Raw genomic sequence first — 144,179 nt, forward strand, 5'->3', positions numbered from 1 at the left:
ACAAGGTGATATCTAATTAGCACACAGGTAAGGAATTAAGAAAATATTTATTTAAGGGTGAAGATGTTTCTCACAAAATCGTTGCCCCAATGCATCATTGAAAGTCAAGCTGGAAAGATGATTTTAATATATCACTTGTACATTTTGTATTGCTCTTCTGGTGACAATGTAGTTTGTTTTTGTCAATTACCCTTTTAATAATAGGGTAAAGAAAATTAAGTGGATTTTTTAAAGAAAACTATACTGTCAATATACTATTAAAACAAATTAAAATGGTAAAAGTTATTGTACTTTAAGTAAAAATAAAAGAGCAAAAATATCAATCCCAGTTTTGATTACTTAAATTAACAAAAAAATATGCATATAGCAAAGGATAGTTTCATTCTGCCTACCTCTGGGTTATGGGCCCAGCATGCTTCCATTGCAGTACTCTGCTGCACATGTAAGTGCAAGAGATCCTGAAGCACTCAGTCATCATGGGAAAGTACCAATGTGTTTCTTCGTTGGTTGATGGAAGAAACATCTTACAAAAACTCTCCAGATTATTGACTTTTTAAAGTTTTTCTAGGAAACGTTTTAGATGAATGCTTATTAGCCTTTGTCAGTATGTACTTTTGCAAAGTGTCTCTGTGGCGCAATCAGTTAGTGTATATGGCTATTAACCAAAAGGTTGGTGGTTCAATCACACCCAGGGACGTAATTGACCTTGTTATCAGATTTTGGTGATCTTTAAGTAGACAAGTCAAAATTTCAAACCCCCTCTTATGGTGTAGGGTACCTGGCCTTCTCTGATGTAATCAGAGTTAGATTTGATTCAGTGATTTTATAAAAACAGCTAGGAAGCACAATTTAGCAGTGGGTTGCAGAGAAAAAGAAATATGCTGGCAAAAAAATCCAATTGAGTGATTAAACAGCTCTTCATTTTCTGGCTTTATTTTTATGCTAACAAATTTGTTCTCTGAAAAGTGTCCACAAAGCCAAGTCTCTGATTAACACCTTTGTAAGGATGGTTTTTCACCTATTACTAAATTAAACTTGCTTCATTGGAAAGGCAGCAAGATGCATCCTCATTTCAATGTCTACTGAAATAATACAGGTTGACACCAGGAAACATTAACGCCACTGCATCCTTGCTGCTTTCTCATGTGGAAGTCTGTTTAATGTGAAAACAAGGTGATATCTAATTAGCACACAGGTAAGGAATTAAGAAAATCTTTATTTAAGGGTGAAAATGTTTCTCACAAAATCGTTGCCCCAATGCATCATTGAAATTCAAGCTGGAAAGATGATTTTAATATATCACTTGTACATTTTGTATTGCTCTTCTGATGACAATGTAGTTTGTTTTTGTCAATTACCATTTTAATAATAGGGTAAAGAAAATTAAGTGGATTTTTAAAAGAAAACAATACTTTCAATATACTATTAAAACAAATTAAAATGGTAAAAGTTATTGTACTTTAATGAAAAATAAAAGAGCAAAAATATCAATCCCAGTTTTGGATTACTTTAATTAACAAAAAAAATGCATATAGCAGAGGATAGTTTTAATCTGCCTACCTCTGGGTTATGGGCCCAGCATGCTTCCATTGCAGTACTCTGCTGCACATGTAAGTGCAAGAGATCCTGAAGCACTCACTCGTCATGGGAAAGTACCAATGTGTTTCTTCGTTGGTGGATGGAAGAAACATCTTACAAAAACTCTCCAGATTATTGACTTTTTAAAGTTTTTCTAGGAAACGTTTTAGATGAATGCTTATTAGCCTTTGTCAGTATGTACTTTTGCAAAGTGTCTCTGTGGCGCAATCAGTTAGTGTGTACGGCTATAAACCAAAAGGTTGGTGGTTCAATCCCACCCAGGGACGTAATTGACCTTGTTATCAGATTTTGGTGATCTTTAAGTAGACAAGTCAAAATTTCAAACCCCCTCTTATGGTGTAGGGTACCTGGCCTTCTCTGATGTAATCAGAGTTAGATTTGATTCAGTGATTTTATAAAAACAGCTAGGAAGCACAATTTAGCAGTGGGTTGCAGAGAAAAAGAAATATGCTGGCAAAAAAAATCCAATTGAGTGATTAAACAGCTCTTAATTTTCTGGCTTTATTTTTATGCTAACAAATTTGTTCTTTGAAAAGTGTCCACAAAGCCAAGTCTCTGATTAACACCTTTGTAGGGATGGTTTTTAACCTATTACTAAATTAAATTTGCTTCATTGGAAAGGCAGCAAGATGCATCCTCATTTCAATGTCTACTGAAATAATACGGGTTGACACAAGGAAACATTAACGCCACTGCATCCTTGCTGCTTTCTCATGTGGAAGTCTGTTTAATGTGAAAACAAGGTGATATCTAATTAGCACACAGGTAAGGAATTAAGAAAATCTTTATTTAAGGGTGAAGATGTTTCTCACAAAATCGTTGCCCCAATGCATCATTGAAAGTCAAGCTGGAAAGATGATTTTAATATATCACTTGTACATTTTGTATTGCTCTTCTGGTGACAATGTAGTTTGTTTTTGTCAATTACCCTTTTAATAATAGGGTAAAGAAAATTAAGAGGATTTTTTAAAGAAAACTATACTGTCAATATACTATTAAAACAAATTAAAATGGTAAAAGTTATTGTACTTTAAGTAAAAATAAAAGAGCAAAAATATCAATCCCAGTTTTGATTACTTAAATTAACAAAAAAATATGCATATAGCAAAGGATAGTTTCATTCTGCCTACCTCTGGGTTATGGGCCCAGCATGCTTCCATTGCAGTACTCTGCTGCACATGTAAGTGCAAGAGATCCTGAAGCACTCAATCATCATGGGAAAGTACCAATGTGTTTCTTCGTTGGTTGATGGAAGAAACATCTTACAAAAACTCTCCAGATTATTGACTTTTTAAAGTTTTTCTAGGAAACGTTTTAGATGAATGCTTATTAGCCTTTGTCAGTATGTACTTTTGCAAAGTGTCTCTGTGGCGCAATCAGTTAGTGTATATGGCTATTAACCAAAAGGTTGGTGGTTCAATCCCACCCAGGGACGTAATTGACCTTGTTATCAGATTTTGGTGATCTTTAAGTAGACAAGTCAAAATTTCAAACCCCCTCTTATGGTGTAGGGTACCTGGCCTTCTCTGATGTAATCAGAGTTAGATTTGATTCAGTGATTTTATAAAAACAGCTAGGAAGCACAATTTAGCAGTGGGTTGCAGAGAAAAAGAAATATGCTGGCAAAAAAATCCAATTGAGTGATTAAACAGCTCTTCATTTTCTGGCTTTATTTTTATGCTAACAAATTTGTTCTCTGAAAAGTGTCCACAAAGCCAAGTCTCTGATTAACACCTTTGTAAGGATGGTTTTTCACCTATTACTAAATTAAACTTGCTTCATTGGAAAGGCAGCAAGATGCATCCTCATTTCAATGTCTACTGAAATAATACAGGTTGACACCAGGAAACATTAACGCCACTGCATCCTTGCTGCTTTCTCATGTGGAAGTCTGTTTAATGTGAAAACAAGGTGATATCTAATTAGCACACAGGTAAGGAATTAAGAAAATCTTTATTTAAGGGTGAAAATGTTTCTCACAAAATCGTTGCCCCAATGCATCATTGAAATTCAAGCTGGAAAGATGATTTTAATATATCACTTGTACATTTTGTATTGCTCTTCTGATGACAATGTAGTTTGTTTTTGTCAATTACCATTTTAATAATAGGGTAAAGAAAATTAAGTGGATTTTTAAAAGAAAACAATACTTTCAATATACTATTAAAACAAATTAAAATGGTAAAAGTTATTGTACTTTAATGAAAAATAAAAGAGCAAAAATATCAATCCCAGTTTTGGATTACTTTAATTAACAAAAAAAATGCATATAGCAGAGGATAGTTTTAATCTGCCTACCTCTGGGTTATGGGCCCAGCATGCTTCCATTGCAGTACTCTGCTGCACATGTAAGTGCAAGAGATCCTGAAGCACTCACTCATCATGGGAAAGTACCAATGTGTTTCTTCGTTGGTGGATGGAAGAAACATCTTACAAAAACTCTCCAGATTATTGACTTTTTAAAGTTTTTCTAGGAAACGTTTTAGATGAATGCTTATTAGCCTTTGTCAGTATGTACTTTTGCAAAGTGTCTCTGTGGCGCAATCAGTTAGTGTGTACGGCTATAAACCAAAAGGTTGGTGGTTCTATCCCACCCAGGGACGTAATTGACCTTGTTATCAGATTTTGGTGATCTTTAAGTAGACAAGTCAAAATTTCAAACCCCCTCTTATGGTGTAGGGTACCTGGCCTTCTCTGATGTAATCAGAGTTAGATTTGATTCAGTGATTTTATAAAAACAGCTAGGAAGCACAATTTAGCAGTGGGTTGCAGAGAAAAAGAAATATGCTGGCAAAAAAAATCCAATTGAGTGATTAAACAGCTCTTAATTTTCTGGATTTATTTTTATGCTAACAAATTTGTTCTTTGAAAAGTGTCCACAAAGCCAAGTCTCTGATTAACACCTTTGTAGGGATGGTTTTTAACCTATTACTAAATTAAATTTGCTTCATTGGAAAGGCAGCAAGATGCATCCTCATTTCAATGTCTACTGAAATAATACGGGTTGACACAAGGAAACATTAACGCCACTGCATCCTTGCTGCTTTCTCATGTGGAAGTCTGTTTAATGTGAAAACAAGGTGATATCTAATTAGCACACAGGTAAGGAATTAAGAAAATCTTTATTTAAGGGTGAAGATGTTTCTCACAAAATCGTTGCCCCAATGCATCATTGAAAGTCAAGCTGGAAAGATGATTTTAATATATCACTTGTACATTTTGTATTGCTCTTCTGGTGACAATGTAGTTTGTTTTTGTCAATTACCCTTTTAATAATAGGGTAAAGAAAATTAAGTGGATTTTTTAAAGAAAACTATACTGTCAATATACTATTAAAACAAATTAAAATGGTAAAAGTTATTGTACTTTAAGTAAAAATAAAAGAGCAAAAATATCAATCCCAGTTTTGATTACTTAAATTAACAAAAAAATATGCATATAGCAAAGGATAGTTTCATTCTGCCTACCTCTGGGTTATGGGCCCAGCATGCTTCCATTGCAGTACTCTGCTGCACATGTAAGTGCAAGAGATCCTGAAGCACTCAGTCATCATGGGAAAGTACCAATGTGTTTCTTCGTTGGTTGATGGAAGAAACATCTTACAAAAACTCTCCAGATTATTGACTTTTTAAAGTTTTTCTAGGAAACGTTTTAGATGAATGCTTATTAGCCTTTGTCAGTATGTACTTTTGCAAAGTGTCTCTGTGGCGCAATCAGTTAGTGTATATGGCTATTAACCAAAAGGTTGGTGGCTCAATCCCACCCAGGGACGTAATTGACCTTGTTATCAGATTTTGGTGATCTTTAAGTAGACAAGTCAAAATTTCAAACCCCCTCTTATGGTGTAGGGTACCTGGCCTTCTCTGATGTAATCAGAGTTAGATTTGATTCAGTGATTTTATAAAAACAGCTAGGAAGCACAGTTTAGCAGTGGGTTGCAGAGAAAAAGAAATATGCTGGCAAAAAAATCCAATTGAGTGATTAAACAGCTCTTCATTTTCTGGCTTTATTTTTATGCTAACAAATTTGTTCTCTGAAAAGTGTCCACAAAGCCAAGTCTCTGATTAACACCTTTGTAAGGATGGTTTTTCACCTATTACTAAATTAAACTTGCTTCATTGGAAAGGCAGCAAGATGCATCCTCATTTCAATGTCTACTGAAATAATACAGGTTGACACCAGGAAACATTAACGCCACTGCATCCTTGCTGCTTTCTCATGTGGAAGTCTGTTTAATGTGAAAACAAGGTGATATCTAATTAGCACACAGGTAAGGAATTAAGAAAATCTTTATTTAAGGGTGAAAATGTTTCTCACAAAATCGTTGCCCCAATGCATCATTGAAATTCAAGCTGGAAAGATGATTTTAATATATCACTTGTACATTTTGTATTGCTCTTCTGATGACAATGTAGTTTGTTTTTGTCAATTACCATTTTAATAATAGGGTAAAGAAAATTAAGTGGATTTTTAAAAGAAAACAATACTTTCAATATACTATTAAAACAAATTAAAATGGTAAAAGTTATTGTACTTTAATGAAAAATAAAAGAGCAAAAATATCAATCCCAGTTTTGGATTACTTTAATTAACAAAAAAAATGCATATAGCAGAGGATAGTTTTAATCTGCCTACCTCTGGGTTATGGGCCCAGCATGCTTCCATTGCAGTACTCTGCTGCACATGTAAGTGCAAGAGATCCTGAAGCACTCACTCATCATGGGAAAGTACCAATGTGTTTCTTCGTTGGTGGATGGAAGAAACATCTTACAAAAACTCTCCAGATTATTGACTTTTTAAAGTTTTTCTAGGAAACGTTTTAGATGAATGCTTATTAGCCTTTGTCAGTATGTACTTTTGCAAAGTGTCTCTGTGGCGCAATCAGTTAGTGTGTACGGCTATAAACCAAAAGGTTGGTGGTTCAATCCCACCCAGGGACGTAATTGACCTTGTTATCAGATTTTGGTGATCTTTAAGTAGACAAGTCAAAATTTCAAACCCCCTCTTATGGTGTAGGGTACCTGGCCTTCTCTGATGTAATCAGAGTTAGATTTGATTCAGTGATTTTATAAAAACAGCTAGGAAGCACAATTTAGCAGTGGGTTGCAGAGAAAAAGAAATATGCTGGCAAAAAAAATCCAATTGAGTGATTAAACAGCTCTTAATTTTCTGGATTTATTTTTATGCTAACAAATTTGTTCTTTGAAAAGTGTCCACAAAGCCAAGTCTCTGATTAACACCTTTGTAGGGATGGTTTTTAACCTATTACTAAATTAAATTTGCTTCATTGGAAAGGCAGCAAGATGCATCCTCATTTCAATGTCTACTGAAATAATACGGGTTGACACAAGGAAACATTAACGCCACTGCATCCTTGCTGCTTTCTCATGTGGAAGTCTGTTTAATGTGAAAACAAGGTGATATCTAATTAGCACACAGGTAAGGAATTAAGAAAATCTTTATTTAAGGGTGAAGATGTTTCTCACAAAATCGTTGCCCCAATGCATCATTGAAAGTCAAGCTGGAAAGATGATTTTAATATATCACTTGTACATTTTGTATTGCTCTTCTGGTGACAATGTAGTTTGTTTTTGTCAATTACCCTTTTAATAATAGGGTAAAGAAAATTAAGTGGATTTTTTAAAGAAAACTATACTGTCAATATACTATTAAAACAAATTAAAATGGTAAAAGTTATTGTACTTTAAGTAAAAATAAAAGAGCAAAAATATCAATCCCAGTTTTGATTACTTAAATTAACAAAAAAATATGCATATAGCAAAGGATAGTTTCATTCTGCCTACCTCTGGGTTATGGGCCCAGCATGCTTCCATTGCAGTACTCTGCTGCACATGTAAGTGCAAGAGATCCTGAAGCACTCAGTCATCATGGGAAAGTACCAATGTGTTTCTTCGTTGGTTGATGGAAGAAACATCTTACAAAAACTCTCCAGATTATTGACTTTTTAAAGTTTTTCTAGGAAACGTTTTAGATGAATGCTTATTAGCCTTTGTCAGTATGTACTTTTGCAAAGTGTCTCTGTGGCGCAATCAGTTAGTGTATATGGCTATTAACCAAAAGGTTGGTGGTTCAATCCCACCCAGGGACGTAATTGACCTTGTTATCAGATTTTGGTGATCTTTAAGTAGACAAGTCAAAATTTCAAACCCCCTCTTATGGTGTAGGGTACCTGGCCTTCTCTGATGTAATCAGAGTTAGATTTGATTCAGTGATTTTATAAAAACAGCTAGGAAGCACAGTTTAGCAGTGGGTTGCAGAGAAAAAGAAATATGCTGGCAAAAAAATCCAATTGAGTGATTAAACAGCTCTTCATTTTCTGGCTTTATTTTTATGCTAACAAATTTGTTCTCTGAAAAGTGTCCACAAAGCCAAGTCTCTGATTAACACCTTTGTAAGGATGGTTTTTCACCTATTACTAAATTAAACTTGCTTCATTGGAAAGGCAGCAAGATGCATCCTCATTTCAATGTCTACTGAAATAATACAGGTTGACACCAGGAAACATTAACGCCACTGCATCCTTGCTGCTTTCTCATGTGGAAGTCTGTTTAATGTGAAAACAAGGTGATATCTAATTAGCACACAGGTAAGGAATTAAGAAAATCTTTATTTAAGGGTGAAAATGTTTCTCACAAAATCGTTGCCCCAATGCATCATTGAAATTCAAGCTGGAAAGATGATTTTAATATATCACTTGTACATTTTGTATTGCTCTTCTGATGACAATGTAGTTTGTTTTTGTCAATTACCATTTTAATAATAGGGTAAAGAAAATTAAGTGGATTTTTAAAAGAAAACAATACTTTCAATATACTATTAAAACAAATTAAAATGGTAAAAGTTATTGTACTTTAATGAAAAATAAAAGAGCAAAAATATCAATCCCAGTTTTGGATTACTTTAATTAACAAAAAAAATGCATATAGCAGAGGATAGTTTTAATCTGCCTACCTCTGGGTTATGGGCCCAGCATGCTTCCATTGCAGTACTCTGCTGCACATGTAAGTGCAAGAGATCCTGAAGCACTCACTCGTCATGGGAAAGTACCAATGTGTTTCTTCGTTGGTGGATGGAAGAAACATCTTACAAAAACTCTCCAGATTATTGACTTTTTAAAGTTTTTCTAGGAAACGTTTTAGATGAATGCTTATTAGCCTTTGTCAGTATGTACTTTTGCAAAGTGTCTCTGTGGCGCAATCAGTTAGTGTGTACGGCTATAAACCAAAAGGTTGGTGGTTCAATCCCACCCAGGGACGTAATTGACCTTGTTATCAGATTTTGGTGATCTTTAAGTAGACAAGTCAAAATTTCAAACCCCCTCTTATGGTGTAGGGTACCTGGCCTTCTCTGATGTAATCAGAGTTAGATTTGATTCAGTGATTTTATAAAAACAGCTAGGAAGCACAATTTAGCAGTGGGTTGCAGAGAAAAAGAAATATGCTGGCAAAAAAAATCCAATTGAGTGATTAAACAGCTCTTAATTTTCTGGCTTTATTTTTATGCTAACAAATTTGTTCTTTGAAAAGTGTCCACAAAGCCAAGTCTCTGATTAACACCTTTGTAGGAATGGTTTTTAACCTATTACTAAATTAAATTTGCTTCATTGGAAAGGCAGCAAGATGCATCCTCATTTCAATGTCTACTGAAATAATACGGGTTGACACAAGGAAACATTAACGCCACTGCATCCTTGCTGCTTTCTCATGTGGAAGTCTGTTTAATGTGAAAACAAGGTGATATCTAATTAGCACACAGGTAAGGAATTAAGAAAATCTTTATTTAAGGGTGAAGATGTTTCTCACAAAATCGTTGCCCCAATGCATCATTGAAAGTCAAGCTGGAAAGATGATTTTAATATATCACTTGTACATTTTGTATTGCTCTTCTGGTGACAATGTAGTTTGTTTTTGTCAATTACCCTTTTAATAATAGGGTAAAGAAAATTAAGAGGATTTTTTAAAGAAAACTATACTGTCAATATACTATTAAAACAAATTAAAATGGTAAAAGTTATTGTACTTTAAGTAAAAATAAAAGAGCAAAAATATCAATCCCAGTTTTGATTACTTAAATTAACAAAAAAATATGCATATAGCAAAGGATAGTTTCATTCTGCCTACCTCAGGGTTATGGGCCCAGCATGCTTCCATTGCAGTACTCTGCTGCACATGTAAGTGCAAGAGATCCTGAAGCACTCAATCATCATGGGAAAGTACCAATGTGTTTCTTCGTTGGTTGATGGAAGAAACATCTTACAAAAACTCTCCAGATTATTGACTTTTTAAAGTTTTTCTAGGAAACGTTTTAGATGAATGCTTATTAGCCTTTGTCAGTATGTACTTTTGCAAAGTGTCTCTGTGGCGCAATCAGTTAGTGTATATGGCTATTAACCAAAAGGTTGGTGGTTCAATCCCACCCAGGGACGTAATTGACCTTGTTATCAGATTTTGGTGATCTTTAAGTAGACAAGTCAAAATTTCAAACCCCCTCTTATGGTGTAGGGTACCTGGCCTTCTCTGATGTAATCAGAGTTAGATTTGATTCAGTGATTTTATAAAAACAGCTAGGAAGCACAATTTAGCAGTGGGTTGCAGAGAAAAAGAAATATGCTGGCAAAAAAATCCAATTGAGTGATTAAACAGCTCTTCATTTTCTGGCTTTATTTTTATGCTAACAAATTTGTTCTCTGAAAAGTGTCCACAAAGCCAAGTCTCTGATTAACACCTTTGTAAGGATGGTTTTTCACCTATTACTAAATTAAACTTGCTTCATTGGAAAGGCAGCAAGATGCATCCTCATTTCAATGTCTACTGAAATAATACAGGTTGACACCAGGAAACATTAACGCCACTGCATCCTTGCTGCTTTCTCATGTGGAAGTCTGTTTAATGTGAAAACAAGGTGATATCTAATTAGCACACAGGTAAGGAATTAAGAAAATCTTTATTTAAGGGTGAAAATGTTTCTCACAAAATCGTTGCCCCAATGCATCATTGAAATTCAAGCTGGAAAGATGATTTTAATATATCACTTGTACATTTTGTATTGCTCTTCTGATGACAATGTAGTTTGTTTTTGTCAATTACCATTTTAATAATAGGGTAAAGAAAATTAAGTGGATTTTTAAAAGAAAACAATACTTTCAATATACTATTAAAACAAATTAAAATGGTAAAAGTTATTGTACTTTAATGAAAAATAAAAGAGCAAAAATATCAATCCCAGTTTTGGATTACTTTAATTAACAAAAAAAATGCATATAGCAGAGGATAGTTTTAATCTGCCTACCTCTGGGTTATGGGCCCAGCATGCTTCCATTGCAGTACTCTGCTGCACATGTAAGTGCAAGAGATCCTGAAGCACTCACTCATCATGGGAAAGTACCAATGTGTTTCTTCGTTGGTGGATGGAAGAAACATCTTACAAAAACTCTCCAGATTATTGACTTTTTAAAGTTTTTCTAGGAAACGTTTTAGATGAATGCTTATTAGCCTTTGTCAGTATGCACTTTTGCAAAGTGTCTCTGTGGCGCAATCAGTTAGTGTGTACGGCTATAAACCAAAAGGTTGGTGGTTCAATCCCACCCAGGGACGTAATTGACCTTGTTATCAGATTTTGGTGATCTTTAAGTAGACAAGTCAAAATTTCAAACCCCCTCTTATGGTGTAGGGTACCTGGCCTTCTCTGATGTAATCAGAGTTAGATTTGATTCAGTGATTTTATAAAAACAGCTAGGAAGCACAATTTAGCAGTGGGTTGCAGAGAAAAAGAAATATGCTGGCAAAAAAAATCCAATTGAGTGATTAAACAGCTCTTAATTTTCTGGATTTATTTTTATGCTAACAAATTTGTTCTTTGAAAAGTGTCCACAAAGCCAAGTCTCTGATTAACACCTTTGTAGGGATGGTTTTTAACCTATTACTAAATTAAATTTGCTTCATTGGAAAGGCAGCAAGATGCATCCTCATTTCAATGTCTACTGAAATAATACGGGTTGACACAAGGAAACATTAACGCCACTGCATCCTTGCTGCTTTCTCATGTGGAAGTCTGTTTAATGTGAAAACAAGGTGATATCTAATTAGCACACAGGTAAGGAATTAAGAAAATCTTTATTTAAGGGTGAAGATGTTTCTCACAAAATCGTTGCCCCAATGCATCATTGAAAGTCAAGCTGGAAAGATGATTTTAATATATCACTTGTACATTTTGTATTGCTCTTCTGGTGACAATGTAGTTTGTTTTTGTCAATTACCCTTTTAATAATAGGGTAAAGAAAATTAAGTGGATTTTTTAAAGAAAACTATACTGTCAATATACTATTAAAACAAATTAAAATGGTAAAAGTTATTGTACTTTAAGTAAAAATAAAAGAGCAAAAATATCAATCCCAGTTTTGATTACTTAAATTAACAAAAAAATATGCATATAGCAAAGGATAGTTTCATTCTGCCTACCTCTGGGTTATGGGCCCAGCATGCTTCCATTGCAGTACTCTGCTGCACATGTAAGTGCAAGAGATCCTGAAGCACTCAGTCATCATGGGAAAGTACCAATGTGTTTCTTCGTTGGTTGATGGAAGAAACATCTTACAAAAACTCTCCAGATTATTGACTTTTTAAAGTTTTTCTAGGAAACGTTTTAGATGAATGCTTATTAGCCTTTGTCAGTATGTACTTTTGCAAAGTGTCTCTGTGGCGCAATCAGTTAGTGTATATGGCTATTAACCAAAAGGTTGGTGGTTCAATCCCACCCAGGGACGTAATTGACCTTGTTATCAGATTTTGGTGATCTTTAAGTAGACAAGTCAAAATTTCAAACCCCCTCTTATGGTGTAGGGTACCTGGCCTTCTCTGATGTAATCAGAGTTAGATTTGATTCAGTGATTTTATAAAAACAGCTAGGAAGCACAGTTTAGCAGTGGGTTGCAGAGAAAAAGAAATATGCTGGCAAAAAAATCCAATTGAGTGATTAAACAGCTCTTCATTTTCTGGCTTTATTTTTATGCTAACAAATTTGTTCTCTGAAAAGTGTCCACAAAGCCAAGTCTCTGATTAACACCTTTGTAAGGATGGTTTTTCACCTATTACTAAATTAAACTTGCTTCATTGGAAAGGCAGCAAGATGCATCCTCATTTCAATGTCTACTGAAATAATACAGGTTGACACCAGGAAACATTAACGCCACTGCATCCTTGCTGCTTTCTCATGTGGAAGTCTGTTTAATGTGAAAACAAGGTGATATCTAATTAGCACACAGGTAAGGAATTAAGAAAATCTTTATTTAAGGGTGAAAATGTTTCTCACAAAATCGTTGCCCCAATGCATCATTGAAATTCAAGCTGGAAAGATGATTTTAATATATCACTTGTACATTTTGTATTGCTCTTCTGATGACAATGTAGTTTGTTTTTGTCAATTACCATTTTAATAATAGGGTAAAGAAAATTAAGTGGATTTTTAAAAGAAAACAATACTTTCAATATACTATTAAAACAAATTAAAATGGTAAAAGTTATTGTACTTTAATGAAAAATAAAAGAGCAAAAATATCAATCCCAGTTTTGGATTACTTTAATTAACAAAAAAAATGCATATAGCAGAGGATAGTTTTAATCTGCCTACCTCTGGGTTATGGGCCCAGCATGCTTCCATTGCAGTACTCTGCTGCACATGTAAGTGCAAGAGATCCTGAAGCACTCACTCATCATGGGAAAGTACCAATGTGTTTCTTCGTTGGTGGATGGAAGAAACATCTTACAAAAACTCTCCAGATTATTGACTTTTTAAAGTTTTTCTAGGAAACGTTTTAGATGAATGCTTATTAGCCTTTGTCAGTATGTACTTTTGCAAAGTGTCTCTGTGGTGCAATCAGTTAGTGTGTACGGCTATAAACCAAAAGGTTGGTGGTTCAATCCCACCCAGGGACGTAATTGACCTTGTTATCAGATTTTGGTGATCTTTAAGTAGACAAGTCAAAATTTCAAACCCCCTCTTATGGTGTAGGGTACCTGGCCTTCTCTGATGTAATCAGAGTTAGATTTGATTCAGTGATTTTATAAAAACAGCTAGGAAGCACAATTTAGCAGTGGGTTGCAGAGAAAAAGAAATATGCTGGCAAAAAAAATCCAATTGAGTGATTAAACAGCTCTTAATTTTCTGGATTTATTTTTATGCTAACAAATTTGTTCTTTTAAAAGTGTCCACAAAGCCAAGTCTCTGATTAACACCTTTGTAGGGATGGTTTTTAACCTATTACTAAATTAAATTTGCTTCATTGGAAAGGCAGCAAGATGCATCCTCATTTCAATGTCTACTGAAATAATACGGGTTGACACAAGGAAACATTAACGCCACTGCATCCTTGCTGCTTTCTCATGTGGAAGTCTGTTTAATGTGAAAACAAGGTGATATCTAATTAGCACACAGGTAAGGAATTAAGAATATCTTTATTTAAGGGTGAAGATGTTTCTCACAAAATCGTTGCCCCAATGCATCATTGAAATTCAAGCTGGAAAGATGATTTTAATTTATCACTTGTACATTTTGTATTGCTCTTCTGGTGACAATGTAGTTTGTTTTTGTCAATTACCCTTTTAATAATAGGGTAAAGAAAATTAAGTGGATTTTTTAAAGAAAACTATACTGTCAATATACTATTAAAACAAATTAAAATGGTAAAAGTTATTGTACTTTAAGTAAAAATAAAAGAGCAAAAATATCAATCCCAGTTTTGATTACTTAAATTAACAAAAAAAAATGCATATAGCAAAGGATAGTTTCAATCTGCCTACCTCTGGGTTATGGGCCCAGCATGCTTCCATTGCAGTACTCTGCTGCACATGTAAGTGCAAGAGATCCTGAAGCACTCAGTCATCATGGGAAAGTACCAATGTGTTTCTTCGTTGGTTGATGGAAGAAAAATCTTACAAAAACTCTCCAGATTATTGACTTTTTAAAGTTTTTCTAGGAAACGTTTTAGATGAATGCTTATTAGCCTTTGTCAGTATGTACTTTTGCTAAGTGTCTCTGTGGCGCAATCAGTTAGTGTATATGGCTATTAACCAAAAGGTTGGTGGTTCAATCCCACCCAGGGACGTAATTGACCTTGTTATCAGATTTTGGTGATCTTTAAGTAGACAAGTCAAAATTTCAAACCCCCTCTTATGGTGTAGGGTACCTGGCCTTCTCTGATGTAATCAGAGTTAGATTTGATTCAGTGATTTTATAAAAACAGCTAGGAAGCACAATTTAGCAGTTGGTTGCAGAGAAAAAGAAATATGCTGGCAAAAAAATCCAATTGAGTGATTAAACAGCTCTTCATTTTCTGGCTTTATTTTTATGCTAACAAATTTGTTCTCTGAAAAGTGTCCACAAAGCCAAGTCTCTGATTAACACCTTTGTAAGGATGGTTTTTCACCTATTACTAAATTAAACTTGCTTCATTGGAAAGGCAGCAAGATGCATCCTCATTTCAATGTCTACTGAAATAATACAGGTTGACACCAGGAAACATTAACGCCACTGCATCCTTGCTGCTTTCTCATGTGGAAGTCTGTTTAATGTGAAAACAAGGTGATATCTAATTAGCACACAGGTAAGGAATTAAGAAAATCTTTATTTAAGGGTGAAAATGTTTCTCACAAAATCGTTGCCCCAATGCATCATTGAAATTCAAGCTGGAAAGATGATTTTAATATATCACTTGTACATTTTGTATTGCTCTTCTGGTGACAATGTAGTTTGTTTTTGTCAATTACCATTTTAATAATAGGGTAAAGAAAATTAAGTGGATTTTTAAAAGAAAACAATACTTTCAATATACTATTAAAACAAATTAAAATGGTAAAAGTTATTGTACTTTAATGAAAAATAAAAGAGCAAAAATATCAATCCCAGTTTTGGATTACTTTAATTAACAAAAAAAATGCATATAGCAGAGGATAGTTTTAATCTGCCTACCTCTGGGTTATGGGCCCAGCATGCTTCCATTGCAGTACTCTGCTGCACATGTAAGTGCAAGAGATCCTGAAGCACTCAGTCATCATGGGAAAGTACCAATGTGTTTCTTCGTTGGTTGATGGAAGAAACATCTTACAAAAACTCTCCAGATTATTGACTTTTTAAAGTTTTTCTAGGAAACGTTTTAGATGAATGCTTATTAGCCTTTGTCAGTATGTACTTTTGCTAAGTGTCTCTGTGGCGCAATCAGTTAGTGTATATGGCTATTAACCAAAAGGTTGGTGGTTCAATCCCACCCAGGGACGTAATTGACCTTGTTATCAGATTTTGGTGATCTTTAAGTAGACAAGTCAAAATTTCAAACCCCCTCTTATGGTGTAGGGTACCTGGCCTTCTCTGATGTAATCAGAGTTAGATTTGATTCAGTGATTTTATAAAAACAGCTAGGAAGCACAATTTAGCAGTGGGTTGCAGAGAAAAAGAAATATGCTGGCAAAAAAATCCAATTGAGTGATTAAACAGCTCTTCATTTTCTGGCTTTATTTTTATGCTAACAAATTTGTTCTCTGAAAAGTGTCCACAAAGCCAAGTCTCTGATTAACACCTTTGTAAGGATGGTTTTTCACCTATTACTAAATTAAACTTGCTTCATTGGAAAGGCAGCAAGATGCATCCTCATTTCAATGTCTACTGAAATAATACAGGTTGACACCAGGAAACATTAACGCCACTGCATCCTTGCTGCTTTCTCATGTGGAAGTCTGTTTAATGTGAAAACAAGGTGATATCTAATTAGCACACAGGTAAGGAATTAAGAAAATCTTTATTTAAGGGTGAAAATGTTTCTCACAAAATCGTTGCCCCAATGCATCATTGAAAGTCAAGCTGGAAAGATGATTTTAATATATCACTTGTACATTTTGTATTGCTCTTCTGGTGACAATGTAGTTTGTTTTTGTCAATTACCATTTTAATAATAGGGTAAAGAAAATTAAGTGGATTTTTAAAAGAAAACAATACTTTCAATATACTATTAAAACAAATTAAAATGGTAAAAGTTATTGTACTTTAATGAAAAATAAAAGAGCAAAAATATCAATCCCAGTTTTGGATTACTTTAATTAACAAAAAAAATGCATATAGCAGAGGATAGTTTTAATCTGCCTACCTCTGGGTTATGGGCCCAGCATGCTTCCATTGCAGTACTCTGCTGCACATGTAAGTGCAAGAGATCCTGAAGCACTCAGTCATCATGGGAAAGTACCAATGTGTTTCTTCGTTGGTTGATGGAAGAAACATCTTACAAAAACTCTCCAGATTATTGACTTTTTAAAGTTTTTCTAGGAAACGTTTTAGATGAATGCTTATTAGCCTTTGTCAGTATGTACTTTTGCTAAGTGTCTCTGTGGCGCAATCAGTTAGTGTATATGGCTATTAACCAAAAGGTTGGTGGTTCAATCCCACCCAGGGACGTAATTGACCTTGTTATCAGATTTTGGTGATCTTTAAGTAGACAAGTCAAAATTTCAAACCCCCTCTTATGGTGTAGGGTACCTGGCCTTCTCTGATGTAATCAGAGTTAGATTTGATTCAGTGATTTTATAAAAACATCTAGGAAGCACAATTTAGCAGTGGGTTGCAGAGAAAAAGAAATATGCTGGCAAAAAAATCCAATTGAGTGATTAAACAGCTCTTCATTTTCTGGCTTTATTTTTATGCTAACAAATTTGTTCTTTGAAAAGTGTCCACAAAGCCAAGTCTCTGATTAACACCTTTGTAGGGATGGTTTTTAACCTATTACTAAATTAAATTTGCTTCATTGGAAAGGCAGCAAGATGCATCCTCATTTCAATGTCTACTGAAATAATACGGGTTGACACAAGGAAACATTAACGCCACTGCATCCTTGCTGCTTTCTCATGTGGAAGTCTGTTTAATGTGAAAACAAGGTGATATCTAATTAGCACACAGGTAAGGAATTAAGAAAATCTTTATTTAAGGGTGAAGATGTTTCTCACAAAATCGTTGCCCCAATGCATCATTGAAAGTCAAGCTGGAAAGATGATTTTAATATATCACTTGTACATTTTGTATTGCTCTTCTGGTGACAATGTAGTTTGTTTTTGTCAATTACCCTTTTAATAATAGGGTAAAGAAAATTAAGTGGATTTTTTAAAGAAAACTATACTGTCAATATACTATTAAAACAAATTAAAATGGTAAAAGTTATTGTACTTTAAGTAAAAATAAAAGAGCAAAAATATCAATCCCAGTTTTGATTACTTAAATTAACAAAAAAATATGCATATAGCAAAGGATAGTTTCATTCTGCCTACCTCTGGGTTATGGGCCCAGCATGCTTCCATTGCAGTACTCTGCTGCACATGTAAGTGCAAGAGATCCTGAAGCACTCAGTCATCATGGGAAAGTACCAATGTGTTTCTTCGTTGGTTGATGGAAGAAACATCTTACAAAAACTCTCCAGATTATTGACTTTTTAAAGTTTTTCTAGGAAACGTTTTAGATGAATGCTTATTAGCCTTTGTCAGTATGTACTTTTGCAAAGTGTCTCTGTGGCGCAATCAGTTAGTGTATATGGCTATTAACCAAAAGGTTGGTGGTTCAATCCCACCCAGGGACGTAATTGACCTTGTTATCAGATTTTGGTGATCTTTAAGTAGACAAGTCAAAATTTCAAACCCCCTCTTATGGTGTAGGGTACCTGGCCTTCTCTGATGTAATCAGAGTTAGATTTGATTCAGTGATTTTATAAAAACAGCTAGGAAGCACAGTTTAGCAGTGGGTTGCAGAGAAAAAGAAATATGCTGGCAAAAAAATCCAATTGAGTGATTAAACAGCTCTTCATTTTCTGGCTTTATTTTTATGCTAACAAATTTGTTCTCTGAAAAGTGTCCACAAAGCCAAGTCTCTGATTAACACCTTTGTAAGGATGGTTTTTCACCTATTACTAAATTAAACTTGCTTCATTGGAAAGGCAACAAGATGCATCCTCATTTCAATGTCTACTGAAATAATACAGGTTGACACCAGGAAACATTAACGCCACTGCATCCTTGCTGCTTTCTCATGTGGAAGTCTGTTTAATGTGAAAACAAGGTGATATCTAATTAGCACACAGGTAAGGAATTAAGAAAATCTTTATTTAAGGGTGAAAATGTTTCTCACAAAATCGTTGCCCCAATGCATCATTGAAATTCAAGCTGGAAAGATGATTTTAATATATCACTTGTACATTTTGTATTGCTCTTCTGATGACAATGTAGTTTGTTTTTGTCAATTACCATTTTAATAATAGGGTAAAGAAAATTAAGTGGATTTTTAAAAGAAAACAATACTTTCAATATACTATTAAAACAAATTAAAATGGTAAAAGTTATTGTACTTTAATGAAAAATAAAAGAGCAAAAATATCAATCCCAGTTTTGGATTACTTTAATTAACAAAAAAAATGCATATAGCAGAGGATAGTTTTAATCTGCCTACCTCTGGGTTATGGGCCCAGCATGCTTCCATTGCAGTACTCTGCTGCACATGTAAGTGCAAGAGATCCTGAAGCACTCACTCATCATGGGAAAGTACCAATGTGTTTCTTCGTTGGTGGATGGAAGAAACATCTTACAAAAACTCTCCAGATTATTGACTTTTTAAAGTTTTTCTAGGAAACGTTTTAGATGAATGCTTATTAGCCTTTGTCAGTATGTACTTTTGCAAAGTGTCTCTGTGGTGCAATCAGTTAGTGTGTACGGCTATAAACCAAAAGGTTGGTGGTTCAATCCCACCCAGGGACGTAATTGACCTTGTTATCAGATTTTGGTGATCTTTAAGTAGACAAGTCAAAATTTCAAACCCCCTCTTATGGTGTAGGGTACCTGGCCTTCTCTGATGTAATCAGAGTTAGATTTGATTCAGTGATTTTATAAAAACAGCTAGGAAGCACAATTTAGCAGTGGGTTGCAGAGAAAAAGAAATATGCTGGCAAAAAAAATCCAATTGAGTGATTAAACAGCTCTTAATTTTCTGGATTTATTTTTATGCTAACAAATTTGTTCTTTTAAAAGTGTCCACAAAGCCAAGTCTCTGATTAACACCTTTGTAGGGATAGTTTTTAACCTATTACTAAATTAAATTTGCTTCATTGGAAAGGCAGCAAGATGCATCCTCATTTCAATGTCTACTGAAATAATACGGGTTGACACAAGGAAACATTAACGCCACTGCATCCTTGCTGCTTTCTCATGTGGAAGTCTGTTTAATGTGAAAACAAGGTGATATCTAATTAGCACACAGGTAAGGAATTAAGAATATCTTTATTTAAGGGTGAAGATGTTTCTCACAAAATCGTTGCCCCAATGCATCATTGAAATTCAAGCTGGAAAGATGATTTTAATTTATCACTTGTACATTTTGTATTGCTCTTCTGGTGACAATGTAGTTTGTTTTTGTCAATTACCCTTTTAATAATAGGGTAAAGAAAATTAAGTGGATTTTTTAAAGAAAACTATAATGTCAATATACTATTAAAACAAATTAAAATGGTAAAAGTTATTGTACTTTAAGTAAAAATAAAAGAGCAAAAATATCAATCCCAGTTTTGATTACTTAAATTAACAAAAAAAAATGCATATAGCAAAGGATAGTTTCAATCTGCTTACCTCAGGGTTATGGGCCCAGCATGCTTCCATTGCAGTACTCTGCTGCACATGTAAGTGCAAGAGATCCTGAAGCACTCAGTCATCATGGGAAAGTACCAATGTGTTTCTTCGTTGGTTGATGGAAGAAAAATCTTACAAAAACTCTCCAGATTATTGACTTTTTAAAGTTTTTCTAGGAAACGTTTTAGATGAATGCTTATTAGCCTTTGTCAGTATGTACTTTTGCTAAGTGTCTCTGTGGCGCAATCAGTTAGTGTATATGGCTATTAACCAAAAGGTTGGTGGTTCAATCCCACCCAGGGACGTAATTGACCTTGTTATCAGATTTTGGTGATCTTTAAGTAGACAAGTCAAAATTTCAAACCCCCTCTTATGGTGTAGGGTACCTGGCCTTCTCTGATGTAATCAGAGTTATGGGCCCTACACACTGGCCGATATTTTGAAAGATATGAACGATCTCGTTCATAAATGAACGAGATCTCGTTCATATCTTTCAGTGTGGAGACTTAAGCGATGAACGATGCGCGTCCCCGCGCTCGTTCATCGCTGGTCTCCTGTCGGCTGTGCATGCAGGCCAATATGGACGATCTCGTCCATATTTGCCTGCACGTCTATGGAGCCGGGTGACGGGGGGAGTGAAGAAGCTTCACTCCCCCCGTCACTGCCCCCCCCGCCGCCGGGTCGCTCGTCGGCCGTATCGGCCGTCGGGCACCTCGGCCAGTGAGTAGGGCCCATAAGATTTGATTCAGTGATTTTATAAAAACAGCTAGGAAGCACAATTTAGCAGTGGGTTGCAGAGAAAAAGAAATATGCTGGCAAAAAAATCCAATTGAGTGATTAAACAGCTCTTCATTTTCTGGCTTTATTTTTATGCTAACAAATTTGTTCTCTGAAAAGTGTCCACAAAGCCAAGTCTCTGATTAACACCTTTGTAAGGATGGTTTTTCACCTATTACTAAATTAAACTTGCTTCATTGGAAAGGCAGCAAGATGCATCCTCATTTCAATGTCTACTGAAATAATACAGGTTGACACCAGGAAACATTAACGCCACTGCATCCTTGCTGCTTTCTCATGTGGAAGTCTGTTTAATGTGAAAACAAGGTGATATCTAATTAGCACACAGGTAAGGAATTAAGAAAATCTTTATTTAAGGGTGAAAATGTTTCTCACAAAATCGTTGCCCCAATGCATCATTGAAATTCAAGCTGGAAAGATGATTTTAATATATCACTTGTACATTTTGTATTGCTCTTCTGGTGACAATGTAGTTTGTTTTTGTCAATTACCATTTTAATAATAGGGTAAAGAAAATTAAGTGGATTTTTAAAAGAAAACAATACTTTCAATATACTATTAAAACAAATTAAAATGGTAAAAGTTATTGTACTTTAATGAAAAATAAAAGAGCAAAAATATCAATCCCAGTTTTGGATTACTTTAATTAACAAAAAAAATGCATATAGCAGAGGATAGTTTTAATCTGCCTACCTCTGGGTTATGGGCCCAGCATGCTTCCATTGCAGTACTCTGCTGCACATGTAAGTGCAAGAGATCCTGAAGCACTCAGTCATCATGGGAAAGTACCAATGTGTTTCTTCGTTGGTTGATGGAAGAAACATCTTACAAAAACTCTCCAGATTATTGACTTTTTAAAGTTTTTCTAGGAAACGTTTTAGATGAATGCTTATTAGCCTTTGTCAGTATGTACTTTTGCTAAGTGTCTCTGTGGCGCAATCAGTTAGTGTATATGGCTATTAACCAAAAGGTTGGTGGTTCAATCCCACCCAGGGACGTAATTGACCTTGTTATCAGATTTTGGTGATCTTTAAGTAGACAAGTCAAAATTTCAAACCCCCTCTTATGGTGTAGGGTACCTGGCCTTCTCTGATGTAATCAGAGTTAGATTTGATTCAGTGATTTTATAAAAACAGCTAGGAAGCACAATTTAGCAGTGGGTTTCAGAGAAAAAGAAATATGCTGGCAAAAAAATCCAATTGAGTGATTAAACAGCTCTTCATTTTCTGGCTTTATTTTTATGCTAACAAATTTGTTCTCTGAAAAGTGTCCACAAAGCCAAGTCTCTGATTAACACCTTTGTAAGGATGGTTTTTCACCTATTACTAAATTAAACTTGCTTCATTGGAAAGGCAGCAAGATGCATCCTCATTTCAATGTCTACTGAAATAATACAGGTTGACACCAGGAAACATTAACGCCACTGCATCCTTGCTGCTTTCTCATGTGGAAGTCTGTTTAATGTGAAAACAAGGTGATATCTAATTAGCACACAGGTAAGGAATTAAGAAAATCTTTATTTAAGGGTGAAAATGTTTCTCACAAAATCGTTGCCCCAATGCATCATTGAAAGTCAAGCTGGAAAGATGATTTTAATATATCACTTGTACATTTTGTATTGCTCTTCTGGTGACAATGTAGTTTGTTTTTGTCAATTACCATTTTAATAATAGGGTAAAGAAAATTAAGTGGATTTTTAAAAGAAAACAATACTTTCAATATACTATTAAAACAAATTAAAATGGTAAAAGTTATTGTACTTTAATGAAAAATAAAAGAGCAAAAATATCAATCCCAGTTTTGGATTACTTTAATTAACAAAAAAAATGCATATAGCAGAGGATAGTTTTAATCTGCCTACCTCTGGGTTATGGGCCCAGCATGCTTCCATTGCAGTACTCTGCTGCACATGTAAGTGCAAGAGATCCTGAAGCACTCAGTCATCATGGGAAAGTACCAATGTGTTTCTTCGTTGGTTGATGGAAGAAACATCTTACAAAAACTCTCCAGATTATTGACTTTTTAAAGTTTTTCTAGGAAACGTTTTAGATGAATGCTTATTAGCCTTTGTCAGTATGTACTTTTGCTAAGTGTCTCTGTGGCGCAATCAGTTAGTGTATATGGCTATTAACCAAAAGGTTGGTGGTTCAATCCCACCCAGGGACGTAATTGACCTTGTTATCAGATTTTGGTGATCTTTAAGTAGACAAGTCAAAATTTCAAACCCCCTCTTATGGTGTAGGGTACCTGGCCTTCTCTGATGTAATCAGAGTTAGATTTGATTCAGTGATTTTATAAAAACAGCTAGGAAGCACAATTTAGCAGTGGGTTGCAGAGAAAAAGAAATATGCTGGCAAAAAAATCCAATTGAGTGATTAAACAGCTCTTCATTTTCTGGCTTTATTTTTATGCTAACAAATTTGTTCTCTGAAAAGTGTCCACAAAGCCAAGTCTCTGATTAACACCTTTGTAAGGATGGTTTTTCACCTATTACTAAATTAAACTTGCTTCATTGGAAAGGCAGCAAGATGCATCCTCATTTCAATGTCTACTGAAATAATACAGGTTGACACCAGGAAACATTAACGCCACTGCATCCTTGCTGCTTTCTCATGTGGAAGTCTGTTTAATGTGAAAACAAGGTGATATCTAATTAGCACACAGGTAAGGAATTAAGAAAATCTTTATTTAAGGGTGAAAATGTTTCTCACAAAATCGTTGCCCCAATGCATCATTGAAATTCAAGCTGGAAAGATGATTTTAATATATCACTTGTACATTTTGTATTGCTCTTCTGGTGACAATGTAGTTTGTTTTTGTCAATTACCATTTTAATAATAGGGTAAAGAAAATTAAGTGGATTTTTAAAAGAAAACAATACTTTCAATATACTATTAAAACAAATTAAAATGGTAAAAGTTATTGTACTTTAATGAAAAATAAAAGAGCAAAAATATCAATCCCAGTTTTGGATTACTTTAATTAACAAAAAAAATGCATATAGCAGAGGATAGTTTTAATCTGCCTACCTCTGGGTTATGGGCCCAGCATGCTTCCATTGCAGTACTCTGCTGCACATGTAAGTGCAAGAGATCCTGAAGCACTCAGTCATCATGGGAAAGTACCAATGTGTTTCTTCGTTGGTGGATGGAAGAAACATCTTACAAAAACTCTCCAGATTATTGACTTTTTAAAGTTTTTCTAGGAAACGTTTTAGATGAATGCTTATTAGCCTTTGTCAGTATGTACTTTTGCAAAGTGTCTCTGTGGCGCAATCAGTTAGTGTGTACGGCTATAAACCAAAAGGTTGGTGGTTCAATCCCACCCAGGGACGTAATTGACCTTGTTATCAGATTTTGGTGATCTTTAAGTAGACAAGTCAAAATTTCAAACCCCCTCTTATGGTGTAGGGTACCTGGCCTTCTCTGATGTAATCAGAGTTAGATTTGATTCAGTGATTTTATAAAAACAGCTAGGAAGCACAATTTAGCAGTGGGTTGCAGAGAAAAAGAAATATGCTGGCAAAAAAATCCAATTGAGTGATTAAACAGCTCTTCATTTTCTGGCTTTATTTTTATGCTAACAAATTTGTTCTTTGAAAAGTGTCCACAAAGCCAAGTCTCTGATTAACACCTTTGTAGGGATGGTTTTTCACCTATTACTAAATTAAATTTGCTTCATTGGAAAGGCAGCAAGATGCATCCTCATTTCAATGTCTACTGAAATAATACGGGTTGACACAAGGAAACATTAACGCCACTGCATCCTTGCTGCTTTCTCATGTAGAAGTCTGTTTAATGTGAAAACAAGGTGATATCTAATTAGCACACAGGTAAGGAATTAAGAAAATCTTTATTTAAGGGTGAAGATGTTTCTCACAAAATCGTTGCCCCAATGCATCATTGAAATTCAAGCTGGAAAGATGATTTTAATATATCACTTGTACATTTTGTATTGCTCTTCTGGTGACAATGTAGTTTGTTTTTGTCAATTACCATTTTAATAATAGGGTAAAGAAAATTAAGTGGATTTTTGAAAGAAAACAATACTGTCAATATACTATTAAAACAAATTAAAATGGTAAAAGTTATTGTACTTTAAGTAAAAATAAAAGAGCCAAAATATCAATCCCAGTTTTGGATTACTTTAATTAACAAAAAAAAATGCATATAGCAGAGGATAGTTTCAATCTGCCTACCGCTGGGTTATGGGCCCAGCATGCTTCCATTGCTGTACTCTGCTGCACATGTAAGTGCAAGAGATCCTGAAGCACTCACTCATCATGGGAAAGTACCAATGTGTTTCTCGTTGGTTGATGGAAGAAACATTTTACAAAAACTCTCCAGATTATTGACTTTTTAAAGTTTTTCTAGGAAACGTTCTAGATGTATGCTTATTAGCCTTTGTCAGTATGTCCTTTTTGCGAAGTGTCTCTGTGGTGCAATCGGTTAGTGTGTCCGGCTACTAACCAAAAGGTTGGTGGTTCAATCCCACCCAGGGACGTAATTGACCTTGTTATCAGATTTTGGTGATCTTTAAGTAGACAAGTCAAAATTTCAAACCCCCTGTTATGGTGTAGGGTACCTGGCCTTTTCTGATGTAATCAGAGTTAGATTTGATTCAGTGATTTAATAAAAACAGCTAGGAAGCACAATTTAGCAGTGGGTTGCAGAGAAAAAGAAATATGCTGGCAAAAAAAATCCAATTGAGTGATTAAACAGCTCCTTATTTTCTGGCTTTATTTTTATGCTAACAAATTTGTTCTCTGAAAAGTGTCCACAAAGCCAAGTCTCTGATTAACACCTTTGTAGGGATGGTTTTTCACCTATTACTAAATTAAACTTGCTTCATTGGAAAGGCAGCAAGATGCATCCTCATTTCAATGTCTACTGAAATAATACAGGTTGACACCAGGAAACATTAACACCACTGCATCCTTGCTGCTTTCTCATGTAGAAGTCTGTTTAATGTGAAAACAAGGTGTTATCTAATTAGCACACAGGTAAGGAATTAAGAAAATCTTTATTTAAGGGTGAAGATGTTTCTCACAAAATCGTTGCCCCAATGCATCATTGAAATTCAAGCTGGAAAGATGATTTTAATATATCACTTGTACATTTTGTATTGCTCTTCTGGTGACAATGTAGTTTGTTTTTGTCAATTACCATTTTAATAATAGGGTAAAGAAAATTAAGTGGATTTTTGAAAGAAAACAATACTGTCAATATACTATTAAAACAAATTAAAATGGTAAAAGTTATTGTACTTTAAGTAAAAATAAAAGAGCCAAAATATCAATCCCAGTTTTGGATTACTTTAATTAACAAAAAAAAATGCATATAGCAGAGGATAGTTTCAATCTGCCTACCGCTGGGTTATGGGCCCAGCATGCTTCCATTGCTGTACTCTGCTGCACATGTAAGTGCAAGAGATCCTGAAGCACTCACTCATCATGGGAAAGTACCAATGTGTTTCTTCGTTGGTTGATGGAAGAAACATCTTACAAAAACTCTCCAGATTATTGACTTTTTAAAGTTTTTCTAGGAAACGTTTTAGATGAATGCTTATTAGCCTTTGTCAGTATGTACTTTTGCAAAGTGTCTCTGTGGCGCAATCAGTTAATGTGTATGGCTACTAACCAAAAGGTTGGTGGGTCAATCCCACCCAGGGACGTAATTGACCTTGTTATCAGATTTTGGTGATCTTTAAGTAGACAAGTCAAAATTTCAAACCCCCTCTTATGGTGTAGGGTACCTGGCCTTCTCTGATGTAATCAGAGTTAGATTTGATTCAGTGATTTTATAAAAACAGCTAGGAAGCACAATTTAGCAGTGGGTTGCAGAGAAAAAGAAATATGCTGGCAAAAAAATCCAATTGAGTGATTAAACAGCTCTTCATTTTCTGGCTTTATTTTTATGCTAACAAATTTGTTCTTTGAAAAGTGTCCACAAAGCCAAGTCTCTGATTAACACCTTTGTAGGGATGGTTTTTCACCTATTACTAAATTAAATTTGCTTCATTGGAAAGGCAGCAAGATGCATCCTCATTTCAATGTCTACTGAAATAATACGGGTTGACACCAGGAAACATTAACGCCACTGCATCCTTGCTGCTTTCTCATGTAGAAGTCTGTTTAATGTGAAAACAAGGTGATATCTAATTAGCACACAGGTAAGGAATTAAGAAAATCTTTATTTAAGGGTGAAGATGTTTCTCACAAAATCGTTGCCCCAATGCATCATTGAAATTCAAGCTGGAAAGATGATTTTAATATATCACTTGTACATTTTGTATTGCTCTTCTGGTGACAATGTAGTTTGTTTTTGTCAATTACCCTTTTAATAATAGGGTAAAGAAAATTAAGTGGATTTTTGAAAGAAAACTATACTGTCAATATACTATTAAAACAAATTAAAATGGTAAAAGTTATTGTACTTTAAGTAAAAATAAAAGAGCCAAAATATCAATCCCAGTTTTGATTACTTAAATTAACAAAAAAAAATGCATATAGCAAAGGATAGTTTCAATCTGCCTACCTCTGGGTTATGGGCTCAGCATGCTTCCATTGCAGTACTCTGCTGCACATGTAAGTGCAAGAGATCCTGAAGCACTCAGTCATCATGGGAAAGTACCAATGTGTTTCTTCGTTGGTTGATGGAAGAAACATCTTACAACAACTCTCCAGATTATTGACTTTTTAAAGTTTTTCTAGGAAACGTTCTAGATGTATGCCTTTGTCAGTAGGTACTTTTTGCAAAGTGTCTCTGTGGCGCAATCGGTTAGTGTGTCCAGCTACTAACCAAAAGGTTGGTGGTTCAATCCCACCCAGGGACGTAATTGACCTTGTTATCAGATTTTGGTGATCTTTAAGTAGACAAGTCAAAATTTCAAACCCCTTGTTATGGTGTAGGGTACCTGGCCTTCTCTGATGTAATCAGAGTTAGATTTGATTAATTGATTTTATAAAAACAGCTAGGAAGCACAATTTAGCAGTGGGTTGCAGAGAAAAATAAATATGCTGGCAAAAAAAATCCAATTGAGTGATTAAACAGCTCTTTATTTTCTGGCTTTATTTTTATGCTAACAAATTTGTTCTCTGAAAAGTGTCCACAAAGCCAAGTCTCTGATTAACACCTTTGTAGGGATGGTTTTTCACCTATTACTAAATTAAACTTGCTTCATTGGAAAGGCAGCAAGATGCATCCTCATTTCAATGTCTACTGAAATAACACAGGTTGACACCAGGAAACATTAACGCCACTGCATCCTTGCTGCTTTCTCATGTGGAAGTCTGTTTAATGTGAAAACAAGGTGATATCTAATTAGCACACAGGTAAGGAATTAAGAAAATCTTTATTTAAGGGTGAAGATGTTTCTCACAAAATCGTTGCCCCAATGCATCATTGAAATTCAAGCTGGAAAGATGATTTTAATATATCACTTGTACATTTTGTATTGCTCTTCTGGTGACAATGTAGTTTGTTTTTGTCAATTACCCTTTTAATAAAAGGGTAAAGAAAATTAAGTGGATTTTTTTAAAGAAAACTATACTGTCAATATACTATTCAAACAAATTAAAATGGTAAAAGTTATTGTACTTCAAGTAAAAATAAAAGAGCAAAAATATCAATCCCAGTTTTGATTACTTAAATTAACAAAAAAAATGCATATAGCAAAGGATAGTTTCAATCTGCCTACCTCTGGGTTATGGGCCCAGCATGCTTCCATTGCAGTACTCTGCTGCACATGTAAGTGCAAGAGATCCTGAAGCACTCACTCATCATGGGAAAGTACCAATGTGTTTCTTCGTTGGTTGATGGAAGAAACATTTTACAAAAACTCTCCAGATTATTGACTTTTTAAAGTTTTTCTAGGAAACGTTCTAGATGTATGCTTATTAGCCTTTGTCAGTATGTACTTTTTGCGAAGTGTCTCTGTGGCGCAATCGGTTAGTGTGTCCGGCTACTAACCAAAAGGTTGGTGGTTCAATCCCAACCAGGGACGTAATTGACCTTATCAGATTTTGGTGATCTTTAAGTAGACAAGTCAAAATTTCAAACCCCCTGTTATGATGTAGGGTACCTGGCCTTCTCTGATGTAATCAGAGTTAGAATTGATTCAGTGATTTTATAAAAACAGCTAGGAAGCACAATTTAGCAGTGGGTTGCAGAGAAAAAGAAATATGCTGGCAAAAAAAATCCAATTGAGTGATTAAACAGCTCTTCATTTTCTGGCTTTATTTTTATGCTAACAAATTTGTTCTTTGAAAAGTGTCCACAAAGCCAAGTCTCTGATTAACACCTTTGTAGGGATGGTTTTTCACCTATTACTAAATTAAATTTGCTTCATTGGAAAGGCAGCAAGATGCATCCTCATTTCAATGTCTACTGAAATAATACGGGTTGACACCAGGAAACATTAACGCCACTGCATCCTTGCTGCTTTCTCATGTAGAAGTCTGTTTAATGTGAAAACAAGGTGATATCTAATTAGCACACAGGTAAGGAATTAAGAAAATCTTTATTTAAGGGTGAAGATGTTTCTCACAAAATCGTTGCCCCAATGCATCATTGAAATTCAAGCTGGAAAGATGATTTTAATATATCACTTGTACATTTTGTATTGCTCTTCTGGTGACAATGTAGTTTGTTTTTGTCAATTACCCTTTTAATAATAGGGTAAAGAAAATTAAGTGGATTTTTTAAAGAAAACTATACTGTCAATATACTATTAAAACAAATTAAAATGGTAAAAGTTATTGTACTTTAAGTAAAAATAAAAGAGCCAAAATATCAATCCCAGTTTTGATTACTTAAATTAACAAAAAAAAATGCATATAGCAAAGGATAGTTTCAATCTGCCTACCTCTGGGTTATGGGCTCAGCATGCTTCCATTGCAGTACTCTGCTGCACATGTAAGTGCAAGAGATCCTGAAGCACTCAGTCATCATGGGAAAGTACCAATGTGTTTCTTCGTTGGTTGATGGAAGAAACATCTTACAACAACTCTCCAGATTATTGACTTTTTAAAGTTTTTCTAGGAAACGTTCTAGATGTATGCCTTTGTCAGTAGGTACTTTTTGCAAAGTGTCTCTGTGGCGCAATCGGTTAGTGTGTCCAGCTACTAACCAAAAGGTTGGTGGTTCAATCCCACCCAGGGACGTAATTGACCTTGTTATCAGATTTTGGTGATCTTTAAGTAGACAAGTCAAAATTTCAAACCCCCTGTTATGGTGTAGGGTACCTGGCCTTCTCTGATGTAATCAGAGTTAGATTTGATTCATTGATTTTATAAAAACAGCTAGGAAGCACAATTTAGCAGTGGGTTGCAGAGAAAAATAAATATGCTGGCAAAAAAAATCCAATTGAGTGATTAAACAGCTCTTTATTTTCTGGCTTTATTTTTATGCTAACAAATTTGTTCTCTGAAAAGTGTCCACAAAGCCAAGTCTCTGATTAACACCTTTGTAGGGATGGTTTTTCACCTATTACTAAATTAAACTTGCTTCATTGGAAAGGCAGCAAGATGCATCCTCATTTCAATGTCTACTGAAATAACACAGGTTGACACCAGGAAACATTAACGCCACTGCATCCTTGCTGCTTTCTCATGTGGAAGTCTGTTTAATGTGAAAACAAGGTGATATCTAATTAGCACACAGGTAAGGAATTAAGAAAATCTTTATTTAAGGGTGAAGATGTTTCTCACAAAATCGTTGCCCCAATGCATCATTGAAATTCAAGCTGGAAAGATGATTTTAATATATCACTTGTACATTTTGTATTGCTCTTCTGGTGACAATGTAGTTTGTTTTTGTCAATTACCATTTTAATAATAGGGTAAAGAAAATTAAGTGGATTTTTGAAAGAAAACAATACTGTCAATATACTATTAAAACAAATTAAAATGGTAAAAGTTATTGTACTTTAAGTAAAAATAAAAGAGCCGAAATATCAATCCCAGTTTTGGATTACTTTAATTAACAAAAAAAAAATGCATATAGCAAAGGATAGTTTCAATCTGCCTACCGCTGGGTTATGGGCCCAGCATGCTTCCATTGCTGTACTCTGCTGCACATGTAAGTGCAAGAGATCCTGAAGCACTCACTCATCATGGGAAAGTACCAATGTGTTTCTTCGTTGGTGGATGGAAGAAACATCTTACAAAAACTCTCCAGATTATTGACTTTTTAAAGTTTTTCTAGGAAACGTTTTAGATGAATGCTTATTAGCCTTTGTCAGTATGGACTTTTGCAAAGTGTCTCTGTGGCGCAATCAGTTAGTGTGCACGGCTATTAACCAAAAGGTTGGTGGTTCAATCCCACCCAGGGACGTAATTGACCTTGTTATCAGATTTTGGTGATCTTTAAGTAGACAAGTCAAAATTTCAAACCCCCTCTTATGGTGTAGGGTACCTGGCCTTCTCTGATGTAATCAGATTTGATTCAGTGATTTTATAAAAACAGCTAGGAAGCACAATTTAGCAGTGGGTTGAAGAGAAAAAGAAATATGCTGGCAAAAGAATCCAATTGGGAGATTAAACAGCTCTTTATTTTCTGGCTTTATTTTTATGCTAACAAATTTGTTCTCTGAAAAGTGTCCACAAAGCCAAGTCTCTGATTAACACCTTTGTAGGGATGGTTTTTAACCTATTACTAAATTAAACTTGCTTCATTGGAAAGGCAGCAAGATGCATCCTCATTTCAATGTCTACTGAAATAATACGGGTTGACACCAGGAAACATTAACGCCACTGCATCCTTGCTGCTTTCTCATGTAGAAGTCTGTTTAATGTGAAAACAAGGTGATATCTAATTAGCACACAGGTAAGGAATTAAGAAAATCTTTATTTAAGGGTGAAGATGTTTCTCACAAAATCGTTGCCCCAATGCATCATTGAAATTCAAGCTGGAAAGATGATTTTAATATATCACTTGTACATTTTGTATTGCTCTTCTGGTGACAATGTAGTTTGTTTTTGTCAATTACCCTTTTAATAATAGGGTAAAGAAAATTAAGTGGATTTTTTAAAGAAAACTATACTGTCAATATACTATTAAAACAAATTAAAATGGTAAAAGTTATTGTACTTTAAGTAAAAATAAAAGAGCCAAAATATCAATCCCAGTTTTGATTACTTAAATTAACAAAAAAAAATGCATATAGCAAAGGATAGTTTCAATCTGCCTACCTCTGGGTTATGGGCTCAGCATGCTTCCATTGCAGTACTCTGCTGCACATGTAAGTGCAAGAGATCCTGAAGCACTCAGTCATCATGGGAAAGTACCAATGTGTTTCTTCGTTGGTTGATGGAAGAAACATCTTACAACAACTCTCCAGATTATTGACTTTTTAAAGTTTTTCTAGGAAACGTTCTAGATGTATGCCTTTGTCAGTAGGTACTTTTTGCAAAGTGTCTCTGTGGCGCAATCGGTTAGTGTGTCCAGCTACTAACCAAAAGGTTGGTGGTTCAATCCCACCCAGGGACGTAATTGACCTTGTTATCAGATTTTGGTGATCTTTAAGTAGACAAGTCAAAATTTCAAACCCCCTGTTATGGTGTAGGGTACCTGGCCTTCTCTGATATAATCAGAGTTAGATTTGATTCATTTATTTTATAAAAACAGCTAGGAAGCACAATTTAGCAGTGGGTTGCAGAGAAAAATAAATATGCTGGCAAAAAAAATCCAATTGAGTGATTAAACAGCTCTTTATTTTCTGGCTTTATTTTTATGCTAACAAATTTGTTCTCTGAAAAGTGTCCACAAAGCCAAGTCTCTGATTAACACCTTTGTAGGGATGGTTTTTCACCTATTACTAAATTAAACTTGCTTCATTGGAAAGGCAGCAAGATGCATCCTCATTTCAATGTCTACTGAAATAACACAGGTTGACACCAGGAAACATTAACGCCACTGCATCCTTGCTGCTTTCTCATGTGGAAGTCTGTTTAATGTGAAAACAAGGTGATATCTAATTAGCACACAGGTAAGGAATTAAGAAAATCTTTATTTAAGGGTGAAGATGTTTCTCACAAAATCGTTGCCCCAATGCATCATTGAAATTCAAGCTGGAAAGATGATTTTAATATATCACTTGTACATTTTGTATTGCTCTTCTGGTGACAATGTAGTTTGTTTTTGTCAATTACCATTTTAATAATAGGGTAAAGAAAATTAAGTGGATTTTTGAAAGAAAACAATACTGTCAATATACTATTAAAACAAATTAAAATGGTAAAAGTTATTGTACTTTAAGTAAAAATAAAAGAGCCGAAATATCAATCCCAGTTTTGGATTACTTTAATTAACAAAAAAAAAATGCATATAGCAAAGGATAGTTTCAATCTGCCTACCGCTGGGTTATGGGCCCAGCATGCTTCCATTGCTGTACTCTGCTGCACATGTAAGTGCAAGAGATCCTGAAGCACTCACTCATCATGGGAAAGTACCAATGTGTTTCTTCGTTGGTGGATGGAAGAAACATCTTACAAAAACTCTCCAGATTATTGACTTTTTAAAGTTTTTCTAGGAAACGTTTTAGATGAATGCTTATTAGCCTTTGTCAGTATGGACTTTTGCAAAGTGTCTCTGTGGCGCAATCAGTTAGTGTGCACGGCTATTAACCAAAAGGTTGGTGGTTCAATCCCACCCAGGGACGTAATTGACCTTGTTATCAGATTTTGGTGATCTTTAAGTAGACAAGTCAAAATTTCAAACCCCCTCTTATGGTGTAGGGTACCTGGCCTTCTCTGATGTAATCAGATTTGATTCAGTGATTTTATAAAAACAGCTAGGAAGCACAATTTAGCAGTGGGTTGAAGAGAAAAAGAAATATGCTGGCAAAAGAATCCAATTGGGAGATTAAACAGCTCTTTATTTTCTGGCTTTATTTTTATGCTAACAAATTTGTTCTCTGAAAAGTGTCCACAAAGCCAAGTCTCTGATTAACACCTTTGTAGGGATGGTTTTTAACCTATTACTAAATTAAACTTGCTTCATTGGAAAGGCAGCAAGATGCATCCTCATTTCAATGTCTACTGAAATAATACAGGTTGACACCAGGAAACATTAACGCCACTGCATCCTTGCTGCTTTCTCATGTGGAAGTCTGTTTAATGTGAAAACAAGGTGATATCTAATTAGCACACAGGTAAGGAATTAAGAAAATCTTTATTTAAGGGTGAAGATGTTTCTCACAAAATCGTTGCCCCAATGCATCATTGAAATTCAAGCTGGAAAGATGATTTTAATATATCACTTGTACATTTTGTATTGCTCTTCTGGTGACAATGTAGTTTGTTTTTGTCAATTACCCTTTTAATAATAGGGTAAAGAAAATTAAGTGGATTTTTTAAAGAAAACTATACTGTCAATATACTATTAAAACAAATTAAAATGGTAAAAGTTATTGTACTTTAAGTAAAAATAAAAGAGCAAAAATATCAATCCCAGTTTTGATTACTTAAATTAACAAAAAAAAATGCATATAGCAAAGGATAGTTTCAATCTGCCTACCTCTGGGTTATGGGCCCAGCATGCTTCCATTGCAGTACTCTGCTGCACATGTAAGTGCAAGAGATCCTGAAGCACTCACTCATCATGGGAAAGTACCAATGTGTTTCTTCGTTGGTGGATGGAAGAAACATCTTACAAAAACTCTCCAGATTATTGACTTTTTAAAGTTTTTCTAGGAAACGTTTTAGATGAATGCTTATTAGCCTTTGTCAGTATGTACTTTTGCAAAGTGTCTCTGTGGCGCAATCAGTTAGTGTGTACGGCTATAAACCAAAAGGTTGGTGGTTCAATCCCACCCAGGGATGTAATTGACCTTGTTATCAGATTTTGGTGATCTTTAAGTAGACAAGTCAAAATTTCAAACCCCCTCTTATGGTGTAGGGTACCTGGCCTTCTCTGATGTAATCAGATTTGATTCAGTGATTTTATAAAAACAGCTAGGTAGCACAATTTAGCAGTGGGTTGCAGAGAAAAAGAAATATGCTGGCAAAAAAATCCAATTGAGTGATTAAACAGCTCTTCATTTTCTGGCTTTATTTTTATGCTAACAAATTTGTTCTCTGAAAAGTGTCCACAAAGCCAAGTCTCTGATTAACACCTTTGTAGGGATGGTTTTTCACCTATTACTAAATTAAATTTGCTTCATTGGAAAGGCAGCAAGATGCATCCTCATTTCAATGTCTACTGAAATAATACGGGTTGACACCACGAAACATTAACGCCACTGCATCCTTGCTGCTTTCTCATGTGGAAGTCTGTTTAATGTGAAAACAAGGTGATATCTAATTAGCACACAGGTAAGGAATTAAGAAAATCTTTATTTAAGGGTGAAGATGTTGCTAACAAAATCGTTGCCCCAATGCATCATTGAAATTCAAGCTGGAAAGATGATTTTAATATATCACGTGTACATTTTGTATTGCTCTTCTGGTGACAATGTAGTTTGTTTTTGTCAATTACCATTTTAATAATAGGGTAAAGAAAATTAAGTGGATTTTTGAAAGAAAACAATACTGTCAATATACTATTAAAACAAATTAAAATGGTAAAAGTTATTGTACTTTAAGTAAAAATAAAAGAACCAAAATATCAATCCCAGTTTTGGATTACTTTAATTAACAAAAAAAAAATGCATATAGCAGAGGATAGTTTCAATCTGCCTACCTCTGGGTTATGGGCCCAGCATGCTTCCATTGCAGTACTCTGCTGCACATGTAAGTGCAAGAGAACCTGAAGCACTCACTCATCATGGAAAAGTACCAATGTGTTTCTTCGTTGGTTGATGGAAGAAACATCTTACAAAAACTCTCCAGATTATTGACTTTTTAAAGTTTTTCTAGGAAACGTTCTAGATAAATGCTTATTAGCCTTTGTCAGTATGTACTTTTTGCAAAGTGTCTCTGTGGCGCAATCGGTTAGTGTGTTCGGCTATTAACCAAAAGGTTGGTGGTTCAATCCCACCCAGGGACGTAATTGACCTTGTGATCAGATTTTCCAGCGTGTTTTGTTTGCGCCTTTGCAAATGTCTTACATCGACAAACTTATTTAGTACTATTTTGCAAATAGGGTTAAATTGTTGCAACATTGTGTTCCCTAATTGCTTGATTTTTTAAATGCAACAATTGATAAAGACACCTGATAACTGCTCTGTGGAGTCTTATTTTGCGTCTACTTCTTATCTACATTTAATTCCCTACCTCTAATCAAGGCATTTTTAAATGCTGGGGTCTGCCAGGACGTGAGGCCTACCTAGACTTTAGATCTGAATTTGAATGTACTTGTGAACTAACTTAATTTCCTACTTCTAAATTCATTCCTAAATTCACTACTTACATGAATCCTGTAGTTGGGCATTTTGGGACTTCGATTGTGGGCATTGTTTTGTGTCCAGACCAGCAGCAGGTGGTGTGCATTTGCTGGAAAGGCATCGAAGACCTCCGATATGCTGCATCTCCTGATGTGTGTCTACCTCAAGTGACTGTCAGCAAATGCCTGCTAGATACCCCATTCCAAGCTGATTGTGACATCACGGAACATGCATCATAGAACAGGCATGCTAGAACATGGGTCTTCAACCTGCGACCCTCCAGCTGCTGTGGAACTACACATCCCAGCATGCCCTGCCTCAGTTTTAGCATACCTTAATAGCAAAACTGTGGCAGGGCATGCTGGGATGTGTAGTTTCACAGCAGCTGGAGGGCCACAGGATGAAGACCCATGTGCTAGAGCCAAGCCGCAGGTACATTGAATGCTAGCAAGCTGAATGTTTAAATCCTTTTTGTTCCGCAGCATTCCAATGCGGAAGATTCCATGGAACCAGAGATTATTCCATTGAGAAGGACATGCTGCCTGGATGACTGCACTGTGCAAATTAAGTCACGGAGCCAGTTGGCTTGTGGGTGGCTCTGGTGACTGGGTGGTTGGGTGGGCGGTGTGTCGGAGGTGGAGCACATGCAAATGAATGTGTATCATCCAGCTAGTGAGAGTGAAAACTCATGCAGGAGTGTGCCTGCTTGTCAGTGGGTTATGCACCTTGCCAGACGTCAAATCTACATGGAGCAGCTGGAGGGGACAAGAGCAGGTTTGCAAAATATAGATAGAAGAGCATATATGCTGGCACATTCTCCATGATTGTGTCAGCTTATGTTTTGGTGCACTGCACTTTCCTCCACTAAGTTTTAGCTATTTTGGTTAAACGCAAGTGTAGTTGCTTCTCGCCCTTTTGGCTGTGATCTTGTATCGTGGTTGAAGAGTCTGCTGGAGGGATTGTTTTCTTCATTGGCGAGAGACTGAAGATATTCCAGGATGGAAGGCTTGGGAACACTATCCGTTTTTAAGTTGTGGAAGAGTTGAAAGACCGGATTGGACTACATTCTATAGTAAAGGATATCTTTGTATTTATTGATCCTCCCTTTATATGTGTCTATCTTTCAATAAAGCTTCGGGCTTGTGATTCCCTCACCCTCTTACACTCCACACCCATAGCCTTATTAACTGTTGTATTATTGTATTCCATTGAGAAGGACATGCTGCCTGGATGACTACACTGTGCAAATTAAATCACGGAGCCAGTTGGCTTGTGGGTGGCTCTGGTCACTGGGTGGTTGGGTGGGTGGTGTGTCGGAGGTGGAGCACATGCAAATGATTGTGTATCATCCAGCTAGTGAGAGAGAAAACTCATGCAGGAGTGTGCCTGCTTGTCAGTGGGTTATGCACCTTTCCAGACGTCAAATCTACATGGAGCAGCTGGAGAGGACAAGAGCAGGTTTGCAAAATATAGACAGAAGAGCTCTCCAGCCTAGTTTGCTGTCTGTTTCCACTTCTCTTTTCTTGAGCCGCTCCCTTCTATGCCCTTGCGCACTATCCTGACTTCTCCCATCTGCTTACATTGTGCCTTCCAACGCACAATGCGAACTACAGGTAGTGCTGCAGGGCCCACACCCTTTTACTTGCCATACAGAGCAGCTCTGGAGCTGTTACAGTGCCCAGCTTCTGCAAGAAATCAGCTTGAATGCTTCAGGGGCTGGGGCATAGCCAACATGAGCCCCACACCGAAGGAGGGTGGAGGTGTTTAATGCGAACTAGGGGTCATCCAAGCGCCACAAAAGGCCGCCATGCCCTGCATGCCCCTTTTCTCTTTTCATATGCAGACGAGGGTTGAAGCCAACTTTGACCCACTGCTTGGATGACATCACCATATGCAAATCCATCTGCTGCAGGCCTTCCCCCAGGAATGCTTGCACTAGTTGTTGCATTTGGTTTGTTGTTTGGGGGTGCTTCAGTATTAGGCAGCCTTCTGCCCTCCCATGTTCATCTGAAAATATGTGTTCTCCCTGCAGTTGTTGTCCCCAGATGAGAGTTCCCTTGTGCTGCCTCAGTTGAATCTTCTTTACTTGACAGAGATGTGCCTGAGCAGCGGCCCTCCCTAGCCCTATCCCAAATCATACTTATTTTGCATAGGAGATATCATGGTAATGAAGACTGTTATCCCAGGGTGAGGTTCATTCATTGCATTCTGGGTATGCTGACCCCTGTGATTTCCCCAAATGTGGGAAACTCGACTTCATTATTTGTGGTAGTGGGGGACTGTGTTTGTGCTTTCCTCTGGTCAGCTCTGGTAAAAGTCAGATTTATTTGTCTCAGATCTTCCTCTAGCCTTGTTCTTCTTTCGAGAGTTCCCTTGTGCTGACTCAGTTGGATCTCCTTCACTTGACAGGGAAGTGCCCGAGCAGCGACCCTACCCAGCTCTAGCCCAACTCCTACTTACCTGCCAGGTGAGATACTATGATCATGAAGGTGCTTCTCCCAGGGCAAGGCTCACCCATTGCACTCTGGGTGTGCTGCTCTTGCGATTTCCCCAAATGTGGGAAACTTGACTGCATAATTTGTGTTTCCCCTGGTCGGCTCTCGTATAATTCAGATCTCTTTGTCTCAGGTCTCTCTCCAGCCTAGTTTGCTGTCTGTTTCCACTTCTCTTTTCTTGAGCCGCTCCCTTCTATGCCCTTGTGCACTATCCCAGGATAATTATTGTAGCTGGTCTGCGGGTAACAGCTCTCAGATCCACTTCTAGAAAAAATGCAACAATGTAATTTGAGTGACAAACTGCAGAGATGAACCCTTTCTGTGACTGCTGCACAGGGATCACACAAACTCTATTCATAGGGCTGACTTCACTTAGGGGAGATGTTCTCGCCCCGCAAAGAAGTGCGAGTATATACCGCACTTACGGTACCATTGGATTTACAGATATTTTCTTGCAATACACTATGGGGGTCATTCTGAGTTGATTGCTCGCTAGCAGTTTTTAGCAGCCTTAAAACGGTGGAGTTAACATATCTCACGTGGAAGGTGGTCATGTTATTAGCCTTGGCTTCGGCTAGGCGAGTGTCGGAATTAGCGGCTTTGTCACATAAAAGCCCATATTTGGTGTTCCATGTGGATAGAGCGGAATTGCGGACCCATCCTCAATTCCTACCAAAAGTGGTCTCATCTTTTCATATGAACCAACCTATTGTGGTGCCTTTGGCTACGCGTGACTTGGAGGATTCCGAGTTACTTGATGTGGTCAGGGCTTTGAAAATTTACGTGGCCAGGACGGCTAGAGTCAGGAAAACTGAAGCGCTGTTTGTCCTGTATGCAACCAACAAGATTGGTGCCCCTGCTTCAAAGCAGGCTATTGCTCGCTGGATTTGTAACACGATTCAGCAAGCGCATTCTATGGCTGGATTGCAGTTACCGAAATCGGTCTAGGCCCATTCCACGAGGAAAGTGGGCTCTTCTTGGGCGGCTGCCCGAGGGGTCTCGGCACTACAGCTGTGTCAAGCTGCTACTTGGTCAGGTTCAAACACCTTTTCAAAATACTATAAGTTTGATACCCTGGCTGAGGAGGAACTCATGTTTGCTCAATCGGTGCTGCAGAGTCATCCGCACTCTCCCGCCCATTTTGGAGCTTTGGTATAATCCCCATGTTCCTTACGGAGTCCCCAGCATCCTCTAGGACGTTAGAGAAAATAAGATTTTAAACCTACCGGTAAATCTTTTTCTCGTAGTCCGTAGAGGATGCTGGGCGCCCGTCCCAACTGCGGACTACTTCTGCAATACTTGTATATAGTTATTGCTTCAATAAGGGTTATGTTATAGTTGCATCGGTCCTGCACTGATGCTGCAGTATGTTGTTTTTTCGTACTTATAACTGGGTAGTTTATCACAAGTTATACGGTGTGATTGGTGTGGCTGGTATGAATCTTGCCCTGGATTAACAAAATCCTTTCCTCATACTGTCAGTCTCCTCTGGGCACAGTTTCTCTAACTGTGGCATAGAGGCGCATAGAGGGAGGAGCCAGTGCACACCCAGAACTAAAGTCTTTCTTAAAGTGCCCATGTCTCCTGCGGAGCCCGTCTATCCCCATGGTCCTTACGGAGTCCCCAGCACCCTCTACGGACTACGAGAAAAAGATTTACCGTAGGTTTAAAATCTTATTTTCTACTTTATTCTTTTCTATCCTAGTTTATTACGACCAACTCTCATCCAAGGAGTTTGATATTCTACTACCTGCATGCAATTTAAATTGCTTAAATTGTTTATATGGTTGATTTGTCCTTCACAACCCATAATCTGCAACTTGGATGTACTTGTGTCATTGAAAATCTTATAATAAAAATGTTTATATATTGAAAAAAAAAGTTATAAGACATATGCATTCAATATTTGAAGAAACAAAATAAAATAAAGCTATGTATTGGGTTTCACTAACAAGCACATTGGAAGACTTGACTACTGTTAAAAGACATGTATTACATGGTATAGAGCCACAAACCACAATGTAGTAAAATAAAAACAAACTTACATGTGTATCAAACCTATGTGAGGCTTACATTGATAGTGCAAGATCAACACTCTATCAACTGTGCAAACTAGACTGCACATAAATGCCATAAAATTTATCTGAGATTTTAGTAAATAAGGCCCGTTGCTGTCCGGGTCACACAGCCGTCACGCCCCGCCCCCATACGGTCCGGTCATGTCTGCGTTGTCCTGACTGTGCCCCCAAAATGGCGGCACAACGCCGCTGGCCCGACTCCTCCTGTCCAGTGACCGCCTCTGCCTGTCAATCAGGCAGAGGCGCTCACAGGGCAGAGATGCTGATCGCATCCTGGCATGTGCCGGTGCACTGTGGCACCAGCACACACGCACTTCAGACCTGATCTCCTGTTGTGTGAATATGCACAGCAGGGATCAGGTCTTAATTAGGCCCTATATACAGCTGTCAGTGAAGCAGTAATGTGCTGATGTCAGTGAAGCAGTGATGTGCTGCTGTCAGCGAGGCAGTGATGTGCTGCTGTCAGCGAGGCAGGGATGTGCTGCTATAAGTGAGGCAGGGATGTGCTGCCGTCAATGAGGCAGGGATGTGCTGCCGTCAATGTTGCAGGGATGTGTTGCTGTCAACGTTGCAGGGATGTGCTGCTGTCAGTGAAGCAGGAATGTGCTGCTGCAGTGAGGCAGAGATATGCTGCCCACTATCTCCCTATCACCCCTGCCTGAGTCACACACTTTCCCTGTCACCCCTGCCTCAGTTACCCACTATCTCCCAGTCACCGCTGCCTCAGTCAACCACTATACCTGCGACCCCTGCCTCAGTCACCCACTATCCCTGTCACCCCTGCCTCAGTCACCCACTGTCACCCTATCACCCCTGCTTCAGTCACCCACTATCCCTGTCAACCCTGCCTCAGTCTCTTACTGTCCCTGTCACCCCTGCCACAGTCATCCACTATCTCCCTATCATCCCTGCCTTATTCATTTATTATCCCTGTCACCCACTTTCTTCCCATACTTACCCAACCCCTTCCTATCACCCCTCCCTCAGTAACCCACTATCTCCCTGTCACCCCTGCCTCAGTCAACCACTATCACTGTCACCCCTGCATCAGTCACCCACTATCTCCCACTCATACATGCTTCAGTCACCCACTATCTCCCAGTCATCCCTGCCTCAGTCACCTACTGACACCAGTGCAGATATTTCTGCTGCAGCCTCTCCACTCTCCAGCGTGAACGTCCTGACGACTGAGGAAATCCGCTTCCCAGTTGAGGACTCCGGGAATGAACACTGCCGATATTGCTGGCAGATGACGTTCTACCCAACTGAGGATTTTTGATACTTCCAGCTTTGCCATGCAGTTTCGAGTGCCGACTTGATGATTTGTGTACACTACCGTGGTGGCGTTGTCCGATTGTACTTGAACAGGCCTGTTCTGTACTAGAGGCAGGGCCAGTATCAATGAATTGAACACTGCCCACAATTCCAGAATGTTTATCGGGAGGAGAGATTCCTCCCTGGTCCACCGATGGTGAAGGGTCGTCATCACGGCCATGACCTTGGTGAATTTCTGAGGTGCCGTGGCCAAACCAGAAGGCAGGACCTGAAATCCAAAAACTAACCAGGCACAACACTGCTTAGCTTCCAACATCAGATGAGATTGGACATATCCAGTGTGATGCGGCTGTAGATGATTTTTGCTGTTTCTAACTTCTACATCAATGAATAAGTTTCAAAATAGAATGCATCAAGAGAACGGTGTTGGTAGTATAAAACTACCTACAGCACCTGGTATTCCTAGGTGGTCTCACATCCAAGAACAAACCAGGCCTAAGATCAGGTGATATTGGGCATATACAGTGTGGTGTGGCTGTAGATGAGCTTAGTGGTTTCTGTTAGAGTTCTTCTACTTCTAACTACTAGTACATAAATGAATAAGCGGCCGATTTATTAAACCCGGTGAAATTATAATTTGCATGGTGATAAAGTACCAGCCAATCAGCTCCTAATTGCCATGTCACAGGCTGGGTTTGAAAAATGACAGTTAGGAGCTGACTGGCTGGTACTTTATCACCTTGCACTTTATCAGTTCACCAGGCTTAATAGATCTGCCCCAATGTTTCAAAATGGAATGCATCAAGAGAACGGTGTTGGTATTGTAAAAATACACACAGCTCCTGGTATTTCCTGGTGGTCTCCCATCCAAGTACTAAAACCAGGACCAATACTGCTCAGCTTCCATGATCAGGAGAGATTGGGCAAATCCAGTGTGCTGTGGCTGTAGATGAGCTGGTGGTTTCTGTTAGAGCTTTTCTACTTCTAACTTCTGGTACATAAAAGAATACGTGTAAAAATTAAATGTACCAAGAAAAGGGTGTTGGTAGTTTAAAAACACCTAAAGAATCTGATAATACATGGATGGGAGACTGCTTGGTAGTAACAAAGTCCAATACTGCTTTGCTTCAAAGATCAAATGAGATTGGGCATATCCAGTGTGGTGTGGCTTTAGATAAGCTTTGTGGTTTCTGTTAGAGCTCTTCTACTTCTAACTACTGGTACATGGGCCCTCATTCCGAGTTGATCGCTCGGTAATTTTCATCGCATCGCAGTGAAATTCCGCTTAGTACGCATGCGCAATATTCGCACTGCGACTGCGCCAAGTAATTTAACAATGAAGATAGTATTTTTACTCACGGCTTTTTCTTCGCTCCGGCGATCGTAGTGTGATTGACAGGAAATGGGTGTTACTGGGCGGAAACACAGCGTTTTATGGGCGTGTGGATCAAAACGCTACCATTTCCGGAAAAAACGCAGGAGTGGCCGGAGAAACGGGGGAGTGTCTGGGCGAACGCTGGGTGTGTTTGTGACGTCAAACCAGGAACGACAAGCACTGAACTGATCGCAGATGCCGAGTAAGTCTGAAGCTACTCTGAAACTGCTAAGTAGTTTGTAATCGCAATATTGCGAATACATCGTTCGCAATTTTAAGAAGCTAAGATTCACTCCCAGTAGGCGGCGGCTTAGCGTGTGTAACTCTGCTAAAATCGCCTTGCGAGCGATCAACTCGGAATGAGGGCCATTAATGAATATGTATAAGGTTGTAGTTTATCCAATATGCCTTTACTACCTTACCTTACCTCCCCCCCCTCCCCTCCCCTCCTTATTACTTCCTTTGTTCTCTCCTCCTCGTGTGTGCGTTATTTGTTTTCTCATACGTCCTAGAGGATGCTGGGATCACATTAAGAACCATGGGGTATAGACGGGATCCGCAGGAGACATGGGCACTTTAAGACTTTCAAAGGGTGTGAACTGTCTCCTCCCTCTATGCCCCTCCTCCAGACTCCAGTTTTAGAATTGTGCCCAGTGAGACTGGATGCACTACAGGGGAGCTCTACTGAGTTTCTCTGAAAAGACTTATGTTAGTTTTTCTTATTTTCAGGGAGGCTGCTGGCAACAGTCTCCCTGCTTCGTGGGACTTAGGGGAGAGAAGTATGACCAACTTCTAGTGAGTTCAATGGCTCTACTTCTGGCTGACAGGACACCATTAGCTCCTGAGGGTGCTGATCGCTGGGTACGCCTAGATGCCCACTCCCGTAGCCTGCCGTCACCCCCTTACAGAGCCAGAAGTCAGAAGACAGGCGAGTAGCAGAAGAACAGATGGCATTCTGAGGTACCACGCAGCGAGCGGAATGCTGTGCGCCATGCTCCCACACAAACACAGGCACTGCAGGGTGCAGGGCGTGGGGGGGGGCACCCTGGGCAGCATAAATTCCTCACAAAAGGCTGGCAAAAGTGGACATTAGTACCTGAGCACTGTCCTTACCCCACCAGCGTAATTAATTATTTGTTTCTGAGCGGGACAGAAGCGTGCCATTACAGCGGCGGGGCTTCTTCCTCACCTCACCAGCACATCTATAGAGCGTTACAAGTCTATCACTATAGAGTTTATTATTTCCCAGACTGTGTACTTTTGACGCTGGGTTGTGAGCTGAAAAATCCCATTTGTCCCTCTGACAGATTTACTGTAGGTCTATCCCCCATAAGCCTATGTGTCTGTGGGTACTTGGTACATGTGTGTCAACATGTCGGTGGCTGAATGTTTTTCCCAAGAGGAAACTATATTAGGAATGCAGACATATGATGGTGGCCCTGTTGGCACCACCAATAACTGACTGGGTGAAAGTTTCAGTAATATCAGAGTGAGGTTGGATAAATCTGTGTCCCAGACACAGACGTAGAGAAAAGATGTGATGTTCATGGCTATGCTTCTTTTCCCTCAGGCCCAGCAAAAATGTTATTTTGCCCAGTTACTACACACTGATACTGACTCGGATACTGATTCCTATGTCGACCATAATATTTCCTGATTAGATCCAATATTGGCAAGGAGCATTCAGTACATGATTGTGGATATTAAGGACATATTAACATCACCGAGGACCCTGCTGTTCCTGACAAAGGGGTCTATATGTATGTATATATAGATATATAATGAAAGCTGATGTAACGTTCCTCCATCTCTGTTTGAGAAAGTCTGGGCCAGCTCGACAAGATGGTTTCAAATCCCCAAAAGGTTTCCGGTTGTTTATTCATTTCCTGCCGCGGACAGAATAAAGTGGGAGTCACCCCCTGTTCTGCACGGGGCCCTGTCACAAATCCAGCGGATCGTATGCAGGAAGCTACATTATTTCTAGTTATGTAACCACGGGTACATTACTTAGACCTGCCATTACATGCGCATGGGTGAGTAGTAGTATTCAAGAATTGGTCGAATACCTTGTCATCCGATATAGATATCCTGGAGACATGGGATGCTCCTTACGTTGGATCATATCAAGGACACTGCAGCATACTTACGACTGCAAGGGATATAGGACTCTTGAGTTCACGGGCCAATTTCATGGCAGTCTCGGATAGGAGGGCATTGTGGATTCACCAAGGGAATGCTGATGCTGACTCCAAGAAGAAAGGGAGTCTCTTCCCTATGAAGGTGAAGCCTTGTTTGGCGACGGCCTAGTTAATTTGATCTCGGCAGCTCCCGCAGGTAAGTCAACCTTCTTGCCCTATGTTCCCTCTCAACGGATGAAGACGCATCATTATCTAACGCAGTCATTTTGGCCCAATAGATATGCAAGAAGTTAAGATTCTCCTTTCTTTGCAGGTAGAGGAAGGAGAAGAGGGAAGAGGTCTGTAGCCTCTTCAAGATCGCAGGAGCAGAGATCGTCCTCTGCTTCTGCCAAATCCACTGCATGACGCTGGGGCTCTCTTGCAGGAGCCCGCACCAGTGGGGGCACGTCTAAAACACTTCAGTCAGTTCTGGATTAATTTGGACCTGGACTCGTGGGTTTTACAAATAGTGTCCCAAGGGTACAAACTGGGGTTTCAAGACGTTCCCCCTCACCGATTGTTCAAATCGGCCTTAGTCAGCAGGGAGAAGGCTTTTATTCAAGCCTCTTCGCGGTCCCGAAGCCGGACGGCTCAGTCAGACCAATCTTAAATCTGAAATCCCTCAATTTCTACCTAAAGAAATTCAATTTCAAGATGGAATCTCTCAGGGTAGGGATCTCCAGTCCGGAGGAAGGAGATTTCATGGTTTTGGTAAACATAAGGATGCCTACTTACATGTTCCCGTTTAGCCACTGCATCAAGCTACCTGAGGTTTGCAATTCAGGATTGTCATTACCAATTTCAGACGTTGCCGTTTGGTCTGTCCACGGCTCCGAGGATTTTCACCAGGGTGATGGCGGAAATGATGGTTCTCCTTCGCAAGCAAGGAGTCACATTTATCCCGTACTTGGATGATCTCTTGATAAAGGCGAGATCCAGGGACCAGTTGTTGCAAAACATTGCACTCTCCCTGACAGTTCTTCAACAACATGGTTGGCTCCTAAACTTGCCAAAATCGCAGTTGGTCCCAATGACGCGGTTGTTGTTTTTGGGAGTGATACTGGACACAGAAGAGGTTTTCTTCCAGTGGAAAGGCTATGGAGATCCAGAGTCTGGTCAAACAAATTCTGAAACCAGCAAGAGTGTTAATCCATCAATGCATTCGGTTGCTGGGGAAGATGGTTGCGGCCTACGAGGCCATTCAGTTTGGCAGGTTCCATGCTAGAGTGTTCCAGTGGGACCTGTTGGACAAGTGGTCCGGATCCCACCTACACATGCACCGGAGGATAATCCTGTCTTCCAAGACCAGAATATCACTCCATTGGCGGCTGCACAGTTCTCACCTCCTAGAGGGGCGATGGTTCGGGATCCAGGACTGGATCCTAGGGACCACGGATGCAACCCTCCGAGGCTGGGGAGCAGTCACAAAGGGGGAAAACATCCAAGGAAGAATGTCAAGTCGGGAAAGTTGTCTTCACATAAATGTTCTGGAGTTAAGGGCCATTTAACAACTGCAGACACAGTACGCACTGGGACGGGTGCCCAGCATCTTCTACGGACTAAGAGAAAAGGATTTACCGGTAGGTATTAAAATCCTATTTTCTCTAACGTCCTAGAGGATGCTGGGGACTCCGTAAGGACCATGGGGATAGACGGGCTCCGCAGGAGACATGGGCACTTTAAGAAAGACTTTAGTTCTGGGTGTGCAGTGGCTCCTCCCTCTATGCCCCTTCTCCATACCTCAGTTTGATACTGTGCCCAGTGGAAACTGGGTGCTTTTCAGGAGCTCTCCTGAGCTTTCTGACAGAAAGTATTTTGTTAGGTTTTTAATTTACAGGGAGCACTGCTGGCAACAGACACCCTGCATCAAGGGACTGAGGGGAGAGAAGCAGCCCTACTCTCTGAGTTGCAAGGTCCTGCTTCTTAGGCTACTGGACACCATTAGCTCCAGAGGGATTGGTACGCAGGATCTCACCCTCGCCGTCCGTCCCAGAGCCGCGCCGCCGTCCCCCTCGCAGAGCCGGAAGATAGAAGCCGGGTGAGTATGAGAAGAAAAGAAAGACTTCAGCGGCGGCAGAAGATTTCATGATCTTCACTGAAGTAACGCACAGCACTGCAGCTGTGCGCCATTGCTCCCATACACCTCATATACTCTGGTCACTGTAAGGGTGCAGGGCGCAGGGGGGGCGCCCTGGGCAGCAATATAAACCTCTTTTTGCCAAAAATATAACAAATATACAGCTGGGCACTGTATATATGTATGAGCCCCCGCCAATTTTACAGTTTAAGCGGGACAGAAGCCCGCCGCCGAGGGGGCGGGGCTTCTCCCTCAGTACTCACCAGCGCCATTTTTTCTCCACAGTACCGCTGAGGAAGCTCCCCAGACTCTCCCCTGCTGAAACCACGGTAGACAAGAGGGTTGAAAAGAGGGGGGGGGGGCACATAATTCGGCGCAAATTACATACAGCAGCACCACTGAGCAAACATTAAGTTACTGTGTTATTCCTGGGTTATATAGCGCTGGGGTGTGTGCTCATGTGCTGGCATACTCTCTCTCTCTGTCTCTCCAAAGGGCCTTGTGGGGAAACTGTCTTCAGAAAAAGCATTCCCTGTGTGTGTGGTGTGTCGGTACACGTGTGTCGACATGTCTGAGGAAGAAGGCTATATTAGATAGGAGCGGGAGCAAATTAATGTGGTGTCTCCGCCGACAGCTGATTGGATGGATATGTGGAATGTTTTAAATGCTAGTGTAAACTAGTGATGAGCGGGTTCGGTTTCTCGGAATCCGAACCCGCCGAACTTCAGCTTTTTTTACACGGGGCCGAGCAGGCTCGGATCCTCCCGCCTTGCTCGGTTAACCCGAGCGCGCCCGAACGTCATCATCCCGCTGTCGGATTCTCGCGAGCCTCGGATTCTATCGCGAGACTCGGATTCTATATAAGGAGCCGCACGTCGCCGCCATTTTCACACGTGCATTGAGATTGATAGGGAGAGGACGTGGCTGGCGTCCTCTCCGTTTATAGAGAAGAGAGTAGAGAGTTAGAGACACTATTTAGTATTTACTAATTTTGGGGAGCATATTAGGACTGGAGTACTACTACTTGCTGATAGTGTGACCAGTGACCATTGACCACCAGTTTAATTAATCCGTTCTCTGCCTGAAAAAAAACGATACACAGTGTGACACAGTCACATACCATATCTGTGCTCAGCCTCAGTGTGCTGCATCATCATATGTAATACAGGTTGAGTATCCCTTATCCAAAATGCTTGGGACCAGAGGTATTTTGGATATCGGATTTTTCCGTATTTTGGAATAATTAGATACCATAATGAGATATCATGGTGATGGGACCTAAATCTAAGCACAGAATGCATTTATGTATCATATACACCTTATACAAACAGCCTGAAGGTAATTTTAGCCAATATTTTTTATAACTTTGTGCATTAAACAAAGTGTGTGTACATACACACAATTCATTTATGTTTCATATACACCTTATATACACAGCCTGAAGGTCATTTAATACAATATTATTAATAACTTTGTGTATTAAACAAAGTTTGTGTACATTGAGCCATCAAAAAACAAAGATTTCACTATCTCAGTCTCACTCAAAAAAGTCCGTATTTCGGAATATTCCGTATTTCGGAATATATGGATATGGGATACTCAACCTGTACTGTATATCTGACTGTGCTGAGTGCTCACTGCTCACACAGCTTAATTGTGGGGGAGACTGGGGAGCAGTTAGAGCAGGAGTACATAAATAATATATTTTAAGTACAGTGCACACTTTTGCTGCCAGAGTGCCACACTGCCAGTGTGACTGACCAGTGACCACACTGACCACCAGTATATTGTGATTGCCTGCTTAGGACGGAGTACTACTTGCTGATAGTGTGACCAGTGACCAGTGACCACCACCAGTTTAATTAATCCGTTCTCTGCCTGAAAAAAAACGATACACAGTGTGACACAGTCACATACCATATCTGTGCTCAGCCCAGTGTGCTGCATCATATGTAATACTGTATATCATTATCTGACTGTGCTGAGTGCTCACTGCTCACACAGCTTAATTGTGGGGGAGACTGGCGAGAAGTTATAGCAGGAGTACATATTTTAAGTACAGTGCACACTTTTGCTGCCAGAGTGCCACTGCCAGTCTGACTGACCAGTGACCACTGACCACCAGTATATTGTGATTGTCTGCTGACCACCAGTATATTGTGATTGTCTGCCTGAAAAAGTTAAACACTCGTCGTGTGGTGTTTTTATAAACGCATTCTGCAGACAGTGTCCAGCAGGTCCGTCATTACATAATATATACCTGTCCGGCTGCAGTACTAGTGTGATATATATATATATATATATATATTAATTTTATCTCATTATCATCCAGTCTATATTAGCAGCAGACACAGTACGGTAGTCCACGGCTGTAGCTACCTCTGTGTCGGCAGTCGCTCGTCCATCCATAATTGTATACCACCTACCCGTGGTTTTTTTTTTTTCTATCTTCTTGATACTAGTAGCTTACTTTAGGAGTCTGCAGTGCTGACAGACAGTGTCCAGCAGGTCCGTCATTACATAATATATACCTGTCCGGCTGCAGTACTAGTGTGATATATATATATATATATTTTAATTTTATCTCATTATCATCCAGTCTATATTAGCAGCAGACACAGTACGGTAGTCCACGGCTGTAGCTACCTCTGTGTCGGCAGTCGCTCATCCATCCATAATTGTATACCACCTACCCGTGGTTTTTTTTTTTCCTATCTTCTTGATACTAGTAGCTTACTTTAGGAGTCTGCAGTGCTGACAGACAGTGTCCAGCAGGTCCGTCATTACATAATATATACCTGTCCGGCTGCAGTACTAGTCTGATATATATATATATATTTTAATTTTATCTCATTATCATCCAGTCTATATTAGCAGCAGACACAGTACGGTAGTCCACGGCTGTAGCTACCTCTGTGTCGGCAGTCGCTCGTCATCCATAAGTATACTAGTATCCATCCATCTCCATTGTTTACCTGAGGTGCCTTTTAGTTGTGCCTATTAAAATATGGAGAACAAAAATGTTGAGGTTCCAAAAATAGGGAAAGATCAAGATCGACTTCCACCTCGTGCTGAAGCTGCTGCCACTAGTCATGGCCGAGACGATGAAATTCCATCGACGTCGTCTGCCAAGGCCGATGCCCAATGTCATAGTACAGAGCATGTAAAATCCAAAACACCAAATATCAGTAAAAAAAGGACTCAAAAATCTAAAATAAAATTGTCGGAGGAGAAGCGTAAACTTGCCAATATGCCATTTACCACATGGAGTGGCAAGGAACGGCTGAGGCCCTGGCCTATGTTCATGGCTAGTGGTTCAGCTTCACATGAGGATGGAAGCACTCAGCCTCTCGCTAGAAAAATTAAAAGACTCAAGCTGGCAAAAGCACAGCAAAGAACTGTGCGTTCTTCGAAATCCCAAATCCACAAGGAGAGTCCAATTGTGTCGGTTGCGATGCCTGACCTTCCCAACACTGGACGTGAAGAGCATGTGCCTTCCACCATTTGCACGCCCCCTGCAAGTGCTGGAAGGAGCACCCGCAGTCCAGTTCCTGATAGTCAGATTGAAGATGTCAGTGTTGAAGTACACCAGGATGAGGAGGATATGGGTGTTGCTGGCGCTGGGGAGGAAATTGACAAGGAGGATTCTGATGGTGAGGTGGTTTGTTTAAGTCAGGCACCAGGGGAGACACCTGTTGTCCGTGGGAGGAATATGGCCATTGACATGCCTGGTGAAAATACCCAAAAAATCAGCTCTTCGGTGTGGAAGTATTTCAACAGAAATGCGGACAACATTTGTCAAGCCGTGTGTTGCCTTTGTCAAGCTGTAATAAGTAGGGGTAAGGACGTTAACCACCTCGGAACATCCTCCCTTATACGTCACCTGCAGCGCATTCATAATAAGTCAGTGACAAGTTCAAAAACTTTGGGCGACAGCGGAAGCAGTCCACTGACCAGTAAATCCCTTCCTCTTGTAACCAAGCTCACGCAAACCACCCCACCAACTCCCTCAGTGTCAATTTCCTCCTTCCCCAGGAATGCCAATAGTCCTGCAGGCCATGTCACTGGCAATTCTGACGAGTCCTCTCCTGCCTGGGATTCCTCCGATGCATCCTTGCGTGTAACGCCTACTGCTGCTGGCGCTGCTGTTGTTGCTGATGGGAGTCGATGGTCATCCCAGAGGGGAAGTCGTAAGACCACTTTTACTACTTCCACCAAGCAATTGACTGTCCAACAGTCCTTTGCGAGGAAGATGAAATATCACAGCAGTCATCCTGCTGCAAAGCGGATAACTGAGGCCTTGGCATCCTGGGTGGTGAGAAACGTGGTTCCGGTATCCATCATTACTGCAGAGCCAACTAGAGACTTGTTGGAGGTACTGTGTCCCCGGTACCAAATACCATCTAGGTTCCATTTCTCTAGGCAGGCGATACCGAAAATGTACACAGACCTCAGAAAAAGAGTCACCAGTGTCCTAAAAAATGCAGCTGTACCCAATGTCCACTTAACCACGGACATGTGGACAAGTGGAGCAGGGCAGGGTCAGGACTATATGACTGTGACAGCCCACTGGGTAGATGTATGGACTCCCGCCGCAAGAACAGCAGCGGCGGCACCAGTAGCAGCATCTCGCAAACGCCAACTCTTTCCTAGGCAGGCTACGCTTTGTATCACCGGTTTCCAGAATACGCACACAGCTGAAAACCTCTTAAGGCAACTGAGGAAGATCATCGCGGAATGGCTTACCCCAATTGGACTCTCCTGTGGATTTTTGGCATCGGACAACGCCAGCAATATTGCGTGTGCATTAAATCTGGGCAAATTCCAGCACGTCCCATGTTTTGCACATACCTTGAATTTGGTGGTGCAGAATTATTTAAAAAACGACAGGGGCGTGCAAGAGATGCTGTCGGTGGCCAGAAGAATTGCGGGACACTTTCGGCGTACAGGCACCACGTACAGAAGACTGGAGCACCACCAAAAACGCCTGAACCTGCCCTGCCATCATCTGAAGCAAGAAGTGGTAACGAGGTGGAATTCAACCCTCTATATGCTTCAGAGGTTGGAGGAGCAGCAAAAGGCCATTCAAGCCTATACAATTGAGCACGATATAGGAGGTGGAATGCACCTGTCTCAAGCGCAGTGGAGAATGATTTCAACGTTGTGCAAGGTTCTGCTGCCCTTTGAACTTGCCACACGTGAAGTCAGTTCAGACACTGCCAGCCTGAGTCAGGTCATTCCCCTCATCAGGCTTTTGCAGAAGAAGCTGGAGACATTGAAGGAGGAGCTAAGACAGAGCGATTCCACTAGGCATGTGGGACTTGTGGATGGAGCCCTTAATTCGCTTAACAAGGATTCACGGGTGGTCAATCTGTTGAAATCAGAGCACTACATTTTGGCCACCATGCTCGATCCTAGATTTAAAACCTACCTTGGATCTCTCTTTCCGGCAGACACAAGTCTGCTGGGGTTCAAAGACCTGCTGGTGAGAAAATTGTCAAGTCAAGCGGAACGCGACCTGTCAACATCTCCTCCTTCACATTCTCCCGCAACTGGGGGTGCGAGGAAAAGGCTCAGAATTCCGAGCCCACCTGCTGGCGGTGATGCAGGGCAGTCTGGAGCGACTGCTGATGCTGACATCTGGTCCGGACTGAAGGACCTGCCAACGATTACGGACATGTCGTCTACTGGCACTGCATATGATTCTCTCCCCATTGAAAGAATGGTGGAGGATTATATGAGTGACCGCATCCAAGTAGGCACGTCAGACGGTCCGTACTTATACTGGCAGGAAAAAGAGGCAATTTGGAGGCCCTTGCACAAACTGGCTTTATTCTACCTAAGTTGCCCTCCCACAAGTGTGTACTCCGAAAGAGTGTTTAGTGCCGCCGCTCACCTTGTCAGCAATCGGCGTACGAGGTTACATCCAGAAAATGTGGAGAAGATGATGTTCATTAAAATGAATTATAATCAATTCCTCCGTGGAGACATTGACCAGCAGCAATTGCCTCCACAAAGTACACAGGGAGCTGAGATGGTGGATTCCAGTGGGGACGAATTGATAATCTGTGAGGAGGGGGATGTACACGGTGATATATCGGAGGATGATGATGAGGTGGACATCTTGCCTCTGTAGAGCCAGTTTGTGCAAGGAGAGATTAATTGCTTCTTTTTTGGTGGGGGTCCAAACCAACCCGTCATTTCAGTCACAGTCGTGTGGCAGACCCTGTCACTGAAATGATGGGTTGGTTAAAGTGTGCATGTCCTGTTTATACAACATAAGGGTGGGTGGGAGGGCCCCAAGGACAATTCCATCTTGCACCTCTTTTTTCTTTAATTTTTCTTTGCGTCATGTGCTGTTTGGGGAGTATTGTTTTGAAGGGCCATCCTGCGTGACACTGCAGTGCCACTCCTAGATGGGCCAGGTTTTTGTGTCGGCCACTAGGGTCGCTTAGCTTACTCACACAGCTACCTCATTGCGCCTCTTTTTTTTCTTCTTTGCGTCATGTGCTGTTTGGGGAGTGTTTTTTGAAGGGCCATCCTGCGTGACACTGCAGTGCCACTCCTAGATGGGCCAGGTGTTTTTGTCGGCCACTAGGGTCGCTTAGCTTACTCACGCAGCTACCTCATTGCGCCTCTTTTTTTCTTTGCGTCATGTGCTGTTTGGGGAGTAGTTTTTTGAAGGGCCAGCCTGCGTGACACTGCAGTGCCACTCCTAGATGGGCCAGGTGTTTGTGTCGGCCACTAGGGTCGCTTAGCTTACTCACACAGCTACCTCATTGCGCCTCCTTTTTTCTTTGCGTCATGTGATGTTTGGGGGGTGTTTTTTGGAAGGGCCATCCTGCGTGACACTGCAGTGCCACTCCTAGATGGGCCAGGTGTTTGTGTCGGCCACTTGGGTCATTGAGCTTAGTCACACAGCTACCTCATTGCGCCTCTTTTTTTCTTTGCGTCATGTGCTGTTTGGGGAGTGTTTTTTGGAAGGGCCATCCTGCGTGACACTGCAGTGCCACTCCTAGATGGGCCAGGTGTTTGTGTCGGCCACTTGGGTCGCTTAGCTTTGTCATCCAGCGACCTCGGTGCAAATTTTAGGACTAAAAATAATATTGTGAGGTGTGAGGTGTTCAGAATAGACTGAAAATGAGTGGAAATTATGGTTTTTGAGGTTAATAATACTTTGGGATCAAAATGACCCCCAAATTCTATGATTTAAGCTGTTTTTTAGGGTTTTTTGAAAAAAACACCCGAATCCAAAACACACCCGAATCCGACAAAAAAAATTCGGTGAGGTTTTGCCAAAACGTGTTCGAACCCAAAACACGGCCGCGGAACCGAACCCAAAACCAAAACACAAAATCTGAAAAATTTCAAGTGCACATCCCTAGTGTAAACTCATTGCACAAAAGATTAGACAAGGCTGAAGCTTCGGGACAGTCAGGGTCTCAACCCATGCCTGATCCTATGTCGCAGGGACTGTCAGGGTCTCATAAGCGCCCACTATCCCAGATTGTTGACACAGATACTGACACGGATTCTGACTCCAGTGTCGATTACGATGATGCAAAGTTACAGCCAAAATTGGCAAAATCCATTCGATATATGATTATGGCAATAAAAGATGTTTTGCACATCACAGAGGAACCCCCTGTCCCTGACAAGAGGGTACATATGTACAAGGGAAAGAAGCCTGAGGTAACCATTCCCCCCTCACACGAGCTGAACGAGTTATGTGAAAAAGCTTGGGAATCTCCAGATAAAAGACTGCAGATTTCCAAAAGGATTCTTATGGCGTATCCTTTCCCATCAATGGATAGGTTAAGATGGGAATCCTCCCCTAGGGTGGACAAAGCATTAACACGCTTATCCAAGAAGGTAGCCCTCCCGTCCCAGGATACGGCTACCCTCAAAGAGTCTGCTGACCGCAAACAGGAGATAACCCTGAAGTCCATTTATACACATTCGGGTACCTTACTCAGACCGGCAATTGCGTCGGCCTGGGTGTGTAGTGTTGTAGCAGCATGGACGGATACCTTATCTGAGGGGATTGATACCCTAGATAAGGATACTATTTTATTGACCCTGGGGCATATAAGAGATGCTGTCCTATATATGTGTGTATGCAAAGTACAGGTGGTGCTGCAGGGCTCACACCCTTTTACTTGTCTTGTAGAGCAACTCTGGAGCTGTTACTGGATCCATCTGCTGCAGGCCTTCCCCCAGGAATGCTTGCACTAGTTGTTGCATTTGGTTTGTTGTTTGGGGGTGCTTCAGTATTAGGCAGCCTTCTGCCCTCCCACATTCATCTGAAAATGTGTTCTCCCTGCAGTTGTTGTCCCCAGATGAGAGTTCCCTTGTGCTTCCTCAGTTGAATCTCCTTAACTTGACGGGGGTGTGCCCGAGCAGCCGCCCTCCACAGCCCTATCCCAACACATACTTATCTTGCATATGAGATCTCTTGATCATGAAGATAGTTCTCACAGGGTGAGGTTCATCCATTACATTTTAAAGTAGGAAGGTACAAATTACATATTCGAATTACATATATGTGCTGGATTCAAATGTTTTCTCCCCTTCCTTTCTCAATTGTGCCCATCAGCAGCTATTCTAATGTTGCTGCCAATGGTTGTGACACATTTTTTTCTTCTGTGGGGTACACTGGACTCCACAAGGATTCACATTGGGGTGTAGAGTAGGATCTTGATCTGAGGCACCAACAAGCTCAAAGCTTTTGACTGTTCCCAAGATACTCAGCGCCCCCTCCTCTATAACCTCGCTTCCATGAACAGGGAGCTCAGTTTGTAGTTGGTGCCTTCAGTAGCAGGCCACTTAACAGGGGGCTGCCTCAGGCATCCTATTCTTAGCTATTAGTTTTGACAAGAAAATAAGAACTTTTTTAATAAGAATCTACAAGGGCTGCAGCAGGCTAGGTCTAATAGATATATTTACAGCAGCTCCATCACTCCCAGCGGCACAGTATACTCCCGTGCCCCGGTTGCTGGGTCACTGCAGCGGAGGCTCCGGTTTCTTCCTAAGGTCAGTCACACACACACCGCCCTCCGGGATCACGAGGCCGCTGATGAAAGGGTGGTAAGGGGCTTCTGTGCCCACACTATACCGTGATCCAGCGTGGCTGTAGGGGGCGGGCCGTGTGCGCACTGGCGTGGACACTGATTACTGGGCAGCTGCTCCACTAGCCACCAGGGACAGTTAAGGAGCACGGCTCTGGGGGTTTTTCTCCTATATTAACCCCATTTTGTACTACCCGCAGTGCGTTGTGATAGGTAATAGGGCATGATTCAGGTTGGATTGCAATCGCAATAAGCAATCCAACTGCAAAATTTGCTAAGAGCATACGCATCCGCCTGCAGATAATGCGATCGCCTCTGCCTGTCAATCGGTGCAGGGGGGGGGGGGGGCGAGGGGGGTCAACAACACTCCATTTCCAAGTCGGAGATGGAGAGGTGCGGGGGCAGGGTTTCAATATTGGGTCGGCAACGGAGAAACAGGAGGCGTGGTCAGAGCGGCTGCATGACATCACATGGGCCGGACTCCGCCAGTGGAGCCCCAGCAACATGCAGTAGATTTTGTAGAGGCCGGGGAGGACTTCTGTTCCTGGGAACTAGCTGTGTTGTGCAGCTTTTTTCCTCTGCCCCTACCTCTGGCAAGAAAGGACGCACCTCGCACTTTCTTGTTTCTTTGTGACCGAAAGGACTGCATTTGATAATGCGGAGCTTTCTTATGCTGTGAGGGAACATAAGGTAAAAAAATTGATTTTCCAGCTGTAGCTGTGCGTGTTAATGCTTTGTCCATCCTAGGGGAGGATTCCCATCGTAACCTATCCGTTGATGGGAAAGGATACGCCATAAGAATCTTTTTGGAAATCTGCAGTCTTTTATCTGGAGATTCCCAAGCTTTTTCACATAACTCGTTCAGCTCGTGTGAGGGGGGAAAGGTTACCTCAGGCTTCTTTCCCTTGTACATATGTACCCTCTTGTCAGGGACAGGGGGTTCCTCTGTGATGTGCAAAACATCTTTTATTGCCATAATCCTATATCGAATGGATTTTGCCAATTTTGGCTGTAACTTTGCATCAACGTAATCGACACTGGAGTCAGAATCCGTGTCGGTATCTGTGTCAACAATCTGGGATAGTGGGCGCTTATGAGACCCTGACAGTCCCTGCGACATAGGATCAGGCATGGGTTGAGACCCTGACTGTCCCAAAGCTTCAGCCTTGTCTAATCTTTTGTGCAATGAGTTTACACTAGCATTTAAAACATTCCACATATCCATCCAATCAGGTGTCGGCGGAGACACCACATTCATTTGCTCCTGCTCCTCTCTAATATAGCCTTCTTCCTCAGACATGTCGACACACGTGTACCGACACACCACACACACAGGGAATGCTTTTTCTGAAGACAGTTTCCCCACAAGGCCCATTGGAGAGACAGAGAGAGAGAGTATGCCAGCACACACCCCAGCGCTATATAACCCAGGAATAACACAGTAACTTAATGTTTGTCCAGTAGCGCTGCTGTATGTAATTTGCGCCTAATCATGTGCCCCCCCTCTCTTTTCAACCCTCTTGTCTACCGTGGTATAAGCAGGGGAGAGTCCGGGCAGCTTCCTCTCAGCGGTGCTGTGGAGAAAAAATGGCGCTGGTGAGTGCTGAGGGAGAAGCCCCGCCCCCTCGGTTGCGGGCTTCTGTCCCGCTTAAACTGTAAAATTGGCAGGGGCTCATACATATACAGTGCCCAGCTGTATATATGTTATATTTTTGCCAAAAAGAGGTTTATATTGCTGCCCAGGGTGCCCCCCCTGCGCCCTGCACCCTTACAGTGACCGGAGTATGTGAGGTGTATGGGATCAATGGTGCACAGCTGCAGTGCTGTGCATTACCTCAGTGAAGATCATGAACTCTTCTGCCGCCTCTGAAGTCTTCTTTTCTTCTCATACTCACCCGGCTTCTATCTTCTGAATCTGCGAGGGGGACGGCGGCGCGGCTCTGGGATGGACGGCGAGGGTGAGATCCTGCGTACCAATCCCTCTGGAGCTAATGGTGTCCAGTAGCCTAAGAAGCAGGACCTTGCAACTCAGAGAGTAGGGCTGCTTCTCTCCCCTCAGTCCCTCGATGCAGGGAGTCTGTTGCCAGCAGTGCTCCCTGAAAATTAAAAACTTAACAAAATACTTTCTGTCAGAAAGCTCAGGAGAGCTCCTGAAAAGCACCCAGTCTCCACTGGGCACAGTATCAAACTGAGGTATGGAGGAGGGGCATAGAGGGAGGAGCCAGTGCACACCCAGAACTTGAGTCTTTCTTAAAGTGCCCATGTCTCCTGCTATCCCCATGGTCCTTACGGAGTCCCCAGCATACTCTAGGACATTAGAGAAACTAGAATTTTAATACCTACCGGTAAATCCTTTTCTCTTAGTCCGTAGAGGATGCTGGGCACCCGTCCCAGTGTGTACTGTGTCTGCTGTTATTAAATGGCCCTTAACTCCAGAATATTTATGTGGAGACAACTTTCCTGACTTGACCATCTTCCTTGGACGTTTTCCCCCTGTGTGACTGCTCCCCACCTCGAAAGGGTTGCATCCGTGGTCCCTAGGATCCAGTCCTGGATCCCGAACCATCGCCCCTCTAGGAGGTGAGAACTGTGCAGCCACCAATGGAGTGAGATTCTGGTCTTGGAAGACAGGATTATCCTCCGGTGCATGTGTAGGTGGGATCCGGACCACTTGTCCAACAGGTCCCACTGGAACACTCTGGCATGGAACCTGCCAAACTGAATGGCCTCGTAGGCCGCAACCATCTTCCCCAGCAACCGAATGCATTGATGGATTAACACTCTTGCTGGTTTCAGAATTAGTTTGACCAGACTCTGGATCTCCATAGCCTTTCCACTGGAGGAAAACCTCTTCTGTGTCCAGTATCACTCCCAAAAACAACAACCGCGTCATTGGGACCAACTGCGATTTTGGCAAGTTTAGGAGCCAACCATGTTGTTGAAGAACTGTCAGGGAGAGTGCAATGTTTTGCACCAACTGGTCCCTGGATCTCGCCTTTATCAGGAGAACATCCAAGTACGGGATAATTGTGACTCCTTGTTTGCGAAGGAGAACCATCATTTCCGCCATCACCCTGGTGAAAATCCTCGGAGCCGTGGACAGACCAAATGGCAACGTCTGAAATTAGTAATGACAATCCTGAATTGCAAACCTCAGGTAGCTTGATGCAGTGGCTAAATGGGAACATGTAAGTAGGCATCCTTTAAGTTTACCAAAACCATGAAATCTCCTTCCTCCGGACTGGAGATCACTACCGTGAGAGATTCCATCTTGAAATTGAATTTCTTTAGGTAGAAATTGAGGGATTTCAGATTTCAGATTGGTCTGATTGAGCCGTCCGGCTTCGGGACCACGAAGAGGCTTGAATAAAAACCTTCTCCCTGCTGACTAAGGCTGATTTGAACAATCGGTGAGGGGGAACGTCTTGAAACCCCAGTTTGTACCCTTGGGACACTATTTGTAAAACCCATGAGTCCAGGTCCGAATGAATCCAGAACTGACTGAAGAGCTTTAGACGTGCCCCCACTGGTGCGGGCACCTGCAAGAAAGCCCTAGCGTCATGCAGTGGATTTGGCAGAAGCAGAGGACAATCTCTGCTCCTGCAATCTTGAAGAGGCTACAGACCTCTTCCCTCTTCTCCTTCCTCTACCTGCAAAGAAAGGGGAATCTTAACTTCTTGCATATCTATTGGGCCGAAATGACTGCATCAGATAATGATGCGTCTTTATCCGTTGAGAGGGAACATAGTGCAAGAAGGTTAACTTACCTGCGGGAGCTGCCGAGATCAAATTAACTAGGCCGGCGCCAAACAAGGCTTCACCTTCATAGGGAAGAGACTCCCTTTCTTCTTGGAGTCAGCATCAGCATTTCCTTGGTGAATCCAGATATACAGGTAATGGGGGGAAGGGGATGTGTTCTGCACCAGCTATTAAATTCTAAATATTTGTATGAAGAGGCCCCAATAAATGTCCATCAGTTATATTAAATATTAATTGTAGGACGTTCGGGGGTGCTACCAGAGACAAGTAATGTTATGCAGGAAAGGAGAAGAGAAAAGAATGTCTCTTTTGCTGGCGCACAAATGATGATTTAAAAATTAACTTTTAATAAATTTGTTAAAATTGTCTAAACACGAAATAAAGTACAATAAGTTTGTATAATGTAATTATCATATATAATAAATGGAAATACATTTATTAATATCAAGGTTCGCTACCTGTGTTGTGTCTTTATTATTGATCCAAATTGACTATATCAATTAGTCTGATACTGAATTACTGGACACTATGTAATATTAGTTGAATGTATATTAGTAATTCACTTGACAAATGTCAGAACTTGGCAATAGTTCTACATATCATACACTTACAGCACTCTTTCCACAATATTTTCCCTTTATTCCAGATCAAATGGTATAATCCCCCACAGTAATTATTCCTGTTATAGTATAGTACAGTATGGTTGCTGGGGACGTCTTTAATGAAAAGAGAGGGAACATCTAATGTGTCTCCTTATGGGTAAAATACTTGCAAGCTAAGTGCTATGAATAGCATCAGCATGTAGATAAATGCTGAGTGTTAGGTGAGTAATGCAGATAAATAGGGATATCTAATAATTCTATAGAATAGTGGGTGAATTATTAGATATCCCTATTTATCTGCACCTCTAAGCACACTATTTGACTGTCCACACCCTGCTGTGCCTATTACCCATCTCCTCCACCACCCTCAACACTGACCCACACATCATTCACCCACAAAGATACAATAAAGGTAGTTTGGATAAATTAGCTAAATGAAATGGATTTAACCAATTTATCTAAATGACCATTTTTGGATGTTTTCCAGTGTTTGGGAGCAAATGGTCAATTGTCATTTGCTGCCACATATTAGCATAATTTTGTTTCAACTAGAAAAAATAAATGGACAGATAATCTAAGTGTGGATCCAGTTTAATGCTGATTTCAGAGCCAACTATAGACTTGATTGAGGTACTGTGTCCTCGGTACCAAATACCAATTAAAATAATATTGTGAGGTGTGAGGTGTTCAAAAAAGACTGAAAATGAGTGGAAATTATGGTTATTGAGGTTAATAATACTATGGGATCAAAATGACCCCCAAATTCTATGATTTAAGCTGTTTTTTAGGGTTTTTTGAAAAAAACACCCGAATCCAAAACACACCCGAATCCGACAAAAAAATTTCGGTGAGGTTTTGCCAAAACGCGTCCGAACCCAAAACACGGCCGCGGAACCGAACCCAAAACCAAAACACAAAACCCGAAAAATTTCCGGTGCACATCACTACTTAATTAGAACTTCGGTCAATGTGAATTAACCATTGGACTCAACCATGGTTATCCTTAAAACCCAGGGGTCTATTTAAGATCGATCTTAATCGATGTTGGGCTTCCAGGTTGAAAAAAACACACATTTACTAACATTTTAAAATTTATATAAAAAATCATCTGTTCGTAAATGCAGTGCACATGGTTTTGCCCAACTGCTAACAAAAATCCTGCTGCGATCAACTCAGAATTACCCCCCATGTGCACTGCAGGGAAGGCAGATTTAACATGTGCAGAGAGAGGCCCTCATTCCGAGTTGATCGCTCGCAAGCTGCTTTTAGCATCATTGCACACGCTAAGCCGCCGCCTACTGGGAGTGAATCTTAGGATCTTAAAATTGCGAAAGAAAGATTCGCAATATTGCGAAAAGACATCTCTGTGCAGTTTCTGAATAGCTCGAGACTTACTCTGCCAGTGCGATCAGTTCAGTGCTTGTCGTTCCTGGTTTGACGTCACAAACACACCCAGCGTTCGCCCAGACACTCCTCCGTTTCTCCAGCCACTCCCGCGTTTTTCCCAGAAACGGTAGCGTTTTTTCCCACACGCCCATAAAATGACCAGTTTCCGCCCAGAAACACCCACTTCCTGTCAATCACACTCCGATCACCAGAACGAAGAAAAAACCTCGTAATGCCGTGAGTAAAATTCCTAACTGTATAGCAAATTTACTTGGCGCAGTCACAGTGCGAACATTGCGCATGCGCAATAATCGGAAAATCGCTGCGATGCGAAGAAAATTACCGAGCGAACAACTCGGAATGACCACCAGAGTTAGATTTGGGTGTGGTGTGTTCAATCTGCAATCTGATTTGCAGTGTAAAAATAAAGCAGTCAGTATTTACCATGCACAGAAACAAATTAACTCACCCAAATCTAACTCTTTCAGCACATGTTATATCTGCCTCCCCTGCAGTACACATGGTTTTGCCCAACTGCTAACAAAATTCCTGCTGCGATCAACTTGGAATTACCCCCATCGATTGATGTTTTCACACTGCTCGTTCCAACCGCAAAAACTATGAAGAGGATGGGGGCATATACGCAGGGTCCATCCTGTGCATGTGCCTACATTTTCTCCGGGTGCCCCGCAGAAAATGCGAATGCCTCTGCCTGTCAATCAGTAGAGGGCGTACCTTCGCAGGTATATCGCGATCATGAGCCATGTCTCCCATTTTTGTCATTATAGGTGCTCTGTGAGCTGCTGACCATGCCCCAGCCCCTCTGTCTCCCGTGAATAGACATTGTGGCTTATTCAGACCAGATCGCTTCAATTTATTTTCACCCAGCGGGCAATCAGGTCTGCACTGCACATGCGTATGCGCCACAATGCGTAGGTGCGACGGTCCGGAGATCACAAGAAGATTGAGAAGAAGAGGGTGTTTGTGTGGGTGGCAACTGAATGTTTCTAGGGAGTGTCCGGAAAAACACTGGAGGGACCCGGCGTTTTGTGGGAGGATTTGTGACGTCACCTCAATGGCTGAGTAAGTGCTGAGCTGTGCAGCTCTTGTGCACATGTGATCACACACCTGCACAGCAAATTTTCCCTTCCGCTGTAGGCGTCAACTACCTGAGCACAGGGATGCAAAAAACACACCCTAGCGATCAGGTCTGAATTACCCACAATGTGCATATTTGCAGAGCAACAAGCTACAGGGAGCCTTCCACCCCCCCCTTCCCCATGACTATGGGACACTGGGGGGGGGGGGTTGTTTGGGTTAGCTGGACATTCCCAAAAAAGTGACTGTCCTGCAAAAATTGGGTTAGTTGGGAGGTATGTGCAAATACATTTATTGTTTTGCATGCAGGGTAAATACTGGCTTCTTTGACATTTAGCCACAAATGCTGCACAGTTGAATTACAGTATTACACTGCAATTAACAGTTATGCTAGGACATTCCTTCTCCCAAAATCTACCTCTCTCTGCATGTTACATCTGTCCCACAGTGGCGTGCGGTGAGGTCAGTGGCTAGTGAGGCACTACAGCCATAATGTCCGCTGAATTCTGCCGATGACCCTTAGCCAATGCCCGCTACTGCCTCTGAGCCGATACCCACTGCCACCGCCAATGGCTTACAAACTCTCCCACAATCAACTGACCCAGCCCTCCACCACTAATTTCTATCTCAGTCCGATGCCGCCAATGCCCTGCTCATTGTTCTTGTGATATATTGTAAATTTTTAAAGAAAAAAAAAATGAGTGTTTGGGACTGGGAAGGGTGAGGGAGGAGGACATGAATGCACTTTTGTTGTCCAGGGCTTCCATTAACTTAAAGGAGAAGGGTCTGAATGGGTTAAAAAAAAATGTGTGAGGTCCCCCCTCCTTAGTATAACCAGCCTCTTTGAGCCGGTCCTGGTTATTTAAATACTGGGGGGAAAAATGGACAGAGGTTCCCCGTATTTAGACAACCAGCACCGGGCTCTTAGACGGGTCCTGGTTCCAAAAATACGTGGGACAAAAGATGTAGGGGTCCCCCATATTTTTAAAACCAGCACCGGGCTCCACTAGCCAGAGAGATAATGCCACAGACGGGGGACACTTTTATGTAGGTCCCTGCGGCCCTGGCATTACCCCTCCAACTAGTCACCCCTGGCCGGGGTTCCCTGGAGGAGTGGGGACCCCTTAAATCAAGAGGTTCCTCCCCTCGAGGCACCCAAGGGCCAGGGGTGAAGCCCGAGGCTGTCCCCAGCACCCCTGGGTGGTGGGTGCCGGGCTGATAGCCATAAGTGTAAAAAAAGAACATTGTTTTTTTTGTTGTGGAAGTACAAGGCCCAGCAAGCCTCCCCCACTTGCTGGTACTTGGAGAACCTCAAGTACCAGCAGGCGGGGAAATAACGGGCTCGCTGGTACCTGTAGTTCTACAACAACAAAAAAATACCCAAATAAAAACACAAACACACACACCGTGACAGTAAAATTATTGAGACAGGCTGTAGCATGTGGATGCATGTAACCCTATAAAAGTGATGGATTGGGTGACTATTACAATACCCACTGTTGCTGTCTGAAAAATGATGGATTTATAGATTGCTCTGCCGAGATATGTTTTTTTTCTAAAATGCACCACAGGTATGGATGGATAGTATACTTGATGACACAGAGGTAGGTAGAGCAGTGGCCTACTGTACCGTACTGCTATATATTATATTATTTATTATTATTATTATCCTTTATTTATATGGCGCCACAAGGGTTCCGCAGCACCCAATTACAGAGTACATAAACAAATAATCAAACAGGAAAACAGCAACTTACAGTTGATGACAATATAGGACAAGTACAGGGTAAATAAACATAGCTACATCAGCAGATGACACTGGAATAAGTATCAGGTGGCAGAAGACTGCTGGATTTGGTGCAGCTGAAGATTATTAAAGTAAGAAAAGAGTAAGCACATGAGGGAAGAGGGCCCTGCTCGTGAGAGCTTACATTCTAAAGGGGAGGGGTAGACAGACAGGGGTGAGACAGATGGGGTACATAGAGAGCGTGGAACAGAGGTTTAGGATGAGATTTGGCTGGGTTTGGTGAAGAAGTGGGTCTTGAGAGCCCATTTGAAGTTTTGTAGAGAGGTGGAGAGTCTGAGGGGGAGAGGTAGGGAATTCCAGAGAAGTGGTGCAGCACGTGAAAAATCTTGGAGGTAGGAGTGGGAGGAAGTAATCCGTAGGCAGGAGAGTCGGCGTGCATTAGCAGAGCGAAGAGGACGGGTGGGAGTGTAAAGCGAGATAAGATCAGAGATGTAGATGGGAGAGGAGTGGTTAGGGGCTTTGTAAGCAAGTGTGAGAAGCTTGAAATGGATTCTGAAAGGGAAGGGGAGCCAGGGAAGGACTAGTAAGAGAGGAGAGGTGGACGTAGTGCATTTGGTGAGGAAAATGAGCCGGGCAGCAGCATTGACGATATATTGGAGTGGAGAGAGGTATTTGTCAGGAATGCCAGTCAGGAGGAGATTACAGTAGTCCAGTCTGGAGATGACCAGTGAGTGGATAAGAGTCTTAGTAGCATCCTGGGTCAGAAAGGGTCTGATCCTGGAAATATTTTTTAGATGAAAACGGCAGGTTTGTAAGAGGTGCTGAATGTGTGGTTTGAAGGAGAGGGAGGAGTCAAGGATTACTCCAAGACAGCGCACTTGGGGGGTAGAGGAGATAGTAGTGCCATCAATAGATAATGAGATTGTAGGAGGTGAGGTTATGCGGGAGGGAGGGAAGATGATCAGCTCGATCTTAGACATGTTAAGTTTAAGAAAGCGCTGGGACATCCAGGAAGAGATAGCAGAGAGACAGTTGGAGATACGAGTGAGGAGAGTAGGGGAGTGGTCTGGAGAGGAAAGATAGATTTGAGTGTCATCAGCATAGAGATGATATTGGAAACCAAAAGAACTAATGAGCTTACCTAGTGAGGACGTATAGAGAGAGAAGAGGACCAAGGACAGAACCTTGGGGTACCCCTACAGTTAGTGGAAGTGAGGGGGAGGTGGAGTCATGAGAGGAGACAGAGAATGAACGGTCAGAAAGGTAGGACGACAACCAAGAGAGGGCAGTGTTACGCAGACCAATGGAGTGAAGGATTTGCAGTAGGAGAGGATGGTCCACAGTGTCAAAAGCAGCAGAGAGATCAAGTAGAATAAGTAGAGAGTAGTGTCCCTTAGATTTAGCAGCATGGAGGTCATTGCATACTTTTGTAAGGGCAGTTTCAGTGGAGTGGAGAGGACGGAAGCCAGACTGGAATGGGTCAAGCAGTGAGTGTGAGGAAAGAAAGGAAGTAAGGCGGTTGTAGACAATACGCTCAAGGAGTTTGGAGGCAAAAGGGAGAAGAGAGATGGGTCGGTAGTTGGAGAGAGTGTTTGGATCAAGGGTAGGTTTTTTAAGAATAGGAGAGATGAGAGCGTGGTTGAAGGCAGAGGGGACAGTGCCTGATGAGAGGGAGAGATTGAGAAGGTGGGAAAGATGGGAACAAGCAGAAGAAGAGATGTGGCAGAGGAGGCGGGAGGGGATAGGGTCAAGTGGGGAGGTGGTGAGGGGACAGGAACGAATGAGGGCCATGACTTCCTCTCCAGATGCATGGGAGAAAGATGACAGAGTTGGTGCGAGGGATGGGGAGGGTTGGTAAGGGATGGGAGAAGGCTGGTTACTGATAGTCTGGTGTGATGTGATGTCAGCTCTGGTAAAAGTCAGATTTCTTTGTCTCAGATCTTCCTCTAGCCTTGTTCTTATTTCGAGAGTTCCCTTGTGCTGCCTCAGTTGGATCTCCTTCACTTGACAGGGGGGTGCCCGAGCAGCGACCCTCCCCAGCTCTAGCCCAACTCCTACTAACCTGCCAGGTGAGATACTATAATCACGAAGGTGCTTCTCCCAGGGCAAGGCTCACCCATTGCACTCTGGGTGTGCTGCTCCTGCGATTTCCCCAAATGTGGGAAACTTGACTGCATAATTTGTGTTTCCCCTGGTCGGCTCTCGTATAATTCAGATCTCTTTGTCTCAGGTCTCTCTCCAGCCTAGTTTGCTGTCTGTTTCCACTTCTCTTTTCTTGAGCTGCTCCCTTCTATGCCCTTGCGCACTATCCTGACTTCTCCCGTCTGCTTACTTTGTGCCTTCCAACGCACAATGCGAACTACAGGTAGTGCTGCAGGTCCCACACCCTTTTATTTGCCTTACAGAGCAGCTCTGGAGCTGTTACAGTGCCCAGCTGCTGCAAGAAATCAGCTTGAATGCTTCGGGGCTGGGGCATAGCCAACATGAGCCCCACACCGAAGGAGGGTGGAGGTGTTTAATGCGAACTAGGGGTCATCCAAGCGCCGAAAAATGCTGCCATGCCCTGCACGCCCCTTTTCTCTTTTCATATGCAGACGAGGGTTGAAGCCAACTTTGACCCACTGCTTGGATGACATCACCATATGCAAATCCATCTGCTGCAGGCCTTCCCCCAGGAATGCTTGCACTAGTTGTTGCATTTGGTTTGTTGTTTGGGGGTGCTTCAGTATTAGGTAGCCTTCTGCCCTCCCATGTTCATCTGAAAATATGTGTTCTCCCTGCAGTTGTTGTCCCCAGATGAGAGTTCCCTTGTGCTGCCTCAGTTGAATCTCCTTTACTTGACAGAGATGTGCCTGAGCAGCGGCCCTCCCAAGCCCTATCCCAAATCATACTTATTTTGCATAGGAGATACCATGGTCATGAAGATTGTTCTCCCAGGGTGAGGTTCATTCATTGTATTCTGGGTATGCTGACCCGTATGATTTCCCCAAATGTGGGAAACTCGACTGCATTATTTGTGGTAGTGGGGGACTGTGTTTGTTCTTTCCTCTGGTCAGCTCTGGTAAAAGTCAGATTTATTTGTCTCAGATCTTCCTCTAGCCTTGTTCTTCTTTCGAGAGATTCCTTGTGCTGCCTCAGTTGGATCTCCTTCACTTGACAGGGGGGTGCCCGAGCAGCGACCCTCCCCAGCTCTAGCCCAACTCCTACTTACCTGCCAGGTGATATACTATGATCATGAAGGTGCTTCTCCCAGGGCAAGGCTCACTCATTGCACTCTGGGTGTGCTGCTCCTGTGATTTTTCCAAATGTGGGAAACTTGACTGCATAATTTGTTTTTCCCCTGGTCGGCTCTCGTATAATTCAGATCTCTTTGTCTCAGGTCTCTCTCCAGCCTAGTTTGCTGTCTGTTTCCACTTCTCTTTTCTTGAGCCGCTCCCTTCTATGCCCTTGCGCACTATCCTGACTTCTCCCGTCTGCTTAATTTGACTACAACCACCAATATATTCTGCTGCACTATATATATGCAAAGCTAATTCTGCTGGGTAATTACAACTGACTAAAACCACCAATATATTCTGCTGCACTATATCTATATTTGCAAAGCTAATTCTGCTGGGTAATTACAATTGACTACAACCACCAATATATTCTGCTGCACTATATCTATATATGCAAAGCTAATTCTGCTGAGTAATTACAATTGACTACAACCACCAATATATTCTGCTGCACTATATGTATATATGCAAAGCTAATTCTGCTGGGTAATGCAAACTGAAACATTATTGCATAGTATGTGATTTTGAAGTACTTTTTTAAAGTTTTGAATGATATAGACCCAGTTTAATCTTTGTGGAATGCCTGGTTGTTGTTTTTAAGGTAATTTATTGCCTGGCATTTGAGGGGGTGGGGTGTGGTTACAGATTTCAATTATTGGTTTCACTTGTAATAGTCTTCTACTTAAGTCCAATGGTGTAGGCTGTGCAAAGCCGTTTGGCTGTGCATTTATTGATCTAAGCATGCATTTTTATCAAAGCGTGATAAAATTGACACATAACAGCAGTGTTCAATCAGCATTAATTTATCTTCAGCTGATATCGATTGTGAATTGACGTTTCTTCTCTTCTTGTCACCTACAGGTAATTACAATTGACTACAACCACCAATATATTCTGCTGCACTATATCTATATATGCAAAGCTAATTCTGCTGGGTAATGCAAATTGAAACATTATTGCATAGTATGTGATTTTGAAGTACTTTTTTAAAGTTTTGAATGATATAGACCCAGTTTAGTCTTTGTGGAATGCCTGGTTGTTGTTTTTAAGGTAATTTATTGCCTGGCATTTGAGGGGGTGGGGTGTGGTTACAGATTTCAATTATTGGTTTCATTTGTAATAGTCTTCTACTTAAGTCCAATGGTGTAGGCTGTGCAAAGCCATTTGGCTGTGCATTTATTGATCTAAGCGTGCATTTTTATCAAACCGTGATAAAATTGACACATAACAGCAGTGTTCAATCAGCGTTCAATCGAAGTGAAAAAGAAGGAAAACAGAAGCACACCAATCTAACAAAACAAAGAAAACTGAAGAACTAATAACAAATGTGAGTCACTTACTCCTCAGATCACTCACCTCCTGATTGTTGCATCTGATTACATAGCACAGAACTACCTTACTTGGACATTTCATAAACCATCCATTTCACCTACAAATGCCTGTATCTGTATTATTGTAATTTTGTTTTTTAAGCACAGCTGCACCAATGCAATTTTACCTGCAAACACTTAAAACATCTAACATAATTACCATTGCTTCTTAAACCTCTCACAATCCTTTCATTTCTTACACTCCAAATACTTTTCTGCACCCACTTTATCTACGCTTTTGACTCATTTCATACTAAATCTACACCCCTTGAGCCTACACAGCTTTTCTCACCTGCATTTCTGCAATTCTTCTGCTCGGATTGCCTTACAGTCTCCTCTCCTACTTCCACTTTCCCTCAACCTATTTACCTACTTAACACTATGTCAAGGTTTTCTTATACTCCCCACATCACTAAGTGTCTACCTAATAATGTATCTTTAGCCTTCCCCCCTAGTCTCCTCCACCTCCTCCTCTCTCCCCTCCTCTGTCTCCCCTCCATCCCTCTGTTTCCTTCCCCCACCTTTCCTGTTACCCCACTTTCATTCACCTCTGCCCCATGGTCCTGCTACCCCACAACTCAGCCCTGCTCCCTCTCTCCCTTCCCTGTCACCTCCCCACACCCCCATCCACATCACACTGACCTCCCTCCCTGCCCACCTCCTGCAGTTTCCCCTCCTAGCTCAGGCACCCGTACCATCACTACTCTCTCATCATCCCTGCCCTCAAAGTTAATCCCACCTCATCGCTACAGCAACCCTGAAAATCTAATTCACATCTCTCCCACAAACTCATACCCCCTATCCTGTGCCCTCTGGAATGCCAGATCTGTTTATAACAAACTGGTCCCCACTCATGACCTTTTCATTTCCAACTCCCTACACCTACTAGCCATTACTGAAACTTGGATTACGCCCTCTGACACTACTTCTGCTGCTGCTCTCTCTGCTGGGGGCCTTACATTCACACACACACCCCGACCTGGGGGTCGCCATGGGGGTGGTGTTGGGGTCCTTTTACCTTCTAGTTACTCCTACCAACTCATACCACCAGAACCATCCCTTATATTCTTTACATTTGAGGTCCACGCCATATGCCTCTTCCAACCAGTTTATCTTAGAGTAGCTGTCATTTACCGCCCCCCTGGCACTGCTTCCAAATTAATCGACAACTTTGCTTCCTGGCTTCCTCACTTCCTCTCTTCTGACATTCCCACCATTATCCTAGGCGATTTCAACATCCCTATTGACATCCCCACACAATCCCCTGCCTCTAAACTCCTTAACCTCACCTCTTCACTTGGTCTCTCCCAGTGGACCTCCTCACCCTCCCATGTGAATGGGAGCTCACTGGATCTGGTCTTCACTCACCGCTGTGATATTTCTGATTTTTCCAACTCCCCATTTCCCCTCTCTGACCACCACCTGCTCTCCTTCAACCTATCTCTCTCGACTTCCCCATCTCTACCTCCTAAGGCTACCATCACTAAGCGTAACATTGAAGCTATTGACACCACATTCCTTTCCTCCCTGTTTGACTCACTTCTCTCTCCTATTCTCTCTCTCTCATGCCCTGAACAAGCCACTTCCACATACAATGCTTCCCTTACTTCTGCTCTTGACTCTGTTGCTCCACCAACCACTATTCACCCTCACAAATTAACACCTCAACCCTGGCACACCAAATGCACCAGATATCTGCAAAAATGCTCACGTACGGCTGAGCGACACTGGAGGAAATCACGCTCTAAGGCAGACTTCCTCCATTTCAAACTTATGCTCTCATCCTTCAGTGCTGCCCTTTCTCTTGCTAAACAGTCATACTTCAAGAACCTCATCTCCTCCCAGTCTTCCAACCCCCGGCGCCTCTTTGCCACTCTCAACTCACTCCTCTGCCCACCTCCACCTCGTCTCCCTTCCTCACTCTCTGCTCTTGACTTTGCCACTTACTTCACATCCAAAATTGACTCCATACGTCAGGACATCACATCACACCAGACTATCAGTAACCAGCCTTCTCCCAACCCTTACCAACCCTCCCCATCCCTCGCACCAACTCTGTCATCTTTCTCCCATGCATCTGGAGAGGAAGTCATGGCCCTCATTCGTTCCTGTCCCCTCACCACCTCCCCACTTGACCCAATCCCCTCCCGCCTCCTTTGCCACCTCTCTTCTTCTGCTTTTTCCCATCTTTCCCACCTTCTCAATCTCTCCCTCTCATCAGGCACTGTCCCCTCTGCCTTCAAGCACGCTCTCATCTCTCCTATTCTTAAAAAACCTACCCTTGATCCAAACACTCTCTCCAACTACCGACCCATCTCTCTCCTCCCTTTTGCCTCCAAACTCCTTGAGCGTATTGTCTACAACCGCCTTACTTCCTTTCTTTCCTCACACTCACTGCTTGACCCATTCCAGTCTGGCTTCCGTCCTCTCCACTCCACTGAAACTGCCCTTACAAAAGTATGCAATGACCTCCATGCTGCTAAATCTAAGGGACACTACTCTCTACTTATTCTACTTGATCTCTCTGCTGCTTTTGACACTGTGGACCATCCTCTCCTACTGCAAATCCTTCACTCCATTGGTCTGCGTAACACAGCCCTCTCTTGGTTGTCGTCCTAACTTTCTGACCGTTCATTCTCTGTCTCCTCTCATGACTCCACCTCCCCCTCACTTCCACTAACTGTAGGGGTACCCCAAGGTTCTGTCCTTGGTCCTCTTCTCTTCTCTCTCTATACGTCCTCACTAGGTAAGCTCATTAGTTCTTTTGGTTTCCAATATCATCTCTATGCTGATGACACTCAAATCTATCTTTCCTCTCCAGACCTCTCCCCTACTCTCCTCACTCGTATCTCCAACTGTCTCTCTGCTATCTCTTCCTGGATGTCCCAGCGCTTTCTTAAACTTAACATGTCTAAGACCGAGCTGATCATCCTACCTCCCTCCCGCATAACCTCACCTCCTACAATCTCATTATCTATTGATGGCACTACTATCTCCTCTACCCCCCAAGTGCGCTGTCTTGGAGTAATCCTTGACTCCTCCCTCTCCTTCAAACCACACATTCAGCACCTCTCACAAACCTGCCGTTTTCATCTAAAAAATATTTCCAGGATCAGACCCTTTCTGACCCAGGATGCTACTAAGACTCTTATCCACTCACTGGTCATCTCCAGACTGGACTGCTGTAATCTCTTCCTGACTGGCATTCCTGACAAATACCTCTCTCCACTCCAATCTATCCTCAATGCTGCTTCCCGGCTCATTTTCCTCACCAAACGCACTACGTCCACCTCTCCTCTCTTACTAGTTCTTCACTGGCTCCCCTTCCCTTTCAGAATCCATTTCAAGCTTCTCACACTTGCTTACAAAGCCCTCACCCACTCCTCTCCAATCTACATCTCTGATCTTATCTCGCTTTACACTCCCACCCGCCCTCTTCGCTCTGCTAATGCACACCGACTCCTGCCTACGGATTACTTCCTCCCACTCCTACCTCCAAGATTTTTCACGTGCTGCACCACTTCTCTGGAATTCCCTATCTCTCCCCCTCAGACTCTCCACCTCTCTACAAAACTTCAAACGGGCTCTCAAGACCCACTTCTTCACCAAACCCAGCCAAATCTCATCCTAAACCTCTGTTCCACGCTCTCTATGTACCCCATCTGTCTCACCCCTGTCTGTCTACCCCTCCCTTTTAGAATGTAAGCTCTCACGAGCAGGGCCCTCTTCCCTCATGTGCTTACTCTTTTCTTACTTTAATAATCTTCAGCTGCACCAAATCCAGCAGTCTTCTGCCACCTGATACTTATTCCAGTGTCATCTGCTGATGTAGCTATGTTTATTTACCCTGTACTTGTCCTATATTGTTGTCAACTGTAAATTGCTGTTTTCCTGTTTGATTATTTGTTTATGTACTCTGTAATTGGGCACTGCGGAACCCTTGTGGCGCCATATAAATAAAGGATAATAATAATAATAATAATAAATAATATAATATATAGCAGTACGGTACAGTAGGCCACTGCTCTACCTACCTCTGTGTCGTCAAGTATACTATCCATCCATACCTGTGGTGCATTTTAGAAAAAAACATGTCTCGGCAGAGCAATCTATAAATCCATAATTTTTCAGACAGCAACAGTGGGTATTGTAATAGTCACCCAATCCATCACTTTTATAGGGTTACATGCACCCACATGCTACAGCCTGTCTCAATAATTTTACTGTCACGGTGTGTGTGTTTGTGTTTTTATTTGGGTATTTTTTGTTGTTGTAGAACTACAGGTACCAGCAAGCCCGTTATTTCCCCGCCTGCTGGTACTTGAGGTTCTCCAAGTACCAGCAAGCGGGGGAGGCTTGCTGGGCCTTGTAGTTCCACAACAACAAAAACAATATTCTTTTTTTACACACATGGCTATCAGCCCGGCACCCACCACCCAGGGGTGCTGGGGACAGCCTCGGGCTTCACCTCTGGCCCTTGGGTGCCTCGAGGGGAGGAACCTCTTGATTTAAGGGGTCCCCACTCCTCCAGGGAACCCCGGCCAGGGGTGACTAGTTGGAGGGGTAATGCCAGGGCCGCAGGGACCTACATAAAAGTGTCCCCCGTCTGTGGCATTATCTCTCTGGCTAGTGGAGCCCGGTGCTGGTTTTAAAAATATGGGGGACCCCTACATCTTTTGTCCCACGTATTTTTGGAACCTGGACCGTTCTAAGAGCCCGGTGCTGGTTGTCTAAATACGGGGAACCCCTGTCCAATTTTCCCCCCAGTATTTAAAAAACCAGGACCAGCTCAAAGAGCCCGAGGCTGGTTATACTAAGGAGGGGGGACCTCACGCATTTTTTTTAACCCATTCAGACCCTTCTCCTTTAAGTTAATGGAAGCCCTGGACAACAAAAGTGCATTCATGTCCTCCTCCCTCACCCTTCCCAGTCCCAAACACTCATTTTTTTTTCTTTAAAAATGTATAATATATAACAAGAACAATGAGCAGGCAGGCAGCGGGCATTGGCGGCATCGGACTGAGATAGAAATTAGTGGTGGAGGGCTGGGTCAGTTGATTGTGGGAGAGTTTGTAAGCCATTGACGGTGGCAGCGGGTATCGGCTCAGAGGCAGTAGCGGGCATTGGCTAAGGGTCATCGGCAGGATTCGGCGGAAATTATGGCTGTAGTGCCTCACTAGCCACTGACCTCACCGCACGCCACTGTGGGACAGATGTAACATGCAGAGAGAGGTAGATTTGGGAGGGGGAATGTCCTAGCATAACTGTTAATTGCAGTGTAATACTGTAATTCAGCTGTGCAGCATTTGTGGCTAAATGTCAAAGAAGCCAGTATTTACCCCGCATGCAAAACAATAAATGTATTTGAACATACCTCCCAACTATACCAATTTTTGCAGGACAGTCACTTTTTTTGGGAATGTCCAGCTAACAACCCCCCCCCCCTGTGGGGGCCGCAGTGTCCCATAGTCATGGGGAAGGGGGGGGGGGTGGAAGGCTCCCTGTAGCTTGTTGCTCTGCAAATATGCACATTGTGGGTAATTCAGACCTGATCGCTAGGGTGTGTTTTTTGCATCCCTGTAATCAGGTAGTTGCCGCCTACAGCGGAAGGGAAAATTTGCTGTGCAGGTGTGTGATCACATGTGCACAAGAGCTGCACAGCTCAGCACTTACTCAGCCATTGAGGTGACGTCACAAATCCTCCCACAAAACGCCGGGTCCCTCCAGTGTTTTTCCGGACACTCCCTAGAAACATTCAGTTGCAACCCACACAAACACCCTCTTCTTGTCAATCTTCTTGTGATCTCCGGACCGTCGCACTTACGCATTGTGGCGCATACGCTTGTGCAGTGCAGACCAGATTGCCCGTTGGGTGAAAATAAATTGAAGCGATCTGGTCTGAATAAGCCTCAATGTCTATTCACGGGAGACAGAGGGGCTGGGGCATGGCCAGCAGCTCACAGAGCACCTATAATGACAAAAATGGGAGACATGGCTCATGATCGCGATATACCTGCGAAGGTACGCCCTCTACTGATTGACAGGCAGAGGCATTCGCATTTTCTGCGGGGCACCCGGAGAAAATGTAGGCACGCGCACAGGATGGACCCTGCGTATATGCCCCAATCCTCTTCATAGTTTTTGCGGTTGGAACGCGTATTACGATCCAAACTGAATTAGGCCCTATGTCTTATATACACGAGCAGTGTGAAAATGGGGGTAATTCGATGGGGGTAATTCCAAGTTGATCGCAGCAGGAATTTTGTTAGCAGTTGGGCAAAACCATGTGTACTGCAGGGGAGGCAGATATAACATGTGCAGAAAGAGTTAGATTTGGGTGAGTTATTTTGTTTCTGTGCAGGGTAAATACTGACTGCTTTATTTTTACACTGCAAATTAGATTGCAGATTGAACACACCACACCCAAATCTAACTCTCTCTGCACATGTTAAATCTGCCTTCCCTGCAGTGCACATAGGTGGTCATTCCGAGTTGTTCGCTCTGTAATTTTCTTCGCATCGCAGCGATTTTCCGCTTAATGCGCATGCGCAATGTTCGCACTGCGACTGCGCCAAGTAAATTTGCTATGCAGTTAGGAATATTACTCACCGTTTTTTCATCGTTCTGGTGATCGTAATGTGATTGACAGGAAGTGGGTGTTTCTGGGCGGAAACAGACCGTTTTAGGGGCGTGTGGGAAAAAATGCTACCGTTTCTGGGAAAAACGCGGTAATGGCTGGAGAAACGGAGGAGTGTCTGGGCGAACGCTGGGTGTGTTTGTGACGTCAAACCAGGAACGACAAGCACTGAACTGATCGCACTGGCAGAGTAAGTCTCGAGCTACTCAGAAACTGCACAGAGATGTCTTATCGCAATAGTGCAAATCTTTCGTTCGCAATTTTAAGATGCTAAGATTCACTCCCAGTAGGCGGCGGCTTAGCGTGTGCAATGCTGCTAAAAGCAGCTTGCGAGCGAACAACTCGGAATGAGGGCCATGGGGGGTAATTCTGAGTTGATCGCAGCAGGATTTTTGTTAGCAGTTGGGCAAAACCATGTGCACTGCATTTACGAACAGATGATTTTTTATATAAATTTTAAAATGTTAGTAAATGTGTGTTTTTTTTTCAACCTGGAAGCCCAACATCGATTAAGATCGATCTTAAATAGACCCCTGGGTTTTAAGGATAACCATGGTTGAGTCCAATGGTTAATTCACATTGACCGAAGTTCTAATTAAGTCACCCGTGCTCAAGCATGATATCCTTAAAATCTGGATTGCAATGACAGCATTTGGGAACTATGCCTAAGGGTTTAATTTTTACATTTATCCACTGACAATAAATCTACCTACAATATCCCTGTAACTGTTATGATTACAGTATTTCACTAAATAATTTAATTTGCTGAACCCTCTGTAAAAAGAAATATTAAGATGCTGTAATTCCCAGATGCAGCAAATTTGTTAGCTAGTGGGCAAAACCATGTGCACTGCAGGGATGGGGGGGGGGGGGGCAGATATAACATTTGCAGAGAGATTTAGGTGGGTTATATTGTTTGTGTGCAGGGTAAATACTGGCTGTTTTGTTTTTACACTGCAATGTAGATTTCAGTTTGAACACACCGCACCAAAATCTAACTCTCTCTGCACATATTATACACCCCCCCCCCCCTGCAGTGTACATGGTTTTAGCTAATAAATTTGCTGCTGTGATCAGATCTGAGTTAAGCCCTATGTATTTGGCACTGGCAAAGGGTTAGAGCCTTGCTGTAGAACTCACACCTTTCTTATCATGCATTGTAATATTTCCTATGTCCTGATGTTGTGCTCTCTGCTCCATCCAAGTAAACAGCAATGTAGCGTGGCTATCAAAGAGCGTGAAGATTGCAGATTTCCTGGGATTAATGCTAAAGAATGCTATTATAGAGGCTGCTGCTTTAATTCAAGTGTCACTGGGGTTAAATGGTGTTTTTACCTTAAAAACACAGGTAGAGTATACAGTACAGTGGTAGAGTGGGAGCATGTAGTGCTATTGATTACAGATTTGATGGAGCTTAAACATGGATAAGGTCAATAGCTATAAGAGTTTATCTTGTGTATCCTTTATTCTTAGTCATGGTCAGATAAGATTAGAAAATACCATTTAAGTGGAAATTTCCTGTTAGCTGTTTTTCAGTTTGCTCAACTGTCTGATTAACTGGTCCTAAAAAAGGACCAAAGGAGCTAAATTGCCCTGTGATCTAGCTAAATTGCACCAGTTAAAAAAAAAAAAAAACTAAGCTGCTGTAATTCCTGGATGTTTCCTTACTGCATCAACAGGAAGTGACAAGAAACAATGTAATGTGGAACCGTACAGCAGAAGGGATTGCGGCTACCCCACAATAAGTGCAGCGGAATGTAAGAAGAGGAATTGTTGCTTTGACTGCAGCATTCCCGGGGTTAACTGGTGTTTCTTCAAGTCACAAGGTATGGAGCTGCTGTATAGTTACTCGCAAGTCAGTAGTTGTATGATGCTCACACCTGTTAAGCTGGATACACACAGAATGCCCTACACAGGGGGTGAAATGAGCGCCCCCCCACCCCCCGTACGCTCAGCACACATCACGCTGTGCTGAGCGGGGGGAGAGATGTGTGCTGAGCAGTTCGCTCAGCACACATCTCTCCCCAAAATCGGTCCGTGAATACGGACCTTTAAACTGGATCCACACTTAGATTATCTGTCCATTTTTTTTTTCTAGTTGAAACAAAATTATGCTAATATGTGGCAGCAAATGACAATTGACCATTTGCTCACAAACACTGGAAAACATCCAAAAATGGTCATTTAGATAAATTGGTTAAATCCATTTCATTTAGCTAATTTATCCAAACTACCTTTATTGTATCTTTGTGGGTGAATGATGTGTGGGTCAGTGTTGAGGGTGGTGGAGGAGATGGGTAATAGGCACAGCAGGGTGTGGACAGTCAAATAGTGTGCTTAGAGGTTCAGAGTCATTGTATGAGACTCTGGCAACAGTGAATTGATGAGTCTGGTGTCCATAGGGTGGGACGCACTAACCTTTTTATGCTATTGAAATAGTTCTCCTCCTGACCGACGCAGTTCCTTGCTCCGAGGTTGGTGTATTGTCCTGTTGCAGCGCCTCTCCACTGTGGTCACAGTGAGCTGTGTGGTGTTGCTGGCGCATGTCAATCTCCCCCCAACCTCCCTCTGGCATTTCAGACCTACGTACGCATGATGGGATCTTGTATGATATGCGCGTGTGCTGTAGAGATGAAAGTGGCGGTGAGGAGGCAGATCGTGAGATGGGGAAACTTTGTGGACTGTTAGCGAAGGGGAGCACTGGGCAATCTGAGTTGCAAAGAGGGCAGCAGAAGAGGTTATTGCATGTGCACTGGTGACAGGTCCATCCTTGGTGGCTAGCCTCAGTGGTAAAGGGGTACATGAGCTAGTGTCCCTTGGTCAGCCATGTACCATGGCCACCTCCCTACCTCCTATATATTCTCCCAAATCTGTCACTTTGTTACGGTCTGCTGCTGGCACTGGTGTATCGTCCTGCAGATGCCGTCTCCGCCCATTGCTGTGACTTCCCCCAGAGTTAGCCACACAGAGTGACAGATCTGGGAAAATATATAGGAGATCATTACTTTCACTTGCAGCCTACCTTATTTTTTGCAGCCTAGCATGCTCCTGACCCCTTCTCTCACTAATACTTATACAACATTCATGAACTCATCTTAAGGTTTCTTTATTATTCAGTCACACTGTCTTGGATCCAAACCATTTCCTGTGGCATTGCAGTCAAACAATTGAGCTATTTACCCTTGCATAGAAAGGTATAATCTAAGCTAGAGAATTCTATTTGGAGCTCACCTTGTACTTTGTGAAGAAATAATCAGCATTGTGGCTGAGCAGATATATGGAGTGTGTGGCTGCACACTGCATTGATCTGCTGAGTTGCAATGCTAATAATTTTTTTTTGCAAAGTACCAATAGCTTCATATAATGTTCACAATTTTTATGCAGGATCAAGTAGCTCAATGGGTAGGGTGTTTGATTAGAATTCAACAGGTTATAGGTTTGAATCCTGGGTATGGTAGTTTGAGGTGTTATTTAATAAAGTGTGTTTATATATTAGTCACACATGGCTTACTTGTACAAATGGCATGTCACCAGTTAGTGCTGACTGCTGATATGCCATTTGCACAAGCAAGCCATGTGTGACTGTATATGCATTTAAGGAGGGCCCCCCGGCAATACCACAAACCATTGAGTGTCAAGTATACTAGATATATCTTCATATCTCATGTGCTTTCTCTGAGACCAATCTTGTTATGCCCCTTCCCCACGAGGCATGCGCCTTTTGTCCATATTGCAAAAATAGTGGGGGGGGGGGGGGGGCATATAATTCTCTGTCACAGGGCACTAAAAAGTCTAGTTATGGCTCTGGTATGCATTATGTAATCTGGCAGACCATCTCTCCAACACTGGCTGATTGGAATAGAAATCCGGTTATCTATGTGAGCAAATGACCATCAACGATTTACTCTCAAACACTAGAAAATGGACAAAAATGGTCCCCTAAACAAATTGGTTAAATTTTGGGTTTAACCAATTTGTGTAATGACCATTTTTGACCACTTTTCTAGTGTTTGGGAGCAAATGGTTAATTGACATTTGCTCCTATACATTACCAGATTTTTATTCCATCCATCCAGACTGGATAGATAGCCTGACAGATAATTGTGTAGTGTACGCCCAGGATAACTGTCAGTTATGCTTTCTTTTATGATGGCACACAAATGGGTGGGCAGATCCAGGGCAAGCACTGCCCACTCATGCATAGTTGTCAACTGATGTGAAGTTCCAGGGGGCAATCTCAGTTATAAATAAAAGTATCTGGAAATTGTCCCTAGTTTAATAAAAAAAAAAAAAATTGATCAACTCCATTTATTTAGTATGATATCCCAGGTGATAGGATGCCGACATCTCAAACTACAATACCAAGGATTCAAACCTATAACCTGTTGAATTCTAATCAAACACCCTACCCATTGAGCTATTTGATCCTGCATAAAAATTGTGAACATTATATGAAGCTATTGGTACTTTGAAAAAAAAAGTATCAGCATTGCAACGCAGCAGATCCATGCAGTTTGCAGCCACACACTACATGTATCTGCTCAGCCACAATGCTGATTATTTCTTCACAAAGTACAAGGTGAGCTCCAAATAGAATTCTCTATCTTAGAATTATACCTTTCTATGCCAAACTTAGAAGTCGGGCCCCCCACCCTGGGATCCCCCAGAGGGAGGCCCGCCCCGTCATGCGGCAGGCTTGTCCGTTTTGGAAGCAGGCTGACGGGCAGCCCAGGCTTGCTTCAGTCTGGGCTTGGCAGGTCTGGAAGCATGAGCTTGCTTTGGGTATGCCTGACCATGGGTACGCTTTACCTGGAGGATGAAAGGGCCAAGGAAAAGTACTTTTAGCCTTCTACGTGGTAGGAGTCATACTAGGTAGGCAAGTTGTTTTAGCAGTAGCCAGATCAGCTACAATCTTATTGAGGTCTTCTCCAAAGAGAGTGTCTCCCTTGATAGGAAGCACCTCCAGGGTTTTCTTGGAATCCATATCCACCGACCAGGATCTCAACCAGCTGTATAAAGTATTACCTTGGAACTGGCTCTCCACTCCCCATTATCTGGTTATCATGACTTCCTCCGCCAGTTTCCAGACTCGCTTGCTGAAGCTCGGCCACTTCTTCCTAGCAGCAGGCTCCTGGATCACTGGGCAGCAGAGGTGCTTGGGAGCCGGATGGGGGAGGAGCAATAAGGCAGGCAGCCTTTGGCACACACACACACACACACACACACACACACACACACACACACACACCAAAAAAGAACATATCCCAGTTTAACATAACGCTATGTGGTGCAAGGTATGGAGCTGGTCACTTGTATCAGACCTCTGACATTTGCCTTTTCACCCATATTGCATACTTTTTCTTGCAGGTTGTGTCTTAATTCAAGAAGTGTTCTAAGTACTTCAGCTTAGTATCTTTACTGACCCCTCTTTACCCCACACTACATAACTGACCCCTCTATACCCTACACTACATCACTGACCTTTCTATAACCATCACTGCATTACTGACCCCTCTTTACAGTACACTGACCTCTATATACCTGCTAGTACATCCCTGATGCCTATATTCCCTACGCTACATCCCTGACACCTCTATTCCCTACGCCACATCCCTGATGCCTCTATTCCCTACGCCACATCCCTGACGCCTCTATTCCCTACGCCACATCCCTGACGCCTCTATTCCCTACGCCACATCCCTGACGCCTCTATTTCCTACGCTACATCCCTGACGCCTCTATTCCCTACGCCACATCCATGACGCCTCTATTCCCTACGCCACATCCCTGACGCCTCTATTCCCTACGCCACATCCCTGACGCCTCTATTCCCTACGCTACATCCCTGACGCCTCTATTCCCTACGCTACATCCCTGACGCCTCTATACAGTACAATGCATTACTGATCCCTCTAGACCATACATCCTCATTACATCAGAGAGTTAGTGAAACACTGGAAAAAATAAGGGTATAAGTGGACTACAGAAACTGATGCTCTAAACAAAGGAGAGAGAGAGAGAGAGAGAGAGTAAAGCACAAGGGAAAGTGGGCAATTGGAACACCATAGAGAGAGGAGAGATAGAAATGCCTGAAAAAGTAAAGGGGGTTGGGTATGGCATCCGGCGCTCGGGATTCCAGAGGTCACATGATCCCCAATCCTAATACTAACCCTCTGGGGGGGTGGCGGATAGGGCTAACCCTCAGGGGGTGGCAGCTAGGGCTACCCCCCCCCTCCTAGTGCCTTCCCTTACACCACCTCCCCTGGTCCGACTCCTAACCCTCCCTCCAATACTCACCTTCGGGATGTTGGCTGTCTGTGTGCCGGCACCAGTCTCCCAAGTGGTGTCAGGATTCCAACATCGGTCAAATGACCGCCGGTATACCATCTGCCGGGATGGTAAATGTATCCTGAGGACAGGTAGTGAGTGTGGAGGGATAGGTGGTTCAGTAAAATGTAACGGCTCAAACTGCGATCATTCACTGATAAATTGATTTATAGCTCTCCCTTTTTAACCATTGCAATTATAAAAGCAATGTTTTTTTAAACTTTTAAATAAAGCTTGTTAGCATCCCCAGCACACTGTATATGCTGGGAGATGTAGTTCTCAATATGAAAACATTTAATTACTGTATGAACTCTAATCCCACAACTGAAACCTGGATGGTGCTCCTGGCAAGTGACATCCTGGCCAAGGGGTAGATACGCCCCTGAGGGTCAGGGCCAGCAACAGAAATCTTGGGCCCCAGTACACTGATATCTCTGGGGCCCCCTTAAGCCCCCCTTAACTTGGCAGAGGGATCTTTAAAAAAAAAATGGAGCCTTTGACTCGGACCGTCAGTGAGGCCGGCAGGTGGTTTTCATACTGGGCTATCCAGCTCTTCGGTGGCGGTGGCAGGGACATTCAGAAAAGGGCCAGCACAGCAACATGCATAATAATGGCAATACAGTATGGACAACTGGGACTGGACAAAGTGATGGGGTAAAAGGAGGGGGGAGGGTTTAGTTGGCCTGTTGACACTGCAGCATACTTACGACTGCAAGGGATATAGGACTCTTGAGTTCACGGGCCAATTTCATGGCAGTCTCGGATAGGAGGGCATTGTGGATTCACCAAGGGAATGCTGATGCTGACTCCAAGAAGAAAGGGAGTCTCTTCCCTATGAAGGTGAAGCCTTGTTTGGCGACGGCCTAGTTAATTTGATCTCGGCAGCTCCCGCAGGTAAGCCAACCTTCTTGCCCTATGTTCCCTCTCAACGGATGAAGACGCATCATTATCTACCGCAGTCATTTTGGCCCAATAGATATGCAAGAAGTTAAGATTCCCCTTTCTTTGCAGGTAGAGGAAGGAGATGGAAGAGGTCTGTAGCCTCTTCAAGATCGCAGGAGCAGAGATTGTCCTCTGCTTCTGCCAAATCCACTGCGTGACGCTGGGGCTTTCTTGCAGGAGCCCACACCAGTGGGGGCACGTCTAAAACTCTTCAGTCAGTTCTGGATTCATTCGGACCTGGACTCGTGGGTTTTACAAATAGTGTCCCAAGGGTACAAACTGGGGTTTCAAGACGTTCCCCCTCACCGATTGTTCAAATCGGCCTTAGTCAGCAGGGAGAAGGTTTTTATTCAAGCCTCTTCGTGGTCCCGAAGCCGGACGGCTCAGTCAGACCAATCTAAATTCTGAAATCCCTCAATTTCTTCCTAAAGAAATTCAATTTCAAGATGGAATCTCTCAGGGTAGTGATCTCCAGTCCGGAGGAAAGAGATTTCATGGTTTTGGTAGACATAAAGGATGCCTACTTACATGTTCCCATTTAGCCACTGCATCAAGCTACCTAAGGTTTGCAATTCAGGATTGTCATTACCAATTTCAGACATTGCCGTTTGGTCTGTCCACGGCTCCGAGGATTTTCACCAGGGTGATGGCGGAAATGATGGTTCTCCTTCGCAAGCAAGGAGTCACAATTATCCCGTACTTGGATGATCTCCTGATAAAGGTGAGATCCAGGGACCAGTTGGTGCAAAACATTGCACTCTCCCTGACAGTTCTTCAACAACATGGTTGGCTCCTACACTTGCCAAAATCGCAGTTGGTCCCAATGACGCGGTAGTTGTTTTTGGGAGTCATACTGGACACAGAAGAGGTTTTCTTCCAGGGGAAAGGCTATGGAGATCCAGAGTCTGGTCAAACAAATTCTGAAACCAGCAAGAGTGTTAATCCATCAATGCATTCGGTTGCTGGGGAAGATGGTTGTGGCCTACGAGGCCATTCAGTTTGGCAGGTTCCATGCTAGAGTGTTCCAGTGGGACCTGTTGGACAAGTGGTCCGGATCCCACCTACACATGCACCGGAGGATAATCCTGTCTTCCAAGACCAGAATCTCACTCCATTGGTGGCTGCACAGTTCTCACCTCCTAGAGGGGCGATGGTTCGGGATCCAGCACTGGATCCTACGGACCACAGATGCAACCCTCCGAGGCTGGGGAGCAGTCACACAGGGGGAAAACGTCCAAGGAAGATGGTCAAGTCAGGAAAGTTGTCTCCACATAAATGTTCTGGAGTTAAGGGCCATTTAATAACTGCAGACACAGTACGCACTGGGACGGGTGCCCAGCATCCTCTACAGACTAAGAGAAAAGGATTTACCGGTAGGTATTAAAATTCTAGTTTCTCTAACGTCCTAGAGGATGCTGGGGACTCCGTAAGGACCATGGGGATAGACGGGCTCCGCAGAGTTCATGATCTTCACTGAGCACTGCAGCTGTGCGCCATTGCTCCCATACACCTCACATACTCCGGTCACTGTAAGGGTGCAGGGCGCAGGGGGGGCACCCTGGGCAGCAATATAAACCTCTTTTTGGCAAAAATATAACATATATACAGCTGGGCACTGTATATATGTATGAGCCCCCGCCAATTTTACAGTTTAAGCGGGACAGAAGCCCGCCGCCGAGGGGGCGGGGCTTCTCCCTCAGCACTCACCAGAGCCATTTTTTCTCCAGAGCACCGCTGAGAGGAAGCTCCCCGGACTCTCCCCTGCTTATACCACGGTAGAGAAGAGGGTTGAAAAGAGGGGGGGGCACAAAATTCGGCGCAAATTACATACAGCAGCGCTACTGGACAAACATTAAGTTATTGTGTTATTCCTGGGTTATATAGCGCTGGGGTGTGTGCTGGCATACTCTCTCTCTGTCTCTCCAAAGGGCCTTGTGGGGAAACTGTCTTCAGAAAAAGCATTCCCTGTGTGTGTGGTGTGTCGGTACACGTGTATCGACATGTCTGAGGAAGAAGGCTATATTAGAGAGGAGCGGGAGCAAATGAATGTGGTGTCTCCGCTGACACCTGATTGGATGGATATGTGGAATGCTTTAAATGCTAGTGTAAACTCATTGTACAAAAGATTAGACAAGGCTGAAGCTTTGGGACAGTCAGGGTCTCAACCCATGCCTGATCCTATGTTGCAGGGACTGTCAGGGTCTCATAAGCGCCCACTATCCCAGATTGTTGACACAGATACCGACATGGATTCTGACTCCAGTGTCGATTACGATGATGCAAAGTTACAGCCAAAATTGGCAAAATCCATTCGATATATGATTATGGCAATAAAAGATGTTTTGCACATCACAGAGGAACCCCCTGTCCCTGACAAGAGGGTACATATGTACAAGGGAAAGAAGCCTGAGGTAACCTTTGAGGGGGTCACACGAGCTGAACGAGTTATGTGAAAAAGCTTGGGAATCTCCAGATAAAAGACTGCAGATTTCCAAAAGGATTCTTATGGCGTATCCTTTTCCATCAACGGATAGGTTACGATGGAAATCCTCCCCTAGGATGGACAAAGCATTAACACGCACAGCTACAGTTGGAAAATCAAATTTTTTACCTTATGTTCCCTCAAAGCATAAGAAAGCTCCGCATTATCAAATGCAGTCCTTTCGGTCACAAAGAAACAAGAAAGTGCGAGGTGCGTCCTTTCTTGCCAGAGGTAGGGGCAGAGGAATAAAGCTGCACAACACAGCTAGTTTCCAGGAACAGAAGTCCTCCCCGGCCTCTACAAAATCTACCTCATGACGCTGGGGCTCCACTGGCAGAGTCCGGCCCATGTGATGTCATGCAGCTGCTCTGACCACACCTCCTGTTTCTCCGTTGCCGACCCCATTTTGAAACCATGCCCCCGCACCGCTCCATCTCCGACTTGGAAATGGAGTGTTGTTGACCCCCCTCCCACCCCCCCCTTCACCGATTCACAGACAGAGGCGATCGCATTATCTGCGGGGTGTCGCAGAAAATGCAGGCGGATGCGTATGCTCTTAGCAGTTTTTGCAGTTGGATTGCGATCCAACCTGAATCAGGCCCCATTACCTATCACAATGCACTGCGGGTAGTACAAAATGGGGTTAATATAGGAGAAAAAAACCCAACCTTAACTGTCCCTGGTGGCTAGTGGAGCGGCTGCCCAGTAATCAGTGTCCACGCCAGTGCGCACACGGCCCGCCCCCATCAGCGGCCTCGTGATCCCGGAGGGCGGTGTGTGTGTGTGACTGACCTTAGGAAGAAACCGGAGCCTCCGCTGCAGTGACCCAGCAACCGGGGCACAGGAGTATACTGCGCCATTGGGAGTGATGGAGCTGCAGTAAAGAAGTCTATTAGACCTAGCCTGCTGCAGCCCTTGTAGATTCTTATAAAAAAAGTTCTTCTTTTCTTGCCAAAATTAATAGCTAAGAATAGGCTGCCTGAGGCATCCCCCTGTTAAGTGGCCTGCTACTGAAGGCACCAACTACAAACTGAGCTCCCTGTTCATGGAAGCGAGGTTATAGAGGAGGGGGCGCTGAGCATCTTGGGAACAGTCAAAAGCTTTGAGCCTGTTGGTGCCTCAGATCAAGATCCTACTCTACACCCCAATGTGAATCCTTGTGGAGTCCAGTGTACCCCACAGAAGAAATTAATGTGTCACACCCATTGGCAGCAACATTAGAATAGCTGCTGATGGGCACAATTGAGAAAGGAAGGGGGGAAAACATTTGAATCCAGCACATATATGTAATTTGAATATGTAATTTGTACCTTCCTACTTTAAAATGTAATGGATGAACCTCACCCTGTGAGAACTATCTTCATGATCAAGAGACCTCATATGCAAGATAAGTATGTGTTGGGATAGGGCTGTGGAGGGCGGCTGCTCGGGCACACCCCTGTCAAGTTAAGGAGATTCAACAGAGGCAGCACAAGGGAACTCTCATCTGGGGACAACAACTGCAGGGAGAACACATTTTCAGACGAATGTGGGAGGGCAGAAGGCTGCCTAATACTGAAGCACCCCCAAACAACAAACCAAATGCAGCAACTAGTGCAAGCATTCCTGGGGGAAGGCCTGCAGCAGATGGATTTGAATATGGTGATGTCATCCAAGCAGTGGGCATAGTTGGCTGCAACCCTCGTCTGCATATGAAAAGAGAAAAGGGTCACGCAGGGCATGGCGGCCTTTGTGGGGTTGCGCTTGGATGACGCCTAAATCGCTTTATACACCCCCACCCCCCATCAGTGTGGGCTCATGTTGGCCATGCCCCAGCCCCTGAAGCATTCAAGCTGATTTCTTGCAGCAGCTGGACCCAGTAACAGCTCCAGAGTTGTTCTACAAGACAAGTAAAAGGGTGTGAGCCCTGCAGCACCACCTGTAGTTTGCATACACACATATATAGGACAGCATCTCTTATATGCCCCAGGGTCAATAAAATAGTATCCTTATCTAGGGTATCCATCCCCTCAGATAAGGTATCCGTCCATGCCGCTACAGCACTACACACCCAGGCCGACGCAATTGCCGGTCTGAGTAAGGTACCTGAATGTGTATAAATGGACTTCAGGGTAATCTCCTGTTTGCGGTCAGCAGACTCTTTGAGGGTAGCCGTATACTGGGACGGGAGGGCTACCTTCTTGGATAAGCGTGTTAATGCTTTGTCCACCCTAGGGGAGGATTCCCATCGTAACCTATCCATTGATAGGAAAGGATACGCCATAAGAATCCTTTTGGAAATCTGCAGTCCTTTATCTGGAGATTCCCAAGCTTTTTCACATAACTCGTTCAGCTCGTGTGACCCCCTCAAAGGTTACCTCAGGCTTTTTTCCCTTGTACATATGTACCCTCTTGTCAGGGACAGGGGATTCCTCTCTGATGTGCAAAACATCTTTTATTGCCATAATCATATATCGAATGGATTTTGCCAATTTTGGCTGTAACTTTGCATCATCGTAATCGACACTGGAGTCAGAATCCGTGTCGGTATCTGTGTCAACAATCTGGGATAGTGGGCGCTTATGAGACCCTGACAGTCCCTGCAACATAGGATCAGGCATGGGTTGAGACCCTGACTGTCCCAAAGCTTCAGCCTTGTCTAATCTTTTGTGCAATGAGTTTACACTAGCATTTAAAACACTCCACATATCCATCCAATCAGCTGTCGGTGGAGACACCACATTCATTTGCTCCTGCTCCTCTCTAATATAGCCTTCTTCCTCAGACATGTCGACACACGTGTACCGACACACCACACACACAGGGAATGCTTTTTCTGAAGACAGTTTCCCCACAAGGCCCTTTGGAGAGACAGAGAGAGAGTATGCCAGAACACACCCCAGCGCTATATAACCCAGGAATACACAGTAACTTAATGTTTGCCCAGTAGTACTGCTGTATGTAATTTGCGCCGAATTATGTGCCCCCCCCCCCTCTTTTCAACTCTCTTGTCTACTATGGTATAAGCAGGGGAGAGTCCGGGGAGCTTCCTCTCAGCGGTGCTGTGAAGAAAAAATGGCGCTGGTGAGTGCTGAGGGAGAAGCCCCGCACCCTCGGCGGCGGGCTTCTGTCCCGCTTAAACTGTAAAATTGGTGGGGGCTCATACATATATATAGTGCCCAGCTGTATATGTGTTATATTTTTGCCAAAAAGAGGTTATATTGCTGCCCAGGTGCCCCCCCCCCCCCCTGCGCCCTGCACCCTGCAGTGACTGGAGTGTGTGAGCTGTATGGGAGCAATGGCGCACAGCTGCAGTGCTGTGCGTTACTTCAGTGAAGATCATGAAGTCTTCTGCCACCTCTGAAGTCTTCTTTTCTTCTCATACTCACCCGGCTTCTATCCTCCGGCTCTGCAAGGGGGACGGAGGCGCGGCTCTGGGACGGACGGCGATGGTGAGATCCTGCGTACCAATCCCTCTGGAGCTAATGGTGTCCAGTAGCCTAAGAAGCAGGACCTTGCAACTCAGAGTAGGGCTGCTTCTCTCCCCTCAGTCCCTCGATGAGGGAATCTGTTGCCAGCAGTGCTCCCTGAAAATTAAAAACCTAACAAAATACTTTCTGTCAGAAAGCTCAGGAGAGCTCCTGAAAGCATCCAGTCTCCACTGGGCACAGTATCAAACTGAGGTCTGGAGGAGGGGCATAGAGGGAGGAGCCAGTGTACACCAAGAACTAAAGTCTTTCTTAAAGTACCCATGTCTCCTGCGGAGCCTGTCTATCCCCATGGTCCTTACGGAGTCCCCAGCATCCTCTAGGACGTTAGAGAAAATAGGATTTTAATACCTACCGGTAAATCCTTTTCTCTTAGTCCGTAGAGGATGCTGGGCACCCGTCCCAGTGCGTACTGTGTCTGCAGTTATTAAATGGCCCTTAACTCCAGAATATTTATGTGGAGACAACTTTCCTGACTTGACCATCTTCCTTGGATGTTTTCCCCTGTGTGACTGCTCCCCAGCCTCGGAGGGTTGCATCCGTGGTCCCTAGGATCCAGTCCTGGATCCCGAACCATCGCCCCTCTAGGAGGTGAGAACTGTGCAGCCACCAATGGAGTGAGATTCTGGTCTTGGAAGACAGGATTATCCTCCGGTGCATGTGTAGGTGGGATCCGGACCACTTGTCCAACAGGTCCCACTGGAACACTCTGGCATGGAACCTGCCAAACTGAATGGCCTCGTAGGCCGCAACCATCTTTCCAAGCAACAGAATGCATTGATGGATTAACACTCTTGCTGGTTTTAGAATTTGTTTGACCAGACTCTGGATCTCCATAGCCTTTCCACTGGAAGAAAGCCTCTTCTGTGTCCAGTATGACTCCCAAAAACAACAACCGCGTCATTGGGACCAACTGCGATTTTGAATAGAACCTCACCCTGGGAGAACAATCTTCATGACCATGGTATCTCCTATGCAAAATAAGTATGATTTGGGATAGGGCTGGGGAGGGCCGCTGCTCAGGCACATCTCTGTCAAGTAAAGGAGATTCAACTGAGGCAGCACAAGGGAACTCACATCTGGGGACAACAACTGCAGGGAGAACACATATTTTCAGATGAACATGGGAGGGCAGAAGGCTGCCTAATACTGAAGCACCCCCAAACAACAAACCAAATGCAACAACTAGTGCAAGCATTCCTGGGGGAAGGCCTGCAGCAGATGGATTTGCATATGGTTGTGTCATCCAAGTAGTGGGTCAAAGTTGGCTTCAACCCTCGTCTGCATATGAAAAGAGAAAAGGGGCGTGCAGGGCATGGCGGCCTTTTGCGGCGCTTGGATGACCCCTAGTTCACATTAAACACCCCCACCCTCCTTCGGTGTGGGGCTCATGTTGGCAATGCCCCAGCCCCTGAAGCATTCAAGCTGATTTCTTGCAGCAGCTTGGCACTGTAACAGCTCCAGAGCTGCTCTGTAAGGCAAGTAAAAGGGTGTGGGCCCTGCAGCACTACCTGTAGTTCGCATTGTGCGTTGGAAGGCACAAAGTAAGCAGACAGGAGGAGAAGTCAGGATAGTGCACAAGGGTATAGAAGGGAGGGGCTCAAAAAAAAAGAAGTGGAAACAGACAGCAAACTAGGCTGGAGAGAGACCTGAGACAAAGAGATCTGAATTATATGAAAGCCGACCAGTGGAAACACAAATTATGCAGTCAAGTGTCCCACATTTGGGGAAATCGCAGTAGCAGCACACCCAGAGTGCAATGGGTGAGCCTTGCCCTGGGAGAAGCACCTTCCTGATCATAGTATCTCACCTGGCAGGTAAGTAGGAGTTGGGCTAGAGCTGGGGAGGGTCGCTGCTCGGGCACCCCCCCGTCAAGTGAAGGAGATCCAACTGAGGCAGCACAAGGGAACTCTCGAAAGAAGAACAAGGCTAGAGGAAGATCTGAGACAAAGAAATCTGACTTTTACCAGAGCTGACCAGAGGAAAGCACAAACACAGTCCCCCACTACCACAAATAATGCAGTCGAGTTTCCCACATTTGGGGAAATCACAGGGGTCAGCATACCCAGAATGCAATGAATGAACCTCACCCTGGGAGAAGAATCTTCATGACCATGGTATCTCCTATGCAAAATAAGTATGATTTGGGATAGGGCTGGGGAGGGCCGCTGCTCAGGCATATCTCTGTCAAGTAAAGGAGATTCAACTGAGGCAGCACAAGGGAACTCTCATCTGGGGACAACAACTGCTGGGAGAACACATATTTTCAGATGAACATGGGAGGGCAGAAGGCTGCCTAATACTAAAGCACCCCCAAACAACAAACCAAATGCAACAACTAGTACAAGCATTCCTGGGGGAAGGTTTGCAGAAGACGCATTTGCATACAGTGATGTCATCCAAGCAGTGGGACAAAGTTGGCTGGAACCCTCATCTGCATATGAAAAGAGAAAAGGGGTATGCAGGGCATGGCGGCCTTTTGCGGCGCTTGGATGACCCTTAGTTCGCATTAAATACCCCCACCCTCCTTTGGTGTGGGGCTCATGTTGGCAATGCCCCTGCCCCTGAAGCATTCAAGCTGATTTCTTGCAGCAGATTGGCACTGTAACAGCTCCAGAGCTGCTCTGTAAGGCAAGTAAAAGGGTGTGGGCCCTGCAGCACTACCTGTAGTTCGCATTGTGTGTTGGAAGGCACAAAGTAAGCAGACGGGAGAAGTCAGGATAGTGCGCAAGGGCATAGAAGGGAGCGGCTCAAGAAAAGAGAAGTGGAAACAGACAGCAAACTAGGCTGGAGAGAAACCTGAGAAAAAGAGATCTGAATTATACGAGAGCCGACCAGGGGAAACACAAATTATGCAGTCAAGTGTCCCACATTTGGGGAAATCGCAGGAGCAGCACACCCAGAGTGCAATGGGTGAGCCTTGCCCTGGGAGAAGCACATTCATGATCATAGTATCTCACCTGGCAGGTAAGTAGGAGTTGGGCTAGAGCTGGGGAGGGTCGCTGCTCAAGCACCCCCCTGTCAAGTGAAGGAGATCCAACTGAGGCAGCACAAAGGAACTCTCGAAAGAAGAATAAGGCTAGAGGAAGAAATGAGACAAAGAAATCTGACTTTTACCAGAGCTGACCAGAGGAAAGCACAAACACAGTTCCCCACTACCACAAATAATGCAGTCAAGTTTCCCACATTTGGGGAAATCACAGGGGTCAGCATACCTAGAATGCAATGAATGAACCTCACCCTGGGAGAACAATCTTCATGACCATGGTATCTCCTATGCAAAATAAGTATGATTTGGGATAGGGCTGGGGAGGGCCGCTGCTCAGGCACATCTCTGTCAAGTAAAGGAGATTCAACTGAGGCAGCACAAGGGAACTCTCATCTGGGGACAACAACTGCAGGGAGAACACATATTTTCAGATGAACATGGGAGGGCAGAAGGCTGCCTAATACTGAAGCACCCCCAAACAACAAACCAAATGCAACAACTAGTGCAAGCATTCCTGGGGGAAGGCCTGCAGCAGATTGATTTGCATATGGTTATGTCATCCAAGCAGTGGGTCAAAGTTGGCTTCAACCCTCGTCTGCATATGAAAAGAGAAAAGGGGCGTGCAGGGCATGGCGGCCTTTTGCGGCGCTTGGATGACCCCTAGTTCGTATTAAACACCTCCACCCTCCTTCGGTGTGGGGCTCATGTTGGCTATGCCCCAGCCCCTTAAGCATTCAAGCTGATTTCTTGCAGCAGCTGGGCACTGTAACAGCTCCAGAGCTGCTTTGTAAGGCAAGTAAAAGGGTGTGGGCCCTGCAGGACTACCTGTAGTTTGCATTGTGCATTGGAAGGCACAAAGTAAGCAGACGGGAGAAGTCAGGATAGTGCGCAAGGGCATAGAAGGGAGCGGCTCAAGAAAAGAGAAGTGGAAACAGACAGCAAACTAGGCTGGTGAGAGACCTGAGACAAAGAGATCTGAATTATACGAGAGCCGACCAAGGGAAACAAAAATTATGCAGTCAAGTTTCCCACATTTGGGTAAATCGCAGGAGCAGCACACCCAGAGTGCAATGGGTGAGCCTTGCCCTGGGAGAAGCACCTTCATGATCATAGTATCTCACCTGGCAGGTAAGTAGGAGTTGGGCTAGTGCTGGGGAGGGTCGCTGCTCGGGCACCCCCCTGTCAAGTGAAGGAGATCCAACTGAGGCAGCGCAAGGGAACGCTCGAAAGAAGAACAAGGCTAGAGGAAGATCTGAGACAAAGAAATCTGACTTTTACCAGAGCTGACCAGAGGAAAGCACAAACACAGTCCCCCACTACCACAAATAATGCAGTCGAGTTTCCCACATTTGGGGAAATCACAGGGGTCAGCATACATAGAATGCAATGAATGAACCTCACCCTGGGAGAACAATCTTCATGACCATGGTATCTCCTATGCAAAATAAGTATGATTTGGGATAGGGCTGGGGAGGGCCGCTGCTCAGGCACATCTCTGTCAAGTAAAGGAGATTCAACTGAGGCAGCACAAGGGAACTCTCATCTGGGGACAACAACTGCAGGGAGAACACATATTTTCAGATGAACATGGGAGGGCAGAAGGCTGCCTAATACTGAAGCACCCCCAAACAACAAACCAAATGCAACAACTAGTACAAGCATTCCTGGGGGAAGGCCTGCAGCAGATGGATTTGCATATGGTGATGTCATCCAAGCAGTGGGTCAAAGTTGGCTTCAACCCTCGTCTGCATATGAAAAGAGAAAAGGGGTGTGCAGGGCATGGCGGCCTTTTGCGGCGCTTGGATGACCCCTAGTTCGCATTAAACACCTCCACCCTCCTTCGGTGTGGGGCTCATGAGTGCTATGCCCCAGCCCCTTAAGCATTCAAGCTGATTTCTTGCAGCAGCTGGGCACTGTAACAGCTCCAGAGCTCCTCTGTAAGGCAAGTAAAAGGGTGTGGGCCCTGCAGCACTACCTGTAGTTCGCATTGTGCGTTGGAATGCACAAAGTAAGCAGACGGGAAAAGTCAGGATAGTGCGCAAGGGCATAGAAGGGAGCGGCTCAAGAAAAGAGAAGTGGAAACAGACAGCAAACTAGGCTGGAGAGAGACCTGAGACAAAGAGATCTGAATTATACGAGAGCCGACCAGGGGAAACACAAATTATGCAGTCAAGTGTCCCACATTTGGGGAAATCGCAGGAGCAACACACCCAGAGTGCAATGGGTAAGCCTTGCCCTGGGAGAAGCACCTTCATGATCATAGTATCTCACTTGGCAGGTAAGTAGGAGTTGGGCTAGAGCTGGGGAGGGTCGCTGCTCGGGCACCCCCCTGTCAAGTGAAGGAGATCCAACTGAGACAGCACAAGAGAACTCTCAAAAGAAGAACAAGGCTAGAGGAAGATCTGAGGCAAAGAAATCTGACTTTTACCAGAGCTGACCAGAGAAAAGCACAAACACAGTCCCCCACTACCACAAATAATGCAGTCGAGTTTCCCACATTTGGGGAAATCACAGGGGTCAGCATACCCAGAATGCAATGAATGAACCTCACCCTGGGAGAACAATCTTCATGACCATGGTATCTATTATGCAAAATAAGTATGATTTGGGATAGGGCTGGGGAGGGCCGCTGCTCAGGCATATCTCTGTCAAGTAAAGGAGATTCAACTGAGGCAGCACAAGGGAACTCTCATCTGGGGACAACAACTGCAGGGAGAACACATATTTTCAGATGAACATGGGAGGGCAGAAGGCTGCGTAATACTGAAGCACCCCCAAACAACAAACCAAATGCAACAACTAGTGCAAGCATTCCTGGGGGAGGGCCTGCAGCAGATGGATTTGCATATGGTGATGTCATCCAAGCAGTGGGTCAAAGTTGGCTTCAACCCTCGTCTGCATATGAAAAGAGAAAAGGGGCGTGCAGGGCATGGCGGCCTTTTGCGGCGCTTGGATGACCCCTAGTTCGCATTAAACACCTCCACTCTCCTTCGGTGTGGGGCTCATGTTGGCTATGCCCCAGCCCCTTAAGCATTCAAGCTGATTTCTTGCAGCAGCTGGGCACTGTAACAGCTCCAGAGCTGCTTTGTAAGGCAAGTAAAAGGGTGTGGGCCCTGCAGCACTACCTGTAGTTTGCATTGTGCATTGGAAGGCACAAAGTAAGCAGACGGGAGACGTCAGGATAGTGCGCAAGGGCATAGAAGGGAGCGGCTCAAGAAAAGAGAAGTGGAAACAGACAGCAAACTAGGCTGGAGAGAGACCTGAGACAAAGAGATCTGAATTATACGAGAGCCGACCAAGGGAAACAAAAATTATGCAGTCAAGTTTCCCACATTTGGGGAAATCGCAGTAGCAGCACACCCAGAGTGCAATGGGTGAGCTTTGCCCTGGGAGAAGCACCTTCATGATCATAGTATCTCACCTGGCAGGTAAGTAGGAGTTGGGCTAGAGCTGGGGAGGGTCACTGCTCGGGCACCCCCCTGTCAAGTGAAGGAGATTCAACTGAGGCAGCGCAAGGGAACTCTCGAAAGAAGAACAAGGCTAGAGGAAGATCTGAGACAAAGAAATCTGACTTTTACCAGAGCTGACCAGAGGAAAGCACAAACACAGTCCCCCACTACCACAAATAATGCAGTCGAGTTTCCCACATTTGGGGAAATCACAGGGGTCAGCATACCCAGAATGCAATGAATGAACCTCACCCTGGGAGAACAATCTTCATGACCATGGTATCTCCTATGCAAAATAAGTATGATTTGGGATAGGGCTGGGGAGGGCCGCTGCTCAGGCACATCTCTGTCAAGTAAAGGAGATTCAACTGAGGCAGCACAAGGGAACTCTCATCTGGGGACAACAACTGCAGGGAGAACACATATTTTCAGATGAACATGGGAGGGCAGAAGGCTGCCTAATACTGAAGCACCCCCAAACAACAAACCAAATGCAACAACTAGTGCAAGCATTCCTGGGGGAAGGCCTGCAGCAGATGGATTTGCATATGGTTCTGTCATCCAAGCAGTGGGTCAAAGTTGGCTTCAACCCTCGTCTGCATATGAAAAGAGAAAAGGGGCGTGCAGGGCATGGCGGCCTTTTGCGGCGCTTGGATGACCCCTAGTTCGCATTAAACACCTCCACCCTCCTTCGGTGTGGGGCTCATGTTGGCTATGCCCCAGCCCCTTAAGCATTCAAGCTGATTTCTTGCAGCAGCTGGGCACTGTAACAGCTCCAGAGCTGCTCTGTAAGGCAAGTAAAAGGGTGTGGGCCCTGCAGCACTACCTGTAGTTCGCATTGTGCGTTGGAATGCACAAAGTAAGCAGACGGGAGAAGTCAGGATAGTGCGCAAGGGCATAGAAGGGAGCGGCTCAAGAAAAGAGAAGTGGAAACAGACAGCAAACTAGGCTGGAGAGAGACCTGAGACAAAGAGATCTGAATTATACGAGAGCCGACCAGGGGAAACACAAATTATGCAGTCAAGTGTCCCACATTTGGGGAAATCGCAGGAGCAACACACCCAGAGTGCAATGGGTAAGCCTTGCCCTGGGAGAAGCACCTTCATGATCATAGTATCTCACTTGGCAGGTAAGTAGGAGTTGGGCTAGAGCTGGGGAGGGTCGCTGCTCGGGCACCCCCCTGTCAAGTGAAGGAGATCCAACTGAGACAGCACAAGAGAACTCTCAAAAGAAGAACAAGGCTAGAGGAAGATCTGAGGCAAAGAAATCTGACTTTTACCAGAGCTGACCAGAGAAAAGCACAAACACAGTCCCCCACTACCACAAATAATGCAGTCGAGTTTCCCACATTTGGGGAAATCACAGGGGTCAGCATACCCAGAATGCAATGAATGAACCTCACCCTGGGAGAACAATCTTCATGACCATGGTATCTATTATGCAAAATAAGTATGATTTGGGATAGGGCTGGGGAGGGCCGCTGCTCAGGCACATCTCTGTCAAGTAAAGGAGATTCAACTGAGGCAGCACAAGGGAACTCTCATCTGGGGACAACAACTGCAGGGAGAACACATATTTTCAGATGAACATGGGAGGGCAGAAGGCTGCGTAATACTGAAGCACCCCCAAACAACAAACCAAATGCAACAACTAGTGCAAGCATTCCTGGGGGAGGGCCTGCAGCAGATGGATTTGCATATGGTGATGTCATCCAAGCAGTGGGTCAAAGTTGGCTTCAACCCTCGTCTGCATATGAAAAGAGAAAAGGGGCGTGCAGGGCATGGCGGCCTTTTGCGGCGCTTGGATGACCCCTAGTTCGCATTAAACACCTCCACCCTCCTTCGGTGTGGGGCTCATGTTGGCTATGCCCCAGCCCCTTAAGCATTCAAGCTGATTTCTTGCAGCAGCTGGGCACTGTAACAGCTCCAGAGCTGCTTTGTAAGGCAAGTAAAAGGGTGTGGGCCCTGCAGCACTACCTGTAGTTTGCATTGTGCATTGGAAGGCACAAAGTAAGCAGACGGGAGACGTCAAGATAGTGCGCAAGGGCATAGAAGGGAGCGGCTCAAGAAAAGAGAAGTGGAAACAGACAGCAAACTAGGCTGGAGAGAGACCTGAGACAAAGAGATCTGAATTATACGAGAGCCGACCAAGGGAAACAAAAATTATGCAGTCAAGTTTCCCACATTTGGGGAAATCGCAGGAGCAGCACACCCAGAGTGCAATGGGTGAGCTTTGCCCTGGGAGAAGCACCTTCATGATCATAGTATCTCACCTGGCAGGTAAGTAGGAGTTGGGCTAGAGCTGGGGAGGGTCACTGCTCGGGCACCCCCTGTCAAGTGAAGGAGATCCAACTGAGGCAGCGCAAGGGAACTCTCGAAAGAAGAACAAGGCTAGAGGAAGATCTGAGACAAAGAAATCTGACTTTTACCAGAGCTGACCAGAGGAAAGCACAAACACAGTCCCCCACTACCACAAATAATGCAGTCGAGTTTCCCACATTTGGGGAAATCACAGGGGTCAGCATACCCAGAATGCAATGAATGAACCTCACCCTGGGAGAACAATCTTCATGACCATGGTATCTCCTATGCAAAATAAGTATGATTTGGGATAGGGCTGGGGAGGGCCGCTGCTCAGGCACATCTCTGTCAAGTAAAGGAGATTCAACTGAGGCAGCACAAGGGAACTCTCATCTGGGGACAACAACTGCAGGGAGAACACATATTTTCAGATGAACATGGGAGGGCAGAAGGCTGCCTAATACTGAAGCACCCCCAAACAACAAACCAAATGCAACAACTAGTGCAAGCATTCCTGGGGGAAGGCCTGCAGCAGATGGATTTGCATATGGTTCTGTCATCCAAGCAGTGGGTCAAAGTTGGCTACAACCCTCGTCTGCATATGAAAAGAGAAAAGGGGCGTGCAGGGCATGGCGGCCTTTTGCGGCGCTTGGATGACCCCTAGTTCGCATTAAACACCTCCACCCTCCTTCGGTGTGGGGCTCATGTTGGCTATGCCCCAGCCCCTTAAGCATTCAAGCTGATTTCTTGCAGCAGCTGGGCACTGTAACAGCTCCAGAGCTGCTCTGTAAGGCAAGTAAAAGGGTGTGGGCCCTGCAGCACTACCTGTAGTTCGCATTGTGCGTTGGAATGCACAAAGTAAGCAGACGGGAGAAGTCAGGATAGTGCGCAAGGGCATAGAAGGGAGCGGCTCAAGAAAAGAGAAGTGGAAACAGACAGCAAACTAGGCTGGAGAGAGACCTGAGACAAAGAGATCTGAATTATACGAGAGCCGACCAGGGGAAACACAAATTATGCAGTCAAGTGTCCCACATTTGGGGAAATCGCAGGAGCAACACACCCAGAGAGCAATGGGTGAGCCTTGCCCTGGGAGAAGCACCTTCATGATCATAGTATTTAACCTGGCAGGTAAGTAGGAGTTGGGCTAGAACTGGGGAGGGTCGCTGCTCGGGCACCCCCCTGTCAAGTGAAGGAGATCCAACTGAGACAGCACAAGAGAACTCTCAAAAGAAGAACAAGGCTAGAGGAATATCTGAGACAAAGAAATCTGACTTTTACCAGAGCTGACCAGAGGAAAGCACAAACACAGTCCCCCACTACCACAAATAATGCAGTCGAGTTTCCCACATTTGGGGAAATCACAGGGGTCAGCATACCCAGAATGCAATGAATGAACCTCACCCTGGGAGAACAATCTTCATGACCATGGTATCTCCTATGCAAAATAAGTATGATTTGGGATAGGGCTGGGGAGGGCCGCTGCTCAGGCACATCTCTGTCAAGTAAAGGAGATTCAACTGAGGCAGCACAAGGGAACTCTCATCTGGGGACAACAACTGCAGGGAGAACACATATTTTCAGATGAACATGGGAGGGCAGAAGGCTGCCTAATACTGAAGCACCCCCAAACAACAAACCAAATGCAACAACTAGTACAAGCATTCCTGGGGGAAGGCCTGCAGCAGATGGATTTGCATATGGTGATGTCATCCAAGCAGTGGGTCAAAGTTGGCTTCAACCCTCGTCTGCATATGAAAAGAGAAAAGGGGTGTGCAGGGCATGGCGGCCTTTTGCGGCGCTTGGATGACCCCTAGTTCGCATTAAACACCTCCACCCTCCTTCGGTGTGGGGCTCATGAGTGCTATGCCCCAGCCCCTTAAGCATTCAAGCTGATTTCTTGCAGCAGCTTGGGCACTGTAACAGCTCCAGAGCTCCTCTGTAAGGCAAGTAAAAGGGTGTGGGCCCTGCAGCACTACCTGTAGTTCGCATTGTGCGTTGGAATGCACAAAGTAAGCAGACGGGAAAAGTCAGGATAGTGCGCAAGGGCATAGAAGGGAGCGGCTCAAGAAAAGAGAAGTGGAAACAGAGAGCAAACTAGGCTGGAGAGAGACCTGAGACAAAGAGATCTGAATTATCTCAGAGCCGACCAGGGGAAACACAAATTATGCAGTCAAGTGTCCCACATTTGGGGAAATCGCAGGAGCAACACACCCAGAGTGCAATGGGTAAGCCTTGCCCTGGGAGAAGCACCTTCATGATCATAGTATCTCACTTGGCAGGTAAGTAGGAGTTGGGCTAGAGCTGGGGAGGGTCGCTGCTCGGGCACCCCCCTGTCAAGTGAAGGAGATCCAACTGAGACAGCACAAGAGAACTCTCAAAAGAAGAACAAGGCTAGAGGAAGATCTGAGGCAAAGAAATCTGACTTTTACCAGAGCTGACCAGAGAAAAGCACAAACACAGTCCCCCACTACCACAAATAATGCAGTCGAGTTTCCCACATTTGGGGAAATCACAGGGGTCAGCATACCCAGAATGCAATGAATGAACCTCACCCTGGGAGAACAATCTTCATGACCATGGTATCTCCTATGCAAAATAAGTATGATTTGGGATAGGGCTGGGGAGGGCCGCTGCTCAGGCACATCTCTGTCAAGTAAAGGAGATTCAACTGAGGCAGCACAAGGGAACTCTCATCTGGGGACAACAACTGCAGGGAGAACACATATTTTCAGATGAACATGGGAGGGCAGAAGGCTGCCTAATACTGAAGCACCCCCAAACAACAAACCAAATGCAACAACTAGTACAAGCATTCCTGGGGGAAGGCCTGCAGCAGATGGATTTGCATATGGTGATGTCATCCAAGCAGTGGGCCAAAGTTGGCTGGAACCCTCATCTGCACATGAAAAGAGAAAAGGGGTATGCAGGGCATGGCGGCCTTTTGCATTGTGCGTTGGAATGCACAAAGTAAGCAGACGAGAGAAGTCAGGATAGTGCGCAAGGGCATAGAAGGGAGCGGCTCAAGAAAAGAGAAGTGGAAACAGACAGCAAACTAGGCTGGAGAGAGACCTGAGACAAAGAGATCTGAATTATACGAGAGCCGACCAAGTTCAATCCCACCCAGGAACGTAATTGACCTTGTTATCAGATTTTGGTGATCTTTAAGTAGACAAGTCAAAATTTCAAACCCCCTCTTATGGTGTAGGGTACCTGGCCTTCTCTGATGTAATCAGAGTTAGATTTGATTCAGTGATTTTATAAAAACAGCTAGGAAGCACAATTTAGCAGTGGGTTGCAGAGAAAAAGAAATATGCTGGCAAAAAAATCCAATTGAGTGATTAAACAGCTCTTCATTTTCTGGCTTTATTTTTATGCTAACAAATTTGTTCTCCTGAAAAGTGTCCACAAAGCCAAGTCTCTGATTAACACCTTTGTAAGGATGGTTTTTCACCTATTACTAAATTAAACTTGCTTCATTGGAAAGGCAGCAAGATGCATCCTCATTTCAATGTCTACTGAAATAATACGGGTTGACACCAGGAAACATTAACGCCACTGCATCCTTGCTGCTTTCTCATGTGGAAGTCTGTTTAATGTGAAAACAAGGTGATATCTAATTAGCACACAGGTAAGGAATTAAGAAAATCTTTATTTAAGGGTGAAGATGTTGCTAACAAAATCGTTGCCCCAATGCATCATTGAAATTCAAGCTGAAAAGATGATTTTAATATATCACTTGTACATTTTGTATTGCTCTTCTGGTGACAATGTAGTTTGTTTTTGTCAATTACCATTTTAATAATAGGGTAAAGAAAATTAAGTGGATTTTTGAAAGAAAACAATACTGTCAATATACTATTAAAACAAATTAAAATGGTAAAAGTTATTGTACTTTAAGTAAAAATAAAAGAACCAAAATATCAATCCCAGTTTTGGATTACTTTAATTAACAAAAAAAAAATGCATATAGCAAAGGATAGTTTCAATCTGCCTACCTCTGGGTTATGGGCCCAGCATGCTTCCATTGCAGTACTCTGCTGCACATGTAAGTGCAAGAGAACCTGAAGCACTCACTCATCATGGAAAAGTACCAATGTGTTTCTTCGTTGGTTGGTGGAAGAAACATCTTACAAAAACTCTCCAGATTATTGACTTTTTAAAGTTTTTCTAGGAAACGTTCTAGATAAATGCTTATTAGCCTTTGTCAGTATGTACTTTTTGCAAAGTGTCTCTGTGGCGCAATCGGTTAGTGTGTTCGGCTATTAACCAAAAGGTTGGTGGTTCAATCCCACCCAGGGACGTAATTGACCTTTTGATCAGATTTTGGTGATCTTTAAGTAGACAAGTCAAAATTTCAAACCCCCTGTTATGGTGTAGGGTACCTGGCCTTCTCTGATGTAATCAGAGTTAGATTTGATTCAGTGATTTTATAAAAACAGCTAGGAAGCACAATTTAGCAGTGGGTTGCAGAGAAAAAGAAATATGCTGGCAAAAAAATCCAATTGAGTGATTAATAGAGATGAGCGGGTTCGGTTCCTCGGAATCCGAACCCGCCCGAACTTCAGCTTTTTTTACACGGATCCGAGCGACTCGGATCTTCCCGCCTTGCTCGGTTAACCCGAGCGCGCCCGAACGTCATCATGACGCTGTCGGATTCTCGCGAGGCTCGGATTCTATCGCGAGACTCGGATTCTATATAAGGAGCCGCGCGTCGCCGCCATTTTCACACGTGCATTTAGATTGATAGGGAGAGGACGTGGCTGGCGTCCTCTCCATTTAGATTAGAAGAGAGAGAGTGAGATTGAGACAGAGACACTTGATTTACTGGAGCTTAGGAGTACTAGAGAGTGCAGAGTTTACTAGTGACTGACCACTGACCAGTGACCACCAGTGCAGTTTTATTTAATATAATCCGTTCTCTGCCTGAAAAAAAACGATACACAGTGACTCAGTCACATACCATATCTGTGCTCAGCCCAGTGTGCTGCATCATCTATGTATAATATCTGACTGTGCTCACACAGCTTAATTGTGGGGGAGACTGGGGAGCAGTTATAGGTTATAGCAGGAGCCAGGAGTACATACATATTATTAAAATTAAACAGTGCACACTTTTGCTGCAGGCAGGAGTGCCACTGCCAGTGTGACTGACCAGTGACCTGACCACACTGACCACCAGTATAGTATACTATATTGTGATTGCCTGAAAAAGTTAAACACTCGTCGTGTGACTTGTGTGGTGTTTTTTTATTCTATAAAAAACTCATTCTGCTGACAGACAGTGTCCAGCAGGTCCGTCATTATATAATATATACCTGTCCGGCTGCAGTAGTGATATATATATATTTTTTATATCATTATTTATCATCCAGTCGCAGCAGACACAGTACGGTAGTTCACGGCTGTAGCTACCTCTGTGTCGGCACTCGGCAGTCCATCCATAATTGTATACCACCTACCCGTGGTTTTTTTTTCTTTCTTCTTTATACATACTACATCTCATTATCAACCAGTCTATATTAGCAGCAGACACAGTACAGTACGGTAGTCCACGGCTGTAGCTACCTCTGTGTCGGCACTCGGCAGTCCGTCCATAATTGTATACCACCTACCCGTGGTTTTTTTTTCTTTCTTCTTTATACATACTACATCTCATTATCATCCAGTCTATATTAGCAGCAGACACAGTACAGTACGGTAGTCCACGGCTGTAGCTACCTCTGTGTCGGCACTCGGCAGTCCGTCCATAATTGTATACCACCTACCCGTGGTTTTTTTTTCTTTCTTCTTTATACATACTACATCTCATTATCAACCAGTCTATATTAGCAGCAGACACAGTACAGTACGGTAGTCCACGGCTGTAGCTACCTCTGTGTCGGCACTCGGCAGTCCATCCATAATTGTATACCACCTACCCGTGGTTTTTTTTTCTTTCTTCTTTATACATACTACATCTCATTATCAACCAGTCTATATTAGCAGCAGACACAGTACAGTACGGTAGTCCACGGCTGTAGCTACCTCTGTGTCGGCACTCGGCAGTCCATCCATAATTGTATACCACCTACCCGTGGTTTTTTTTTCTTTCTTCTTTATACATACTACATCTCATTATCATCCAGTCTATATTAGCAGCAGACACAGTACAGTACGGTAGTCCACGGCTGTAGCTACCTCTGTGTCGGCACTCGGCAGTCCATCCATAATTGTATACTAGTATCCATCCATCTCCATTGTTTACCTGAGGTGCCTTTTAGTTGTGCCTATTAAAATATGGAGAACAAAAATGTTGAGGTTCCAAAATTAGGGAAAGATCAAGATCCACTTCCACCTCGTGCTGAAGCTGCTGCCACTAGTCATGGCCGAGACGATGAAATGCCAGCAACGTCGTCTGCCAAGGCCGATGCCCAATGTCATAGTACAGAGCATGTCAAATCCAAAACACCAAATATCAGTAAAAAAAGGACTCCAAAACCTAAAATAAAATTGTCGGAGGAGAAGCGTAAACTTGCCAATATGCCATTTACCACACGGAGTGGCAAGGAACGGCTGAGGCCCTGGCCTATGTTCATGGCTAGTGGTTCAGCTTCACATGAGGATGGAAGCACTCAGCCTCTCGCTAGAAAACTGAAAAGACTCAAGCTGGCAAAAGCACCGCAAAGAACTGTGCGTTCTTCGAAATCCCAAATCCACAAGGAGAGTCCAATTGTGTCGGTTGCGATGCCTGACCTTCCCAACACTGGACGTGAAGATCATGCGCCTTCCACCATTTGCACGCCCCCTGCAAGTGCTGGAAGGAGCACCCGCAGTCCAGTTCCTGATAGTCAGATTGAAGATGTCAGTGTTGAAGTACACCAGGATGAGGAGGATATGGGTGTTGCTGGCGCTGGGGAGGAAATTGACAAGGAGGATTCTGATGGTGAGGTGGTTTGTTTAAGTCAGGCACCCGGGGAGACACCTGTTGTCCGTGGGAGGAATATGGCCGTTGACATGCCTGGTGAAAATACCCAAAAAATCAGCTCTTCGGTGTGGAAGTATTTCACCAGAAATGCGGACAACATTTGTCAAGCCGTGTGTTCCCTTTGTCAAGCTGTAATAAGTAGGGGTAAGGACGTTAACCACCTCGGAACATCCTCCCTTATACGTCACCTGCAGCGCATTCATAATAAGTCAGTGACAAGTTCAAAAACTTTGGCCGACAGCGGAAGCAGTCCACTGACCAGTAAATCCCTTCCTCTTGTAACCAAGCTCACGCAAACCACCCCACCAACTCCCTCAGTGTCAATTTCCTCCTTCCCCAGGAATGCCAATAGTCCTGCAGGCCATGTCACTGGCAATTCTGACGAGTCCTCTCCTGCCTGGGATTCCTCCGATGCATCCTTGCGTGTAACGCCTACTGCTGCTGGCGCTGCTGTTGTTGCTGCTGGGAGTCGATGGTCATCCCAGAGGGGAAGTCGTAAGCCCACTTGTACTACTTCCAGTAAGCAATTGACTGTCCAACAGTTCTTTGCGAGGAAGATGAAATATCACAGCAGTCATCCTGCTGCAAAGCGGATAACTGAGGCCTTGACAACTATGTTGGTGTTAGACGTGCGTCCGGTATCCGCCGTTAGTTCACAGGGAACTAGACAATTTATTGAGGCAGTGTGCCCCCGTTACCAAATACCATCTAGGTTCCACTTCTCTAGGCAGGCGATACCGAGAATGTACACGGACGTCAGAAAAAGACTCACCAGTGTCCTAAAAAATGCAGTTGTACCCAATGTCCACTTAACCACGGACATGTGGACAAGTGGAGCAGGGCAGGGTCAGGACTATATGACTGTGACAGCCCACTGGGTAGATGTATGGACTCCCGCCGCAAGAACAGCAGCGGCGGCACCAGTAGCAGCATCTCGCAAACGCCAACTCTTTCCTAGGCAGGCTACGCTTTGTATCACCGCTTTCCAGAATACGCACACAGCTGAAAACCTCTTACGGCAACTGAGGAAGATCATCGCGGAATGGCTTACCCCAATTGGACTCTCCTGTGGATTTGTGGCATCGGACAACGCCAGCAATATTGTGTGTGCATTAAATATGGGCAAATTCCAGCACGTCCCATGTTTTGCACATACCTTGAATTTGGTGGTGCAGAATTTTTTAAAAAACGACAGGGGCGTGCAAGAGATGCTGTCGGTGGCCAGAAGAATTGCGGGACACTTTCGGCGTACAGGCACCACGTACAGAAGACTGGAGCACCACCAAAAACTACTGAACCTGCCCTGCCATCATCTGAAGCAAGAAGTGGTAACGAGGTGGAATTCAACCCTCTATATGCTTCAGAGGTTGGAGGAGCAGCAAAAGGCCATTCAAGCCTATACAATTGAGCACGATATAGGAGGTGGAATGCACCTGTCTCAAGTGCAGTGGAGAATGATTTCAACGTTGTGCAAGGTTCTGATGCCCTTTGAACTTGCCACACGTGAAGTCAGTTCAGACACTGCCAGCCTGAGTCAGGTCATTCCCCTCATCAGGCTTTTGCAGAAGAAGCTGGAGACATTGAAGGAGGAGCTAACACGGAGCGATTCCGCTAGGCATGTGGGACTTGTGGATGGAGCCCTTAATTCGCTTAACAAGGATTCACGGGTGGTCAATCTGTTGAAATCAGAGCACTACATTTTGGCCACCGTGCTCGATCCTAGATTTAAAACCTACCTTGGATCTCTCTTTCCGGCAGACACAAGTCTGCTGGGGTTGAAAGACCTGCTGGTGAGAAAATTGTCAAGTCAAGCGGAACGCGACCTGTCAACATCTCCTCCTTCACATTCTCCCGCAACTGGGGGTGCGAGGAAAAGGCTCAGAATTCCGAGCCCACCCGCTGGCGGTGATGCAGGGCAGTCTGGAGCGACTGCTGATGCTGACATCTGGTCCGGACTGAAGGACCTGACAACGATTACGGACATGTTGTCTACTGTCACTGCATATGATTCTCTCAACATTGAAAGAATGGTGGAGGATTATATGAGTGACCGCATCCAAGTAGGCACGTCACACAGTCCGTACTTATACTGGCAGGAAAAAGAGGCAATTTGGAGGCCCTTGCACAAACTGGCTTTATTCTACCTAAGTTGCCCTCCCACAAGTGTGTACTCCGAAAGAGTGTTTAGTGCCGCCGCTCACCTTGTCAGCAATCGGCGTACGAGGTTACATCCAGAAAATGTGGAGAAGATGATGTTCATTAAAATGAATTATAATCAACTCCTCCGGGGAGACATTGACCAGCAGCAATTGCCTCCACAAAGTACACAGGGAGCTGAGATGGTGGATTCCAGTGGGGACGAATTGATAATCTGTGAGGAGGGGGATGTACACGGTGATATATCGGAGGATGATGATGAGGTGGACATCTTGCCTCTGTAGAGCCAGTTTGTGCAAGGAGAGATTAATTGCTTCTTTTTTGGGGGGGGTCCAAACCAACCCGTCATATCAGTCACAGTCGTGTGGCAGACCCTGTCACTGAAATGATGGGTTGGTTAAAGTGTGCATGTCCTGTTTTGTTTATACAACATAAGGGTGGGTGGGAGGGCCCAAGGACAATTCCATCTTGCACCTCTTTTTTCTTTTATTTTTCTTTGCGTCATGTGCTGTTTGGGGAGGGTTTTTTGGAAGGGACATCCTGCGTGACACTGCAGTGCCACTCCTAGATGGGCCCGGTGTTTGTGTCGGCCACTAGGGTCGCTTATCTTACTCACACAGTCAGCTACCTCGTTGCGCCTCTTTTTTTCTTTGCGTCATGTGCTGTTTGGGGAGGGTTTTTTGGAAGGGACATCCTGCGTGACACTGCAGTGCCACTCCTAGATGGGCCCGGTGTTTGTGTCGGCCACTAGGGTCGCTTATCTTACTCACACAGTCAGCTACCTCATTGCGCCTCTTTTTTTCTTTGCGTCATGTGCTGTTTGGGGAGGGTTTTTTGGAAGGGACATCCTGCGTGACACTGCAGTGCCACTCCTAGATTGGCCCGGTGTTTGTGTCGGCCACTAGGGTCGCTTATCTTACTCACACAGTCAGCTACCTCATTGCGCCTCTTTTTTTCTTTGCGTCATGTGCTGTTTGGGGAGGGTTTTTTGGAAGGGACATCCTGCGTGACACTGCAGTGCCACTCCTAGATGGGCCCGGTGTTTGTGTCGGCCACTAGGGTCGCTTATCTTACTCACACAGTCAGCTACCTCATTGCGCCTCTTTTTTTCTTTGCGTCATGTGCTGTTTGGGGAGGGTTTTTTGGAAGGAACATCCTGCGTGACACTGCAGTGCCACTCCTAGATGGGCCCGGTGTTTGTGTCGGCCACTAGGGTCGCTTATCTTACTCACACAGTCAGCTACCTCATTGCGCCTCTTTTTTTCTTTGCGTCATGTGCTGTTTGGGGAGGGTTTTTTGGAAGGGACATCCTGCGTGACACTGCAGTGCCACTCCTAGATGGGCCCGGTGTTTGTGTCGGCCACTAGGGTCGCTTATCTTACTCACACAGCTACCTCATTGCGCCTCTTTTTTTCTTTGCGTCATGTGCTGTTTGGGGAGGGTTTTTTGGAAGGGACATCCTGCGTGACACTGCAGTGACACTCCTAGATGGGCCCGGTGTTTGTGTCGGCCACTAGGGTCGCTTATCTTACTCACACAGCTACCTCATTGCGCCTCTTTTTTTCTTTGCGTCATGTGCTGTTTGGGGAGGGTTTTTTGGAAGGGACATCCTGCGTGACACTGCAGTGCCACTCCTAGATGGGCCCGGTGTTTGTGTCGGCCACTAGGGTCGCTTATCTTACTCACACAGCGACCTCGGTGCAAATTTTAGGACTAAAAATAATATTGTGAGGTGTGAGGTATTCAGAATAGACTGAAAATGAGTGGAAATTATGGTTTTTGAGGTTAATAATACTTTGGGATCAAAATGACCCCCAAATTCTATGATTTAAGCTGTTTTGTAGGGTTTTTTGAAAAAAACACCCGAATCCAAAACACACCCGAATCCGACAAAAAAAATTCGGTGAGGTTTTGCCAAAACGCGGTCGAACCCAAAACACGGCCGCGGAACCGAACCCAAAACCAAAACACAAAACCCGAAAAATTTCCGGCGCTCATCTCTAGTGATTAAACAGCTCTTCATTTTCTGGCTTTACTTTTATGCTAACAAAGTTGTTCTCTGAAAAGTGTCCACAAAGCCAAGTCTCTGATTAACACCTTTGTAGGGATGGTTTTTCACCTATTACTAAATTAAACTTGCTTCATTGGAAAGGCAGCAAGAAACACTAGACTAATTGGAGGTGCGCCCTAAAGCAAATTACAATGTTAGGATTAGGGGGTTCGGAAAGACCTCTAGTGTATACTGTCACGATCCGGGTATCTGGACGCCATAACTTACCTTTCAGATGCCTCCTAAGGCTGGCTCAGCGCTCCAGGACCGGATCCCATCTGTTATTCTGATGTCCCCATTCCTGCCTCCTCTCCTGTCACTCTGAGACGCTGTCACAGCGGCGCCATGTTACATCTTGAATGGCATCTCCCGCGGCCTCCGCCGCCGTCCCTGAGTTTCTGCATGCAGGATGTCAGAGTGGCGCTTATGTCAGCCGCGGCCTCCGCTGTTGCCCGCGTGGTTCAAATGTGCACTCATCAGTCTGGCGTCTCCTGTTTACTGTGGCCGGCGCCGCCATTGCTGTTAAAGTTCCCACATGGATTATCAAACCAATCTTCCCTCCAAGTGTCTGCATGGGCGCAGCCATGTTGGATTCTGTCACCTGTTCATTTCCACCTATCCGATGTTTCCATTGTAATCTGCATAATTGCCTAGCCAATCCCTTCCTTGCTGCAGGTATAAGTATTCTGTGCCTGAGCAAGGAAGGCGTCAGTGATTTGGTTGTCAAACCTAGTTCCAGTTTGTCTCTCTCCCGTGGTTGTTTTCCAGGTTCCAGTTACCATCTCCAAACCTCCACTAAAGAGACCCGCTCTAGTCTACCACCTGCGGTGCAGCCTGACTCTCCAGTCCTCTGGGACTCATCTGTTTCCAGTTACAGATTTACCTGCTTCCAGCCTAGCTTCCGGCAGAGATCAGCTCTTCTTAAAGTGCCGGTATCATTTCCGCAGATTACCACTCACCACCGGCACTATTATTTCACCGCTCTCAAACTCCATATATCAATCATATTTCATCGCTCTCAAGCTTCATTTATTATTTGGCTGGTTCCATCCAGCAATCCACTCCGTGCTTACATCAGTCTGGTTTCAGCCAGTACCCACAGCAGCCATTTTATCCACAGCAGCCCAGCTTTTCCTGGAACACCAGCTAGTATGATCCTGGGCTATCTCCATTGCTACAGTCGGGCCTAGTAAGGACTTTCCAACTAGAAGATAATAAGAACTGTCTCATACTACCAGAGCCCTGTGGTCCTTGCCCTCCTGTAGTACCCAGGAACTGTATTATTTCTCTGCTGATTTTATGTTTCTCTTTTATTACTGCGGTGATGCATGGAGTTTGTCAAAATAAACATCATTGACTTTTATCCTGGTTGTCGTGGGCACGCCTTCGGGCAATTCTTCTACATTTAACTTACATGTCCAGGGGTCTGATACAACCTCCCAGGTTCCACTACACCTCAGCCCCTACAACTGAGGCTGCCTCCAGTCAGCTCAGGCCCTCAGTTGTGACATATACACTGTATATACATTTTAAGATAGGAAGGTACAAATTACATATTCACATTGCATCTATGGGCTGGATTCAAATGTCCCTTTCCTCCCTCAATCGTGCCCGTCAGCAGCTATTCTATTCTATATAAGGAGCCACGCGTCGCCGCCATTTTCACTTGTGCATTGGAGATGATAGGGAGAGGACGTGCAGCGTTTTCTCAGTTTCTGTGTTCAGTGTGCTGCAAATATCTGTGCTCAGTGTGCTTGCAAATATCTGTGCTCAGTGTGCTTGCAAATATCTGTGCTCAGTGTGCTGAAAATATCTACGTTCTCTGCCTGAAAAATGCTCCATATCTGTGCTGCATTGTATTATATAGTATGAGGACAGGGCAGAATTTTGCTGACCACCAGTATATAATAATTAGCAGTACGGTACAGTAGGCCACTGCTCTACCTACCTCTGTGTCGTCAAGTATACTATCCATCCATACCTGTGGTGTATTTTAGTAGTTGTGCGCAGTATATATAGTAGGAGGACAGGGCAGAATTTTGCTGACCACCAGTATATAATATATAGCAATACGGTACAGTAGGCCACTGCTCTACCTACCTCTGTGTCGTCAAGTATACTATCCATCCATACCTGTGGTGTATTTTAGTAGTTGTGCGCACTATATATAGTAGGAGGACAGTGCAACATTTTGCTGACCACCAGACTTCTACTTAAGTCCAATGGTGTAGGATGTGCAAAGCTGTTTGGCTGTGCATTTATTGATCTAAGCATGCATTTTTATCAAAGCGTGATAAAATTGACACATAACGCAGCGTTCAATCAGCGTTAATTTATCTTCAGCTGATATCGATTGTGAATTGACGTTTCTTCTCTTCTTGTCACCTACAGGTAATTACAATTGACTACAACCACCAATCTATTCTGCTGCACTATATCTATATATGCAAAGCTAATTCTGCTGGGTAATTACAATTGACTACAACCACCAATCTATTCTGCTGCACTATATCTATATATGCAAAGCTAATTCTGCTGGGTAATGCAAATTGAAACATTATTGCATAGTATGTGATTTTGAAGTACTTTTTTAAAGTTTTGAATGATATAGACCCAGTTTAATCTTTGTGGAATGCCTGGTTGTTGTTTTTAAGGTAATTTATTGCCTGGCATTTGAGGGGGTGGGGTGTGGTTACAGATTTCAATTATTGGTTTCACTTGTAATAGTCTTCTACTAAAGTCCAATGGTGTAGGCTGTGCAAAGCCATTTGGCTGTGCATTTATTGATCTAAGCGTGCATTTTTATAAAAGCGTGATAAAATTGACACATAACAGCAGTGTTCAATTAGCATTCAATCGAAGTGAAAAAGAAGGAAAACAGAAGCACACCAATCTAACAAAACAAAGAAAACTGAAGAACTAATAACAAATGTGAGTCACTTACTCCTCAGATCACTCACCTCCTGATTGTTGCATCTGATTACATAGCACAGAACTACCTTACTTGGACATTTCATAAACCATCCATTTCACCTACAAATGCCTGTATCTGTATTATTGTAATTTTGTTTTTTAAGCACAGCTGCACCAATGCAATTTTACCTGCAAACACTTAAAACATCTAACATAATTACCATTGCTTCTTAAACCTCACACAATCCTTTCATTTCTTACACTCCAAATACATTTCTGCACCCACTTTATCTACGCTTTTGACTCATTTCATACTAAATCTACACCCCTTGAGCCTACACTGCTTTTCTCACCTGCATTTCTACAATTCTTCTGCTCGGATTCCCTTACAGTCTCCTCTCCTACTTCCACTTTCCCTCAACCTATTTACCTACTTAACACTATGTCAATGCTTTCTTATACTCCCCACATCACTCAGTGTCTACCTAATAATGTATCTTTATCCTTCCCCCCTAGTCTCCTCCACCTCCTCCTCTGTCTCCCCTCCATCCCTCTGTTTCCTTCCCCCACCTTTCCTGTTACCCCACTTTCATTCACCTCTGCCCCATGGTCCTGCTACCCCACAACTCAGCCCTGCTCCCTCTCTCCCTTCCCTGTCACCTCCCCACACCCCCATCCACATCACACTGACCTCCCTCCCTGCCCACCTCCTGCAGTTTCCCCTCCTATCTCAGGCACCCGTACCATCACTACTCTCTCATCCCTGCCCTCAAAGTTAATCCCACCTCATCGCTACAGCAACCCTGAAAATCTAATTCACATCTCTCCCACAAACTCATACCCCCTATCCTGTGCCCTCTGGAATGCCAGATCCGTTTGTAACAAACTGGTCCCCACTCATGACCTTTTCATTTCCAACTCCCTACACCTACTAGCCATTACTGAAACTTGGATTACGCCCTCTGACACTACTTCTGCTGCTGCTCTCTCTGCTGGGGGCCTTACATTCACACACACACCCCCCGACCTGGGGGTCGCCATGGGGGTGGTGTTGGAGTCCTTATACCTTCTAGTTACTCCTACCAACTCATACCACCAGAACCATCCCTTATATTATCTACATTTGAGGTCCACTCCATATGTCTCTTCCAACCAGTCCATCTTAGAGTAGCTGTCATTTACCGCCCCCCTGGCACTGCTTCCAAATTCATCGACAACTTTGCTTCCTGGCTTCCTCACTTCCTCTCTTCTGACATTCCCACCATTATCCTAGGCGATTTCAACATCCCTATTGACATCCCCACACAATCCCCTGCCTCTAAACTCCTTAACCTCACCTCTTCACTTGGTCTCTCCCAGTGGACCTCCTCACCCTCCCATGTGAATGGGAGCTCACTGGATCTGGTCTTCACTCACCGCTGTGATATTTCTGATTTTTCCAACTCCCCATTTCCCCTCTCTGACCACCACCTGCTCTCCTTCAACCTATCTCTCTCGACTTCCCCATCTCAACCTCCTAAGGCTACCATCACTAAGCGTAACATTGAAGCTATTGACACCACATTCCTTTCCTCCCTGTTTGACTCACTTCTCTCTCCTATTCTCTCTCTCTCTCATGCCCTGAACAAGCCACTTCCTCATACAATGCTTCCCTTACTTCTGCTCTTGACTCTGTTGCTCCACCAACCACTGTTCACCCTCGCAAATTAACACCTCAACCCTGGCACACCAAATGCACCAGATATCTGCAAAAATGCTCACGTACTGCTGAGCGACACTGGAGGAAATCACGCTCTAAGGCAGACTTCCTCCATTTCAAACTTATGCTCTCATCCTTCAGTGCTGCCCTTTCTCTTGCTAAACAGTCATACTTCAAGAACCTCATCTCCTCCCAGTCTTCCAACCCCCGGCGCCTCTTTGCCACTCTCAACTCACTCCTCTGCCCACCTCCACCTCGTCTCCCTTCCTCACTCTCTGCTCTTGACTTTGCCACTTACTTCACATCCAAAATTGACTCCATACGTCAGGACATCACATCACACCAGACTATCAGTAACCAGCCTTCTCCCATCCCTTACCAACCCTCCCCATCCCTCGCACCAACTCTGTCATCTTTCTCCCATGCATCTGGAGAGGAAGTCATGGCCCTCATTCGTTCCTGTCCCCTCACCACCTCCCCACTTGACCCTATCCCCTCCCGCCTCCTCTGCCACATCTCTTCTTCTGCTTGTTCCCATCTTTCCCACCTTCTCAATCTCTCCCTCTCATCAGGCACTGTCCCCTCTGCCTTCAAGCACGCTCTCATCTCTCCTATTCTTAAAAAACCTAACCTTGATCCAAACACTCTCTCCAACTACCGACCCATCTCTCTTCTCCCTTTTGCCTCCAAACTCCTTGAGCGTATTGTCTACAACCGCCTTACTTCCTTTCTTTCCTCACACTCACTGCTTGACCCATTCCAGTCTGGCTTCCGTCCTCTCCACTCCACTGAAACTGCCCTTACAAAAGTATGCAATGACCTCCATGCTGCTAAATCTAAGGGACACTACTCTCTACTTATTCTACTTGATCTCTCTGCTGCTTTTGACACTGTGGACCATCCTCTCCTACTGCAAATCCTTCACTCCATTGGTCTGCGTAACACTGCCCTCTCTTGGTTGTCGTCCTACCTTTCTGACCGTCATTCTCTGTCTCCTCTCATGACTCCACCTCCCCCTCACTTCCACTAACTGTAGGGGTACCCCAAGGTTCTGTCCTTGGTCCTCTTCTCTCTCTATACGTCCTCACTAGGTAAGCTCATTAGTTCTTTTGGTTTCCAATATCATCTCTATGCTGATGACACTCAAATCTATCTTTCCTCTCCAGACCTCTCCCCTACTCTCCTCACTCGTATCTCCAACTGTCTCTCTGCTATCTCTTCCTGGATGTCCCAGCGCTTTCTTAAACTTAACATGTCTAAGACCGAGCTGATCATCTTCCCTCCCTCCCGCATAACCTCACCTCCTACAATCTCATTATCTATTGATGGCACTACTATCTCCTCTACCCCCCAAGTGCGCTGTCTTGGAGTAATCCTTGACTCCTCCCTCTCCTTCAAACCACACATTCAGCACCTCTCACAAACCTGCCGTTTTCATCTAAAAAATATTTCCAGGATCAGACCCTTTCTGACCCAGGATGCTACTAAGACTCTTATCCACTCACTGGTCATCTCCAGACTGGACTACTGTAATCTCCTCCTGACTGGCATTTCTGACAAATACCTCTCTCCACTCCAATCTATCCTCAATGCTGCTGCCCGGCTCATTTTCCTCACCAAATGCACTACGTCCACCTCTCCTCTCTTACTAGTCCTTCACTGGCTCCCCTTCCCATTCAGAATCCATTTCAAGCTTCTCACACTTGCTTACAAAACCCTCACCCACTCCTCTCCCATCTACATCTCTGATCTTATCTCGCTTTACACTCCCACCCGTCCTCTTCGCTCTGCTAATGCACGCCGACTCTCCTGCCTACGGATTACTTCCTCCCACTCCTACCTCCAAGATTTTTCATGCGCTGCACCACTTCTCTGGAATTCCCTACCTCTCCCCCTCAGACTCTCCACCTCTCTACAAAACTTCAAATGGGCTCTCAAGACCCACTTCTTCACCAAACCCAGCCAAATCTCATCCTAAACCTCTGTTCCACACTCTCTATGTACCCCATCTGTCTCACCCCTGTCTTTCTACCCCTCCCCTTTAGAATGTAAGCTCTCATGAGCAGGGCCCTCTTCCCTCATGTGCTTACTCTTTTCTTACTTTAATAATCTTCAGCAGCACCAAATCCAGCAGTCTTCTGCCACCTGATACTTATTCCAGTGTCATCTGCTGATGTAGCTATGTTTATTTACCCTGTACTTGACCTATATTGTCATCAACTGTAAGTTGCTGTTTTCCTGTTTGATTATTTGTTTATGTACTCTGTAATTTGGTGCTGCGGAACCCTTGTGGCGCCATATAAATAAAGGATAATAATAATAAATAATATAATATATAGCAGTACGGTACAGTAGGCCACTGCTCTACCTACCTCTGTGTCGTCAAGTATACTATCCATCCATACCTGTGGTGCATTTTAGAAAAAAAACATATCTCGGCAGAGCAATCTATAAATCCATCATTTTTCAGACAGCAACAGTGGGTATTGTAATAGTCACCCAATCCATCACTTTTATAGGGTTACATGCATCCACATGCTACAGCCTGTCTCAATAATTTTACTGTCACGGTGTGTGTGTTTGTGTTTTAATTTGGGTATTTTTTGTTGTTGTAGAACTACAGGTACCAGCGAGCCCGTTACTTCCCCGCCTGCTGGTACTTGAGGTTCTCCAAGTACCAGCAAGCGGGGGAGGCTTGCTGGGCCTTGTAGTTCCACAACAAAAAAACAATATTCTTTTTTTACACATATGGCTATCAGCCCGTCGCCCACCACCCAGGGGTGCTGGGGACAGCCTCGGGCTTCACCCCTGGCCCTTGGGTGCCTCGAGGGGAGGAACCTCTTGATTTAAGGGGTCCCCACTCCTCCAGGGAACCCCGGCCAGGGGTGACTAGTTGGAGGGGTAATGCCAGGGCCGCAGGGACCTACATAAAAGTGTCCCCTGGCTGTGGCATTATCTCTCTGGCTAGTGGAGCCCGGTGCTGGTTTTAAAAATATGGGGGACCCCTACATCTTTTGTCCCACGTATTTTTGGAACCAGGACCCGTCTAAGAGCCCGGTGCTGGTTGTCTAAATACGGGGAACCTCTGTCCAATTTTTCCCCCAGTATTTAAATAACCAGGACCGGCTCAAAGAGGCTGGTTATACTAAGGAGGGGGGACCTCACACATTTTTTTTAACCCATTCAGACCCTTCTCCTTTAAGTTAATGGAAGCCCTGGACAACAAAATTGCATTCATGTCCTCCTCCCTCACCCTTCCCAGTCCCAAACACTCATTTTTTTTCTTTAAAAATTTATAATATATCACATGAGCAGGCAGGCAGCGGGCATTGGCGGCATCGGACTGAGATAGAAATTAGTGGTGGAGGGCTGGGTCAGTTGATTGTGGGAGAGTTTGTAAGCCATTGGCGGTGGCAGTGGGTATCGGCTCAGAGGCAGTAGCGGGCATTGGCTAAGGGTCATCGGCAGGATTCGGCGGACATTATGGCTGTAGTGCCTCACTAGCCACTGACCTCACCGCACGCCACTGTGGGACAGATGTAACATGCAGAGAGAGGTAGATTTTGGGAGAAGGAATGTCCTAGCATAACTGTTAATTGCAGTGTAATACTGTAATTCAACTGTGCAGCATTTGTGGCTAAATGTCAAAGAAGCCAGTATTTACCCTGCATGCAAAACAATAAATGTATTTGCACATACCTCCCAACTAACCCAATTTTTGCAGGACAGTCACTGTTTTTGGGAATGTCCAGCTAACCCAAACAACCCCCCCCCCCCCAGTGTCCCATAGTCATGGGGAAGGGGGGGGGGGTGGAAGGCTCCCTGTAGCTTGCACATTGTGGGTAATTCAGACCTGATCGCTAGGGTGTGTTTTTTGCATCCCTGTGATCAGGTGGTTGCCGCCTACAGCGGAAGGGAAAATTTGCTGTGCAGGTGTGTGATCACATGTGCACAAGAGCTGCACAGCTCAGCACTTACTCAGCCATTGAGGTGACGTCACAAATCCTCCCACAAAACGCCGGGTCCCTCCAGTGTTATTCCGGACACTCCCTAGAAACATTCAGTTGCCACCCACACAAACACCCTCTTCTTGTCAATCTTCTTGTGATCTCCGGACCGTCGCACCTACGCATTGTGGCGCATACGCATGTGCAGTGCAGACCTGATTGCCCGCTGGGTGAAAATAAATTGAAGCGATCTGGTCTGAATAAGCCCCAATGTCTATTCACGGGAGACAGAGGGGCTGGGGCATGGTCAGCAGCTCACAGAGCACCTATAATGACAAAAATGGGAGACATGGCTCATGATCGCGATATACCTGCGAAGGTACGCCCTCTACTGATTGACAGGCAGAGGCATTCGCATTTTCTGCGGGGCACCCGGAGAAAATGTAGGCACATGCACAGGATGGACCCTGCGTATATGCCCCCATCCTCTTCATAGTTTTTGGGGTTGGAACGAGCAGTGTGAAAACATCAATCGATGGGGGTAATTCCAAGTTGATCGCAGCAGGAATTTTGTTAGCAGTTGGGCAAAACCATGTGCACTGCATTTACGAACAGATGATTTTTTATATAAATTTTAAAATGTTAGTAAATGTGTGTTTTTTTCAACCTGGAAGCCCAACATCGATTAAGATCGATCTTAAATAGACCCCTGGGTTTTAAGGATAACCATGGTTGAGTCCAATGGTTAATTCACATTGACCGAAGTTCTAATTAAGTAGTGATGTGCACCGGAAATTTTTCGGGTTTTGGTTTTGGGTTCGGTTCCGCGGCCGTGTTTTGGGTTCGGACGCGTTTTGGCAAAACCTCACCGAAATTTTTTTGTCGGATTCGGGTGTGTTTTGGATTCGGGTGTTTTTTTCAAAAAACCCTAAAAAACAGCTTAAATCATAGAATTTGGGGGTAATTTTGATCCCATAGTATTATTAACCTCAATAACCATAATTTCCACTCATTTTCAGTCTTTTTTGAACACCTCACACCTCACAATATTATTTTAATTGGTATTTGGTACCGGGGACACAGTACCTCAATCAAGTCTATAGTTGGCTCTGAAATCAGCATTAAACTGGATCCACACTTAGATTATCTGTCCAATTTTTTTTTCTAGTTGAAACAAAATTATGCTAATATGTGGAAGCAAATGACAATTGACCATTTGCTCCCAAACACTGGAAAACATCCAAAAATGGTCATTTAGATAAATTGGTTAAATCCATTTCATTTAGCTAATTTATCCAAACTACCTTTATTGTATCTTTGTGGGTGAATGATGTGTGGGTCAGTGTTGAGGGTGGTGGAGGAGATGGGTAATAGGCACAGCAGGGTGTGAACAGTCAAATAGTGTGCTTAGAGGTGCAGATAAATAGGGATATCTAATAATTCACCCACTATTCTGTAGAATTATTAGATATCCCTATTTATCTGCATTACTCACCTAACACTCAGCATTTATCTACATGCTGATGCTATTCATAGCACTTAGCTTGCAAGTATTTTACCCATAAGGAGACACATTAGATGTTCCCTCTCTTTTCATTAAAGACGTCCCCAGCAACCATACTGTACTATACTACAACAGGAATAATTACTGTGGGGGATTATACCATTTGATCTGGAATAAAGGGAAAATATTGTGGAAAGAGTGCTGTAAGTGTATGATATGTAGAACTATTGCCAGGTTCTGACATTTGTCAAGTGAATTACTAATATACATTCAACTAATATTACATAGTGTCCAGTAATTCAATATCAGACTAATTGATATAGTCAATTTGGATCAATAATAAAGACACAACACAGGTAGCGAACCTTGATATTAATAAATGTATTTCCATTTATTATATATGGTAATTACATTATACAAACTTATTGTACTTTATTTCGTGTTTAGACAATTTTAACAAATTTATTAAAAGTTAATTTTTAAATCATCATTTGTGCGCCAGCAAAAGAGACATTCTTTTCTCTTCTCCTTTCCTGCATAACATTACTTGTCTCTGGTAGCACCCCCGAACGTCCTACAATTAATATTTAATATAACTGATGGACATTTATTGGGGCCTCTTCATACAAATATTTAGAATTTAATAGCTGGTGCAGAACACATCCCCTTCCCCCCATTCCCTGTATATCTGGATTCACCAAGGAAATGCTGATACTGACTCCAAGAAGAAAGGGAGTCTCTTCCCTATGAAGGTGAAGCCTTGTTTGGCGACGGCCTAGTTAATTTGATCTCGGCAGCTCCCGCAGGTAAGTCAACCTTCTTGCACTATGTTCCCTCTCAACGGATAAAGACGCATCATTATCTGATGCAGTCATTTCGGCCCAATAGATATGCAAGAAGTTAAGATTCCCCTTTCTTTGCAGGTAGAGGAAGGAGAAGAGGGAAGAGGTCTGTAGCCTCTTCAAGATTGCAGGAGCAGAGATTGTCCTCTGCTTCTGCCAAATCCACTGCATGACGCTAGGGCTTTCTTGCAGGAGCCCGCACCAGTGGGGGCACGTCTAAAACTCTTCAGTCAGTTCTGGATTCATTCGGACCTGGACTCATGGGTTTTATAAATAGTGTCCCAAGGGTACAAACTGGGGTTTCAAGACGTTCCCCCTCACCGATTGTTCAAATCAGCCTTAGTCAGCAGGGAGAAGGTTTTTATTCAAGCCGCTTCGTGGTCCCGAAGCCGGACTGCTCAGTCAGACCAATCTGAAATCTGAAATCCCTCAATTTCTACCTAAAGAAATTCAATTTCAAGATGGAATCTCTCACGGTAGTGATCTCCAGTCCGGAGGAAGGAGATTTCATGGTTTTGGTAAACTTAAAGGATGCCTACTTACATGTTCCGATTTAGCCACTGCATCAAGCTACCTGAGGTTTGCAATTCAGGATTGTCATTACTAATTTCAGACGTTGCCATTTGGTCTGTCCACGGCTCCGAGGATTTTCACCAGGGTGATGGCGGAAATGATGGTTCTCCTTCGCAAGCAAGGAGTCACAATTATCCCGTACTTGGATGTTCTCCTGATAAAGGCGAGATCCAGGGACCAGTTGGTGCAAAACATTGCACTCTCCCTGACAGTTCTTCAACAACATGGTTGGCTCCTAAACTTGCCAAAATCGCAGTTGGTCCCAATGACGCGGTTGTTGTTTTTGGGAGTGATACTGGACACAGAAGAGGTTTTCCTCCAGTGGAAAGGCTATGGAGATCCAGAGTCTGGTCAAACAAATTCTGAAACCAGCAAGAGTGTTAATCCATCAATGCATTCGGTTGCTGGGGAAAATGGTTTTGGCCTACGAGGCCATTCAGTTTGGCAGGTTTCATGCCAGAGTGTTCCAGTGGGACCTGTTGGACAAGTGGTCCGGATCCCACTTACACATGCACCGGAGGATAATCCTGTCTTCCAAGACCAGAATCTCACTCCATTGGTGGCTGCACAGTTCTCACCTCCTAGAGGGGCGATGGTTCGGGATCCAGGACTGGATCCTAGGGACCACGGATGCAACCCTTTCGAGGTGGGGAGCAGTCACACAGGGGGAAAACGTCCAAGGAAGATGGTCAAGTCGGGAAAGTTGTCTCCACATAGATGTTCTGGAGTTAAGGGCCATTTAATAACAGCAGACACAGTACACACTGGGACGGGTGCCCAGCATCCTCTACGGACTAAGAAAAAAAGGATTTACCGGTAGGTATTAAAATTCTAGTTTCTCTAATGTCCTAGAGAATGCTGGGGACTCCGTAAGGACCATGGGGATAGACGGGTTCCGCAGGAGACATGGGCACTTTAAGAAAGACTTTAGTTCTGGGTGTGCACTGGCTCCTCCCTCTATGCCCCTCCTCCATACCTCAGTTTGATACTGTGCCCAGTTGAGACTGGGTGCTTTTCAGGAGCTCTCCTGAGCTTTCTGACAGAAAGTATTTTGTTAGGTTTTTAATTTTCAGGGAGCACTGCTGGCAACAGACTCCCTGCATCGAGGGACCGAGGGGAGAGAAGCAGCCCTACTCTCTGAGTTGCAAGGTCCTGCTTCTTAGGCTACTGGACACCATTAGCTCCAGAGGGATTGCTACGCAGGATCTCACCCTCGCCGTCCGTCCCAGAGCCGCGCCGCCGTCCCCCTCGCAGATTCAGAAGATAGAAGCCGGGTGAGTATGAGAAGAAAAGAAGACTTCAGAGGCGGCAGAAGAGTTCATGATCTTCACTGAGGTAACGCACAGCACTGCAGCTGTGCACCATTGCTCCCATACACCTCACATACTCCGGTCACTGTAAGGGTGCAGGGCGCAGGGGGGGCGCCCTGGGCAGCAATATAAACCTCTTTTTGGCAAAAATATAACATATATACAGCTGGGCACTGTATATGTATGAGCCCCTGCCAATTTTACAGTTTAAGCGGGACAGAAGCCCGCCGCCGAGGGGGCGGGGCTTCTCCCTCAGCACTCAGCAGCGCCATTTTTTCTCCACAGCACCGCTGAGAGGAAGCTGCCCGGACTCTCCCCTGCTTATACCATGGTAGACAAGAGGGTTGAAAAGAGAGGGGGGGCACATAATTCGGCGCAAATGACATACAGCAGCGCTACTGGACAAACATTAAGTTACTGTGTTATTCCTGGGTTATATAGCGCTGGGGTGTGTGCTGGCATACTCTCTCTCTCTGTCTCTCCAATGGGCCTTGTGGGGAAACTGTCTTCAGAAAAAGCATTCCCTGTGTGTGTGGTGTGTCGGTACACGTGTGTCGACATGTCTGAGGAAGAAGGCTATATTAGAGAGGAGCGGGAGCAAATGAATGTGGTGTCTCCACCGACACCTCATTGGATGGATATGTGGAATGTTTTAAATGCTAGTGTAAACTCATTGCACAAAAGATTAGACAAGGCTGAAGCTTTGGGACAGTCAGGGTCTCAACCCATGCCTGATCCTATGTCGCAGGGACTGTCAGGGTCTCATAAGTGCCCACTATCCCAGATTGTTGACACAGATACCGACACGGATTCTGACTCCAGTGTCGATTACGTTGATGCAAAGTTACAGCCAAAATTGGCAAAATCCATTCGATATAGGATTATGGCAATAAAAGATGTTTTGCACATCACAGGGGAACCCCCTGTCCCTGACAAGAGGGTACATATGTACAAGGGAAAGAAGCCTGAGGTAACCTTTCCCCCCTCACACGAGCTGAACGAGTTATGTGAAAAAGCTTGGGAATCTCCAGATAAAAGACTGCAGATTTCCAAAAGGATTCTTATGGCGTATCCTTTCCCATCAACGGATAGGTTACGATGGGAATCCTCCCCTAGGATGGACAAAGCATTAACACGCACAGCTACAGCTGGAAAATCAAATTTTTTACCTTATGTTCCCTCACAGCATAAGAAAGCTCTGCATTATCAAATGCAGTCCTTTCGGTCACAAAGAAACAAGAAAGTGCGAGGTGCGTCCTTTCTTGCCAGAGGTAGGGGCAGAGGAAAAAAGATGCACAACACAGCTAGCTCCCAGGAACAGAAGTCCTCCCCGGCCTCTACAAAATCTACTGCATGACGCTGGGGCTCCACTGGCGGAGTCCGGCCCATGTGATGTCATGCAGCCGCTCTGACCACGCCTCCTGTTTCTCCGTTGCCGACCCAATATTGAAACCCTGCCCCCGCACCGCTCCATCTCCGACTTGGAAATGGAGTGTTGTTGACCCCCCCCCCCCCCCCCCCTGCACCGATTGACAGGCAGAATCGATCGCATTATCTGCAGGCGGATGCGTATGCTCTTAGCAATTTTTGCAGTTGGATTGCTTATTGCGATTGCAGTCCAACCTGAATCAGGCCCTATTACCTATCACAATGCACTGCGGGTAGTACAAAATGGGGTTAATATAGGAGAAAAACCCCCAGAGCTGTGCTCCTTAACTGTCCCTGGTGGCTAGTGGAGCAGCTGCCCAGTAATCAGTGTCCACGCCAGTGCGCACACGGCCCGCCCCCTACAGCCACGCTGGATCACGGTATAAAGTGGGCACAGAAGCCCCTTACCACCCTTTCATCAGCGGCCTCGTGATCCCGGAGGGCGGTGTGTGTGTGACTGACCTTAGGAAGAAACCGGAGCCTCCGCTGCAGTGACCCAGCAACCGGGGCACTGGAGTATACTGTGCCGCTGGGAGTGATGGAGCTGCAGTAAATATGTCTATTAGACCTAGCCTGCTGCAGCCCTTGTAGATTCTTATTAAAAAAGTTCTTCTTTTCTTGTCAAAATTAATAGCTAAGAATAGGATGCCTGAGGCAGCCCCCTGTTAAGTGGCCTGCTACTGAAGGCACCAACTACAAACTGAGCTCCCTGTTCATGGAAGCGAGGTTATAGAGGAGGGGGCGCTGAGTATCTTGGGAACAGTCAAAAGCTTTGAGCTTGTTGGTGCCTCAGATCAAGATCCTACTCTACACCCCAATGTGAATCCTTGTGGAGTCCAGTGTACCCCACAGAAGAAAAAAATGTGTCACAACCATTGGCAGCAACATAAGAATAGCTGCTGATGGGCACAATTGAGAAAGGAAGGGGGGAAAACATTTGAATCCAGCACATATATGTAATTCGAATATGTAATTTGTACCTTCCTACTTTAAAATGTAATGGATGAACCTCACCCTGTGAGAACTATCTTCATGATCAAGAGATCTCATATGCAAGATAAGTATGTGTTGGGATAGGGCTGTGGACAGAGCCGGATTAAGGGGGGGTCACAGGGGGTCAGTACCCCAGGCCCTCTAATCTTAGGGGGCCCCCCTGACCGACGATCATCAGCGCTGCTGAAAGATGTTTTTTTTTTTTTTTTTTCATTTCATTCGTTTAAAAAGTCAGGAGCCCGTAGCTTCGACACATTGGTATACCGTGACCTTGTATATAGTTTTTTTTTTTTTAAATAAAATCTGATTGCCCCTGCCTTTTTTTTTTACCAGGGGGAAAAAAAAGTAAAATCTATCTATCATATAGTGGGGGCGGCACTCAATGGACTTCATAACGCAAATACTAACGTATTAGAACTTTATTCCTTCATCAGAGTTCACTGATGAAGGCTTAATGTTCCGAAACGTTAGTGCTGTACATGTGGTTGGTACAGTGATTTTTGTTTGCCTCATGATGTCCGTTGAGTGCCGCCTCCACTATGTCTGCTATTAAATCCTTATGGGCCATTGTAAATATTGTTGAGAGTGCCGGGCACTGCTGCATCTGTATATGTATGTAACTATATATATATATATATATATATATATATCTATATCCTACAGTACATACATGTACGGAAACCCCCAACAAAAATCCTGCGTTTGCCACTGCCCCAGCTAGAGCTGTCCTGCCTCTGACACAACCGCCCCCTGCTGTCTTGCACACTGAAGTCATTCTGCATCGCTGAGTGGCAGCACGAAGGGTTACGCAGCTACTGTACAGTGTACAGCAGTAGCAGACCACACCTCCTCCCAGCGTCTCTCTGAGGAGAGACAGACCAAGCGGATTGAAGCAGAGAATGAACAGACCTCTGACTGCAGCTGATAAAAAGTGGCAAAGGTCAAACAAGTAAAGAAATCTGGATTTTGAAAAGGCGAGTGCCAATCCCACACAGTGTCATCTTCTGTGTGAATGTATGCAGGGCCGGTTCCGGGGCTTCTGGCGCCCCGGGCGGCATTGGGGGTGTGTGGCTTCATACAGGGGGCGTGCATTTACGCCCCCTGTACAGACTGGAATGATGCGCGGTGCGCGATGACATCATCGCGCACCGCACAGTAAAGGACCTCTCCACGAAGGGAAACTAGACGCGTACGCGTCTAGTTTCCCTTCCCAGAGGAAGGCGGCGCCCCGGGCAAAAGTCCTGCTTGCCCGTGGCAAGATCCGCTACTGAATGTATGCCATGAAGTGTGTATGTCAGTAAGTGTGTCAGTGTGTGTTTTTGTGTCAGTAAGTGTGTTAGTGTGTGCATGTCAGTAGGTTTGTGTGTCAGTAAGAGGTATCAGCCAATAAGTGGTGTCTATGTCAGACAGTCAGTCAGTCAGTCAGTCAGTCGTATCTGTGTGAATAAGTGTGTTGTGTGTGTCAGTAAGGGGTATCTGTGTTAGTAAGTTTTCTCTGTCAGTAAGGTGTGCCTGTAGATATGTATGATAATGTGTCAGTAAATAGTGTCAGTAGGGGATATCTGTCAGTAAGTGGACTCTGTGTCAATAAGTGTGTGTTTCAGTAAGTGTTTGTGTCAGTAAGGGTTGTCAGTAAATGTTTGTATCAGTAACTTGTATCTGTATCATTAAGGGGTGGCTCTAAGTATGCATATGCCAGTAAGTGGTGTGTAAGTAAGGTGTGTTTGTCTGTGTCAGTAAGGGTGTCTGTCAGTAAGCGGTGTCTGTGTCATTAAGTGTATGTGTGTCAGTGTTTGTATCAGTAAGATGCGTCTGTGACATGTCAGTAAGTGGTATCTGTCAGTAAGAGGTGTCCATGTCAGTAAGGCAGTGTGTGTGTGCAGCTATGGGGGCAGTATGTATGTGTTCAGCTATGGGGGCAGTATGTGTGTGTGTGTGTGTGTGTGTGTGTGTGTGTGTGTGTGTGTGTGTGTGAAACTGCATTCAATCGAGGGAGGGGGGACCTACACTGATGGTCTAAATCTGGCTCTGGATGTGGGTACAGCGAATTGCTGTAGTGGGAGGAGCAGGCACACACATAATGGACATTACCAGGGGGGTAGTTCTGATAAGAGGGCCCCCCTATCTAAAGTACCCCAGGCCCCCTGAAGGCTTAATCCGGCCCTGGCTGTGGAGGGCGGCTGCTCGGGCACACGCCCGTCAAGTTAAGGAGATTCAACTGAGGAAGCACAAGGGAACTCTCATCTGGGGACAACAACTGCAGGGAGAACACATTTTCAGATGAATGTGGGAGGGCAGAAGGCTGCCTAATACTGAAGCACCCCCAAACAACAAACCAAATGCAACAACTAGTGCAAGCATTCCTGGGGGAAGGCCTGCAGCAGATGGATCCAATAACAGCTCCAGAGTTGCTCTACAAGACAAGTAAAAGGGTGTGAGCCCTGCAGCACCACCTGTAGTTTGCATACACACATATATAGGACAGCATCTCTTATATGCCCCAGGGTCAATAAAATAGTATCCTTATCTAGGGTATCCATCCCCTCAGATAAGGTATCCGTCCATGCTGCTACAGCACTACACACCCAGGCCGACGCAATTGCCGGTCTGAGTAAGGTAGCCGAATGTGTATAAATGGACTTCAGGGTTATCTCCTGTTTGCGGTCAGCAGACTCTTTGAGGGTAGCCGTATCCTGGGACGGGAGGGCTACCTTCTTGGATAAGCGTGTTAATGCTTTGTCCACCCTAGGGGAGGATTCCCATCTTAACCTATCCATTGATGGGAAAGGATACGCCATAAGAATCCTTTTGGAAATCTGTAGTCTTTTATCTGGAGATTCCCAGGCTTTTTCACATAACTCGTGTGAGGGGAAAAGGTTACCTCAGGCTTCTTTCCCTTGTACATATGTACCCTCTTGTCAGGGACAGGGGGTTCCTCTGTGATGTGCAAAACATCTTTTATTGCCATAATCCTATATCGAATGGATTTTGCCAATTTTGGCTGTAACTTTGCATCATCGTAATCGACACTGGAGTCAGAATCCGTGTCAGTATCTGTGTCAACAATCTGGGATAGTGGGCGCTTATGAGACCCTGACAGTCCCTGCGACATAGGATCAGGCATGGGTTCAGACCCTGACTGTCCCGAAGCTTCAGCCTTGTCTAATCTTTTGTGCACTGAGTTTACACTAGCATTTAAAACATTCCACATATCCATCCAATCAGCTGTCGCAGAGACACCACATTAATTTGCTCCCGCTCCTCTCTAATATAGCCTTCTTCCTCAGACATGTCGACACACATGTACCGACACACCACACACACAGGGAATGCTTTTTCTGAAAACAGTTTCCCCACAAGGCCCTTTGGAGAGACAGAGAGAGAGTATGCCAGCACACACCCCAGCGCTATATAACCCAGGAATAACACAGTAACTTAATGTTTGCCCAGTAGTGCTGCTGTATGTAATTTGCGCCGAATTATGTGCCCCCCCCCCTCTTTTCAACCCTCTTGTCTACCGTGGTTTCAGCAGGGGAGAGTCTGGGGAGCTGCCTCAGCGGTGCTGTGGAGAAAAAATGGCGCTGGTGAGTGCTGAGGGAGAAGCCCCGCCCCCTCGGCGGCGGGCTTCTGTCCCGCTTAAACTGTAAAATTGGCGGGGGCTCATACATATATACAGTGCCCAGCTGTATATATGTTATATTTTTTCCAAAAAGAGGTTTATATTGCTGCCCAGGGTGCCCCCCCTGCGCCCTGCACCCTTACAGTGACCGGAGTATGTGAGGTGTATGGGAGCAATGGCGCACAGCTGCAGTGCTGTGCGTTACTTCAGTGAAGATCATGAAGTCTTCTGCCACCGCTGAAGTCTCTTTTCTCATACTCACCCGGCTTCTATCTTCTGGCTCTGCGAGGGGGACGGCGGCGCGGCTCTGGGACGGACGGCGAGGGTGAGATCCTGCGTACCAATCCCGCTGGAGCTAATGGTGTCCAGTAACCTAAGAAGCAGGACCTTGCAACTCAGAGAGTAGGGCTGCTTCTCTCCCCTCAGTCCCTCGATGCAGGGAGTCTGTTGCCAGCAGTGCTCCCTGAAAATTAAAAACCAAACAAAATACTTTCTGTCAGAAAGCTCAGGAGAGCTCCTGAAAAGCACACAGTTTCCACTGGGCACAGTATCAAACTGAGGTATGGAGGAGGGGCATAGAGGGAGGAGCCACTGCACACCCAGAACTAAAGTCTTTCTTAAAGTGCCCATGTCTCCTGCGGAGCCCGTCTATCCCCATGGTCCTTACGGAGTCCCCAGCATCCTCTAGGACGTTAGAGAAACTAGGATTTTAATACCTACCGGTAAATCCTTTTCTCTTAGTCCGTAGAGGATGCTGGGCACCCGTCCCAGTGCGTACTGTGTCTGCAGTTATTAAATGGCCCTTAAATCCAGAACATTTATGTGGAGACAACTTTCCCGACTTGACCATCTTCCTTGGATGTTTTCCCCCTGTGTGACTGCTCCCCAGCCTCGGAGGGTTGCATCCGTGGTCCCTAGGATCCAGTCCTGGATCCCGAACCATCGCCCCTCTAGGAGGTGAGAACTGTGCAGCCGCCAATGGAGTGATATTCTGGTCTTGGAAGACAGGATTATCCTCCGGTGCATGTGTAGGTGGGATCCGGACCACTTGTCCAACAGGTCCCACTGGAACACTCTAGCATGGAACCTGCCAAACTGAATGGCCTCGTAGGCCGCAACCATCTTCCCCAGCAACCGAATGCATTGATGGATTAACACTCTTGCTGGTTTCAGAATTTGTTTGACCAGACTCTGGATCTCCATAGCCTTTCCACTGGAAGAAAACCTCTTCTGTGTCCAGTATCACTCCCAAAAACAACAACCGCGTCATTGGGACCAACTGCGATTTTGGCAAGTTTAGGAGCCAACCATGTTGTTGAAGAACTGTCAGGGAGAGTGCAATGTTTTGCACCAACTGGTCCCTGGATCTCGCCTTTATCAAGAGATCATCCAAGTACGGGATAATTGTGACTCCTTGCTTGCGAAGGAGAACCATCATTTCCGCCATCACCCTGGTGAAAATCCTCGGAGCCGTGGACAGACCAAACGGCAACGTCTGAAATTGGTAATGACAATCCTGAATTGCAAACCTCAGGTAGCTTGATGCAGTGGCTAAACGGAACATGTAAGTAGGCATCCTTATGTCTACCAAAACCATGAAATCTCCTTCCTCCGGACTGGAGATTCCTACCCTGAGAGATTCCATCTTGAAATTTAATTTCTTTAGGTAGAAATTGAGGGATTTCAGATTTCAGATTGGTCTGACTGAGCCTTCCGGCTTCGGGACCACGAAGAGGCTTGAATAAAAGCCTTCTCCCTGCTGACTAAGGCCGATTTGAACAATCGGTGAGGGGGAACGTCTTGAAACCCCAGTTTGTACCCTTGGGACACTATTTGTAAAACCCACGAGTCCAGGTCCAAATTAATCCAGAACTGACTGAAGTGTTTTAGACGTGTCCCCACTGGTGTGGGCTCCTGCAAGAGAGCCCCAGCGTCATGCAGTGGATTTGGCAGAAGCAGAGGACGATCTCTGCTCCTGCGATCTTGAAGAGGCTACAGACCTCTTCCCTCTTCTCCTTCCTCTACCTGCAAAGAAAGGGGAATCTTAACTTCTTGCATATCTATTGGGCCAAAATGACTGCGTTAGATAATGATGCGTCTTCATCCGTTGAGAGGGAACATAGGGCAAGAAGGTTGACTTACCTGCGGGAGCTGCCGAGATCAAATTAACTAGGCCGTCGCCAAACAAGGCTTCACCTTCATAGGGAAGAGACTCCCTTTCTTCTTGGAGTCAGCATCAGCATTCCCTTGGTGAATCCACAATGCCCTCCTATCCGAGACTGCCATGAAATTGGCCCGTGAACTCAAGAGTCCTATATCCCTTGCAGTCGTAAGTATGCTGCAGTGTCCTTGATATGATCCAACGTAAGGAGCATCCCATGTCTCCAGGATATCTATATCGGATGACAAGGTATTCGACCAATTCTTGAATACTACTACTCACCCATGCGCATGTAATGGCAGGTCTAAGTAATGTACCCGTGGTTACATAACTAGAAATAATGTAGCTTCCTGCATACGATCCGCTGGATTTGTGACAGGGCCCCGTGCAGAACAGGGGGTGATTCCCACTTTATTCTGTCCGCAGCAGGAAATGAATAAACAACCGGAAACCTTTTGGGGATTTGAAACCATCTTGTCGAGCTGGCCCAGACTTTCTCAAACAGAGATGGAGGAACGTTACATCAGCTTTCATTATATATCTATATATACATACATATAGACCCCTTTGTCAGGAACAGCAGGGTCCTCAGTGATGTTAATATGTCCTTAATATCCACAATCATGTACTGAATGCTCCTTGCCAATATTGGATCTAATCAGGAAATATTATGGTCGACATAGGAATCAGTATCTGAGTCAGTATCAGTGTGTAGTAACTGGGCAAAATAACATTTTTGCGGGGCCTGAGGGAAAAGAAGCATAGCCATGAACATCACATCTTTTCTCTACGTCTGTGTCTGGGACACAGATTTATCCAACCTCACTCTGATATTACTGAAACTTTCACCCAGTCAGTTATTGGTGGTGCCAACAGGGCCACCATCATATGTCTGCATTCCTAATATAGTTTCCTCTTGGGAAAAACATTCAGCCACCGACATGTTGACACACATGTACCAAGTACCCACAGACACATCGGCTTATGGGGGATAGACCTACAGTAAATCTGTCAGAGGGACAGATGGGATTTTTCAGCTCACAACCCAGCGTCAAAAGTACACAGTCTGGGAAATAATAAACTCTATAGTGATAGACTTGTAACGCTCTATAGATGTGCTGGTGAGGTGAGGAAGAAGCCCCGCCGCTGTAATGGCACGCTTCTGTCCCGCTCAGAAACAAATAATTAATTACGCTGGTGGGGTAAGGACAGTGCCCAGGCACTAATGTCCACTTTTGCCAGCCTTTTGTGAGGAATTTATGCTGCCCAGGGTGCCCCCCCCCCCCCCAACGCCCTGCACCCTGCAGTGCCTGTGTTTGTGTGGGAGCATGGCGCACAGCATTCCGCTCGCTGCGTGGTACCTCAGAATGCCATCTGTTCTTCTGCTACTCGCCTGTCTTCTGACTTCTGGCTCTGTAAGGGGGTGACGGCAGGCTACGGGAGTGGGCATCTAGGCGTACCCAGCGATCAGCACCCTCAGGAGCTAATGGTGTCCTGTCAGCCAGAAGTAGAGCCATTGAACTCACTAGAAGTTGGTCATACTTCTCTCCCCTAAGTCCCACGAAGCAGCCTCCCTGAAAATAAGAAAAACTAACATAAGTCTTTTCAGAGAAACTCAGTAGAGCTCCCCTGTAGTGCATCCAGTCTCACTGGGCACAATTCTAAAACTGGAGTCTGGAGGAGGGGCATAGAGGGAGGAGACAGTTTACACCCTTTGAAAGTCTTAAAGTGCCCATGTCTCCTGCGGATCCCGTCTATACCCCATGGTTCTTAATGTGATCCCAGCATCCTCTAGGACGTATTAGAAAACAAATAACGCACACACGAGGAGGAGAGAACAAAGGAAGCTATAAGGAGGGGAGGGGAGGGGAGGGGAGGGGGGGGGGGAAGGTAAGGTAGTAAAGGCATATTGGATAAACTACAACCTTATACATATTCATTAATGTACCAGTAGTTAGAAGTAGAAGAGCTCTAACAGAAACCACAAAGCTTATCTAAAGCCACACCACACTGGATATGCCCAATCTCATTTGATCTTTGAAGCAAAGCAGTATTGGACTTTGTTACTACCAAGCAGTCTCCCATCCATGTATTATCAGATTCTTTAGGTGTTTTTAAACTACCAACACCCTTTTCTTGGTACATTTAATTTTTACACGTATTCTTTTATGTACCAGAAGTTAGAAGTAGAAAAGCTCTAACAGAAACCACCAGCTCATCTACAGCCACAGCACACTGGATTTGCCCAATCTCTCCTGATCATAGAAGCTGAGCAGTATTGGTCCTGGTTTTAGTACTTGGATGGGAGACCACCAGGAAATACCAGGAGCTGTGTGTATTTTTACAATACCAACACCGTTCTCTTGATGCATTCCATTTTGAAACATTGGGGCAGATCTATTAAGCCTGGTGAACTGATAAAGTGCAAGGTGATAAAGTACCAGCCAGTCAGCTCCTAACTGTCATTTTTCAAACCCAGCCTGTGACATGGCAATTAGGAGCTGATTGGCTGGTACTTTATCACCATGCAAATTATCATTCCACCAGGTTTAATAAATCGGCCGCTTATTCATTTATGTACTAGTAGTTAGAAGTAGAAGAACTCTAACAGAAACCACTAAGCTCATCTACAGCCACACCACACTGTATATGCCCAATATCACCTGATCTTAGGCCTGGTTTGTTCTTGGATGTGAGACCACCTGGGAATACCAGGTGCTGTAGGTAGTTTTATACTACCAACACCGTTCTCTTGATGCATTCTATTTTGAAACTTATTCATTGATGTAGAAGTTAGAAACAGCAAAAATCATCTACAGCCGCATCACACTGAATATGTCCAATCTCATCTGATGTTGGAAGCTAAGCAGTGTTGTGCCTGGTTAGTTTTTGGATTTCAGGTCCTGCCTTCTGGTTTGGCCACGGCACCTCGGAAATTCACCAAGGTCATGGCCGTGATGACGACCCTTCACCATCGGTGGACCAGGGAGGAATCTCTCCTCCCGATAAACATTCTGGAATTGCGGGCAGTGTTCAATTCATTGATACTGGCCCTGCCTCTAGTACAGAACAGGCCTGTTCAAGTACAATCGGACAACGCCACCACGGTAGTGTACACAAATCATCAAGTCGGCACTCGAAACTGCATGGCAAAGCTGGAAGTATAAAAAAATCCTCAGTTGGGTAGAACGTCATCTGCCAGCAATATCGGCAGTGTTCATTCCCGGAGTCCTCAACTGGGAAGCGGATTTCCTCAGTCGTCAGGACGTTCACGCTGGAGAGTGGAGAGGCTGCAGCAGAAATATCTGCACTGGTGTCAGTAGGTGACTGAGGCAGGGATGACTGGGAGATAGTGGGTGACTGAAGCATGTATGAGTGGGATATAGTGGGTGACTGAAGCCGGGGTGACTGGGAGATAGTGGGTGACTGATGCAGGGGTGACAGTGATAGTGGGTGACTTAGGCAGGGGTGACAGGGAGATAGTGGGTTACTGAGGGAGGGGTGATAGGAAGGGGTTGGGTAAGTATGGGAAGAAAGTGGGTGACAGGGATAATAAATGAATAAGGCAGGGATGATAGGGAGATAGTGGATGACTGTGGCAGGGGTGACAGGGACAGTAAGAGACTGAGGCAGGGGTGACAGGGATAGTGGGTGACTGAGGCAGGGGTCGCAGGTATAGTGGTTGACTGAGGCAGCGGTGACTGGGAGATAGTGGGTAACTGAGGCAGGGGTGACAGGGAAAGTGTGTGACTCAGGCAGGGGTGATAGGGAGATAGTGGGCAGCATATCTCTGCCTCACTGCAGCAGCACATTCCTGATTCACTGACAGCAGCACATCCCTGCAACGTTGACAGCAACACATCCCTGCAACATTGACGGCAGCACATCCCTGCCTCATTGACGGCAGCACATCCCTGCCTCACTTATAGCAGCACATCCCTGCCTCGCTGACAGCAGCACATCACTGCCTCGCTGACAGCAGCACATCACTGCTTCACTGACAGCAGCACATCACTGCTTCACTGACAGCAGAACATCCCTGCCTCACTGGCAGCAGCACATCCCTGCTTTACTGACAGCTGTATATAGGGCCTAATTAAGACCTGATCCCTGCTGTGCATATTCACACAACAGGAGATCAGGTCTGAAGTGCGTGTGTGCTGGTGCCACAGTGCACCGGCACATGCCAGAGATGCGATCAGCATCTCTGCCCAGTGAGCGCCTCTGCCTGATTGACAGGTAGAGGCGGTCACTGGGCAGGAGGAGTCGGGCCAGCGGCGTTGTGCCGCCATTTTGGGGGCACAGTCAGGACAACGCAGACATGACCGGACCGTATGGGGGCGGGGCCGTGACGGCTGTGTGACCCGGACAGCAACGGGCCTTATTTACTAAAATCTCAGATAAATTTTATGGCATTTATGTGCAGTCTAGTTTGCACAGTTGATAGAGTGTTGATCTTGCACTATCAATGTAAGCCTCACATAGGTTTGATACACATGTAAGTTTGTTTTTATTTTACTACATTGTGGTTTGTGGCTCTATACCATGTAATGCATGTCTTTTAACAGTAGTCAAGTCTTCCAATGTGCTTGTTAGTGAAACCCAATACATAGCTTTATTTTATTTTGTTTCTTCAAATATTACATAGTAACATAGTAACATAGTAACATAGTATCTGAGGTTGAAAAAAGACAATTGTCCATCGAGTTCAACCTATTTGTGGTGTCCTATGCATGATGATTTTACTAAAATTTCTGACTGATGCTGCTGTCAGCCATTACATTTTATCCCTATTTATAGTAACTATAATGCATGACTATGCACCATACCCCTGGATATCCTTATCCAATAGGAATTTATCTAACCCATTCTTAAAGGTGTTGACAGATTCCGCCATTACAACTCCCTCGGGCAGGGAATTCCAAACACGTATTGTCCTTACCGTGAAAAAGCCTTTACGCTGTATTGTGCGGAATCTCCTCTCCTCTAACCTGAGCGAGTGTCCACGAGTCCTCTGTGTTGATCTAACCAGAAACAGGTCCCGCGCAAGCTCTGTGTATTGTCCCCTTATATATTTGTAGATGTTGATCATATCCCCTCTTAGTCTCCGCTTTTCCAATGTAAACATGCCTAGTCTTTCAAGCCTTTCCTTGTATTCCATCATCTCCATGCCCTTAATTAGTTTGGTCGCCCTCCTCTGTACCTTTTCAAGCTCCAGGATATCCTTTTTGTAGTACGGTGCCCAGAACTGTACACAGTATTCAAGGTGTGGCCTCACTAGTGATTTATATAACGGGAGTATAATACTCTCGTCCCTAGCATCAATACCCCGTTTTATGCATGCTAATATCTTATTAGCCTTCTTTGCTGCAGTCCTACTTTGGGTACTACTGCTTAGCTTGCTATCTATGAGGACACCTAAGTCCTTTTCCAGTACAGAATCCCCTAATTTTACCCCATTTAGTAGGTAGGCATATGTCTTATAACTTTTTTTTTCAATATATAAACATTTTTATTATAAGATTTTCAATGACACAAGTACATCCAAGTTGCAGATTATGGATTGTGAAGGACAAATCAACCATATAAACAATTTAAGCAATTTAAATTGCATGCAGGTAGTAGAATATCAAACTCCTTGGATGAAAGTTGGTCGTAATAAACTAGGATAGAAAAGAATAAAGTAGAAAATAAGATTTTAAACCTACCGGTAAATCTTTTTCTCGTAGTCCGTAGAGGATGCTGGGGACTCCGTAAGGACCATGGGGATAGACGGGCTCCGCAGGAGACATGGGCACTTTAAGAAAGACTTTAGTTCTGGGTGTGCACTGGCTCCTCCCTCTATGCCCCTCTATGCCACAGTTAGAGAAACTGTGCCCAGAGGAGACTGACAGTATGAGGAAAGGATTTTGTTAATCCAGGGCAAGATTCATACCAGCCACACCAATCACACCGTATAACTTGTGATAAACTACCCAGTTATGAGTACGAAAAAACAACATACTGTAGCATCAGTGCAGGACCGATGCAACTATAACATAACCCTTATTGAAGCAATAACTATATACAAGTATTGCAGAAGTAGTCCGCACTTGGGACGGTCGCCCAGCATCCTCTACGGACTACGAGAAAAAGATTTACCGGTAGGTTTAAAATCTTATTTTCTCTAACGTCCTAGAGGATGCTGGGGACTCCGTAAGGACCATGGGGATTATACCAAAGCTCCAAAACGGGCGGGAGAGTGCGGATGACTCTGCAGCACCGATTGAGCAAACATGAGTTCCTCCTCAGCCAGGGTATCAAACTTATAGTATTTTGAAAAGGTGTTTGAACCTGACCAAGTAGCAGCTCGACACAGCTGTAGTGCCGAGACCCCTAGGGCAGCCGCCCAAGAACAGCCCACTTTCCTCGTGGAATGGGCCTAGACCGATTTCGGTAACTGCAATCCAGCCATAGAATGCGCTTGCTGAATCGTGTTACAAATCCAGCGAGCAATAGCCTGCTTTGAAGCAGGGGCACCAATCTTGTTGGTTGCATACAGGACAAACAGCGCTTCAGTTTTCCTGACTCTAGCCGTCCTGGCCACGTAAATTTTCAAAGCCCTGACCACATCAAGTAACTCGGAATCCTCCAAGTCACGCGTAGCCAAAGGCACCACAATAGGTTGGTTCATATGAAAAGATGAGACCACTTTTGGTAGGAATTGAGGACGGGTCCGCAATTCCGCTCTATCCACATGGTACACCAAATATGGGCTTTTATGTGACAAAGCCGCTAATTCCGACACTCGCCTAGCCGAAGCCAAGGCTAATAACATGACCACCTTCCATGTGAGATATTTTAACTCCACCGTTTTAAGTGGTTCAAACCAGTGTGATTTTAGAAAACTTAACACCACGTTAAGGTCCCAAGGTGCCACCGGAGGCACAAAAGGAGGCTGAATATGCAGCACTCCTTTTACAAAAGTCTGAACTTCTGGAAGAGAAACCAATTCTTTTTGAAAGAAAATGGATAAGGCCGAAATCTGGACCTTAATAGAGCCTAATTTTAGGCCCAAATTCACTCCAGTTTGTAGGAAGTGAAGGAAACGGCCCAGATGGAATTCTTCCGTAGGAGCATTCCTGGCCTCACACCAAGAAACATAATTTCGCCATATACGGTGTAATGTTTTGACGTTACATCCTTCCTAGCCTTTATCAGCGTAGGGATGACCTCAACCGGAATGCCTTTCACTGCTAGGATCCGGCATTCAACCGCCATGCCGTCAAACGCAGCCGCGGTAAGTCTTGGAACAGACAGGGCCCCTGATGCAACAGGTCCTGTCTTAGAGGAAGAGGCCACGGATCTTCTGTGAGCATTTCCTGCAGATCCGGATACCAGGTCCTCCGTGGCCAATCTGGAACAATGAGGATTGTTCTCACTCCTCTTTGTCTTATTATCCTTAACACCTTGGGTATGAGAGGAAGAGGAGGAAATACATAGACCGGCTGGAACACCCACGGTGTCACTAGGGTGTCTACAGCTACTGCCTGAGGGTCTCTTGACCTTGCGCAATACCTCTGTAGCTTTTTGTTGAGCCGGGACGCCATCATGTCTATCTGTGGCAGTTCCCACCGACTTGTAATCTGTGCAAAGACTTCCTGATGAAGTCCCCACTCTCCCGGATGTAGGTCGTGTCTGCTGAGGAAGTCTGCTTCCCAGTTGTCCACTCCCAGAATGAACACTGCTGACAGTGCGCTTGCGTGATTCTCCACCCAGCGAAGAATTCTGGTGGCTTGTGCCATCGCCACTCTGCTCCTTGTGCCGCCTTGGCGGTTTACATGAGCCACTGCGGTGACGTTGTCTGACTGGATCAGAACCGGTTGGTCGCGAAGTAAGGTCTCCGCTTGACGTAGGGCATTGTATATGGCCCCTAGTTTCAGGATGTTGATGTGAAGACAAGTCTCTTGACTTGACCAAAGACCTTGGATATTTCTTCCCTGTGTGACTGCTCCCCAACCTTGGAGGCTTGCCTCTGTGGTCACCAGGATCCAGTCCTGAATGCCGAATCTGCGTCACTCGAGAAGGTGAGCACTCTGCAGCCACCACAGGAGTGATACCCTGACCCTGGGGGACAGGGTGATCAACCAATGCATCTGCAAATGTGACCCAGACCACTTGTCCAGTAGGTCCCATTGGAAAGTCCTCGCATGGAACCTGCCGAATGGAATGGCTTCGTATGATGCCACCATCTTTCCCAGGACTCGAGTGCAGTGATGCACTGACACAAGTTTTGGTTTCAATAGGTTCCTGACAAGAGTCATGAGTTCCTGGGCCTTTCCTATCGGGAGATAAACTCTCTTCTGGTCTGTGTCCAGAATCATGCCCAAGAAAGACAGACGAGTCGTAGAAACCAACTGCGACTTTGGGATATTGAAAATCCAGCCGTGTTGCTGTAACACTTTCAGTGAAAGTGATACGCTGTTCAGCAACTGCTCTCTTGATCTCGCTTTTATGAGATCGCTCAAGTACGGGATAATTGTGACACCTTGCTTACGCAGGAGAACCATCATTTCCGCCATTACCTTGGTGAAAATTCTCTGGGCCGTGGAGAGACCAAACAGCAACGTCTGAAATTGGCAATGACTGTCCTGTACCGCAAATCTGAGGTACGCCTGATAAGATGGATAAATGGGGACATGAAGGTATGCATCCTGTACACAAATGCGGACAACAGGTGTCAAGCCGTGTGTTGCCTTTGTCAAGCTGTAATAAGTAGGGGTAAGGACGTTAACCACCTCAGAACATCCTCCCTTATACGTCGTCTGCAGCGCATTAATCATTAGTCAGTGACAAGTTCAAAAACTTTGGATGACAGCGGAAGCAGTCCACTGACCACTAAATCCCTTCCTCTTGTAACCAAGCTCCTGCAAACCACACCACCAACTCCCTCAGTGTCAATTTCCTCCTTAGACAGGAAAGCCAATAGTCCTGCAGGCCATGTCACTGGCAAGTCTGACGAGTCCTCTCCTGCCTGGGATTCCTCCGATGCATCCTTGAGTGTAACGCCTACTGCTGCTGGCGCTGCTGTTGTTGCTGCTGGGAGTCGATCGTCATCCCAGAGGGGAAGTCGGAAGACCACTTGTACTACTTCCAGTAGGCAATTGACTGTCCAACAGTCCTTTGCGAGGAAGATGAAATATCACAGCAGTCATCCTGCTGCAAAGCGGATAACTCAGGTCTTGTCAGCCTGGGTGGTGAGAAACGTGGTTCCGGTATCCATCGTTAATTCAGAGGCAACTAGAGACTTGATTGAGGTACTGTGTCCCCGGTACCAAATGCCATCTAGGTTCCATTTCTCTAGGCAGGCGATACCGAAAATGTACACAGACCTCAGAAAAAGAGTCACCAGTGTCCTAAAAAATGCAGTTGTACCCAAGGTCCACTAGTCCACATGTCCGTGGTTAAGTGGAGCCGGGCAGACTCAGGACTATATGACTGTGACAGCCCACTGGGTAGATGTATTGCCTCCCGCAGCAAGAACAGCAGCGGCGGCACCAGTAGCAGCATCTCGCAAATGCCAACTCGTTCCTAGGCAGACTACGCTTTGTATCACCGCTTTCCATAAGAGGCACACAGCTGACAACCTCTTACGGAAACTGAGGAACATCATCGCAGAATGGCTTACCCCAATTGGACTCTCCTGGGGATTTGTGACATCGGACAATGCCACCAATATTGTGCGTGCATTACATCTGGGCAAATTCCAGCACGTCCCATGTTTTGCACATACATTGAATTTGGTGGTGCAGAATTATTTAAAAAAACGACTGTGGCGTGCAAGAGATGCTGTCGGTGGCCCGAAGAATTGCGGGCCACTTTCTGCATTCAGCCACCGCGTGCCGAAGACTGGAGCACCACCAAACATTCCTGAACCTGCCCTGCCATCCTCTGAAGCAAGAGGTGGTAACGAGGTGGAATTCAACCCTCTATATGCTTCAGAGGATGGAGGAGCAGCAAAAGGCCATTCAAGCCTATACATCTACCCACGATATAGACAAAGGAGGGGGAATGCACCTGACTCAAGCGCAGTGGAGAATGATTTCAACGTTGTGTAAGGTTCTGCAACCCTTTGAACTTGCCACACGTGAAGTCAGTTCAGACACTGCCAGCCTGAGTCAGGTCATTCCCCTCATCAGGCTTTTGCAGAAGAAGCTGGAGACATTGAAGGAGGAGCTAAAACAGAGCGATTCCGCTAGGCATGTGGGACTTGTGGATGGAGCCCTTAATTCGCTTAACCAGGATTCAATCTGTTGAAATCAGAGCAATACATTTTGGCCACCGTGCTCGATCCTAGATTTAAAACCTACATTGTAGCTCTCTTTCCGGCAGACACAAGTCTGCAGAGGTTCAAAGACCTGCTGGTGAGAAAATGGTCAAGTCAAGCGGAACGTGACCCGTCAACAGCTCCTCCTTCACATTCTCCTGCAACTGGGGGTGCAAGGAAAAGGCTAAGAATTCCGAGCCCACCCACTGGCGGTGATGCAGGGCAGTCTGGAGTGAGTGCTGACATCTGGTCCGGACTGAAGGACCTGGCAACGATTACTGACATGTCGTCTATTGTCACTACATATGATTCTGTCACCTTTGAAAGAATGGTGGAGGATTATATGAGTGACCGCATCCAGGTAGGCACGTCAGACAGTCCGTATGTATACTGGCAGGAAAAAGAGGCAATTTGGAGGCCCTTGCACAAACTGGCTTTATTCTACCTAAGTTGCCCTCCCTCCAGTGTGTACTCCAGAAGAGTGTTTAGTGCAGCCGCTCACCTTGTCAGCAATCGGCGTACGAGGTTACTTCCAGAAAATGTGGAGAAGATGATGATCATCAAAATGAATTATAATCAATTCCTCCGTGGAGACATTTACCAGCAATTGCCTCCAGAAAGTACACAGGGATCTGAGATGGTGGATTCCAGTGGGGACGAATTAATAATATGTGAGGGGGGGCGATGTACACAGTGAAAGGGGTGAGGAATCGGAGGATGATGAGGTGGACATCTTGCCTCTGTAGAGCCAGTTTGTGCAAGGAGAGATTGATTGCTTCTTTTTTGGTGGGGGCCGAAACCAACCAGTCATTTCAGTCAGCCGTGTGGCAGACCCTGTTGCTGAAATGATGGGTTCGTCAATGTTTTTCTTTTCAATCTAAGCCCCTGCAGTTTTCTGTAAGAATCTGCTTCGCTATGATGATCAACAAGTCACAAGGGCAAACACTCAGGGCTGGAGGCGTAGATCTTAGGACCAGCTGCTACAAGCATGGCAAAGGTGTCACTATCATTGGTGACACCCAGAGAGGCAGCGAGGGAGATTGTAATGCAGTGCGCGCAGATAAGCAGCGCAATGGTAAAAAGGAGGCATGGTCTCATAGGTAGGGGTGTGGCCTGTTTTCCTGAATCTCCATTTTGTTGCTCCGGGTATCCCGGGGGTTGAGTGCTGCACCCGGGGACTAGTGTGTGAGTGGTGCTGGCTCCTGCACAGTGACAGAAACTGGGTGTTGCACGTAATGTTACAGTGAAACACCCATATTCTGTCACTGAAGAGGAGCCGGCACTTTGGTGTCATCCCCCTTGGCGGGTGACACTCGGGTGTGGGCCGCAACCCCGTTGTGATGCCACTGACCCATGGGAAGCTTTACGTGGCTTACCCATGTGTTAGTAGCCCCAAGCATCTTTTGTGTTAGTCCCTGAAGAAAAACTTCAAATATTTACAAATACATTTTGTAATCAATGGGCCTAATTCAGTAAGGATTGCAAATTCTGCTAAGTAACAGAATTTGCAATCCTTTGGTTCGCATGCTGGGGCCACCCAGCATGCCGCCTCCCTTCTTGACCACGCTGAAATTGCAGTCTCAGTGCAGTTCAGCGTGATCATAAAAAATGGGTTAGCCTCCTGTTGGTGCAGACTGTATGTGTGCGCAGGAAGCCGCCACCATTTTTGTGATCGCAGCTGCTGAATGTGATGTCATGCAGCAGCTCTGACCACGCCTCCTGTTTCTCCGATGCCGACCCCATTTTGTAGCCCTGCCCATGCACCGCTCCATCTCCGACTTGGAAATGGATTGTTGCTGACCCCCCCCCCAGCACCAATTGACAGTCAGAAGCGATCGCATTATCTGCGGGGTGCCGCAGAAAATGCAGGCGCATGCGTATGCTCTTAGCAATTTTTGCAGTTGGATTGCTTATTGCGATTGCAATCCAACCTGAATCAGGCTCTATTACCTATCACAATGTACTGCGGGTAGTACAAAATGGGGTTAATATAAGAGAAAACCCCCCCAGAGCTGTGCTCCTTAACTGTCCCTGGTGGCTAGTGGAGCGGCTGCCCAGTAATCAGTGTCCACGCTAGTGCGCACATGGCCCACCCCCTACAGCCACGCTGGATCACGGTATAGTGTGGGCACAGAAGTCCCTTACCTCCCTTTCATCAGCGGCCTCGTGATCCCGGAGGGCGGTGTGTGTGTGACTGACCTTAGGAAGAAACCGGAGCCTCCGCTGCAGTGACCCAGCAACCAGGGCACGGGAGTATACTGCGCCGCTGGGAGTGATGGAGCTGCAGTAAAGATGTCTATTAGACCTAACCTGCTGCAGCCCTTGTAGATTCTTATAAAAAAAGTTCTTCTTTTCTTGTCAAAATTAATAGCTAAGAATAGGCTGCCTGAGGCAGCCCCCTGTTAAGTGGCCTGCTACTGAAGGCACCAACTACAAACTGAGCTCCCTGTTCATGGAAGCGAGGTTATAGAGCAGGGGGCGCTGAGCATCTTGGGAACAGTCAAAAGCTTTGAGCCTGTTGGTGCCTCAGATCAAGATCCTACTCTACACCCCAATGTGAATCCTTGTGGAGTCCAGTGTACCCCACAGAAGAAATTAATGTGTCACACCCATTGGCAGCAACATTAGAATAGCTGCTGATGGGCACAATTGAGAAAGGAAGGGGGGAAAACATTTGAATCCAGCACATATATGTAATTTGAATATGCAATTTGTACCTTCCTACTTTAAAATGTAATGGATGAACCTCACCCTGTGAGAACTATCTTCATGATCAAGAGATCTCATACGCAAGAAAAGCATGTGTTGGGATAGGGCTGTGGAGGGCGGCTGCTCGAGCACACCCCCGTCAAGTTAAGGAGATTCAACTGAGGAAGCACAAGGGAACTCTTGTCTGGGGACAACAACTGCAGGGAGACCACATCTTTTCAGATGAAAATGAGAGGGCGGAAGGCTGCC

General features: G+C 44.2%; 22 non-coding genes and 1 pseudogene across 22 annotated transcripts; 5 read left to right on the plus strand and 18 right to left on the minus strand.

Moving 5' to 3' along the window:
- The first annotated feature begins 38,513 nt into the window (after positions 1–38,513).
- LOC134987534 (U1 spliceosomal RNA) lies at positions 38,514–38,677 on the plus strand. The gene has a single exon (XR_010193164.1). It is a non-coding gene; the product is annotated as a U1 spliceosomal RNA (small nuclear RNA).
- A 152-nt stretch (positions 38,678–38,829) lies between these two features.
- LOC134987537 (U1 spliceosomal RNA) lies at positions 38,830–38,992 on the plus strand. Its single transcript, XR_010193167.1, has one exon. It is a non-coding gene; the product is annotated as a U1 spliceosomal RNA (small nuclear RNA).
- A 28,576-nt stretch (positions 38,993–67,568) lies between these two features.
- On the plus strand, positions 67,569–67,731 carry LOC134987540 (U1 spliceosomal RNA). The gene has a single exon (XR_010193169.1). It is a non-coding gene; the product is annotated as a U1 spliceosomal RNA (small nuclear RNA).
- A 670-nt stretch (positions 67,732–68,401) lies between these two features.
- Positions 68,402–68,565, plus strand: LOC134987531 (U1 spliceosomal RNA). The gene has a single exon (XR_010193160.1). It is a non-coding gene; the product is annotated as a U1 spliceosomal RNA (small nuclear RNA).
- Positions 68,566–68,717: 152 nt separating this feature from the next.
- LOC134987546 (U1 spliceosomal RNA) lies at positions 68,718–68,880 on the plus strand. Its single transcript, XR_010193174.1, has one exon. It is a non-coding gene; the product is annotated as a U1 spliceosomal RNA (small nuclear RNA).
- A 22,799-nt stretch (positions 68,881–91,679) lies between these two features.
- On the minus strand, positions 91,680–91,842 carry LOC134987542 (U1 spliceosomal RNA). The gene has a single exon (XR_010193171.1). It is a non-coding gene; the product is annotated as a U1 spliceosomal RNA (small nuclear RNA).
- A 152-nt stretch (positions 91,843–91,994) lies between these two features.
- Positions 91,995–92,158, minus strand: LOC134987525 (U1 spliceosomal RNA). The gene has a single exon (XR_010193156.1). It is a non-coding gene; the product is annotated as a U1 spliceosomal RNA (small nuclear RNA).
- A 671-nt stretch (positions 92,159–92,829) lies between these two features.
- On the minus strand, positions 92,830–92,992 carry LOC134987538 (U1 spliceosomal RNA). The gene has a single exon (XR_010193168.1). It is a non-coding gene; the product is annotated as a U1 spliceosomal RNA (small nuclear RNA).
- A 152-nt stretch (positions 92,993–93,144) lies between these two features.
- On the minus strand, positions 93,145–93,308 carry LOC134987530 (U1 spliceosomal RNA). The gene has a single exon (XR_010193159.1). It is a non-coding gene; the product is annotated as a U1 spliceosomal RNA (small nuclear RNA).
- A 671-nt stretch (positions 93,309–93,979) lies between these two features.
- Positions 93,980–94,142, minus strand: LOC134987535 (U1 spliceosomal RNA). Its single transcript, XR_010193165.1, has one exon. It is a non-coding gene; the product is annotated as a U1 spliceosomal RNA (small nuclear RNA).
- A 152-nt stretch (positions 94,143–94,294) lies between these two features.
- LOC134987526 (U1 spliceosomal RNA) lies at positions 94,295–94,458 on the minus strand. The gene has a single exon (XR_010193157.1). It is a non-coding gene; the product is annotated as a U1 spliceosomal RNA (small nuclear RNA).
- Positions 94,459–95,129: 671 nt separating this feature from the next.
- Positions 95,130–95,292, minus strand: LOC134987543 (U1 spliceosomal RNA). The gene has a single exon (XR_010193172.1). It is a non-coding gene; the product is annotated as a U1 spliceosomal RNA (small nuclear RNA).
- A 152-nt stretch (positions 95,293–95,444) lies between these two features.
- On the minus strand, positions 95,445–95,608 carry LOC134987532 (U1 spliceosomal RNA). The gene has a single exon (XR_010193161.1). It is a non-coding gene; the product is annotated as a U1 spliceosomal RNA (small nuclear RNA).
- Positions 95,609–96,279: 671 nt separating this feature from the next.
- LOC134987541 (U1 spliceosomal RNA) lies at positions 96,280–96,442 on the minus strand. Its single transcript, XR_010193170.1, has one exon. It is a non-coding gene; the product is annotated as a U1 spliceosomal RNA (small nuclear RNA).
- Positions 96,443–96,594: 152 nt separating this feature from the next.
- LOC134987521 (U1 spliceosomal RNA) lies at positions 96,595–96,758 on the minus strand. Its single transcript, XR_010193151.1, has one exon. It is a non-coding gene; the product is annotated as a U1 spliceosomal RNA (small nuclear RNA).
- A 671-nt stretch (positions 96,759–97,429) lies between these two features.
- LOC134987544 (U1 spliceosomal RNA) lies at positions 97,430–97,592 on the minus strand. The gene has a single exon (XR_010193173.1). It is a non-coding gene; the product is annotated as a U1 spliceosomal RNA (small nuclear RNA).
- A 152-nt stretch (positions 97,593–97,744) lies between these two features.
- Positions 97,745–97,908, minus strand: LOC134987533 (U1 spliceosomal RNA). The gene has a single exon (XR_010193162.1). It is a non-coding gene; the product is annotated as a U1 spliceosomal RNA (small nuclear RNA).
- Positions 97,909–98,579: 671 nt separating this feature from the next.
- LOC134987536 (U1 spliceosomal RNA) lies at positions 98,580–98,742 on the minus strand. Its single transcript, XR_010193166.1, has one exon. It is a non-coding gene; the product is annotated as a U1 spliceosomal RNA (small nuclear RNA).
- Positions 98,743–98,893: 151 nt separating this feature from the next.
- LOC134987522 (U1 spliceosomal RNA) lies at positions 98,894–99,057 on the minus strand. Its single transcript, XR_010193153.1, has one exon. It is a non-coding gene; the product is annotated as a U1 spliceosomal RNA (small nuclear RNA).
- A 671-nt stretch (positions 99,058–99,728) lies between these two features.
- Positions 99,729–99,891, minus strand: LOC134987547 (U1 spliceosomal RNA). Its single transcript, XR_010193175.1, has one exon. It is a non-coding gene; the product is annotated as a U1 spliceosomal RNA (small nuclear RNA).
- Positions 99,892–100,043: 152 nt separating this feature from the next.
- Positions 100,044–100,207, minus strand: LOC134987523 (U1 spliceosomal RNA). The gene has a single exon (XR_010193154.1). It is a non-coding gene; the product is annotated as a U1 spliceosomal RNA (small nuclear RNA).
- Positions 100,208–100,900: 693 nt separating this feature from the next.
- LOC134987545 (U1 spliceosomal RNA) lies at positions 100,901–101,042 on the minus strand (annotated as a pseudogene).
- Positions 101,043–101,194: 152 nt separating this feature from the next.
- LOC134987524 (U1 spliceosomal RNA) lies at positions 101,195–101,358 on the minus strand. Its single transcript, XR_010193155.1, has one exon. It is a non-coding gene; the product is annotated as a U1 spliceosomal RNA (small nuclear RNA).
- Positions 101,359–144,179: the final 42,821 nt, after the last annotated feature.

The sequence above is a fragment of the Pseudophryne corroboree genome, unplaced genomic scaffold (genome assembly GCF_028390025.1).
Source record: "Pseudophryne corroboree isolate aPseCor3 unplaced genomic scaffold, aPseCor3.hap2 scaffold_1007, whole genome shotgun sequence".
In the NCBI taxonomy this organism is placed as follows: Eukaryota; Metazoa; Chordata; class Amphibia; order Anura; family Myobatrachidae; genus Pseudophryne; species Pseudophryne corroboree.